We start from the raw sequence: 144,179 nt of genomic DNA on the forward strand, positions 1-144,179 counted from the left end.
ACCATGTTCAGCAATGTATGGGCTGCATTGTAGTCATCTTCATTTAGGTTACATTCTAGCAGTCTGTACAGGTGTGCCGCTTTCTCTCGTGTGTTCTTTTCCTTTAAACTTTGAAAGTTGAAAGTCATATGATCTTTGGACAAATTTTCGACCTCATCTAGAGCTAGGTGGAACTGGTCTCTGGTGCATACCTTTTCGCATACCTTTTCGAAGTGCTTTTCCCATTTTGGCTCCATCTCTTTCCTATCAAAGTGTTCAACTTTGTAACTCTTTCCCCTATTCTGCCCTGGATACTTTCATGGAAGAAGCAGCGGTAATCTGTTTTCTTCTAGTATGTGTGCGCTCATCATTTTGACAAAGTCTCTCTCAATAGTATACAGATAGTGGGCCTTTATCTCTATCCACACTCCACGGTTGTAAATGAATGTTCCAATATCTGCTGTACTAAAGCGACTGTAAATGCATTTCTTGAGTGGAACTTCTATACTGCGGAACTTTATAATGACATCTTCTAGCCATTCTACTTTGAATTCTTTGCTACAGTTATCCCGTAAACTGAGCATAACTTCGTCCAGTTTTGGACATTCAAACCAGGTAGCAATTTTCTTTCTGTTGTGTCTTGTTCTTTTCGCGGCATCTGGAGTTGAGGCCGCTATATCAGACAGAGGGCGGGCGTAAAGTCTGAATTCGTCTGCCGATAGCCATTTTGTAACTGACTGATGACTTAGATATAAGTGTGAATCAATTCCATTCATGCTGTCTTTCAGTACATTGAATAGGGATTCGTTTAAATCTCGAACGCGCTTTCTTCCAGAGACGTTTGCCATGAAATCATGCATTTCAAACATGGGGTCATCGGTTTCCTCCTTTCTTGCGTCACCAGTTCCATTATCATTAACGAGATATGTCTTTTCGTTTGAACATATTTTGGAAAAGTGATCCAGTATATATGCCAGTTGAGAAATATTCATTTTGCGTTGTATCTTCAAAATACTTTCGCTAAGTTGAACCTTTGATGTAATATGTTTTCCCGTCTTCGTCAGAAATGCGTTTAAAGATTTTGCATATAGAGATGAATGTTCTCGGATACTTCTTGTTCGGTTTCCTACCATTTTTCCGAGGTAATCCCATGTTGAAAATGTGATCTCATGTCCAGGTCGTGCCCACTGTTTCTCTTTAGAGACATGTCCACAGTCTCGTTTATACTCTACATGGTGAAACGGAAATTGAAGTGTCCGTCTCTCTACTAATTTGGTAAACCTTTTGTCTGCGTATTTCGACACTATCTGCCACGCGGATCCAGTTGTTAAAGCATAGATTTCAGGTGTAATGGATATGTTTTCTACGTTCCTGTAGAAGAATAGGATGTAAGATTTGCTAACCTCTGTTTCTCTACCAAGCCTTTCACGACTTTCCTCCGTCGCCATTTCTGCAAATAGTTTGGAAAATGAAGATTCTTTCTTCGCCTCAACAAGATACAATTTGAGTTTGTAGTGTGTTCCATTTTCTTTTAACATGTCATTAATTTGCGGGTTCATGTGAACTTCCCAAATAACTGGCTCATTATCAGAGGCAATATATTTACATGAATCTGAAGTAGCGGGCATTGTTGAGTATGCATCAGTTGAATCCGTTCTTTGAGAAGTTGTATCTAACGTTTCAACAGAGGTTTGACCATTTAATGATATTTGTGATGCAGTCGATACGTTCTTCTGTAAATCGTTGCCTGAAGTCATATCTATGCCAGAATCAAATGTTTCTACTGTTTGTAAATCTGTATCCGAAGTAACGGCAGGTTGTAGGTCATTTCTTTGTGGATCCTCTTGATTTGACAAATTGGATGCAGAAATGTCTGTCGCTTTACTGTCCAACCTATATGATTTTTCCTTTGGACCCAGGAAATCTTTACTGTGTTTACGTTTTTTCTGGAAGTGATGTTCTTTATTATTCTTTCCTCGGTATCGAGATCGTTAACGTCATTGATAAGTATTTCTTTTTGGAAAAAGCTTATGTTAATTTTCGTGATACTGATGTTATTCAACTTTTTGTCGAGAATAGAACTATCAGGTAGTTCGTCGTCAGATTCCGGGTAAACACCAACCGACTCATAACTGCTCATCTGTTCGAATGATGGTAATGAAAACGATTGGCTGGTGCATGGTCCCTCTTGGCTTGCAGAGTGCTCACTCTCATTGTCAGTGTACATGTTATGGTCTTTTGTAGGAAATCTTTTCAGAGTAGCGTTAAACACGTATTTTCTCGATGTACAGTATTCTCTACGTTCACTGAAAATTAAAAGACATAGTTTAAATTGTTAAACACACCTTGGAACGATCTATCGAATATAAGCAAATTAAAAGTTAGTTTTTGTAAAAAGCATGGTATACATCATCATGAGATTGTGTTATCTCAACGTTTGTTCTTTTTGTTGTAAGTTCAAGAAACATGGCAATTCGATATAAAATCTTAAGATTTTTTTACGAATAATTATGTCTCCCACTACTTACCACAGTAAGTGGACCATATTGCAAATTGGCTCTGCCAAGTATGTCATCCACTATAAATAAAGTCGTTATCATGCAGAAATTGTAAAAAAATGCCACAAATGAAGGGCCATAACTCAAGGGAAAATCACTGAACCATAACATTTCAACTATATACACAACTAAGGTTGGCTGTGGTTACTCCTGTGAAGTGTACTGGAATTCCAACCAGTGGTATAGTAGTAGCACAGATCAAAAGATTGAACAAATCAAGGGCCAGTACTGTTGAAAAACCATTTAATCAGACCATGACGATAATATGCACAACTATGTATCACACTAATCACTCGCGAGATTGGTGAAACTCAACCTAAGTTTATACAGCAAGTAGTGTAAACGCTGAAAATTATAACAAATCAAGGGCCATAATTCTACTGAAAATCACTGAATCATAACATGCCAATGATATGTATAACTAGACTTAGCACTGACAACTCCTGACAGGTTTGGTGGAAATCTGCCAAATGGTGTAAGATAAGTTGCCAAAAATATGATAAAATTTAACAAAAAAGGCCATAACTCCTCTGAAAATCACTCAAGTGGAACATGCCGAAAATATACATAACAAAACTTGCAACTGATCACTCCTGTAAAGTTTGGTGAAACCCTGAGCTATCATAAGAAGAAGAATCTTTATTATGCAATAAATCAAACAAGATCCATCAGCATATCTTCAATATACAAACAAAGTAATAAATATAACAAGTATGGCAAGATAGCAGATATGTAATTACAAGTTTAACAATTGTTTCAGTAATTCATAGGCATCAGTAATAACACAGCTTTGGGAGAGACAATTTTGATAACCCAAGCATGTGTATTAGCTACTTAAACATTAGAATTTATCTATTTAGGTACCTCCTTTTTTTCAAAAGCTTTAAAGATATACGTTGCGAGATTACGAGTATCTTTACTATTTTCATTATTAAATTATTGCAAAAATTTAAAATAACTTGGATGATGCCAGAAATACTTCCTGATATACTGTTTTCTTAAATCTACAAACTCCTGACATTCAATGACAAAATGATACTCGTCTTCTAATATGTGACAGTTAGTACAAATTCTATTTTCATTAGGAATATTATTTGGACGGCTTATTCTACCAGTCTCAACAGCCAATCTATGCGATGACAACCTCAGTCTTGTTAATGCTATTCTGAACTTCCTTATATTTATTACTGTTAAGTAATTACTGAAACTGAAATTAAATATATTCTTGTAAAATAGTGCTCGGCTGGATTCATTTATAGATGTGTTCAAATCCTGTATGTAAATGTCCGTTAGACGTTGTTTTAAAATATTAAGAAAAACCTTTGTGTCTCCTACACTCTGAGCAAGCCAAACATGATAGAATCCTAATTTTGATAACAAAAATTTCACCTTGGAGACCCAGTTTATTTTGCGCGGATTTAGATCTATACAATTTTTCAAAGAAATATATACTTGTTTAGTATACTTAACCTGGTCACAATTGCTAATTTTCAACCAATACTTTATAATATTATAATGTCTGTCTGTTTCTAAGTTGTATCTACCTGTTTCCGCATAAATAAAACTGTTCTGTGTGGTAATTTTTACCCCTAGTAACCTTTTACAGAAGCTTTGATGTGTTCGTTCTACTTGTAAACCTTTATTAAAACCCCAAACTTCACTTGAATAATTCAAAATTGGAATGATGAGTTGATCAAAAAGATCTAATGTATGTATCATATAAGAGAAGTGGCTAAAACATCATAAATTAGGCAATCACTCTTAGGATGTTCGGTGTAATTCCTCTTGGCGGTAACGGAGCAGTTGTCCCACAAGGTAAATATGACAAATCAAGGGCCATATGCCCACTAAAAATCACTGAACTGGAACATGACGACAATATGCTCAATGGGGAAAATTCGTCCTGTAATAAAAGGTACATGGCCGAAACATCATAAAATTGATAAATCACGGGCCATAACTCTGCTGAAAATCATCGAACCATAAAATGCCGAAAATGGGCACAGTGAGGCTTGGAATAATCACTCCTGAGATGTTAGATGGAAATCTGCCCAAAAATATAACAGAAGTGGCAGTAACATCATAAAACGTTATCAATCAAGTGCTACAACTCTGCTGAAAATCAACGAACCGGACTATTCCGAAGATATGCACAACTAGGCTTGACAATAATCACTCTTGTGAAGTTAAGCGTAAATCAGTCCAGTGGCGTCCGATGAGTTGCGTGGACAAAATCTGTGACAGACGGACGGACAACACTGAATCAATATATCTTCCACATATGGGAGAGACATAATTACTACTTATACAGTCGACTCTCGTTGGCTCGAACTCGAAGGGTCCGTGAAAACGAGTTCGAGAGATCGGTAGTTCGAGCCATCTTTGTATATATACGGAGCTATTGTAAAGTATGTACATGTCGTGTATGACATAGCTGAACCATATTTAATCTGGAAATGCATTTTAAATTGTCGGCAAAAAATAATTTAAATGTCAGTTTTATTAAATAGTTTTATAAATGCATATTAACACTTTCATCTAAAAACAAATATTCGATTATGAAACAAATAGTCGAACACATTTAACTTCAATGCACATTTGACGTCGGAGAGTCTAAAACTATGAATGTTCTGAACAATTAAACACACATGTACAGAATGTCTAATTTTCTTTAAATTCTTTGTTTTCCGGTAGCCGACTCTGCTTTTTTTTCGTTGCCGGGTCCTTCACTGAGTTGTCCGACTTGCATATTTCAACTGTGAAATGTGAAATGTGTAAGCAGTCAGGCCTATTTAAAGTAAAATCAGACATTCTTTGCTCAGATTTTGTTTGAAACATACAATTCATTAATTAAAACATTAAAATGGACGATAATCATCTAATTAAATTTGTTTGACCTGTACAGGTATTAATTTCACAACGTGCTAAAACCACGCTCACCGAATAAAGCTGTTTGAACAACTGTTTGCAAATAGAGATAGGACAATTTTACTTAAATTAGCTATTCTTGTGCAAAAGATTATGTCTGCATTTGATTAATGGTATACCACCTTCCGGGTCAACAAACTTCACATACTTAAATGCTCAATTTTTATACCACCCCATATTAATTCAAAGAATTTTTGTATCTGAGTAAGAAAGTTTTTGTATGGGCTCTGTTACTTTTGGGCCGTCTCAGGGATTCGTTGTTTGGTTGGGTCTTGGCCGGTCTGTGTATCTGTGGGGTTTTGGTGGAGCTTAATCTGTCAGTTAAGACGTCTTTAAATTTCTGCAGTGAGTGCGGGTGTTTTCTGGGCTCTGCTGGATCTGCGCGGATGCATGGCCTGGTTTTGATTCGCCATGTTTGTGGGGTCGTTGGGTCGGTTTTCTTGTGACAGGGCTCATGCATGCTACTTTGAGTTTATGTTGATTACATTCCTGTTGTTAGTAAATGTTACTAATGTTTAGATGGTTCATGATATTTGTTTGCTGAACTGTTTTGGCTGTTAATTTGTATATGTATATGCATTTATCTGTAATGCTGATGCCCTTAAAGGGCCAAGATTTGAAATAAAACTTGAAACTTGTAACAATAATAACAATAGATAGGTTACACTCTACCAATTCAAGTCCTTATTTATTTCATGTTAATAACAAAACATTCAGACCTCATTTTCAGCACTTTAGAGCATTTCAATGATATGAAAACCATATATGGTCATTTAGTATAACATGTCTTCTTATCAAAAATAGAAAAATATTGACATGTTATGTTGAATATAAGAAAAATAATCTGTTCTGAGAAACATCACCCTCTAAAAATGCCCCCATGAAAACAGCCGTTTAGCAGTTACGCGTAGGTAGACATTTTTCGCAAAGAATAAAACTTATTCCAAGAAATTTACAATGAAAATGGTCTAGATCTATTCTCAATACTATAAGCAATAAACATAAGCCAAAAATTTAACTGTCACCTCCTCATGTCACTCATTATACCAGATTTCATCCATAGCATGGAACTACATTTTGGACTACTTCACATGTAACACTGAGTAGTCACTTCCGGTTTGGTGTAATCCGTCCTTTAAGAAACATTTTTCATACTCAAAATGTGTTATTTTCACTTAAATTGTACCAGTAACCTAAATGCATGAAAAAAATACCAGTTTCAGGTTGATACAATCAACTTTCAAGGTTTTATGGCTTTTTCAGTAACGTATGCTAGCGCGCCAAATTTCCTGGAAAAAAGCTGTCGCGACATCATTTTTGACCACTTTTCCTTGCTTGAGCTTATTTTTGCCATATTTTATCAAGTTTTACCATACACTGCACTCAAATCACACACTGTTACTGTAAAATATACCCAAACTCACCCCTGACACCTAAAACATACCAATATTTAATCAATAAATATGCATTTTTTGAAAAAAATACACCCAAAACAGTGATTTTGAAATATTTTTAGTTTTTCTTCTTTTTCTCTGCTAAATTGCACTGAAATTGTCATCTTCTATCATAATCTGGCCAAACTAGCCTGTTTACAGCCACATCTAAACAAGTTTAAATTTTTACCCCTGCACAACTTATAGGTTACACTCTACCAATTCAAGTCCTTATTTATTTCATATTAATAACAAAACATTCAGACCTCATTTTCAGCACTTTAGAGCATTTCAATGATATGAAAACCATATATGGTCATTTAGTATAACATGTCTTCTTATCAAAAATAGAAAAATATTGACATGTTATGTTGAATATAAGAAAAATAATCTGTTCTGAGAAACATCACCCTCTAAAAATGCCCCCATGAAAACAGCCGTTTAGCAGTTACGCGTAGGTAGACATTTTTCGCAAAGAATAAAACTTATTCCAAGAAATTTACAATGAAAATGGTCTAGATCTATTCTCAATACTATAAGCAATAAACATAAGCCAAAAATTTAACTGTCACCTCCTCATGTCACTCATTATACCAGATTTCATCCATAGCATGGAACTACATTTTGGACTACTTCACATGTAACACTGAGTAGTCACTTCCGGTTTGGTGTAATCCGTCCTTTTAGAGGTGCGAATTGTTTGCATCATGAAAAGATTTTGGCACACAATTGTCTGTTCGACCCATCAGGTGTGATTTACTTCATAATTAAGCTCAAGGGACCAGGCAGGGAGTATGAGAGTTCCAGTTATCGGTGTTATAGCCATCCGGAGTCGAACAATATACAATATATAAGAAATAAGATCGGGACTAGAGGATGAGTTCGAGCGAACGGGGATATTCGAGCGATCCGGGTTCGAGTCAATGAGAGTCGCCTGTATATAGATAACACAAATGTTGCGTGTAGAGTAGGAATCGGCCTTACTACATGTGGAAGACATAATTACTTTTTTTTATTTATTGTAACACTAATGCTGCATATAGTGAAGGAATCGGCCCTAGTCATCCAATGAAAACGTGTCGTTCAAGTATAACAGTACTTTATATGTTTTACTAATGCATTACATGGCATGTTACCTTTTCATCATTGTTTTCTTATTATGATTAAAAGTATTAAATTGTTTGAATCCCTGTCGATACACAGTGAAAAAGGCACATATACAGTGGGAAAAAGGCCCACTCTGAAATTTTGAAATCAGTCTGCAAAACTGAAGCGAGTGGAAGCTGATTTTCGGCATCAAATTGATTACTTGGTCAACGGATTTCCCGCTCCGTTTTTTTTTTTTAGCTCGCTTCAGTTTTGCAGACTGATTTCAAAATTTCAGAGTGGGCCTTTTCCCCACTGTATAGGTGCCTTCTTCACTGTGTATCGACAGGGATTTATACATCTTAATACTTTTAATCATAATTGTCCATTAAAACACCAGAGGAACATGTTTCAGCTTCTGTATTTGTCTCAACAGCTGCACCAGTATGCAAAATGACAGTTAACTTGTGTAAATAAATTTGGGAATGGTCATTAGGAAGAGTTTTCGTCAAGATAAAAATCAACATCTCATTATTTAAAACAGTGTCATCAAAAAATAATTGGTGATAAAAACAAAAGTTTTGCTGCAATCAACAAATTACTGTTGTATCAAACATACAGAATTAAATTTCAATAATTGGTTAGCAGTTAAACTATGAACAGCTAGTATAATTCAATTTGGGACTACCTATCCAGTGTTAAAATCATTTGTATATGAGCCGCGCCATGAGAAAACCAACATAGTGGCTTTGCAACCAGCATTGATCCAGACCAACCTGCGCATCCGCGCAGTCTGGTCAGGCTCCATGCTGTTCGCTAACAGTTTCTATAAATGCAATAGGCTTTGAAAGCGAACAGCATGGATACTGACCGGACTGCGCGGATGCGCAGTTTGGTCTGGATCCATGCTGTTCGCAAAGCCACTATGTTGGTTTTCTCATGGTATATTTATCTATGAACAAACGCTACACGTGTTGCTGTTGATTTTTTCCAGTTTGTTATACACTACATGAGAGTAACAGCTTTTTTTATTCTTATGTAGTGAGGAAAAATCCAAGGAGAAACCCTTTGTTTATGAGGCTAGAGCACAGGTTTGCCTAGGATATAAACTTAGCCAACACATTAGTTCTACACAAAAGAAATATGGTTAAATTGCCAGATTTTCTTGTATCCGCTGACAGTCCTTTCAGCTTGTTAACATCTCTCAGTGTTTGTACATATTACAATGTAGCGCGTACCGGCAAACAAAGATATATTGGTATCAGGTGTTGAGTGGCTGCCATGTATTTTTGGGCAGTTTGTCATTAAACCTTCAATATTAAAGGATCTTTGATTCTTTTATGTATTTTCAAGCCTTTTTTATATGTTTTGGCAGTGCTTGTTGATTCTTTTGACAAGGTTTTATATATTTTTTTCTTCAAATCGCTCCTCGACGCTCCAAAAATAAGTGAAGTCCTAATAAAAATATTCACACTTTTATTTCGCTCACCCGCTCCTAAATTTTTGGGAAAATATCCAATGACAAAGAAATTAATTTGGTATGGCCTAAACGTGAGCGTATTGTAAATAAGGGGCTCTCTGGCTTTTTAAGGTAAATTAACGCCTTAAACATTCTATGATCACCGGCATCAAACTGTAATCATCTGTCTGGTAAAACATTCTACTGCTTTTATGTACTTGAATAAAACCTATCTTCCAGGGACTTTTATTAGCAGTGCTCAGATACTTGTTTTCGAAGAAACGTGTATTTTAAGGTTTGTTGTGTAACCGCGCGTGAAGTAACATCATACAGTTGAGATTCTCCATGAGCTTCAATGTTACTTATCGATTTATATTCAAACCAAATGCATAAAATAAAAAGAAAACTTATGTGTATAATGGTTAAGTAAAAGAAAACAAACAAAAAAAAAAAAAAAAAAAAAACAATAAAGAAAAGAAGAGAGAGGGGGAGAGGAATTGCTAAACAGAAATAGCAAAGTTCCAAGAAAGAATCCTTTTAATATAACCATAGTAATGTATATGGTTGATTAGCAAAGAAACAAAAGCATAGGTAACAAGAAAAAAATGAACAAACAAGCGGGTCATTATTGCCTTATATCGCTCACCTGATTCAAATGGGTACACGGTTTCTTGGAAGAGGACCTGTACACACCGCTATATCTAAGCTCCATGCCTTAGAGATTTACATAAATAGGCTTTTCCCCTATATAAGTCCATGTTAACAAATGACCTAGATGGACAGAGCCAATTTTGACCCCTGGGGCAAGATTTGAATGAGTTTGGATGGGGACCACCAGACGATGTTAAGTACCAAATGTATGTTTTGGTGCTTCTGACATTAAGATGTTTGTTTTTCTTATATAAAGCTATGTAAAACAAGTTACCCCTTGGTAGGGACAATTGTAACACCAGGGGTATGGTAGAGGACCACTGCAAAATAGCACAAGCCAAATATCTAGACTCTATGGCTTGAGGTTTCGACAAGAAGATTTTTAGACTTTTCTTGATAAAAACAAGTGACTTCCGGGCGGGGTCAATGTTGAATGGTTGAGGAGTACTATACAATGCAACACGTGAAATATATAAATTAGCATTACGGGTTTAGACAAGAAGATTGTTAAAGATCTTTAAAGTTCCCACTGTATAACTCAAGTGAATGTCAGTCCAGTTAGAGGGGTGAGACATTTTTAAACCCAGGGGTATGACTGGAAAAAACTAGGTATAGGGCTACTGCACAATGCTACACTGATACCAAATATCTAAGCCTTAGACCTTGTGGTATCAGACAAGAAGTTTTAAAGTTTTTCCCCCCAATTTAGTCTATGTAGAACAAGTGAACCACAGGGCATGACCAATTTTGAGCCACAGGGACATGATTTGAATAAAGTTAGTGCATGACAATTATACAGTACTACACGCAGATATCTAAGCCCCAAGTCTTGTGTTTAAGACAAGAACATTTTTAAAGCTTTGGGGTTTTACCAATTTTTACTCCGAAGGCATTACTTGAGCAAACTTGGTAAAGGACCTATTTTAAGCTACATTTCAAATATCTGAGCTCAAAGGCATGCGGGTTTACACAAAAAGATTTTATGAAGTTTCCAATGTTTGTCTATATAAAACAAATGAACCCCTGGGTGTGGACCAATTTATCACCGGAAGTATAATTTTGTCAAACGTGGTAGAAGACCACTGGAAAATGCCACAAGCCAAATATCATGAAGTCTAGACAGGGGCCTCCGTGGCCGAGTGGTTAAGGTCGCTGACTTGGAATCACTTGCCCCTCATCGAAAGCGGTTCGAACCTCACTCGGGGCGTTGAATTCCTCATGTGAGGAAGTCATCCAGCTGGCTTACAGAAAGTCGGTGGTTCTACCCAGGTACCCGCTCGTGATGAAATAATGCACGAAGGGGCACCTGGGGTCTTCCTCCACCATCAAAGCTGGAAAGTCGCCATATATGACCTATAATTGTGTCGGTGCGACGTTAAGGTATTAGATCACTAATAGCGAACCTCCTTTTTGAAGAGTATTCAATTCCTACCATAAACCAACTTTGACAACAATTGTTAGGGGTGCGTAGGTTCAAGCCCTACTGGGACCAAGTTTTTTTCCCCTTATTTTCCTTTTTTTCTAGTAAGTTTTTACTTCTTTCAAGACTTATTATTGATTTCTTGTACAGAAATGGAAAAAGATGAATCTTATAAGCGATTTCTTGGTGTTCAAAGTGAATTTACTACTTAAACAGAAGGGGTAGAGCTACACATCTTCAAAAATATCGAGTTACACGCGGTGAAAGTTCTCTATTTTGCTTTCACTCTTAGATTATATATTGTGGAAGAAATATGGGTAGGTTTTACGTCTGTCCTAAGGTTATTTTTAAATGGAGTAAGCAAAATTCAAAACAGAAACACAGCATTCGACCTTATTTTTTCAATGTTGAAGTATGAATTCTGTCTCATTAAATCCGTTTACTTGAGGCACCATAGAAAAAATGATATTGACATTTTTATTTTGTGTTTTATAATTATTTACCAATAGTTTGATGTTTCTTTTATTAAAATTAATGGTAAAATGAGTTCTCTGCAAACGTTTTGGATAGTGGCTATCACTTTGAAATTTGTCTGTACTTGAGCTTGAGGAGATACCATAAGTTATACACAATTTATAAAAAACGGCACGATGAAAGTTGTTTAAAAATTGCAAAATAATGCAAAACATGGTTACCTTTCAGAATATACCAAGCAAAGGCCATTTTGTAAACATTACTATTAGTGCTCTAATACCTTAAACCCAACAAAATAAAATAAATGAAGTCTAGACAAGAAGTGTTTAAAAGTCTTTCTAACACAAACAATTGACACCCGGGTGGAGCCAATGATGGATCACTACACAAAGCTACATGACAAATATCTGAGGTAAAGGGCATGTGGGTTTAGAAAAGAAGAGTTTTTTCCATGTAAAACAATTAAACCCTTGCGTAGGGGACTATGTTAACACTAGCGGTGTGGTTTGAACACATTTGTTAGAGGACTACAACACTCCGGTTATTCGGGTTTTAGTCGAAAAGATTTAAACGTTTTTCCTGAATACCTCTATGTAAATCAAGTGAACATCTGGGCGAGCGGAAGAGGCTATTCTGACCCCAAGATGTTCAAAGTTTTTCCAATTTTAGTCAATGTAAAACAAGTGAACCACAAGGCAGGGCAAATTTTGACCCCCAAGGGGAATGATATGAACAGATTTTATATGAGACAGCTAATGCTACGCGCAGATATCTTACCTCCAGGCCTTGAAGTTTACACAAGAGTTTTAAAGTGTTCTTGATATGTACATGTGACTCCCGGAAGGGGCTAATTTTGACCACAGAGGTTTGATTTGAACAAACTTGATAAAGGACTACTGCATAAAGCTACATGACATATATCTGAGCACACGGGCAAGAAGATTTTTAAGATTTTTTTCCCAATGTGAACCCCAGGGCGGGAACAATTCTGACCCCCCCCCCCTCCCCTGACACATTATTTGCATAAACTTGGTAGAGAACTACTACAAAATATGACGCGCGAAATTATCTCAGGGTATTACTGTTTTAGACAAGAAGGTTTTCAAAGTTTTTCGAATATATAAGTCTATGTAAAACAAGTAAGCATCTGGGTGGGCGTCATGGAAGCAATTTTAACCCCAAAAAACATGAACTGAAAATAAAAGGTAGAGGAATACTACACAATGCTACACTAATACCAAATATTTTAGTTTTAACAGACTCGGCAGATGACAACTACTCAATGCTACATACCACATATCTTATATCGGGGCCTAATGGTTTTCGAGATTTTTGTTTTAAGTATTTCCAGTTGGTAAGCATGGCAACCAGATTTCTGTATCAAATAACACTGGGATCCAGGGATCATGCTGGTAAAGTTTCAACGGTTGTTTCAGGTGGGTGGGGGCGCAGTATCGTCTAAAGGAAAGTGAACGGTCGACGGACGGACAACTGACGTACGACGGATGGTGAGTGATTACAGAAGCCCATCAGGCGAGCAGCAATAAAGGAACACAAAGGGGCACTGCGTTGGATCGTCGCTCATCGCTGAACAAGAAAGTTTGAAAGAGCACAGTCTGAGAGACTGCCATCCCCTGTCAGCCTAAGAAATGTTGTTAAAACGGGAGGTACTAAAACGATACCATAAATCACAAGATACGAACTGAATAAAACAAAACTTATGAGGGAGAGGGAAGTAAGCTTATCTCAAGGGGGACTAAGACACTATATCGAGACAAGAGTACAGTAGAGAAATATAAAGGGATGGCGTGGGGGTATTAACATGCAATAGGCAATGATGATAATAACTCTGAATAGGTTTTTTTCGGTAGGGGGCTTATGTGATTTTAGGGGGATACGAATAGAAGAAAAAAGATGTATTTCATACTTTTGTCAAACAGATTTATTAACATATAATTTCTGTATACCCTCTCCCTCCGAACTCATAACATGACTAGAAACATGAGGTTTTATTCGGAATTTGCATAAAATGTCTTAGGAAGATTTATGGAATTTTTGGTTCATTCTAGTCTGGAAAGAAGCGTGAAATTCCAGATTAGTTAAAACGGTTGGTTAGGCGAAATTCGGGTAACTGAGCCACTTAAGAACTATGAAGCTTGTTTCTTGCAAACAAATGGTAGCAACTCTCAAATATTATTATTTTTGTTATTGGATACATGTTGATATCCCGTTTTGGAGAAAAGTACCCGAAACGCTATTTTGATGTTTTCGGAAAACGCAATGTGATGAACTTACCAAAATGGCTCAGTTACCCTAAATAGTTATGGTAACTGAGTCACATTTATCATGTGGACTAGGATGAAAAATAATAGATTCATACATCCATTTGGACTTAAATACAATTTGCCGCAAACCTTACAATAGGGCACGACCCATGTATGTGTTTTTGCGCATGCGCATATGTGCATTTTCCTATTTTGCGTAGGACTGCGTCATATTCCTTAGTCTCTGATGTACGTTTTAGGCATAATATGGAAACACATCACAGAATTGTACCATTTAGCCTACAATGCTATAATAATTCAAACTGTATACATTTTGTTTAAAATAGTAATAAAACTTCGTGATGATATCCCAAAGTGTGCCTATGTCGTATTATATAAGTTGTTCACATTTTTAAGATTGCACCTAAATATCGTTCAATCCGTTTAAACGAAGCAACACAAGTTGTGTGCAAGTTTGTTCAAAATCAAACAAGGCAGTCTTAAAGACAGCTATATCCTCCGCCGCTGTTGGTTGATGGTATTGGATGGAAGCATTAAATATTTGAATAGTGAATTTTGAGTTCTGCACATCGTCTTGATAAGGGGAATATTACATCCAAATTATATTAAAATCCTTCAAGGGGGTTAAGCAGATACAGAGCGGACACAAAAAGGAAGGCTCAAACATTTGACCTTGAGTTGTGACCTTGAGCCAACATGGCTGATTTATGAGTTCTGCATATCGTCTTGATGAGGTATCATTTGACCTAAGTTTCATGAAAATCCTTCAAGAGGGTTAGGAAATACAAAGCAGACCCAAAATGGAAGACTCAAACATTTGACCTTGAGTTATGCCCTTGACCTTGAGCCGATATGGCTGACTCATGAGTTCTGCACATCGCCCTGATGAGGTGATCATTTTACCTAAGTTTCATGAAAATCCTTCAAGGGGTTTAGGAGATACACAGCGGACACAAAATGTTATGGACGGACGGACGGACGGAAGGAAAGAAGGATGGAAGGACGGACAAAGACTATTCCTATATAACCCCTAACACTCGTGGCGGGGGATTTATAAAAAATTACATGCTGTCGCAATTTTATTAACAACAGGTAATTTAATGTTAACTAATTTCATTAAAGATATCAGCATATTAAATTTATACCCGTTTTGAAACACAACTACTGTATGTCCACAGGCGCTTGAAGCTCTATCAATAAATACATGCATTACCATATCCCACCCACCTAATCTGGATCTCTTTCAGAGATCTACGATCTCTTCAAGAGATCTAACCTGCACATATATTTCGTTGATAGAGCTTCAAACACCTGTGGTATGTCCGTCATCTCGGATAGCACCGACAAGTGTCAAATGAAGTTACTGAAAGTTGTATGGCTCAGTTACCAGACAGTGTTCGGGCAACAGAGCCACTTTTTAAAATACGTAATAAATCAGAATATACTGTCATATATGTCAAGACTAACGTGCGTTTGCTCATTCTAGAACAAATACACCCATTTGCTCCATTTCATATGGCAAAACAGCCATCAACCATATTTAATATATTCGGTGTAATTTTCATAATTCACACAGACGTGCGTTATGGTTTATTCTTGCATAAAAACTACTTTTTTTCGCTGGATCCGCCCATGTACAAACGGGAGAAAAATCGTGTGCAAACAAGGCAATTCACGTGCTGTTAATACATGATTTTTATTTTTGAAATGCTTTGCCAGGGACGTATGTATGTATTTCTGCGCAGACTGATATTTGGCATCTGCATCTTGTTTCTTCCATAAATAACTTCTTCTTGTAGCATTATAGATACAATGTAATCCATAGTATTTTAACTGTATCAATTTCCAACCCCAAACGTACTGCCCCCATCAATGTACGCTCTAGCTTCTCTTAGAGTTTACTCCCTTTACAAAGCGTCTGTTCAGTTATTGTAAATAACTATGAATAAATAAGTATCGCGTGTAACTTGTGCTATTGCCCGTTTTTAGGTATTATATTAATGATTTTTGTTAGTATCAGTCGGTTTGTTTTTACCTGATTGTTCGCAGAATTCATATAATAAACCTTGAAAGCTAGTCACTAGCTTCGTACTCATCCGTACTCTGTTTGTTCGTACTCAAAATAATTCGAATGTAAAGTTGTTATTCTTAAAATAATTGTGTTCCTGTTTATCAAATTTTTAAGTTATATGCAAAATTATGTGTAATGTAACGTTTGTAATAACTAAAAATAAAAATAAGATGCTCAAAAACCTTCAAATCACGCTTTTAGTAGTGTTGTTGTTATGTGTGCCCCGGTTATGGATATTTAAAACATGTTTACCGTTTCCAAGAACAACAAGAATGGTAAATAAAAAATGTACCGGAATCGTCAAGTCATCACATATGAAAACAATGCATTTAGTCGTCGTGTAATGTTTTTTTATGCAAGAATAGCGACAATACACGTTTGTTTTGTGCATTAACGCCTGCAGAAGCCCTTGGGATATGTTTGTGACCTCGACCTTCGGTCTCGGTCACAAACAATCCCGCGGGCGTCTACAGACGTTAATACACAAAAAAACGTGTATTATCCCTACAAGGTGTAACAATAGCGGGTAAGAGAAATTAGACCAAAACTAACAGTTTTGACCTTGATATGCCATCTCCCTTATTTTCATTAGTATATACGATGTATATTTCCGTGTGCACAACAGTTTGGTTTTAAAAGCCTCTGTAAACCTGTCTTAGTGCAATATTACCATTTGCAAGAATGTTCACGATGTTTCGTATTTGGGCGAAGATCCTTATTTTCTGTATTTGATAAGGGTGCGGGTAAATAAAATGATCGCTTAAAGCTTATTTGCAATATGGAAGATTTACCCGCATCATTTATAACGGTTTGTTTACATTTCTTGCAAAACATAAATATTTGATTTTATCTGAACTTAACACTCTAAATCGCAGATTTGTACAACAGGTATATTCCACAATTCTAACATGAAAAAGTCAAGTGTTACTTACCAGACTACGATCATTTATTTATGCCCGCTTTCAGAGTCTATAATAGAAAATTTTAATTTCCCCGCCTGCAAAACTTTGTTTTCTTCTCAGAAAGCAAATGACAATTTATTACAACCGTTATCGGAAAAATTCGGGTATAATCGGTAAGTGGCTCAGTTACCCGAATTTACGCCTACTGTATACAACGAAATCCTCGACTACCGGCGCTTTTTTCCTTGCCCATCGGTTTGACTTGATAAAACTTTAAATCTCGCAAAATTGGCAAGAACTTTGCGTTTTACTAGAATAGCCTACTGTATTCTCTCACTGGGTGCAGATGGGAATATTTGGCTTGATGGTAACAGTCAAGGCCTGCACATTCTACTTAGAAGATGTCCAACATGTGGCTCACCGTACATTTTTCCCATCTTCCTATCACTGGCCAATTCATACGCATTAACTGTGTCCCTATCTCCTGAGTTTATCAGCAATTTCGATAAGTTTACCAAAGTCTGTTAGCAACATCCAGAGTATATATTGTATGTTCCATATCCTTTCGACTACCGCTATCGTACACCGACGCACTACCTGAGACGCCAAATGCAGACTATATTTTTGGGGTTCTCCATTACCGCTACTGTTTTGCAGGCGGGCTACCGCAGACGACTAATACGTACCAGAAAAATGGGGGTGTTCATTTCCATAGCGCATAATGCAGTATTTCGGTAAAAATTGTATTTTTTCGCAATTGAAAATAGAAGGAATTAACAAAAATATACTACATTTTTATGCTGCGGTAATTTTTATGTAGAACGGTTGCTACACTATGGTAGTTATGTCCATTGTGTGGTTATTGGTATAACTACACTGTGGCACAACTGCATATCTATGGAAGTTTAAAGTTTATATTAGAGGAAAAAAGAAGTAAAACTAACGAGGAAGGTTGTTGAACATCTGATTGAACCGTATAGTGCTTCTAGACATCCCTTTGGCACAGGCGTTCCTTGCCAGCTCAACCCATCTTTGTGAATCAACTTGTCCAAACATCTAATCTTATTTTAAAACAAGGAAATTCCTAACTAAAAATAACACAGATAGAAAGAACCTAGTGCTATATTTAACCAATTCGGGATTTTCAAGCTAAAAATAGATTTAACACATCAGTTATCATCCCTCATATAGAGCAGAACCCCCATTTCATATTTATCATACAGAGTTTGAAATACATTTATTTAAGTGAACTGGATAGACAAGATAGTAATAATGTAATAATTTACACTTGTGACTGTGATTTGTTTAAGACACTACAACTAATGAATGACATAGAAAGGTTAATGGTTTTGTTCTGTGCTGTTAAGTGTTCTATCGCCAGATACATACAATTATATACATAAGTCTACAAAAACAAAAATAGAACGCGATTGTGAGACAGATAAATTATTTATATCAATCTGGAATAATTCAAGCATCTGAGAAATCTGGTAAGTGTTTTGAAACTGTTCAATAAACTATGATAACCTTAGACCATTTGAGCTTGAACTTTGAATAAAATCTCCATAAGCATTAACTTGTTGTAGCAATCACCGTGTTATTCGTCGGAAGATGATTCCATGCAAACTTCCTTTTACTTTTATTGATTTTTTCTTTAAAAAAAAAAAAAAAAAAAAAAAAAAAAGGAAAAAAAAAAAGGAAAAAGGGTGGATACACATGTAACACTTTACATTTCCTTGGTAGATATGTTATATTTATAAAAGGATTTTAAATAATAAAATTTGGTTGTTTCAGCAAGTAATCAAAGAACTCCAGGTATTGAGAAGTCATTTATCTTCTAAACGAAGATCTGAGAACGACCCATTCACATTCGTCTTCTTTATATTTTGGATTTCTAATATTGCTATTTCTATTTTCGCAAATCTATTTTTGTTTGAACCAATCAGACAACTTGTTCGAATGTCAGAGTAAGACAAATTTGCAGTTTATCCAGGGCTCGAACCCGGGACCTCTCGCTTACAGAGCAAGTGCCCTACCGACTGAGCTAACTGGCTATCTGACATCTTTCGACATAAAAATTGTTGATATAAAAAAAACCAAGGCTTTTTACAGCTTACAAAATGTTGTAAGTTAGCTTTTGATTGGCTAGCGGAAGGGTTGTCAGAACGAGGCCATCAATAGCTCGTTGTCAGATCCTATGCGTAGTGTAATAGGAGATGTACTTTAGTCAGATTGTTTGTCCTATTATGTCATCTCCCAACATCGCATCTCACAAGGAGGCCTCTCGCAAAGGTCAAAGTGCATGACTGATAAAATCGTCATCAGGCTGCGTGTTAGAATTTCCCAACTTGATTTTCAGTACATTTTATCTATCTCGAAAAGATATTTATCACTGATTTACATAATGCATATCGTTCAGTTTACAAAGATCTTCTTAAAATTTGGTCTTTTCTGAAGCCCGATGACACATACATTTTCCGACGGTAGCAAGACATTTAAACCCCAAGCCAAGAGACAATTCGACCCCAAGACATTTCAACCCCAACTCCACCCCATTTTATTATAATTCATGGTAGGTTAAAATATTTTAACTTATTGGAAAACGGTACATATATTTATTTCTTTCAGACGTAACTATTATTAAAGGTGATATGGATTGATAACCTGTATTAGATGATTGACAACAACGGAACTGTATTGATCTTTTTTATCTTTTTAAAGGTGATATAGGTATTTTTTGAAAACTTTGATGTTAAGGTAATTGAGTAAATTAAATATATTACAAGAAAAGCATTGATGTAAACATCAAAGGGGAAACATGCTAAGTTTCATCTTTTATTAACGTGTGTTTTAGTTTACTGTGACTAAGAAAAATGTTGCTATGAAAGAGAATTGAAGATGAAAGTGAAAAATGTGACCTTTAACATAACAACACTTATATATACTGTAAATGAATAATATGAAATTAGGTGCTACCTAAAAGGCAGTGCTCCCATGAAAAATCACCAGTGCCCGTTAAAAATTAAAGGAGTGGTGCTGGAATTATCTGGAATTATGGATTCGTTTAGGATGTTTATGTTCTTTATTAATGATAATTCATGATTTCTGAATGCATGTTTTAGACTGCATCAAGATTAATTCTCGACATTAGAAAACTCCACAAATATTCTGTATATAATCAAAAGAAAGTTTGGTATAGATTAACATCTGCACCAAGATAAAGAAAAAAAACGTATTTGAATAATTTCTGTTATTCTTATTAAAACGTACTTCGTCATCAATTTTACATAACTTACTATCATACTGGAAACCAGTCACAAAATTATAACTGCTTCAAATTGAAAAGCTTGAACTTTGAAAATTTCAAACCTAACAGAATCTCATTAGGCCAATAGCCAAAGGAATTCTGTGTCTTTGCGTGTGAACGTTGGGCAATGAGGACTTGATGTAAAAAGTTAATGTTCCAATTCCAAAGTTAATAGAAATTAGAATTTACGTAATCCTGGAAATGACTATTGTAATTCTTTTAAATGTAATTATTGTCAAGTTTTGGTTCTTTTTGGAAGGAAGAATGTGTCCAACTTTCAGTCAAAAATACTGCTATAACAGACGCCTGGTATGAGATAATTTACATGACTGTACAAAGCTTGTTTTAAACCCAAAAGTGGTTAATCTTTTAGCACTATAGAATAGGGATGGTAGTAAGAACCTTTTTGATGTTTGTTGATAATTCATCGCAAATTGTTTTTTTTTAATTTTATTTTTTTTATTTTTATTTTATTTTATTTTTTGGATAATTTTCATAAATCAGTGATTTTAAAGCTAATGGATGAAATATATGCGAACGGGGAGAAGAGCATTATTTGCTTTTCATAGTTTAATGCCTGTATATTTTGATCCTAAAGCTTTCCTTTTTTTAAGTTATGTCTACTGACTACTACACAGGCACTACAGTGGAACCTGACATCAAAACTAAACACATGTTAAATTTCACATGAATGACTTTAGTTGTACAATATTTTCAAAATTCATAATAATACAAAAAAAAAAAATGAAAAAAAAAAGAAATCTTGGCCAGGTGAGGTTCGAACTCACGACCTCTGAATTACAACGCGAACTCGCTAACCACTACACCATTGTGGAGCTATGACATTATTAGACAAACATAAGTATATATAATAAAATTCAGTAATGGCAGCGTGACGAAAGTCGTTTCAAAATGAATAGTATACATAGTTAGATCTCTCTATTCATTTTCTTTTTCATACGTCTAACCGTAATGCGACGCCGGTAGCTCTGCTATTAAAGACTTAATAAATTAATAAAATGAAAATTTAAACATAATCTTGTATCGGTTCAACATGAAACAGAGAGCCTCTCCCAAAACATGCTGTACAAACTACACTGAATTAAGTGAAAACACAATCTTTAATGAAAAGCAACCAAAAGCACAGTTTGCTGCCTGATAAATACCATGCACTAAAAATAGATCATTTCAACCACGACATGTACGCAGTTATTTTTAGCGATAGATTATATGGAAGATTATTAATGCAAAAATTCTGTTATTGTATTTGATCAAACCAAAGAAGTATAAAATACACAGAATGGCAACTGGCTGTAATATCGCGTGAGCTCGTGTCAGAGCGTGATTCGGCGTTATCTTACTAAAAAAAAACATCGGCGAGCATGGAGTTACAATTTGTACCTTTAAAACTACATTTAAAATACATGTTAGCTTCTAAAACAAAATTAGTTTAATTTGAAATGGTCTTAAGACACGAAGTACACGTTTTTTTTTTTGCCATCGAAAGAAGCGTGGTCATACGGTGATAATTATTTTACCGATGAATAATTGCTTTCGCATACAAAATGGCGCGTGGAGAAAGCGCCACTTTCGGTAAACGAGATCTCGTTTTTTTGTCACGGTAGGTTGGCGAGATTTGCTCTATATGCCTTTCAAGTTGCCAATCTATTTATTTTTATAGCTCTTTGATCAAACGCTTTATGATTAATGACAACTATTATTGCATTTGGTAAAGTGCTTTATTGTTGATGACAAACGCATGCTACATGTTGCAATTTAGATCACTTATATATGGATATAAGTAAACCAATTAATGCTTTAAATGCCAAAATCCTTAGTATCTTATGTATAGCTTCATGATAATTTTTCAAAGTATTTTTTCTAACGCCAAGTGCCAAAAGAGAACTGGTAGTCATTTACTTGATTTGGGCTATTGGAGACTAGTTAAATGTTAGCAAATACGTTCTCTCATTGTTAATCAACTGTTTTTATTACAGTTATTACATGCATACACTGTAATGTCATTAAGTACTTGTGTAATGTCAAGAGAGCAACGATTTCTGTATTGCGCTTTATGCTTATTCATATACGTAATTTCATGTCTTCATATTTTGTTAGCTGGGTCCATTTTCGTTTAAATGAAGAACGATAACTCCAGCTTACTTATTTGAGAATACAGTTAATAGCTGATCCTTTCAAGAAACTCTTGTAGAAAGAGGTAGCCGGGGTTATTAATAAAACCCAGCCCGGCCCAAACCACGGAAATAGCCGATTCCGATTGTACGGAAACCACCGGAAACTTACGGACGGAAGGCTAATATAATTACGAATGGTGATACCGTCATCTTTATCAAGGCCATTATGTGTATTTTATTTCATTATTACAAAAGTAGAAGCAAAGTATTTGATATTGATGATACGTATGTTTGATGAAGTATTGCACTTGACATAAGCGAAGACCTAAAATAACAAGATATTTGAATCACACTCAATCAAAGAAGTAATACGTTCGACAGTCGATGTGTCATTTTATGTACCGGACAGACACGAGATAGCAGTTTGCAGGATACTTTCAACAGAACTGGACAGGCTAGTTAAATGTACGTCGTTATTTCACACCTAACGATGTGACATAAGGCAAAGGGGTCTATACCGTGCACTGGAAGTATTTATAAAATTTGGTTGCCCGACCAAGATAGCGTTTTAGCATACTAAGTTTTAATTTAATGAAAATATCTTGTCTTAGGGAACATATGAATATAAACACTCTTATATTAAGGTTGTCAAAGATTTGCATTGGTAAGTACACATTTTGCGAAAATTAACTAGAAATGTAAGTTTATGAAATTATTATTATACTCCTTTTGCCTATCTCGGTTGCGCAACCAAGATAGATCGAAAATAGATGAACTACGAAGCTATGCGCTGTTTTCATACTTGCCATTTGTTTCAGGTTGTTGAAGTATTCAAATTTGAATATAAAACTAAATAAACTAATAAATTATATCAAAATCTAAAAACATAGTCCACTTTTTACATTTTTTTTTCATATTAAAGGGAGGCAATTACAAAATTTCATAAAAAATATCAAAGTAAACATTTCCAGAAGAGGTATAACTCTATGTAATAGGTCTTTGTTCCTGAAATACAAGAAAACTGAAAAAAAAATATCATAAAATGTTGCTCAAATGATAAATCATATGATTTAGCTTTAAACAAAACCGGGTGATTTTGTATGGAGATGATACCCGGAGTTACAGTAAGTTGTAGAAATGAATGAACTGGAGTATAAAATATGAAAGATCGGTCGCAAAGTTTCGAACCCGGACCCCCCCCCCCCCCCCCCCCACACACACACCCCGAAACATGTCCGCTCAGTCTGTTTAAAACAAAACAATAAAAAACGGTAAATATCTAATACGGATAAATGGGAGGGTAGTGATAGCAATGAACTTTCATGTTTTAACAATTTACTGCTAACGTTATTTTTGTTTTTAGATTATTTAATTTTTGATTTCTCTTTCTTTTATATTTGAAATAATACTAGCATATCTTTTTAACACAGAATTAAAAAAAACCGGTCCGGTCGGACTACGAACTATGCTTTTGCTATATGCTTATACAACTATTCACACAATGTTAACTTTTTTGTTTTTAAAATGAACATTTTAAAGCATGGATTACAAATGTGTGCAATTCAGATGTTAAATTATTATACCCCACACAATGTCCAATGCACTTTTCCCATTAGTTTAACTTGAATAATATATCATAAGCGTTTTTATATCTCGTGCGCAAAATCGTTATTTTCAATTTCTGCGCATGTGATATTATACAATAATTGCCTTTTGGTGAGGTCGATATGAGCCGCGCCATGAGAAAACCAACATCCGCCCAGTCTGGTCAGGATCCATGCTGTTTGCTAACGGTTTCTCTAATCGCAATAGGGAGCGGTGGTCTAGTGGATAAGGTGTTGGCCGCTCAATCCAGAGGTCGTGGGTTCGAGCCCCACTGGGGTCACGACCATGACTTCTCATATGACACCAGTACTGGTTTTTCCAGGAAGCGGACTCGAGAGTGGTTACAATAATCTTGAAGCTTTCATCACAATCGAGCTAAAACAAATTTGTATAAACTAAAAACTAATCGCAATAGACAATGTTGGTTTTCTCATGGCTTGGCTCATATGTGGATATATCGGCCTGATAAAAGCAATATCAACCTCGAGCGAATTTATCGACTTGATATCGCTTTAACAGGTCGATAAATCCACATATCGACCACACATAAAAACGACAATTGTTTTATTATCAAGTATAAACATTAGATACAAATGTCTGCAGCCTTAGGTCATCTTTCGTGGTTAATTGTATACGACGTCGCATTGTTTTAACGTAATAACGTGTGGACGTCACAGCTGGAGGTCAATATGTGTGTTTGGCTCCGCCTTCGAGAAAATACGATTTTTTATCGTTGAACATGTGACTACATCTAGAACAATGGAAAGGACTATAAATATAGATTTAATGATAAAACAATAATTTCATATCACATGCGCAACAACGCTATTTTGTTTTTCTGCGCATGTGATATTACATTTTCGTGTCTCCCTATGAGAGATCGATACTTTCGTACTGATTAAAAGACGATGCGCTTATTTATACATAGGATTAAATTACTTTATCTTGTGTTCATACATGTGTGAACCCGGCCTATTTTTTGTGAAAAAAGAACACACTACTTAGTCATTCCATTTGAAAACATATAGGTTTTAATAATGGGCCTGCTATACAAAATGAAACATAATTACTTTTTGGATATAATGGAAACCCAAAAAATAAATTAATCTCCGTAAAACAGAAACGTCACAACTATATATATTTAGGGTTGAGCTAAAATGTGATTTCTCGACGCGATTTGCGTAAGGAGTTTCAATACAATGCAATATCGGCTGAAGATCAACTTTTACTATTATTTAAACAAGTTATGAAGGATGCAACTTGTTTCTGGAAAATCCCGCTCATTACACTTTCTTTACCGTAAAGTTGAAAAAAAAATTGTAAGGTTAAAACTTTTCTGAGATGCTTTATGGATTTGGCCACACATGGGCAGTTTAACAAACCAATTATAGCTGAAAAATTACACTCAGATCTTTCGTAAAAAACTGCAAACTATCGTACAATTACTCGGTATATACAAAAGAAGAGCAACAGTTTTATTTGCATAATTACAATAGGTTTGGTTCTACCAATGAAAAACTCACAAAACGTAAGGTCTCAGAATGCGACAGCATTAAAGCTGCTCAATATAGATCCAAGTACAGTTCACTTCCGGTGTGGTCACGTAACCATAGTAAAGTAAGCAGTGTAGGACCACATTCGTAACAGATCGCATTTGTAACAGATTTCGTACGCATGCGATCGCATCCGTAACAGGTAAAATGTGTTACGAATGTGTTTGTCCAACATGGGGGTTGACAATAGAAGCACATATGTATCATGCTGAGTTTTATACTGCAAATGTTCAATCAGTTGGTTGTCATCGCAACATCATTAAATGACTGCCATAAGCACCATCACAAGTTAGCGTCGCCGTCGTCGACGTCAATAACGTCATAAAATTATTTGAGCCGCATCATGAGAAAATGGGCCTTCGGGAACTTTCGAGGCTTTGCAACCAGTGTGGGCCCAGATCATCCTGTGCATCCGCGCAGCCTGATCATAGCCCACACCGTTCGCTCTTATTTCAAGGAAGGCTTATTCTACCTGAATATGAAGTTTTCTGACCCTAATTCAGATGCATAAATGTACAGGTCAGCCTTAATATAGAGTTTCCGGAAATTCACGAAAATGTTCGAATGCCAATTTTTCCGTGACTTGGCTCAATTGTTATTATCATTTCTGCATCCACTGCCACTACCACTATAATATGATTACAACTTCACGACATACATTTGTAGCTATCTTTCGTTATCCAGAGCTGTCTCAAGTTGGGTGACAAACAGGAAGTTGCTATGTCCTGGGACAAATTTATACAACTTGTCATGGGCGGAGTCGTTAGCCTTAAGTCTAGGAGGGCCCGACCTTGTGCATGCTGCGAATTTATGTCAATGAGATTTTAAGAAAATACACCTTAGTTTTAAATTACCCTCACCCCACTGAGCTCGCTCGTAAGGAAATAGGCCTTCGTTTATAATAATCCCGCCGTGAAATAGCGGAGTTTGTGCGTTCGTGCAGTTATATATAGGTTCTTGTCCTTGGTATAACTTGCCCATGCATTGTTAGATTTTTAAATTATTTGGTACAAATGATCAGCATGGATAGAAGGTTTGTTGCGATCATGATCCATGTTGATATATCCATATCATGGTCACAGCTTTGAACTTAGATTTGTTTCTTTGTTATTTTGCTGTAATATATACGTTTGTGTCCGGATCATAACTCGCTTTAATCAGATTTCCAAATACTTTGGTACAAATAACCACCATTAATTGACAATCTGTAGTGATCATATTACTGCAAGCGACTCAAATTTTTGCACCCTGTAGAATGGTTTTGATAAATATTATGTTTGTATATACGAGTTTACACTCATACTTGTAATTGTTTACGGGTCTGGTAAAACGCACCGATACACGTAAAGTCTTAACTTGGTGGATGAGAGACACAAAAGCTCTGGAAATTCCGGCCCTGACTGGAAATTCAACAGGCTCCGCCGGTTTCGTAGTCTGCAAAAACTATCCACTGCACCACCCTCACCGATGGAGTTACTTGTGCCACTCCTATAGAGATACAAAATAAGAGTATTTCCATACGAATGCAGACACCAGGTCAGGCAAGAAAACTCTCTTAGTAAATATAATCCAATAAAGTTCACGTCAGGGTTTTGAATAGGACATATTTCATTTGATGTATCCACTGTCTTCAGTATAAGTTTTTTTTTTTGTTTTTTTTTGATGTTCAAAGCAATGCGAATTGACAAAGATAAAAAAAAAAGAAAACGAAAAACCTATTTTGCAGCGAACCCGCGCACGCCGACTACATCAGGATCAGAACAATAACATTGAGCAGTCTTCGAATAGTCAAGCTAGTCACTATTTAAAAGTATACATAAATGTACATATACCCGGTGTTCTACGGAAACAAGCTTTTACAAGACTTTCTATGTTAGTTGAGACTGACTTGATCTTGTTTTAGTACATTTTATTTGTTCATACTGAAGAATTGGGCAAAAATCGATTCTATTATCTTTCCTTGTTTATTGAGATCAACGCTATACATTGTTGTCTCCCTTGGACCGTATAGCTAAATATCGATCACTATCGGATATTTTTAGCGAGTGTTGCAGATCGTTATGGTTCGGCTATCTCCGCTTATCGTATCACGGGAGGTACCGATCATAAAAAAACAAGGATTAGAGATCTACTGTAAATTACGTTATTTATTCTTTTATTTTGAATAGTATATGAAAATATGATCAACACTAAATTACCGTCTTTATATTTTACATGAAAGAAACTGACACTAAAAACAAATATAAATACACAAAATCGTGTATGTTAGGCGAGCATAACATACATGTACATGAAACTACTTTTATCTTAAAAATAGAAAGCAGGAAAAAAAATATATAATTCTTAAAAGTGCTTACAAACTAGACAATTTCATTTTCAGTTATTATAAACAGTTGTGAAATACGTTTTTTTTATTACATTCAATGGAGTGAAAATTTAAGTAATTAATCAATTGATTGCATTTAATCGTATTTAACTTGTCAAAAATAATTTTGCTATGTAATGAACATTTGAAAAACATATTGTCACACACTAATGAAAAATGAACAGAAAAACAAACGTACTTGACAATGTAAAAGGTATCTTTTATGACACCAGAGCCTGTTTAATTGGAAGTGTGACCTATTTGCCCCCGAGCCAGTCACTGTGTAGTAAAGTATGTGCGAATTATGACTTCTCAAGGTTTCTCAAAGAGACTGACTGATTGATTTAATAAATGTCAGATTTTTTAGATAAAAAGTGGAAAACCTAAGAACAAAGCAAGCTCATCATAATGATAGAAAAAAAAGTCTTTTAGAAAAGTTTTAGGATAATGTGACACTAATGTAGTGTTGAAGCGATACAACCAGCGATTTGCCGATTATAAAAGTTGAACAGGGATTGCATGTGGTGTGCATCTTCCCCTTTAATCACACATATTCATTTATTCATGCATTCAGTAAAAATGAAATCTTACAAACCAAAACCGATATGGGAAATTTATAAGTGACATGTACATGTAGTACCATGCTACTATGAACAGACCAGTCATGATAACGGTATTTAACAGTTTAATTGCCAGATAACAAACCAGTACCAAGATATTAACCTGACCGGAAATATCCCTCCTATCAACAAGAGGTTAGTCATGGCCACTATCGCTAACATGAGTAATACTACACTAAACAGGTTATTAAATCTGCGTTCTTTTTTGGCCATTTCAGGGGCCATAACTCTAAGACAAATAGCGTGATGTGGCTACTCTTCGAGGAAAAAAAAGCAAGATATTAATGATATATAATTTCAATGCAAGTTTGTTCAAAATCAAATAATAAATGTGATCTATGCCATATTTACAATGCTAAAGTCAGCAAATTTTGTCATTTTAGGGGCCATAACTCCAGGACAAATGGTGCTATATAGCTGGTTTTCGCAAGGAACCGAGCTGGTATAGATATATAACTTCTATACAAGTTTGGTCAAAATGGAATGACAAATATGGTCTCTATTGTGTTCACAGGACTAAAATAAGCAAATTTTGCCATTTAAGCCATTACTCCGAGACAAATGGCGCGATATGGCTGTTTTTAAAGGAAGTGAGATCCTTTATAAGTTTAACAAGGCAGCCTGAAAGACAGCTAAATCCCCGTCACTGGTATGCATAGTGAAAGGGTAAACCTTTGACCTTGAGTTGTGACCTTGACCTTGAGTTGACATGACTGACTCATGAGTTCTTGATGAGGTGATCATTTGACTCAAGTTTAATGTAAATCCTTCAAGGGGTTTAGGAGATACAGAGCGGACACGAAATGTTACGGAAGGACGGAAGATGGAAGGTCGGAAGGACGGACGGAGACCATTCCTATAACCCCACACCACTCGTTGCGGGGGATTAATAAAAATCAAATAATAAATGCAGTCCCCATTGTGTTGACAAAATAAATCAGCGTGTTTTTTTTTGTTTGTTTTTTTTTGTGGGGGGGGGGGGGGGGGTTGCCAATTCAAGGGCCGTAACTCCAAGTAAAATGGTACAATGCGGTTGTTTTTGAAAGGAACCGAGATCTTATAGATATATAAGTTGTGTGCAAGTTTAGTAAAAATAAACAAAAAATGTGGTCTCTATCCCATTCACAAGGCTAAAATCAGTAATTATTGCCATCTCTGGGGCCATAACTTCAAGACGAATAACGTGATATGGATGGTTTTTGAAAGGAACCGAGATATCATAGATATATACACGTTCTGTGCAAGTTTTGTCAAAATCAAATAATAAATGTTGTCTCTATCGTATTCAAAAGAAAAATGTGAACGTACGGACGGTCGGACGACGGACGACGTACAAAGGATGATCACAATAGCTTACTTTGTTACTTCGTACGAGTAAGCTAAAACATGTTACAAATGTGTTTCAGATGTAAAAATGCACTTTTTTGTTTCTTTTTACCGATTGAAAATGACATGTGACAAATGTGATCAGATGTCACATCAAGAATCGGCATCGATCACATTTGTCTCAAAAATTGTTACAAATATGCTTGATTTCTGTTACATATGCGATCTCATTTGTAACACGTGTTACATATGCGATCGCATTTGTAACACCTGTTACAAATGCGATCTGTTACGAATGTGGTCCTACAAAGCAGTGTTAGAGTAAATCGTCTGCAGTACATTGTGATATTGATAAATTTACAAAAAAAATCTTAATGAAGAAATTTGTGAGATTTGAAGAAACAACATCCGTTCAATGTTTTATTTTGCTTTTTCGAGACTTATTTGTAAATTATGATTAGCGGGCTCAAACGATCCTTCAGTTGTTATGTATCAAAAATGCCGAGCACTAGCAAACTGACTGAAAAGGCATTCTGTATACAATAATATATCAAATCAACCTAAATAAATTGCAAAGTTTTGCAAGATATGTCTAACCATTGAAGTTTAATTTTGAAGTATCTAAATTCATAATCTGAAAGTGTAGAGCATTGGTAAATATCCAAACGAACCTTAACAAGTTCAAGTTTACTTGGTCTTTTTTCACGAAACAGTGTGAATCGTTCTGTATATTGAGTGCAGTTAAATGGTAATTTTGTTCCCATTTAAAAGATTTCTTTTTCGCGTCGAGTTTTGGTTCACCAACTAATGTGAAATACACTCGATGACTGCTTCCTGGAAAGTAACCAGTACTCGCACCGAAAGAAGGGACTGTTGGAGTCACGGTCAAAATCCGCTGACAGGATTCGACCCCGCGACCTCCGGTTTACGAGACATCTGTACAAAAATGAAAAAAGGTAAAATTTGTATCTCGATTCTACTCTATATAGTTTTGAACTAATTTGAATATAACTTAAGTAAGTCAGTTTATTCAGAGATCACTTGCAAACTTAAAAAAAAAAAAATATATATATATATATATTAAAACATTATAGGAACCTGCCGAATATGAAATCGATTATGCCACAAACTGCAATGTACCACAATATATTCAATTTGTGACTTTCATCGTACGTCAATTCAGTCGACTAAGTTCAAGAGATACTCAGAATCCTGCGTGAACAAACCTATCTCACTATTTGTTTCTATATATTTGTTTTATGGTCTTTGAGATTTTTTAAAAACTTTTTAATAAAAAGTTTTAAAAAACTGCTCATTCTATTCTCTAAAAATTGTCAGTGATATTAGAAATTATTCGTATTCATTTTTTTACATAAAAATAATTTCCGTAAAGTCTCATTGAACAAAAAAGTATAAAAAATCCTGCCTTTTTACTACCTATTTTTTTAGGCATGTTACCGGACACAAAGAATTATTTAGGCTTTGGGAATGCACAGGTGAAACAAAAACTCTTTGAGGCCCGAGAGGAATTCCTTTCTTCGAAATATAACAACTTTTTGGACAAAACGTGATTATAAGATAGTATATAATGATAACGATACAAAATATCGGGAACTAATTAGAAGGCTCGTCAAAACAACGCTATGTATAACGATTTCCTGTGTACAAGTTTACAAATTATATTAAGACGTTTTTGCAACCAGAAAGAACACGCAGTTTTAACCCATTCATCAAAGAAGTTCCTCGCGAGCATCATAAAGTTCAGTGTTTTTTTTTTTTTTACTAAATTCTAAATATGTAAGTTGATATCGACACGATATCATTCGTAATTATATTAGCCTTCCGTCCGTAAGTTTCCGGTGGTTTCCGTACAATCAGAATCGGCTATTTCCGTGGTTTGGGCCGGGCCGGGTTTTATTAATAACCACGTTTGAACGCGCTAAATTTAGAACCGGAGATCTATCTTACTTTCATTTTCACATTTTTTTCCTTTACGATTATGACATTTTCTGTAAGTTTTTTTTTCACATGGAAGGTACTCTATATGTTGTTTGGATAGATTGTAAGCAGGTTAGTGAAGAAATAATTTTTATTTTTAAAACATACTGGCAATTTAAAAGAACTTGTTCGTTGTTGTTCCTTTATAGCAATTGAACAAGCCTGGGGATCAGTCCTTATAATTTTAGGACATGTGGCGCCCCTAGCGTTAAAATTTATCAAAATTTGCCGGTTCCCGGCTTCGTTGAAGTCAAGGAACTTAGTGTATGGTGGATAGTGCATTGTCGCTGTGCCAAGTGTCGAAATTTCTTTTTTTCCTATTTAAAACTGTAATTAATGCAAACGCATTATGGAAGAGCTACATTACAAAATCAAAGTATGGTCATACATGCAAACAGTTGATTTATTCTGTGCATCAGACTAATAGAAGAATATGCATGCGAACATTTGATATAGAGCTATGCAGGAAGTATGTTATCAAACACCAAGCATATAGTGTTTATATTCATCAAAATTGCGTTACATAACATACATTTGTCTACAATCGTAAAGCATTTGACAAAATGCAATTGAATGTTTGTCATGAATCATAAAGCATTTGACCAAATGCAATAATGTTTGTCATCAACAATAAAGCACTTTACCAAATGCAATAATAGTTGTCATTAATCATAAAGCGTTTGGTCAAATACAATAATAGAATTTTTGCATAAATAATCTTCCATAAGATTAGTCAGATAATACTTTTTTATGACGCAATACCGAACAGTTTAACCGTTTTACTTACTTTTTGCGAAGCATTTAATGACAAAATATTATCTGATGGTACATTGTAATCGTTCAGTATAATCACGGAAATGAAAATATTTATGCTGACAGTCTAGATTAAAAATTCATCCAAGTTACAACCTTTCCCTGAGATATAGACCATTCTTCCGAAGGGATAAGTCGTTTATTGTTTCTAAATATTGCACAACATCATCAAAACAGCGACATATATATTTCTCCGACTTGAAAGATTTCTGTTATAAATTCATTAGAGACGCGGCTCTTTGTCGCTGAAGTTGCTGATTTAAGTAATACGGGTAATTGTTACGTAACTTTTTATGCAACTGACATGATAAAATATAGGTCCCCTTAGTGTTCAAGACCATAACATTGGACTTGTTTGTAATTTCGAGGATGTCACAGTTTAGACCAGGTCATAAAAGTTACTGAAACATATCAGATATCTTTCATGTGACATATCGATCATCAATGCCATAGTAAGTGCGTATTCGGGCTAATATATCATGTGGAGGGAACTGATTCGTAAAAAAAGAAAAACAAATATCAAACGATAACTAGAATTTTAAACAAGATCTATAAGAATATCCTTCAGAACTTTGATGGACTTTTTCTTCAGCATGCTTGTTACGCAATTTACGAAACGTTTAAAAATGGCTGCGCCCAGGCTGTATTATTTCCAAAGTTTTGAAGTAATTTTAATGAAAATGCAAGAACATTCAAAGTTGCGACGTAGTGCTTTCCTGAAAAAATGGCGGTGATATGCAGTCTGTATTTAGTATACAACTACGTTTAATATGAAATAAGGCAAAGCCTCAAAGCGAGCTCAAAGAAATCGGATTTAGCTAAAAATGTTATGCATCATTTATTTGTCACAAAGAAACTATTCACTAATCACAAGAATTCAGGAGAACCTATTCACTTGAAAAAGTCTACATTTAGTGTCACCATACCTATAACAGTGAATATCATACGTTGCAAAAATTATGGGAAGCCGGTGTCACGGTGACGTCATTACCGCGTTCCCGTTTCTTTCTGCTTATTAATGACATTTTTTCCATTTTCTGGCCGATGCTTGATCTTTTAAATGAAAATAATATTTTTTTTTTTCAAACAACTGGAAATCATTCTTTCATTATTGTTGAGTGAGGAATATTTTTTAGCAATTGAATGAAGTTCTGTATTCACTCCGGAAAGAAGTATTTCCTGTGAGCACCAGTCCGCTAGGGTGCGCTTTTTATGAACTTCCGACGAAACTTTTCAAATCCATCACCAAGTGTGAAAGTATACTTGCGTTACCGTAAAGCTCGATTCTCGAGCAGGCCCTTCGGGCCTGCTCTTCGAGCTCGCTATAACTGTCGTTCCATTACCGCAATGCTTATTACGGTGATTCTATGCACCGCTTATTACGCGAATTTGAAAGCATTTTTCCCCGAAAAATATCATTTAAAAACACAATGATGACAGTACTTTTGTTTGATGATATAAACTGGTACAGGGGACATTAAAACTGTGTAATTGTAAGGCCCGGTAAGCAAACGTTTAGTCTGTACAGCTTTTTGGCGTCCGGTAACCTATTTGTTTATAAGTTATGAATTACGTATTTTAATGAAATTATTGTACGTTATATATTAACATTAGATTAATGTTGATTATAGATGTAATCACTGTCTTTTCCAATGTAGCTGTGCAGTAGATGTGGCAAGACAATTATTGACTAACAGAATTTTCAAAGATCATTGTAAAGATGAACTGTTGTGTTACATTAGGCCTATTCATAAAATAAATTAACAAATACCAAGAAAACCATATGAGGAAAGGCAAGGCTTCCAGTTAACAGACATAGGCTAGGTGTCTGTTTACCAGATTGCTAGACACTTCCTATTCCTAACACTTAAAAAGATAATTGCTTATTAGGCACAGTGCAGTGTATGTTGTCATATAGCTGTACCCCTAAGTTTCAGACTGGGTTCATAAACAGCCAAGATGCTTGAAAGCTGCTGAGTGTAAAATCATACATCCATGTGTTTAAGATCTGACAGTGTTGTTCAAATGTGGGGAATATTAGATTAGATGTTATGTAGAATTTACCCATTCCTTTCAAAGGTCCGTTTCCTACGGAGAAAAAATATCTAATTCTGTTTTTTAATTTTATTTTTTTCCCCTCCTCCTACGACCATGTGTCATCCTGGCGGTTCGTAAACCAAAAAATAAAAAAAATAATGGCCTAATGTTCATATTGAAATAAAAATCTAAATTCTTAAATTCTTGATCATATCAAGAACTTAAATTACAATTGGAATTTATTTACTTAAGGGAAATACCTAATGTATCTTCTGGATTTTCTGTTCTTGATCTAATCGAGAATATACCGTGTGCAGAAATCATTAGCCTTCAATTAAAATGATAAATTTGAGTTCCACAACAAATAGAGATCATAATCTGTTAACTACGGAATGGGGTTGGGGCCATTTATAATGTCGCCGTCGCGTTTGTGGGGTCGACACACGACAACGCGAAGTGACATAGTGACATTACGAAGTGACTCCCGACAATCGCAAACGACGGCGACAATCCCAAACGACAATGTCGCGATATCCACTTTAAAATGTCGCCTTTCAAAAGCACGATATATTGCGATGTCACTTCGCATTGTCGAGCGTCGTTTGTGATTATCGCATGTCGTTTGATAATGTCGCCGTCGCGTTTGCAGGGTCGACACACGACAACGCGAAGTGGCATCGCGACATTACGAAGTGACATAGCGACAATGCGATACGACGCTCGACAACGCGAAGTGACATAGCGATGTATCGTGCTTTTGAAAGGCGACATTTCAAAGTGGATATCGCGACATTGTCGTTTGGGATTGTCGCCGTCGTTTGCGATTGTCGGGTGTCACTTCGTAATGTCGCTATGTCACTTCGCGTTGTCGTGTGTCGACCCCAAAAACGCGACGGCGACATTATAAATGGCCCCAACAGGATTCCGTAGTTAACAGATAAAGAATGTGAGTAGAATATCTTCCCAGCTATCCGCCAGCTATCCACCTCCGTTCTGTTAAGTTTGAGCAGTAAATCACAAAACAACAGATTTTTTAAATAAATGAACAACATCTTGACACACAACTTCTCTGTCCAATACATGTTTTACCGTTCTGTCCCGAGGAGTTGGATACTTAAAGTATTCTATATGAATTGCCCCCTCCCTTTAAATAAGAATGCCATTTGTAAAGAAATAAATGTAAACAATTGTCAAAAACGATGTTTTACCTGGTTATAGTGCATTTTATTTGACCTGGCGATGATTGGTTTCGCGGCGGTCGACTACATTATTGTGCAGGGTAAGTAGTACATGTAACCAATGTAGCGTTAAATTTTAGTCGTTGGTTACCGAAGATTACGGAATTAAACAATTATATTGCTCTACCTATTTTGCTCGTTTAGCTCGATTATTCGAAGAATAGGGGAGCTATCCTACTCGCCCCGGCGTCGGCGTGAGCGTGAGCGTCACACAAATGTTAAAGTTTGCGTACCACCCCAAATATTTTCAAAGTCCATTGAGATATTGCTTTCATATTTTGCATACTTGTTTACCATCATGACTCCAGTCTTTAAAAAGGAGGAGGCAACTCTATCAAGCATTTTGACCGAATTATGGCCCCTTTTCGACTTAGAATAAATGTTAAAGTTTGTGTACCACCCCAAATATGTTCAAAGTCCATTGATATACTGCTTTCATATTTTGCATACTTGTTTACCATCATAACCCCAGTCTGTAAAAAAGAGGAGGCAACTCTATCAAGCATTTTGACTGAATTATGGCCCCTTTTCGACTTAAAATAAATGTTAAAGTTTGCGTACCACCCCAAATATTTTCAAAGTCCATCGAGATATTGCTTTCATATTTTGCATACTTGTTAACCATCATGACCTCAGTCTGTAAAAAGGAGGAGGCAACTCTATTAAGCATTTTGACTGAATTATGGCCCCTTTTCGACTTAAAATAAATGTTAAAGTTTGCGTACCACCCCAAATATTTTCAAAGTCCATTGAGATATTGCTTTCATGTTTTGCATACTTGTTTACCATCATGACCCCAGTCTGTAAGAAGGAGGGGGGCAACTCTATCAAGCATTTTGACTGAATTATGGCCCCTTTTTGACTTAGAATATGTTATTTTAATGTTAAAGTTTTACTCATTGCTTATATTATACTATCAAGCACTGAGAAAAGTCGAGCGCGCTGTCCACTGACATCATTTTTTTTTAGATTACCATTATTTGCATAAGTCATAGATTAACTCCGCTCCGCCAGGTCGAATAAAACGCACTATATGTTAAGTTTAAACACTCGGACGATGTTGCAAATGCATCAAAACGAAGACATGTAACAGCTTTTTAAGAACTGTGAGATTTTAAAGGCGCTGAACTGTCTAGAAGTGTGGTCCCTTCATGCAGTCCCTTTCTGGAATTCAATACATATACGAAATAATTGACAATGGTTTTGTAGAATAATATTAATGTTTTATATGCTGTTAAATTTTCGTGTAAAACAATGCTTTCTTTCTCTGATTTGATGACGTTCGAACTTTTTTCTCCGAAACATGGACCTATATCTTAAAATTGACCGCCATCTCTTTGATATTCTTTGATAAAAAGTTAAATAATAACTTTAAAATTCAAAGACTCAAAGAAAGAACTAAATTTTTAAGATGATAATCATCTATTTGAATACGGAATAAATTGATCGCTGGATACAAAATCAAGGAAGGGATCTGTCTAAGCAAGCGGGACTGCGGGGAACTTTATAGGTATGCGCGCGCGTGTATTTTGTGGAGGGGTTGGTGGGTGGGGGTAACGTCAGTTGGGATATATGTATTACCCCCTCAATGATCTTTTGTTAAAGGATTTTTAAAATTCATGCTTCAACTACTCCTAATTAAACAGTAAACTTTTCATTTTTAAGTCCTACTTTTAATGATATTATCATGTAAGCTAATTGCGACAGAATGTAAAAAGCAAGGAAAATATCAAACATGGAAAGCCGTAAAAGAAAGCCATGTTCAATCAAAGCAATGAGAGTACTGATGGGTCGGGGCAATTCAGCTGTATTTATAACATAGCAGAATAATCTCCAGGGTTCATACAGAAATCTGGGAACTGAATTCAAGGACTTTCCAAGGACAAATTGGCATTTTCAAGGACCTGTACCGCGCTCTAATTTTTGAGACTGTTACAGTTTTTCTTTGGTGTTGTTACTTAGAAACACATTTAGCAAATTATTTAAGCCATAAATATTATTCATAACTTTCGCCCATGGCACTTTTTCAATTTTTTATTACAAACTCAGCAATGCACTTTGTGGACGTCTTTTTCCTTTCTGCACCATCTTTAATCCTTTAGCCAACTCAGTTTGAAACGGCACTTGCCATTTTGAAATCAATTGTCAGTAAATCACCACAGGAATAAGTGACTTTACTTTTCTACCACTCGATCGACATTTCAGGCACTTTTCAAGATGCAGCTCGTTTTCAAGCACATCCCAAGGCCTTTGCGAACCCTAAGATTTACGCCAGAAATCGGTTTATGTCTGGCATTTCCAAGATTCATGCACGCGCTGTAGGCACAAATAAAAACAAACCAGTTTATAAACAGATTGTACTTTGTAGCGTTGAAATATGTCAAAATATTAAACACACAAACGAACACAAATTCAACATTATTGTATGAATCCTATTAAACATAACGACTTTAACATATCTGTCTTTAGTAAATAGTAGCAATTAGGATTGTCAATTCACAGAATTTTTGTATATTAAAGGTTAAACTAACTTACTTAATTTAAACAAATTTGCGATATGTGTACCTACACTGATTTGGGAAAACCCAGTCCCAGATTAAGACTATTCACTTGTAGTGAACATTACGAAAGCTAACAAGAGCTGTCACTGGAGACAGCGCCCGCAACTATATCGATGCAGGATAGAGAAACTGGACACATCTGAGGAAACTGGAGCTGTCACTGGAGTGTTTAATGACTCCAGTGGTAGATGAAGATATTGCACAATAGCTTGATTTTGTGTCAAACATATTAAAGATGTATTCTGCTCACCTTTCATTGAAATATTTCATATTAAGATATTTACTTCAAATGCAAATAATCCTCATCAAATATATTCAACTTCACTAAATATAAAATAAATTGTCAATATTGAGCTACATTCATAATCAAATGACATGTAGTAACAGCTGATTGTGTAAAAAAACTTACAGTTTTTTTATGATAGTACACAGTTATACTGCTTTCAGCTGTGCATGTATACAGTGTGTACTATTATTAACCAAATTCATCAGAGTTAATACACATAAATTTGTTTATTTTATGTTTACATAAACTACTGGTAGTACTTTTTTTCGTGTTTTCAAATATGAAATTTGGGTCTAGTATACCTTTAAGTATTAAATATTAAGAGAGGTAAAGATAAAGTGTAAGCTTCTTAAATTTATATGTGAAAATAAAATGTGTATCAGAAAACATTTGATGCTGGATATCATGCTTGATTATGCCTTTGCAATCAGTGTAGATCACAATCAGCATGCAAAACTGTCTAGTCTGATCATAATCAGTATGTACATCTGAACAGTCTGATCATGATCTGTACTGTTTGCCATTCAGTTAGTATCTTTTTGTTAGCATCTATTTTTACAATTAATGGTAGTATTTCCAGATTCAAAGATGGAAATATTGTTTATATAAATTGAGCAGGGTAAGGGAAAACAGGACAACAATGTGGAATATGACCATAGTGACAGCGTGCATCTAACTCCGCTAACATGTTACAGCAGCATAAATAGTAAATTTCAAAGGGTTCATGCAAACATTTCCCCCAATATTCAACTTCATGAACTTCCCAAAAACATTGGGGGATTTTGACCAAACTTTGTCAGAATGATATATTGGTACCCTAGTTGTGTTCCCCTGAAAATCAGACTGGTTCAACAAATATTTAGTAAGTTATGGCCCTTTGTATATTTCTATAATTTACATAGATTTATATAGGGAAAAACTTTGAAAATCTTCTTTCCCAAAACCACAGAGCCTAGGGCTTTGATATTTGGTATGTGACAGCATCTAGTGGTCTTCTGCTAAGATTGTCCAAATTATCCCCCTAGGGTCAAATATGGCCCTGCCCCGGGGGTCACATGGTTTACATAGACTTACATAGGGAAAAAACTTTGAAAATCTTCTTGTCCAAACCACAAAGCCTAGGGCTTTGATATTTGTAATGTAGCATCGTCTAGTGATTCTCTACCAAGTTTGTTAAAATGATCCCCCTATCAGACTTACATAGGGAAAAGCTTTTAAAAACTTCTTGTCAATAACCTACAACATTCAAATTTGGACCACATGTATGGTTTTGAGTGGCAAAATGAACCTTGGCATGAGTTGACCTTGATTTTGACTTAGTGACCTACTTTCACATTTCTGTAGCTACCACCTTCAAATTTGGACCACATGCATAGTTTTGTGCACTGAAATAAACTTTGACCTTGACATTGACCTAGTGACCTACTTTCACATTTTTGAAGGTACAGGCTTCAAATTTGGACCACATGCATAATTTCGTGTTCGGAAATGAAATTTGACCTTGATTTTGACCCAGTGACCTACTTTCACATTTCTCAAGCTACAGCCTTCAAATTTGGACCACATGCTAGGTTTTATGTACAGGCTTCAAATTTGGACCACATGCATGGTGTTGTGTACTGAAACAAACTTTGACCTTTACATTGGCATAGTGACCTACTTTCACATTTTTGAAGGTACAGGCTTCAAATTTGGACCACATGCATGGTTTTGTGTACTGAAAGAAACTTTGACCTTTACATTGACCTAGTGACCTACTTTCACATTTTTGAAAGTACAGGCTTCAAATTTGGACCACATGCATAGTTTTGTATTCCAAAATAAAACTTGACCTTGATTTTGACCTAGTGACCTATTTTCACATTTCTCAAGCTACAGCCTTCAAATTTGGACCACTTGCATGGTTTTGTGTACCGAAATGAACTTTGCCCTTAAGATTGACCTAGTGACGTACTTTCACATTTCTGTAGCTACAGGCTTTAAATTTAGACCACATGAATAGGATTGTGTACCGAAACAAACTTTGACCTAGTGACCTACTTTCACATTTTTGAAGGTACAGGCTTTAAATTTGTACCACATGCATATATTTGTGTTCTGAAGTGAAATTTGACCTTGATTTTGACCTAGTGACCTACTTCCACATTTCTCAAGCTACAGCCTTCAAATTTGGACCACTTGCATAGTTTTGTGTACCGAAATAAACTTTGACCTTAAAATTGATCTAGTGACCTACTTTCAAATTTCTCAAACTACAATCTTCAAACTTGATGCACATGCATAGTTTTGTGTACAAAGAACTTTGTCCTTGAAATTGATCTAGTGACCTACTTTCATATTTCTCAAGCTACAGCTTTCGAATTTAGACCACATGCACATGAAATTTGACCTTGAGCTAGTCAATAAGTCTTGAAATTTAGAACACACAAAAATAGCACATTGGTGGGCGCCAAGATCACTCTGTGATCTCTTGTTGTATTTATTTTCTTTTTTCTTTTTTTTTTCTCGGATTCCTTTGATTACAGCTAAAACATTTCAGATTCAGAGATGTTAATTGATCACATGTTTGATTTCGTTGGAGTGTAATAAAGCCAATGAATAAAAATGATATCTCACTAGAGTATTAAAGTTTTGATGTCGATATTGTTTAAAATATATATGAGAATTTGTCAAATTGACTTGTTTCAATAGTGAAAGAAAGTAGATTTTTTGTTGTTTCAATAGGAAACGCTAACATGTACCGTAACTAATGCTTGGCAGAGCCTCGCATTTCTTTATATTATTCAACTTGTTTAAAAATTCAATATGAAAAGACACTTATGTAATAACCTTTATAATATCCTTTATCAAAGTGCTGTTACGGATCTCTCGTTCAATCATAAGAAAATAGAAAGTGCTAGACTAACTTTGCTAAATAAATAAGCACTTCTGTGAAGAAAACAAAGAACCTGCTTGTAATGAAATTCAGCTTTTAAAAGATTTTTGCCAAAAATGCGATAGCACCGCAGTGCAAATTATGCCCGGTAGTATGACAATACAACACTTAGATAAAGCTTCATTCCAATAGGCTGGCTTCCAGCAAATTAAATACATCTTTTTTTCTAAGTCTTAGCATCTGTATTAGTACTTGTTTTATATTTCTAAAATAATTAACATTTTATCTTGGCCAATAAAAACAAACAAAATGCTGTTAAGTGCAGTTATTTTACATAGTACATTAAATTCATACATGTAGTACATTTTTTCGTATTTAAAAAAAAACGTTTATGGAAATCCTTGTTTAGGTTCTCATAATTTTCACTGAGTCTTTCAGAGCTTAACAGAAACAGTCACTTTTGCAGATTCAATAATATTTCCATATATCAATCAATAACAAAAGCGCTTGTATCATCCAGGTTTTTATTGGAAGAACTGGAATGGTCGTTCAACTCCTTTCCTGCAGTCTGTTAAATATCTCTTACTTTCTGCTTGTACCTACTTCCCTTGTCAACAGAAATAACAATGTCTGTCTTAAAACTTTCAACATTATTACTGGTATACACTCCAAACACCTGATATGATAAACTTGACAAGTTGTTGATTAAGTTACACTTTTCATCTTACAGGGAATCAGTCACAATATTTGAAACTTATGTTTCTGGAATCTTGTATAATATTTTAGACTTAGAATTATTGCTTAATTCATTCTACTAACAGAGTAGATTATAACAGTTAATAATGTCACCAAGCGAGAGCTGTTCGCATAAAATATTTAACAAAAACTATGTTTGTGACAATAAATCATAGCTTTTCCTCAGCAAATATCATATACATTGTTAACATGGTACATAGCGGTACAACTACAAGTACATAAGATTTATAGGGTGTTAAATTCATGTTCTAGATTTTGACACAAAACTAATGAGCAAAACCTTTTTTCTGCTACATATATTTGATTAATTTTAAATTCAATATGACTTGTTAATCTACAAGAAAAAGAAATATTTCCGTAGCTACTTTAGAGACATTATGCAGCCATTCAATAAAAAAAAATGAAAATGAAATTTTAGTCCCATTCAAATACATTATAGTCAGTAGGCTCTTTGAAAAACAGTGTATATAACTTCCAGTCTGTGCACTTTCCTGTCTTAAAACTCTTTAAGATGTACATGCAACAAAATAAGCTAGGTTTAAAAAATGAAAGCGAGCATTCGAATCTGCAAGTATCAGTTACGGATTCAGGTGTAATCAAGTCACGACAAGTGTTGCTGAACGGCGAACGTATACTTTACGAATCTTTTCTACTATAACTTTCAGTTTATCTCCACGGTTAGGTAATCCACATTCAAGCCAGAGTTTCAGCTCAAATACCGAATGCTCATTTATATCATTTGAGCGAAACTTCGCCTTTGGAATACGGTTTCCGTTAAGTTTTTATTTGGAATAGTTTCTCAGAAGAAATCGTGTTTGTTGTGTGTATCAACTTAATCAAGCGGTATACATGACATTTATCGATGACGTCACTGGCGACTGCATTCTAAAAATAGCCGTTAATATAAAAATAGCCGTAAATAGTCCCGATAATATTCATGCGCTTTGTTATAGCTGCACTAATTTTTGTTATTTGCCGTTTTGCACTAAAAAGTGTAGTGGTTTTCATTTACCGTCTATTATTCCATTGAGTCGGAGCAAAGTCCCGACCCAAAAACCAGTTCTGTCAGATCATGTTAAGAAATGTCCATACAAACATAAGCTTTTTAAATTGGTGAAAATATCAATTTCTCAACTTTCTTTAACCAAAATATGTCGAGATGAAAGATCTAATATTGCTGAAGAATCGTTTATTGTCTTTTCATTATGAATCCTTTATAGTTATAATGCGTATTAATTTGTGAATGTGCAAAGGATTACAGATATTTTCCTTTGACCTACACTGATAATTTATTATGATACAAAATCATATTGACTAAATTGATTTAAACGTGACATAACTTTACAAAGTTTATATTGTGAGGTCGTGTCTTTTGTCCTATGTAGTGTGCGCATGCACGAAATTTTACCTCCGTAGCTGAGGAACGCGCCAAGTGTAAATCCGTCTACGTAAGCAGAAAATTGGCCAATATGAAGGTCAGCTTTACTTAATTTTGCATTACCCTAACACATGTTTAAGTACTCTACCGTAGTCTGAAAGACGTTGATCTACATTATATTTTTGAAATTATAAATTTTGATATTCAGTGATTCAATTTCTCGATGGGGATGTTTTTCCTTGTTTCTCTGGATATTTTGTCACAGGAAAAAAATACTGAACAAATTAAAACAAAATTTTGAAATTTGTTTTAATCAAAACAAGTACAGTCATTTAATTTAAATTCCGAAAAAAAATTCTAAGGATTTTCGGCACCTTTTTAATGAGTTTGTTTCATTAATTCATTCTGATTCTCCTTTTACCAAAGCAACCACATATTTTGACATGACAACAAAAGCAGTAATTCACATACTCTCCATATTGTATCCATGTACTTAGGTTCTTGAAAAAATAATGTGTTCTTTTAATGTTTTCATATTGACAGACAGAAAAAATTGGAGGGATTCAAACTATGAGTCCCCTAAGGAAAAATATCGGTATGAGAATAGTTAAAATATACCATCACAGTAGTTTACACTCGCAAATCATACCTCAAACTTTAATAAAAATGAGAAATGAAACTTTTTTTTATACAATCTATGTAAGTATAATGTCTTGCGGATTGAAACCATGGGCCTACTCAACGAAAGCTCTTACGAAATACATAAAGTATTAGGAGTGATAATTCTATATAATTGCAGTTTTTGACAATAAAAGCATTTCGAAACATATTTTTTAGATCGGTTCAAATACATTTTTTCAACATTGGCGTTGCGAATAAGGCTAAGCTATAAAATAAGGCAGAATATACAGAGGTTAGGTTCATTTTTAGAAAATTTTGACACTTTGAATAGAATAGAATTAAAAAATAATAATACTAAAATTCAGTATGAAGAAATAACCTTTGAAAAATTTCGTGTTGCTCAATATCATTTATTATCATTGCTAAAATAATTTGTAGCAGTTCTCAAATAAAACTTATTCATTAATCTTTTCGACATTTGACGAACGGACGGACATTCAGATGCTGATGTTAAGGAGGCAAGATATAAAGTTGTAAATTTAAATAAAATAAGCTTTCGAGATAGATCGAAAGAATAAATTCCGAAGTAGTTTATCAAATTCGTGTTAATAGATACATTTTAATTCTGAACATTTTAATTCTAAATGACATACTATCCAGGATTTCTCTTTTACGCCCATTGATAAAGTAACTAATCCTTGGAAAAAGTTTTTAAAAGAGACTTCCAGGATGTATCGTTTGGCCACTGTGTCTCCACAAGGAATGAATTCAAAAATTCTGTATAAATGCCTTTCTGAAATACTTGTTATATACGTATATATTATTACTGTGTATGTATTCCATAATCAGTTTTTACTGGTGCCTTTCCTTAATCATTGCACATATACTGCATTTTTTCACCAGTATTTATGTATTATTTTATGCTAGCAAATGAAATACTGTATTCTATCAGTTAAATATTTTCATATTTCACCTCTCACACTGTGAAAATATGAAGTCTATATTTTCACACTGTGAGAGATATAGCTCCGCCCCCTCATTACATTGTGTACGAATTTTAAATTATTTGTTTAAAACAGGATGAAAATTGTAGCCGCACTTTGTTCTTTATAGTATATTTCTCGATTCAAATTATTTTATTTAAAGAGAATTTCATACCGTTATGCAGCAAGAAATAAAACAAAATGGAACTTTATGTTGCATGCGTCTTTATAACGTCACAGCACGTCTGATGTCATATCTGTTTACGCGCGTCTGTTTCCCGCACTGAGATTAAAATAGTTGCAAAATGCATATCTCAACGTAATTGAGCATAAAATAAAAAGAAAATTTGTTTGTTTTTCGTGAATACAGAATATATCTCACCTCGAAGTAAGAAATTTTATCACATTTTCACTCGCGCTACGCGCTCGTGAAAATATTTGAAATTTTCTCACTTCTCAGTGAGATATATTCCATATTCCATTAAAAACAAACAAATATCCTCTATTTATACTATGATCCTGTTTATGATTTTTATGCCAAACTCTTTGTTTAATTTTGACGTTGTCGTCATCGACGTCGTTTGACGTTGACGTCACTTCTTTTGTTATGTTTATTTTGAACCCTGAAGATGGCTAATGTAGCCGAAACGTTGGTTAAAAATAAAGTGACTTGTTTTAAAAAGTTTTTGTAGTTTTGACTACTTTTAATACTTATATGTTAATAGATAGCACACACCTGGCACTTCAAACATCTGGCTCTTCAAGCATCGAGTACTGTACTAAAGACGTGTGAATTGTAATTTTACCAGAAATCAATATAAGAGCAACTTCCTTTGGTTTCGCGTTTAAAATCACTAGTCTTTATTTCTAATGTAAAAATCAGAATTCTTTTTTTCCTTCATGTGATATTACATTTTTAATCATCAGTAATAAAGTCCACATACACATGATTTGTTTTCAAATGTCGAAGGTCACACTTGTTTATTTGTATGCGGCTTTTTTGATTATAAGAATGATTTCGGTTGTGTATTTCAACATGAGTGCAATTACGTGTTTCTAAGATGCCTCGTTTGTGTATTTGAACATGAGTGTAATCATATGTATTTAAGATGTACTTTTTTATTTATTTATTTGCAGTTTACATAGAGTCTATGTTATGATAAAAGACAAAGCTTTTAATAGTACTTCTAAAAGACTGACCATAGAGGAATGAGCTCTGAAGACCTAACAGATGATAGCGGTCATGAAGGATCGGAGTCCGATAATGAACTACCTGATGAGAATCTCAATTCAAAGAGTAATAATATATGGAATTTTAATGACTTGGAATGTAATGATGATGAAAGTGATGATGATGATGGTGGTGGTGATGACAATGATGGTGATTTGAGATTTGATTTTGATAGTAGTAATGAAGAGAATGGTGGTGACTCGGAGTTTAAAGATGAGTTACATGACAAGAATATTGATTCAGATTGTAAAAATGATGGGAATTGCGATGACTTGGATTCCGGTGATAATGATGGTGATGCTGATGATGATGATGATGATGATGACGATGACTCAAATTTTAATTCAGTGAGTAGTAATGATGAGAATTCCGAAGACGTAGAAACTGCTAATAGACTGCCTGGGGAGAATCCTGATTCAAAGAGTGAAAATGAAGGGAACGCTGATGTCTCAGAATCTGATGATGATGGCGACGATATTGATGATGATGATGATGATGATGATGATTCGAATTTAAAATCAAAAAGTAGTAATAATGGCGGTGACTCGGAATTTGAGCATGAGCTACCTGACGATAGTTTTGATTCAGATTGTAATAATGATGGGAGTTGCGATGACTTGGGTTCTGGTGATAATGATGATGATGATGATGATGATGACGATGATTTTAGTTCAGAGTGTAGTAAAGATGGGAATGACGATGAGTTGGATTCGGAAGTTCTCGATAAAAAAATGGATTATGTAAGTATCATGAAAATTGACACTAATCACACTGATCTCTTCGAAAATGGAATATCTATATCAGATGTCAATTCTCTTGAACTTGCGGAAAGAATTATAAAGAAAATGGTAGGAAGTGAACGAAAAAGCAATGAAAGCCCATCTGGTCCCCCAGCAAAGAAACCTAGATTAGAACGTAAAGCGGCAGCTGTTCATGTTTCTACTGGATACATTCCAAAAGTACAAGAATTAAAACTTAAACCACGAGTTAATCATATATTGAAAGAGAAGGGAATATACTACGACTTAAAAATTTATCTTGTAGAAGCAGAAAAAGAGTCTTCATTTTCCCAAACATTTTCAGAATTGGTGACGCAGAAAAGTCGTAAAAGGCTTTATAGAGAAAAGGAATTAAGTAAATCTTACATACTTCTTTTCTACAGAAATGTGGAAATCACGCCACGAAAGACAAAAGGTTCTTTCTTTACCCCTGAAATTTTTGCCGTAACGACTGGTTCAGCACGATGGATTGTATCAAGATACGCTGATAGAAATATTACCAAATTGATAGAAAAAAGAACGCTTCGATTTGCAATGCAGTATGTCGAAAATAAACCTATCGGTGGATATGTTTCAAAGGAGACGAAGTCGGCGCGACCTGGATATGAGATTATATTTACAGTTTGGGACTTTCTCGATAACTTTATAGGAAATCGCACTAGATGTATAAAAAAAAATTCATCACTATATGAAAACTCTTTGGAAGCATTTCATACAAAAGACAGAAAACATAAAGCAACAAAGTTCCATATAAGCGGAAAATCAATAAAAATTATGTGCAAAATGAATATTCCTCAATTAGGAACTATATTGTATCAGTTTTCCAAAATAAGCAGGAACAAAAAATCTTACCTCGCGAATACAAATGAACAGGAAAAAGAGGAAAATAATCCACAGTTTGAAATACAAGATTTTTTGACAAGCGTTACAGATGAAAAACTTATTCGAAAGTTAGACAAACACCTATACAAAGAGCTACAAAGGTATATGGAAGGAAAACAATCCCATATATTCCTCAGTCATCAGTCAGTGAAAACATGGATGTCGGCAGAAGAATTCAGACTTTGCGCACGAACACCTTCTAAAAAAATGGATGCGGAACGGCGAAATAAAAAGAGGATTGGTACATGGTATGACTATCCAAGTCTTGACGTAGTCATGAAATGTTTGAAGATACACTGTAGCGGTGAATTTAAGAAAGAATGGCTAGATGATGTCAGCATTAAATTCCGCAGCATAGATGCTCCTCTTAAGGAATGCATTTTCAGTCATTTCACTAACCCAGATATTGGTACATACATATACAAATACGGAGTTTGGATAGAAATGAAAGCTCAATATCTCTGTGAAATTGAAAGCGACTTCATGGAAAAATTGAGTGCACATTTGCTTGAAACAAGTAAGCTACCACAGCTCCTGCCATGGAAGTATCCTGGAGAAAACAGAAATAAGGATTTTAAACGTAACAGATTTGATAGAAAACAAATGAATCCAAAATGGGAAAAACATTTTGAAACAATATGTGGAAGAGACAACTTTGACAAAGTTTTGGTAGAAATAGAAAATATAATGAATGGACATACTGACATGATATTGGACTTGGAAAAACTAAAAGAATTAAATGCAAGAAAGAAAGCGGCACACTTATACATGCTTCTTGAATGTAACCTGAATGAGGATGACTACAATGCAGCGCATACGTTGTTGAACATGATCCGTCCTAGCAGCTCTGACACACATATACTTACTTGTGACAAGGAAACACCTCATGGGATAGAACTTTGTGACATTCTGATATATGATGACAGGACCACCTATCTTGTGCATGTCAAAGATGGGTTTGATGGCGGTTCTATCCGAGACGTTTGTTCACAGATACGGAATGCTGCTGATAATATTTACCGCATACAATCAATATCAAAAGGAACAGAGTCCAAAGAAAAAGACCTCATCGACGAGTACTGGGACATGCTCACTGAAAACGCAAACAATTCCAAAACGCACAACAACAAAGTTCAACGAAACTTGAAAAATATGACAAAAGAAAGATTTAAAGAATTGTTTCACCCACCAACGGAAATCGTTTTTGTTCTTGCATGCCGCGATACAAGAAAAGGCATATCATTCAGTCAGGAAATACCTAGTGACTTAAAAGTGCGTGTAGCTGATGAGATCAGAAAAAAGTTTACAGTACCATCAGAGTCTTCTGTAATTATTCGTAAACTTACCGAAGAAGGATATCTGACAGACAATGAAACTCTTACAGACAAATTTATTTTGGAAGGAAAAAACACTAAAGTAAAGTTTACAAATAAAATAAAATGTTGGGGTATTATAGGTACACAAAGGAAAGCAAACGATGTCTTTGAAGCGCTTGTATCTGGACTGTCTAAGTCCAAATCTACTATAGCCAAAATGGAAGTTATCCGACTAGTTACATACTTTCAAAAGTCTTTTGCTGTCAAGGAAAAGTTTCATCTGAAAATATACGATATTGGCAAAAACTTTCCTGATTAAGAGTTATATTTTCCAGAACTACTGGAACAACCAACACGACATAAACGAGATATAATTGATAAACAGTGTCGTTAAACCTTATCATGCTACACACGACTAATTCTGCCTTTGCGACCAGTGTAGACCATGATCAGCCTGCACATCCATGCAATCTGATCATGATCTGCAATGTCTGCCATTCAATCAGTACTTTTAGTACGCACTCCTTTTAACAGTTAATGGCAATATCCAAATTGAAAGATGGACAAGTTTATTATAGAAATTTAGCAGGGTAAGGGTTAAAACTGTGCTAAGTGTTAAACAAAAATTGGATGTATTAATATGGTGACATGTAAAAAAAATAATTCCGTATATCAGTTTAATATCAAAAGTCATTAATTCAGTAATATTGAATATAAATTGATTATTTTTTAAAAAAAATGTATCATGTATGAATATGGTTTTACACATAGGAATGCCGGTAAATTAATATACTCTCTGAAGTGAATGAATAGTCAGTTAGTGTGGGACATTTTATCCCTCATATATTAAAATACTTTGAAAGTATGGAAGTACTAATGGATGTTATTTGTCATAAGCTTATGTGTAAATCATTCCTTCCTGCCCATTCCGTGTAACGTTGTACATAATATAGTTCGAATATTTACGGACCTGATATTCTTTCGTGAGCTTGATATCAAGAAAAAAATAAGCTCAAACACATGTAGCTAATGCAACGTTATATTCAGAAAATAGAAGCTACAAGATGTGACACCAAGTAACAATATTACACAGCATTCCCCAGAAGCTTGAATATGTGTGAAGCTTGAATCGGAAGAAGTTTGATATTCACGAATTACAATGAATTCAGACATTATTGTTAATAGTTTTGAAGAATGTAAGAGTTTCAGAGATACAACCTAGACTATATATCCTGTGAAAGAATGAAAGCTTATTAATTCGATAAAATTGATGTTCAAAATTTCTGTGAAGGTCTTGCTTTTTATGGCACATACAAGGTACCTGTAGCTTGCTACCAAATAAAATCAAGAACAAAGTCCAACAACTAAAGTCATATTCACAGAGTGCAGTCACCCACACAGCATTCTACATAGAAACAGGAGTACGTTGACATGCATACACGTACACAGCGACTGAGCAAATGTACATATTAAGACAAAAGAATGCAACAAAAATAACACAGAAGTAAGAAATAGACACAAACCTAGCTGAACAAGGACCACAGAAGGGAACCACATTTTAACACCTGGTAGATACCTGTATGCTTCCATACGATATTTCAATAGATATTTCTATTATCAAACAGTTCTTGTCTTCGCTTTTCTGTAGTTTACCTCTGATCTATGTCATCATCTGCTCTTGGGAAAGTACTGGGAGATTTGTTTTCCTTGTGTATCATGATCTCATACAGAGAGTTCCGTCATACTGGCTGATGCGTTGCTTCGGTCTTACCGATGTTACGAGAGAACTGTTCATGGTTTGTTTAGCATATCAGGATTTAGAGCGCGGTTATCGTTGAAGGATTGTCACCTTGGATTGAAGAGCTTTTCGTCTGTTTGATATCTAATTGTGATTTCTGGGTCGTTTTTATATAGAATGCATCGGACAACAGAGAACATCCTACTGAAAAAATTGAATAAGAATACAACTTCTGAAATCGTTTCGCAAAGGAAAGTTGGGGATGCCTTACTATTGTAAAGAACCAAGGCATTCATGCCATCGCAAAATAAGTGGATAATGGCAATAAATCGATATGGCCATCAAAATATTTTCAACTCCTTCCTGACCCATCGTTTCGGGGATATCTGTTTATTAACATACACCTTTCCACAAACTATCGAAGTAAAAGCGATGAGGTAGACAATGCAATGTCCAGCATCCATTGCCTACATTTAAACATAGTCAAAGAAAAACACAGCCAACAGGAAAATCTGGACGAAGAAGTGTCATCGCTCAGCATCGCCATCACGACCTCTGCTCATGGGCAGATGATAACTAAAACTTGCACAAATCTGTCTAATCAAAATCTGGGGCAAACACGAACAGGAAACATATTGCGCCTTACATCCACAACTTTAACCTTCTTAAAGCAAACAAACCCAGAGCGAATGTCAGTGCGAAAGAATGCAGTGTCCTGTATACTGATGGCATATTTAAGCACAGAGCCAGAGCAAACATGTAATGAAAAGGATACAGCCCTCCACATCCACCGCTAGAAATAGAGGTGACGCAGAAGTAAACTCACACATAACAGTGATTTGCATCCACAAACCCAGTGAAAACACAACCCGAAACGACAGCCGATGAAACTCAAATCTATATAATGATCCGTTGAATGCATAGAACACTTGGTTTGATTGAGGAAGTAATAAGTGCAGCACCGCTCAAGAGCCCCTAGTACTGCTCGAACAGAGTTCTATTACAAAGTAAAATGGAATCGATTCCATGACATGACCCAGAATTATAAGAAAAATAGCAAACATGAGTTCGAGTACGCGAGGCGACATCTTATCGTCGCCGAACTTGTGACAGCTATTCAAATTTATGAGAATACATTTAAATCTCAAATGCCTATGTCCAAATGTACAGGAAGAAGTAAAACTTAAACAGAAAGTTAATCGTATATTGAAAGAGACGGGGATATACTACGATTCGAAGCCTTATCTTGTAGAGGCTAAAGAGGAGTCTTCATTTTCCAAATCATATTCAGAATTGGGGACGCAGAAAAGCCGTAAATGGCTTTATAGAGAAAAGGAATTAAGTTAATATTATATACTTCTTTTTTACAGAAATGTGAAAATGGAGTCACAAAAGACAAAAAGTTCTTTCTTTAGCACTAAAAGATTTGCCGTAACGACTGGTTCTGCCCAATGGATTGTATCAAGATACGCTGATAAAATCCCCAAATAAATAGGAAAAACGCTTCGATTTTCAATGCAGTATGTCGAAAATAAATCTGTCGGTGGATTTCGTCAGCGCGACCTGGATAAGAGATCATCTTTACAGTTTGGGATTTTCTCGATGACTTTATAGGAAATCGCTTCAGAAAATTCATCACTTTATGAAATTTCTTTGGAAGCATTTCAATCGAACGACAGGAAACATTAAACATCAAAGTTCAATATTAGCGGAAAATCAATATAAAAAGTGTGCAAACTGAATATTCCTCAATAAGGATCTATATTGTATATTTCTTCCAAAATATATAGGAACAGAAAATCTTACCTCGCGAATACAAATGAACAGGAAGAGAAAAATAATCCACAGTTTGAAATACAAGATTTTTTTGACAAGCGTTACAGATAAAAAAAAACTTATTCGAAAATTAGATTAACACCTATACAAAGAGCTTAAAAGGTATATGAAAGGAAAACAATACCATATATTCCTCAGTCATTGAAAACATGGATGTCGGCAGAAGAATTCACACTTCGCACACGAACACCTTCTAAACAAATGGATGCGGAACGGCGAAACAAAAAGAGGATTGGTACATGACATGACTTCCAAGTCTTGACGAATTCTATAAATGTTTGAAGAAAAATGGTAGTGATGAATTCAATAAAGAATGGCTAGATTTTGCCAGCATTAAATTCCGCAGTATAGATGCTACCCTTAAGAAATGCGTTTTCAGCCCTTTCACTATACCAGATATTGGAACTATAAAGATTGGGTAGAAACAAAAGCTCAGTATCTCTATCACATTGAAAGCGACTTCGTGGAAAAACTTAGTGCACATCTACTTGAAACCAGTAAGATACCACTGCTTCTGCCATGGAAGTATTCTGGCAAAATCAGAAAAAAAGATTTTAAAATTAACAGATTTGATAGAAAACAAACAAATCCGAAATAAAAAAAAAACACTTCGAAACAATATGAGGAAGAGATCACTTTGACAAAGTTTTAGTAAAAATAGAAAATCTGTTGAAAGGACATACTGAAATGACATTCGACTTAGAAAAACTAAAAGAAGTGAATACACGGAAGAAAGCGGCACACTTGTACATACTTCTTGAACGTAATCTGATTGAGAATGGCTAAATTGCAGTTCATATATTGTTGAACATGATTCGTCCTATGACAGATGATGACAGGACCACCTATCTTGTGCATGTCAAAGCTGGGTTTGGTGGTGGTTACTATCCGAGAAGTTTGGTCATAGATACGAATGCTGCTGATAATATTTACCGCATGCAATCAATATAAAAAGAAACGGTCCAATGAAAAAGATCTCATCGACGAGTACTGGGACAAATTCCATGAAAACGCAAACAGTTCCAAAACACACAACAACGAAGTTCAACGAAACTTGAAAAGTATGACAAAAGAAAGATTTAAAGAATTGTTTCACTCACCAACGTAAATCGTTTTTGTTCTTGCATGCCGCGATACAAGAAAAGGCATATCATTTAGTCAGAAAATACCTAGTAAATACGTGTAGCTAATGAGATCAGAAAAAAGTTTCCAGTACTAACAGAGTCTTCTGTAATTATTCGTAAACTTACCAGATTTATTTCGGTCTTACCGATGTAACGAGAGAACTGTTTCATGGGTTTTTTAGCATATCAAGATTTAGAGCGCAGTTATCATTGAAGGATTGTACCTTGGATTGAAGAGCTTTCCGTCTGTTCGATATCTAATTGTGATTTCTGGGAAATTTTTATATAGAAAACATCGGACAACAGAGAACATCCTACTAAAAAAAAAATGAATAAGAATACAACTTTTGAAATCGTTCCGCAAAGGAGATTTGGGGATGCCTTACTATTGTAAAGGACCAAAGCAAAATAAATAGATAATGGCGATAAATCGATATGGCCATCAAAACATTTTCAACTCCTTCCTGACCCTTCGTGGCGGAGATATCTGTTTATTAACATACACCTTTCCACAAACTATCGAAGTAAAAGCGATGAGGTAAACAATGCAATGTCCAGCATCCATTGCCTACATTCAAACATAGTCAAAGAAAGACACAGCCAACAGGAACATCTGGACGAAGAAGTGTCACCGCTTAACATCGCCATCTACGACCTCTGCGTACAGAGAGATGATAACTAAAGCTTGCACCGGTCTGTCTATTCTACACAAAGCCTGGATTTAACACGCACAGGATACATATTGCGTCTTGCATCCACAACCTTTAAAGCAAACAAACCCAGAGAGAATGTCAATGCGAAAGAATGCAGTGTCCTGTATACTTATTGCATATTTAAGCACAGAGCCAGAGCAAACATCTAATGAAAAGGATACAGCGCTCCAAATCCGCCGCTAAAAATAGAGGTGAAGCGAAAGTAAACTCACACATAACAGTAACTTGCATCCACAAAAACCCAGTGATAACACAGAACCGGAACAATAGCCGATGAAACTAAAATTTATAAGAAGATCTGTTGACAGAATAGAACACTTACCCAGAAATAAATCTATAAGAAGATCCTATGAAATCAGAGAACACATATTTAGATAAACAATAGCAGGCTTGGTTTTACTGAGGAAGTAATACGTGCAGCACCGCGCACGTCCCCTAGTACTGCTCGAACTTAGTTCTATTACAAAGTAAAATGGAACTGATTCCATGACATGACCCACAAACAAAAAATGAGTTCAAGTACGAGGCGACATCTTACCGCCGGCAAACTTGTGAAAGTTAATCAAATTGATGAGGATAAACTTAAATCTCAATTGCCTATGTTCGAAGACGAATGAAACAGATTTCCATGCATCGCCCGCGTCCCCACATTATACACTTCTGCCTGGTAACAAAGCTGACAAGAAATGCAATAGCTAAAGCATGCAAAGCCCGGATTCCGTCTATTGTGTAGGGAACAGGAGTACATGCCGAAAGGAAACCATGCCAATCCCTGAATTTAAGCACTCTAAGCAGTCATAGAGCAAGCCGAAGAGAAAAATATAGAGTTCTCTTATCCACCACTTATCTAGGCTCCATTGCTCTGGAGTCTGGACGAAAGCCCAAGAGAAGTCATAAACACCCTACCTGTACACAGATCCAAAATGGAAACCGTTATGAAACAATACTACCCACTACTTCAGCATAAGCAAACAAGAAACCATTCGTCGTTTCTTGTCTTTTTGCATGCTTAGGCAAAGTATCGATACGAATGCCGATAACTCTGCCTAGGAGCAAGTTGAAGCGTAACCATACTACGATCTACCTTATACAATCTTCACTGACCCAGGACCGGGATTAAATTAAAAAATGCATACAGATTATCTTAATTCCCTATTTTGTACAGACAAACTCTGAGCAAAATCCGACTGGAATTCTTACACATTAATGCATTCGTCACCTTTGGCAGAGAAAGAGCACAGCGATATGCATATTTAACATGGGAACGAAAACGATGCAAAATTCAAAACTCCAAAGATGTTGTGTCTTCTTCTGGCACCCTTACCTAGGCACTGAGTAGGAGCGATCAAAACTCAAATCGTTTAGAAAATAGAGAGCAACCAAGCAAAAACGGTCAAAGTTTAACTCTTATGAAGTTAATGAACTTAGTGATACCTAAAGATCAGAAATGAATACAACACTATGTTGAATTTCATTCGAGGGTATACCGGCACAGTTCCTATGTAAACCACTATAACCGGTACTAATCTTGTGAACAACGCAAGACTCTGGACCCACCATCTTCATGTATGCATAATACACTAATATTCTAAAACTTTACCCAGCGCCTCGGATCCACCACTTCTATCTGGGATTAAAATAAGAAATAAGGTTAAAGGAACTGCCTCTTTATTGAAGTCAAATAATATCATTTCAAAACATATGTCATTTTTTTTAATATTAAAAAAATGATTTGACATGGATTCTTCGTGTTGATATTGTTGCCGTCTTCTACAAAATACGCTGAAATGTTACTGCGTTTTATCACGAGTGACTAACGTAATAAAAGGATTTTCTATACATATGAAAAATTAAATATTTTAAATAAGCAATACTTATGGTACATATGGTGCTTACATTTTCAAAAATGTTGACGTTGATCAAGTGGCTAGTTTTCAATATTAAAAAGAAATACCTTAAGACTTTTTGTAACCATTGTAAAAACAATCTGCAGAAGGGAGATAAAGTCCGTGTTCATGCGTGCAGACCATCACACATCGTAAGCATTTTTGTACCTTTTTGGTAGTATTGTTTTTGCTTCAATGTGAGTATATATCATTGGATTCAATTTGATGTGTCACATTATTATTATCAACTGTCGTTAATATTATGTTTTAGAATTAATTCATCTGTATTATTAAGAATCAAAATATTTTGTAGAAATATTCCGTATTGTATATAGACATTGTTTTTAAATTTGGCTTGGAAAAGTATTAACTTCCTGAACGTTTTTTTTGCTACTTTTGTTCTATGCTTTCATAAAATTTTGCATATTATTTGTTTAGTGTAAATCTTTCTAAATTATACAATCATTTTTTATTTTCTTGAACAGTTTTCTTTAAGAAAGAAACAAAATCTAGGATATACAAATCCATTATTGCTCCTTCCTTCACGAACAAGACGTGGTATATTGCTTTAGTGTTTAGCTCATGTCCGTTGGGTCGCTGCTTATTCGGCTAATCATTCTGTGTCCTATCAATTCTTTGAGACATATAGCTTTGTACCTGAAATGCTCCTCATATTGAGGCAACGTGTCATGTGCAGAACCTAAATTCCTAACCCCAAGGCAAGGTCACACTCAGAGGTCTACGATTAACAGGGTTTGTTTCGTGTCTGACTCATAACTCAGTCATTCAAGGGATTTCAAAATTACTTGAAACAAATTTTCCCCATAATGAGACGATGTGTCATGCGCAAGGCCCGGACCCTTAGATCCAAGGTCAATTTCACACTTGGAGGTCATAGAGGTCATAGGTTGAGCATCAGTTTCATGTCCGGTCCATAACTCTACCATTCAGCAAGAGTTTTCAAAATGTTCCCAATTATCAGATGATGAGTCATGTGCAAGACCCAGTCCCCTGTCTCAAAGATCACGGTCATACGTAGAGGTCAAAGATAATAGATCTATAGTTTTTTTTGGTTTCGTCAGTACATTGCATGGGTGGATATTAGATAACTTGACACAATTATTCACCATAACAAATTGATTTGTTGCACTCTAGCTCAAGGTTGAGGTCACCTTTGGAGATAAAGTATTTTTGGCATTTTTTGGCTAGTCTGTGTTTTGTTAGGCATGGGCGTATATTTATATAACTTAGCATCAATATTCACCATTACAAGACAATGTGTCATGTGCAAAGGCCAAGTAAAGTTTCTTTTCTTGTTGGTACATGAGTGAACTTACCTGCATTTTATATGATAAAAGTACAATACATATGTTTACATATCAGTTTTTTCCAGTTATTTAAAAATAAAATTATGTTCAAAGTAATATGATGAGTATTGATATATTTAAAAAGCTGTTAACAATTGTAGACTTAAGAATGCAAACCCAGACACAAGTTATAACTTTTGGTATAGTATTATTATAATTGCAATACATTAGGTTGATTTGTAGAGCAGCTCTGCATTGACCAACACTGGTCATGCATTTCAATTATTTATTAATTACCTCCCATTAATATTATCAAATATTTCATTATATTTCTATTTATTTTTTATCAACAATTTAAAGATAAAATCATATTAAATCTCTAATTAATAAAATACATTTGAAAGCATTCACCAATTATAGATTTTCAAACATTTTAAAACTTCACAAATTCTTCATGGATTATGTGATATAAAGTAATAATTTATATACATTGATAGTATGTTGCCTCCCCTTCCTCAACGCTCCACGTTTTAGAAGAAAATGTCCCTAGGCGGGGAACGTTGGTAACTCTTTTGCAAGTTCTTGTTATTTTTATTTGACCAAAATTTATGTTACTGAAAGTTAATACCCAGTTACCTGCGATAAATTTATGTACTATAGAACATTTTCTATGCACACATGGTACATGTGTATCTTTGTACATTTGCTTCTGTAAAAGATAATTATTGTTATATGTAGTTTTTTTTATCAAACAAATGCAAATCATATTTCGATACTAATTGCTAGGAGTGGCGTTCGAAAAAAAAGTGTAACCAGTCTTCGCATTACGTTAGACTAAGGATTGGAACACAGTTACTTTTACCTACCGTGTGCTTTTTCGGGCAGTCGAGTTCAGTGAATACTGAATTTTTTTAGAAACGTACTACTGGTTCACAGCTTTTAATCAACTGTAAATGTATACGATATCATGTATCATTTAGTGTATTAAAACATATGTAATGATAATCAATTTGTATTTATTTTGTACAGTTATTTTGTATATTTTTTTACTACACAGATTAGCATTCCCATATCAGTCATATTTTTAATATCTGAAGTAAATTAGATATTTTAGTGACTGTTTCGGAATATTGCATTTATAAAAGGTAAATAAAATCTGGAAAGTAGAATCCCTCGGAAGCACCGAGAGCAAGCTACAAACTCATGTGTATTGCATCCTAGTGAATTCCTAGTTCAATTTGTCTGGAACTGTTTCGTTTATCAAAGTTTAATTATCATATGTGATTATTAATGACACCGGCTCTTTTTGAAGTGACAATTTTTCATCTTTTTCATTACAATATGTTGACTTTAAAATTGATAATTAAAAGAATTAGAGGCTGAAATTTCATGATTTTATGTTTGCGGGTACAATAAGTTTTGGCAAGCTATATTCTTGTAATTGTAACCGAAATTGTAGGTGAATAGTGAACATTTATTGAAAGAAAGCAAATGTGTAAATACTGAATTTTCTACAATATTCATAAGAATTTTACTTTTCTTTCAGACTACATTATCATATGTTTTCTTTTTATGTTAAAATAAAATCCAATACTTTTAATATATTTTGTCTTTATCTTTTAAAATTCTGGTGTGCTCATTAAATAGGAGAAATAACAAGAGGGCTGAAATTTAGTTTAATGATATTTCGTTGTGACATTCATAATACAAGTGTTGACATGCCAAAGTTCAGAAACATACTTTTATGTAATGTCTTAGATATTGGCAAAAGAACTAAGTGTTGCGTTAAAAGATTTGTTTATTCATTTAAAAAATATAAAAATAGAACTTCATTGTATGTATAGGACATAAAACTTCAAAATTGCTGACGTCAATCAAAAAGTGAGCCACTTAAATGTTAAAAAGAAATACAGCACTTCTGGTTACTATTGTTTGTGTTATCTGATCAAACAAACTGCATTCGTCGAGAAAGAAATCACATCTAAGTTGAAAGACATTGATTTCATACATTATAAGCATTTCTAGTATTTTATTTTGACTATCCAATACAATTCGTATACATGTGCCAGTCTCATTAATATATATTTTTTTTTTTATTGTAAATACTTTGTCTGAAAAGTCATGTACATTTTGTAGAATCAAATCTTTGGGCTTCTTTTTAAAAAAACAAAATGCATTTTATATCTTAGACTTGATATATGCTTTCATTATAACATACATTTAATTCGGCCCGCCCGCTTATCTCAGTAGGGAGAGCGTTGGTCTACGGATCACGGGGTCGCGAGTTAGATCCTCGGGCGGGGCGTATGCTCTCCGTGACTATTTGATAAAAAGACGTTGTGTCTGAAATCATTCGTCCTCCACCTCTGATAATTCATGTGGGGAAGTTGGCAGTTACTTGCGGAGAACAGGTTTGTACTGGTACAGAACCTATGAACACTGGTTAGGTTAACTTCCCGCCGTTACATGACTGAAATACTGTTGATAAACGGCGTTAAACCGAAAACAAACAAACAAACATTTAATTCGATTACTTTGAACTGAAACTTTTTTATTCCTTTTCTAATTCTCATTTTACAGTTTATGATATGAAAGAGAAAAAGAGAATATTTTTTGTTACATAAATATATCATGTATCGCCATCTTCCCCTTCGAAGGAGACGGGTACACTATTAAATTTTTGTTTTGTTGGGTTTAACGTTGCACCGACACAATTATATGTCAAATGGCTCCATTCCAGCTTTGATGGTGGAGGAAGGAAGACCCAAGGTGCCCCTTTATGCATTATTTAATCACGAGTGGGTACCTTGGTAGAACCACCGACCTTGTATAAGCCAGCTGGATAGCTTTCCCTTATGAGAATTCAACGCCTCGAGTGGCTCTCGAACCCACATCGGTGAAGGGTAAGTGATTTGAAGTTAGCAACTTTAACCATTCGGCCACGGAGTGCACCTGATACATTATTTAGCACACGTCGATCAGGTCGTTGGTTTGCCGGTAAATCATGCAATGTCCAAGCAATACATTGAGATACTTGGCGTCCATGAAATGAGTCTGCAACATTTTCACTTTTGTCTTGTTGGGCGATCTGTGGTTTTCCACTTTGTCTGTTTTGATGTCTTATGTTAAGATCACACTGAACTGAAATGGAAACTGATAATGTTCCACGATAAAAAAAAAAGATACAGGATGCTTGGGTCTACGGCCGTAAAACTTCACATGATGATTGCCTCTGGTAAAAAATACGACCCCTGCTGCTTTGGATCAGTTTTGTAAAGATCAAGGTCACAGTATCCACGGAGGTGAAAACTGTTTCAGGACAACATCCAAAGAAGGCTTAGGTAACGGCTGTCAAACCTGTCATAATCATTGTCCGTTACCCCGTATTGTTATGAGAGTTAGCTGTCCAAAGTTCGAGGTTTATGTAGTTGATGGAACAGCTTAATTTAAACACTAGCTCCAACTCACCAAACTACTTTTTTACACTGTTAGGAAATGGAAGATGAAAGTACATTTTTTTGAAAAATAAAATTAGTCTTGAGTAACTGAGTTTTGCTACTTAGAATATCTTATTATATAAGTTGCATACAACACCATTGTTGAATTTTTGTGATAGTTTGTTCAATTGTATACATTGTACATGTACATGTATTGCGTGTTGTTATATTGATCTATAAATCACCTATTATATTTATTTGTTTAATTACAAATATTCTTTTTTCTTCAGAAAACCAAAAAAAAGAATGTTATATTATTTTTATTTGGTAAATATTTACTACATTCATGCGCAGTGTGCTTTTTTAAGGCGACGTCTGTTTTTTAGAAACATACAACTGGCTCACCGTTTATCTGATGAATTTTAAAGTATATGGTAGTATGTATAAGATATGTGTTTTAAAAGTATTGTATGCATTTTATGTATTTTGTAAATTCGGCCAAATGTTTTACCATGATATTTATATTGGCGGTGTGTGTTTGGAAATATTAATCTTGCTTGATTCTTAGTTCAGTTTGTATGAAAATGCGTTGTTAGTCGAAATTTCTATGTGTGAACATGACTAGACATTGATGGCTCCGTGTATTTTAAAGTGACGGTTTTTCATTTTTTTTCAATACAACATACTGACTTCAAAATTGATAATTGAAAAAGTTGTTAATGGTGGTTGATAATACATGATTTTTTGCATGTGGGTTCAGTAAGGATTGTTTGAAGTTATGGCAAAATTCAGCACATTTCTTCTATGGACGGAAAAGAACTGGAATAAATTGTTATAAATAATTATTACTTTAGACTAGAATTTGTATTGTATTTAGCCTTTTATCTTGTATTTTGTTTTATTTTCTTGTTTTGTGTTAAGATATAGCTAAGCATTATACAGTACAACCTCTCCAGAGTGGCCCTCTCTTAAGCAAAAACCTCTCTATAACAACATCATCAAAATTTACCTAAGCTGAAATATATTATCAAATTTACCTCTCCAGAACAACAACCTCTACATAACAGTCAATATCTGTATCTCCCAAAGGGTGTTGCTCTACAGAGGTTGCACTGTACACTTAAATATTTCTTATTGATTATTTTAGTTTGAAATATTGATTTTAGATAATATATTGTTATGTATGTATGTAATGTTAGCGTGTGTGGATGTTAACTGAGGGTACATTTTTGTCATTTGCAGGTTGAAATCATTCTTCTTGTAAGAGTTGTTGCTTACATTAAAATTGCAACATAGCATTTTACTATAACATTGCTTGGACATTTTACTGCAGCATTCTGGAATGTTAAATTTTGAAACTACAGTTGGTGTACCTCAAAAAGTAATGTTTTTCTATCAAACTTAATCTGCGCTAAAGTACTTTATTAAGAAGTTTAACATTTTAGTGTTTCACATTTCAAATATTGGACCCTTTTCATCTGAAAACTATTGAAAACGCATTTAAGGCATCTGCCGTTTTGTAATTTAGCCGATTTTGTTTTAAAGTAACTATTGGTATTGTTAACTTTAAGTCCTCAATGTTTTGTAACATCAAATGTCAGAAATGTAAGGATAAAATAAGCTAATGTATTTTGAATTCTTGTTTTAATTGCGACTTATTTCCGAGGAGCGTAACACTTAATATGAAAGTAATATACACAATGAAGTTTTGTATATACAGTACAACCTCTCCAGAGTGGCCCTCTCTCAAGCAAAAACCTGTCTATAACAACATCATCAAAATTTACTTAAGCTGGAATATATTATCAAATTTACCTCTCCAGAACAACAACCTCTACATAACATTCAATATTTGTATCCCCCACAGGGTGTTTCTCTACAGGGGTTGCACTGTATGTTTATTAAAAGGCACAATGGAATTTTTTGATATCTTGAAAACCTGAAAAAAACATATTCATAGTTGTTGCTTTTTTGTTCGCTTTTTAAATAGTTCTTGAATGTGCATTAGCAGTATTTTGTAATAGAGTATTTCAGCATTTTTAGCTTTAATAGAGTTTTATTACAATGATTAGCAGCTAGATTAGTGATGATGAAGGGGATATTAGAACTCTAAAGCATCTGGATAAAATAATGCTTTTAAGGATCTTTGTTAATTTTCAAAATGTGAATTGTTTTGATATTACTTGTTTATAATATTTATGTTATATATCAAGATATGCTAAAGTCTTAACGCAACTGGACAAAATGATGCATTTAGAGCTGTTTGTTCATTTTCAAAACGTGTATTATTTTTAACATTATTTGCGTGTATTCTATATTACTATTAGCATCAAATAAAATCACATGAATATCTACGTGTTTACTTTTTAGCTTAACTTTTCGAAGAATAAGGAGGGCTATTGTACTCGTTCGAGCGCTGGTGTTGTTTTTTTTCAGGTTAAACTTTATGACATGCTTCTTAATTTCAATATGTCTTCTTAACAGTCATATTGTGATATTTAGTGTTGGTTAAAGTTGATGAAACGATTCTCAGTTGCACTTTAGTCGATGTTATCATTAAACATCGGAGATAGGGAGAGAGTTTTATTTTAGGGTCCCTAAGGATCACATGGGATAACTTTCTCGTCGATTTTTTTTATCATTCTTCCTCTTAAAACTTTCTAATATTACCCCACACTATTTTTTCAGTATCCTCCATTAAACCCCAACCAACCGTTCAACCTGAATTTAAAAAAAAATGTTTTCCTTTATTTCTTACTCTTTCCTATAATCTTCGTACCGCTCATCACACCCATTACTTCTACCCGTCTACCAATGCAACCCGACCCGAAATATTATTATAACTTTTAAAACGTTTTTAAACAGACTCTCCTTGCTCTCTCATCTGTCAAATTTATTGTTGTTACCCAGTACGCCCCTCCTTTGCAACACTCTTTCATTCTTTTTCTCATCCTTATCTTATGTTACTCCATATTGTTTCTTTGTATCGTTTTTACAGTTGCTTCCCACTTTTACTTCTCCACATATTACTTTCTGTCTCACGTCCACCTTGAATCATTTTTGTGTGTGTGTGCTTGGGCAGGGGTCGGGGCAATTAGAGTTGCCCTTGTCCGTCCGCCCGCCCGTCCGTCTAAATTTTTGTCGTGTATATCAAAAAGTACTTGACCCAGCGTCATCGAACCTCACAGGAATGTCATTCAGCATGTGCAGTTGTGCACCTGGAGTTTTAAATGGGATTGCACACGGCCAAACAAAAGTTATGGTCCTTAACTTAGTCCAAAATATGTATATAAAAGACCTAAAAGACTGTGTCGCAATAAGTATTTGACCTAGGATTATGAAACATTATAGGATCATTATAGGAACATTATTCAGCATGTGAAGCTGTACATCTAGGGTTTTGTTTGAGATTTCACCCAGCCAGAGCAGAGTTATCCTCGACTTAGTCAGAATATATTCATAAACTGGTATTAAAACTTATGTCGCGCTTATCTCAAAACGTATTTGGCCTAAGATTATGAAACACAATAGGACTATTACATAGATGTGAAGTTGCCACAATAAGAACAAATTTGATAACAGAATTTATTGTACAGAATACCTTAATTGAAAATAGATATAGGCTGTTTGTCACAGGAGATGGTGTTTTAGCAATATAATATGTTTGCTGCAGAACGCAATTTAATACGTAATTATTATGCAACTGAAAAAATAAAATACCTTTGTGATCAAGACCATAACATTGGACTTGTTTGTAAATTCGAGGATGTCACATAATAAGGTCTGGTCGTAAACGTTACAGAAGCATATGAGATGTCTTTGATGTAAACTGTCCTTTAGTCATCCATGTCATTATTAGTAAGCACTTGGACTAATATATCAAGTGGCGGGAGGCCTTTAGATCCAAATTAGACGTATCATAAGATATCTAAAATTGTTATTAAGATTTATAAGAAGATCCTTCAGATTTTGACGGAAATTTCCCTTTAAATTGATGTTCATATCGGTAAAAATCTAAATTCCTAAGATCTGCATCGTATCAAGGGTTTTAATTACTGTTGGTACTCATTTACTGAAAGGATACACCTAGCATATCTCTATCTCATGTTTATATTCTAGAACATTTTAAATCGAAAATATACCGTGCGCAGAAATCGAAAATCGACAAACTTCAATTCAAAAAGCATAATTTAAACAATAAACTTGAATTTAAAAAAATAAAAAATAAATAGATATCACGGTCTAACAACAGATAAAAAATGCGAGTGTAGATAACCCTCATCGCTACCTGGAAAATTGTCCGTTAAATTTGAACGCTGCGGTCACCACCATCTCCCCAACCTCTTTGATTTGGTTAAATGAAAACCTTAATGTTTTTGCTCAAAAGAAATTTGAAAAAAAAAATTTAAGATGATAATCATAGATTTGTTTACGGAATGAATTGATCCCATTTAGATATAATTTTTAAAAAATAATATCAAAGGGAGATGGTGTCCGCCTTTGTCAAATTTGACATAGGGGAAAATGCGGGGGTGGGGAACGGGTACACCATATGAGCTGAATCTGTAACCCCGTTAAATCTTTAGTATTTGATTGCTTAAAAACCATGGACGGAATGAAATGTCTACTTCAACGGCTTTTGATTAAACTTTTCCTTTTAATGATATTATCATGTAAGCTTATTCCGACGCGTTGTTACTTCTGCCAGATAATGTTATGAAATGTTCATATAAACCTAAGCTTTTAATTGATGGATGAAATCATTTTTCATTTTTTCTTTAACCCAAATCTGTCCGAATGGAAGTCAATATATCTGGTTGAAGAATACGTGGTTACCTGTTCATTATGAATCCCGTATTATCAGTTGTAATGCACATTCGTCAAAGTTTCTCATTTCGAGCAAAGCACTTGTGGATATGCAAAGGATTACATATATCTTTCTTTGTCCTATACTGGTCATTTATTATAATACAGACTTATATTGACCACCTTGATTACAATGTGATATAACTTTAACGTAGTTTACATTCTGTGGCAATGTCTTTTTTCCCTACTTCTATTACTAAGGAACGGGCCAAGTGCAAATTCATCTATTCAAATTCGTTCGATTGACCCCTTTTAGGAACCGTTAGAGCTACAAAATGAACAAAACAACCATTGAACCACTTCCTGTTATGTACCAGGTCATTATTTTTATCAAACTTGACCTGTAGCATTATTGTGTGATCCTCTCTCGTAAGGTTATTTCAGTTTCCTACGGAACCCCCAGTTTCTTATCGGGAAATACGCCTGTGCAAGATGGGAAACACGGCTTTGCTAAAATAATTTAGGACAATCCAATCAGAAAATTAAAAAAAAATATATATATATATTGTCAACAAAAGATATTCTGTTTTGTTTTTTGTTTGTTTTGTTTTGTTTTTGTTACTATAGTATCAAACTGTTTTATCCTTTTGTTAGACAAATTAAGATTTTATGTCCAAAAAGCTCGACCGACTTCCTTCTTTCATGGTATATCAGTGAACTTTACTGACTGAATGAACATGGTCACGTGATAATTTTCTTACGGTCTGAATGTTAGTGTGGTGATGTAAGAAAACAATAAACATTTTAAACAAAAATTTAAAAGTCTGTATCTTCGAGACCTACTCGGATTAATAAATATAATAATAAATTTTCTTTCTCTAGAAAAATCTAAATAGAGCACGGAATTTTATACTTCTTAACAGAAACACTTACGTCCGAAGGAAGTGTACTGTGTCCACCTTTCTGAATGCAACATTGCTGGTCGACATTATCAAACATTTAGACAAATGAGCAAACACAGGCAATTATTTTTAGATGCATATGCAAATCTGAGTTCGAATGATGCATACAGCGCACACTTTTGTAAATAGACATACACTTGTCAGAATAGTTTGATATTTCTGGACGTGTTTTTTTTTCAAATCTAATATCGGCCGTATTCTCTGAACTTATTATAACGGCATTATTTTTCGTTGCGCTAGTCCACGACTTTTACGTTTTTTAAAATATCCCATCTAACATAAGTAAGGATAGAAACTATCAACGGTGCCTGGAGCATAGAGGCAGTGAGTTTTTTAAAAAACAAAACAACAAAAAACACTGATGCTGCTAATTGTATAACCTTATTTTTTGATAATTGCTCTTTGCTCCTTATAGTATATTTCTATCTGCGGAAAATGTTATTTTAAGGAAAAATCATAACGATCATCGGCGTTGCATATAATAAACTCAACCGAACCGCGTTGCAATGCGTCAGCGAGACGTCATAACGTCTTTTTAGTTACAGAAAGAAAACGACTAATGATTTACCATAATAGGGCCAACCCTCTTCGGGTTTAAACACAGGAAAATAACACTACTGGATTTTACGATAGGTACATGTTGTGTTAATGCAGGAATAGCGACAACACACGTGCTTCGTGAAACAACATCTGTAGAATTACGAGGGATTGGTTGTTGCTCGAACCTGTACGACGAGTGCACCAACATAGCCGGAAGGTGCGTTAAAGGCCATATCTGATTCGGTCTCCACTATTCATTTACGTTGGACCCGGAGCAGCATATCCGAAACTTTCACCAACAGCGCGTGCTCACGAGAATCACTGTTTCTACACGCTTTTCCCCGTTTGTGCATGCCCGGAATCGGCAAAAAAGAATCGGTTAAACAAGAATGAATACGTGATATCATAGTGCTAAAATGAAAAGCATTCATTGTATTTTATTTCTATTACGGTATGCAAGAAAAAGAATCCGACACGAATTGAAGGTACGGGTGGCTCGCGGGTATCTGTTCAGGCTTTACTTTCCATCCGCACCTTTAACCTGTGACCTTTCTTATAATTCAGTTTGATGGTACCTGTAACGAGACTCTGCCGGATGATCCAATCTGCACGTGCAGACAGTGATAGATATTTTTTCTTGTATACCGCATTTTTGAGTTTATAAACCGAACTAATTTCTTTATAGCACTATTGTCCAAAGTAGCGCGTATTTAAACGAAAATTAACATCTGTAAGACTTCATCTCAATGTTGTTTTGGTAACTGACTGGGTTTTATTGGTTCTTGTGTTGTTGAAGGAAAAGCGGACATTCATAGAATGCAGTTTTTACATTTCATGTAAACGTATGACCATGTGCAGAAACCAACGTGTTTCTTTCGAAAAAGCTAAGGACCTTCTGCTGACGTGAATCAGATTTACTGAGTAGCGTGCAGTGAAACAACATCTGTAGAATTACGAGGGATTGGTTGTTGCTCGAACCTGTACGACGAGTGCACCAACATAGCCCGAAGGTGCGTTAAAGGCCATATCTGATTCGGTCTCCACTATTCATATACGTTGGACCCGGAGCAGCATATCCGAAACTTTCACCAACAGCGCGTGCTCACGAGAATCACTGTTTCTACACGTTTTTCCCCGTTTGTGCATGCCCGGAATCGGCAAAAAAGAATCGGTTAAACAAGAATGAATACGTGATATCATAGTGCTAAAATGAAAAGCATTCATTGTATTTTATTTCTATTACGGTATGCAAGAAAAAGAATCCGACACGAATTGAAGGTACGGGTGGCTCGCGGGTATCTGTTCAGGCTTTACTTTCCATCCGCACCTTTAACCTGTGACCTTTCTTATAATTCAGTTTGATGGTACCTGTAACGAGACTCTGCCGGATGATCCAATCTGCACGTGCAGACAGTGATAGATATTTTTTCTTGTATACCGCATTTTTGAGTTTATAAACCGAACTAATTTCTTTATAGCACCTATTGTCCAAAGTAGCGCGTATTTAAATGAAAATTAACATCTGTAAGACTTCATCTCAATGTTGTTTTGGTAACTGACTGGGTTTTATTGGTTCTTGTGTTGTTGAAGGAAAAGCGGACATTCATAAATCAGTTTTTACAGTTCATGTAAACGTATGTCCATGTGCAGAAACCAACGTGTTTCTTTCGAAAAAGCTAAGGACCTTCTGCTGACGTGAATCAGATTTACTGAGTAGCGTGCAGTGAAACAACATCTGTAGAATTACGAGGGATTGGTTGTTGCTCGAACCTGTACGACGAGTGCACCAACATAGCCCGAAGGTGCGTTAAAGGCCATATCTGATTCGGTCTCCACTATTCAAATACGTTGGACCCGGAGCAGCATATCCGAAACTTTCACCAACAGCGCGTGCTCACGAGAATCACTGTTTCTACACGCTTTTCCCCGTTTGTGCATGCCCGGAATCGGCAAAAAAGAATCGGTTAAACAAGAATGAATACGTGATATCATAGTGCTAAAATGAAAAGCATTCATTGTATTTTATTTCTATTACGGTATGCAAGAAAAAGAATCCGACACGAATTGAAGGTACGGGTGGCTCGCGGGTATCTGTTCAGGCTTTACTTTCCATCCGCACCTTTAACCTGTGACCTTTCTTATAATTCAGTTTGATGGTACCTGTAACGAGACTCTGCCGGATGATCCAATCTGCACGTGCAGACAGTAATAGATATTTTTTCTTGTATACCGCATTTTTGAGTTTATAAACCGAACTAATTTCTTTATAGCACTATTGTCCAAAGTAGCGCGTATTTAAATGAAAATTAACATCTGTAAGACTTCATCTCAATGTTGTTTTGGTAACTGACTGGGTTTTATCGGTTCTTGTGTTGTTGAAGGAAAAGCGGACATTCATAAATCAGGTTTTACATTTCATGTAAACGTATGTCCATGTGCAGAAACCAACGTGTTTCTTTCGAAAAAGCTAAGGACCTTCTGATTTACTGAGTAGCGTGCAGTGGAATATTTACATTTGATACGACAGTTAGCTCTCCACTTACAGTTTGACAACACCTGAAGCTATCAATTATAGGTAACAAACCTCTTGTGACAAAATGTTATTTGGTAATGCGTACATTACGCACTTTATTACAGTCTATCTGAGCAGCTGTTGCAGTGTCCGACACAGATCACTAGCTAGCGCGATTCATGGATTTGCCGATCCTATTCTGTCGTTCATTTCGCCAATTTTATGTTTTTAATAACTAGATTATGCGATGTCATAAACTAGGTCGCTAGGTCAAATCATGAAAAAAATATTGTTAAAACTGTAGATGCCACATTTTCAATTTGATTATCATAAATCTTTGTCCGAATGTTTGTCTTTTAGAAATCTAAAAACCTTCAAAACTGGAAAGTCTTTAAGATATTAGACACGTAATAGACTACCTCCTTTTTGAAGAGTATTCAATTCCTACAAAAAACCTATTTTGACTGCAATTTTCAGGAGTGCGTAGGTTCAATCCCCACCTGGACCAATTTTTTTCCTTATTTCCATTTATCAAAATTAATGATATAATGAATTATCTGCAAACGTTTTGGGCAGTGGCCATCACTTTGGAATTTGTCTCTACTTGGGCTTGAGGAAATACCATAAGATATACAAAATTTATAAAAAACGGCAAAGTAAAAGTTGTTTAAAAACTGTGAGAAACACGGTCATCTTTAAGAATATACCAAGCAAATGCCATTTTTAACCATTACTATTAGGGGTCCAATACCTTAACTAGGTCATTATGTCGAATCATAGAAAAAGTTTGTAAACTCTCAAGATGTCACATTTTAATTTGGTATTTAGAAAACTTTGTCAGAATGTGTGTCTTTATACAATCTTGGTTTAGTTCGACACTGGATTATCTAGTCAAAAACTATGTCACTAGGTCAAATCATAGAATGATATTGTTAACACTGAACGGCCATATTTCATTAGCTCAAATCATAGAAAACTTAGCGTTTTTTCTCCCTCCTCCTCCTCCTCCTCCTCCTCCTCCTCCTCACTCCCCCTATTGCACCCCACTCCCTCGCACTCCTTTCCCCTTGCATTTGCGCTCCTTTTTAGCATCCCTTTCCCCTTTTGTTAGGTTTCGTGGCTCCCCTTTATTTTGGCTGCCGTGGTCCTAAGGCGGTACACGATTGCTTTTTCCTGCTTGTATGAGTGCGTTTGTGTGCTTGTGAGTCTAAAGCGGTGCCCTGCTGTGTTCTTGTGTTTTTGCATCTTTAATTTTCTGTGTTATTTAGTTGGGTGTGGTTGTGTGTGTTTGTCTTTGGTACCTGAGTGTCTGCGCTTTTGTGGTTTGAGTTGGGGTGTGACTGTGATTAGGGAACGTGGCGTTCCCTTTGTGTGTTCAACCTTGTTCTGCTTTCCCTTTCGGCTTCCTCCCCACCGCCACCCCCCTCCCCCACCCACTCCCCATTTCACCCTTACCGTGTGGCATTGGTCTGCTGATGCATCAAGTGTGGTGTGCTGTGTGATGCGTGCTTGTCACCTTCCGCTTTCAGCGTTAGCCGCTGACTAGCCTTCTGGTGAACAAGTAGCCGAGTGCGTTAAGTCTTCCCTGCCAGTACATGGCGCCACACGGTAACTGAGCACCTTGTAGCCTCAGGCAGAACTGCCGGGGACTCGGAGGAGGTCTGACCCAAGACATGTGGCGTGCCAGGCCCACCGGTGTGTGACACGCCCTGATGCCTATGAACAGACCCCCAGCTATAGGACAAATAGCCCCTTTGTTCCCAGGCTAGGGTATGAACTCGGAACTAAGGGTGAGGTAACCTCGACAGAAAGAAACCTAGAGAGTTGAAGACATAGGTGCTGGGCCATTTGCACTCTCTTAACGAACCACAGCACTATGCAATATCGCTATGACTACACAGCCACCCCTTACCACTTCCTCCTACTCTATCTATATTTGGCATATATTAATATGTACTTAGATTTTTGAAGCAACACTTCTGTAATATTTTTCCATTACAGCTTCTTTTTGTTGTTGGCCTATTTTGCATGGCTCTTAGGCTGTGTGTTTGGTGCTCTGTGCTTCCGAGATATCTACCCTTACCTTTTTTGTCACCTTTTTAATTTGATCATCATAAATCTGTGTCAAAATGTTTGTCTGTATGAAATATAGGTCAAGTTCAGAAGTGGGTCACGTGAGGTCAAAAACCATGTCGCTAAGTCAATTCATTGAAAAATTTGGTAAATGATATACCTGAATTTCATAAAAACACGGTCAAAATGTTTGGATACGAAGCCTAGGCCTAATTAGATTCTAGGTTATCTGTTGTATACAATATGCTAGGTGAGAGATACATTGGATACATGGCCTTCAGCGCCCGCTTGTTAATTCACGGCTGGTATAAACGGTACGGCAATTCTATTATGAGAAGAGAAAACAAAATGAATGGATAAATGAGCCGTGCCATGGGAAAACCAACTTATTGGCTTTGCGACCAGCATGGATCCAAAACAGCCTGTGCATGCGCGCAGTCTGGTCAGGATCCATGCTGCTCGCTTTCAAAACCTATTGCAATTAGAGAAACTGTTGGCGAACAACATGGGTCCTGACCAGACTGCGCTGATGCTGGTCGCAAAGCCACTACGTTGATTTTCTCATGGCATGGCTCAAATGTAATACAGAAAAACTACGAAAACCGGACCCTTCGAAAAACCGGAATCCTCTGAAAATCGGACGATTTTCCAAGTCCCAAGTTTTTCTCATATGAATTCAAAAAAAGCACTCTATATATCGTAAACTCTGAATTCTGAAAATCGGACGGTTTTTAAATGCTACTATTACGGACAATTTTATACAAAAAAAAATCCTTCGAAAACTGGTCTATAAGTGTCAAACTTCGGGTTTTGTCACTGTGATTTGATTTTAAAAACAAGCAGGAGACCATTTTTTGTTTACCAACTAACAATCACAAATGTTACCTTGTTATGCGTGAAAAACATTTATCTGTGTATTTGCATTCTGTGTACTGGCTATAAAGTGAAAAATATCTAAATGTAATAGGAAGAAGTTAATTGATCTATTGTTGTTCAGGAGGTTATTCATAAAAATTCTATCTCTTCTGAATTAGAAAAAGACAAATATTATTATTAATTGTTAGATATTGATATTCACATGACGCATGTTACATAATTTATATTAGCTAGTCTGTTCATATCTCAACGATAAGAGAAGTATTATTTTTATCATCAAGTATCATTTTAAGTGATGTTTTTCTATTGAAATGATTCAGATTCAATATACAACAGAAATACTTAAGAGACATTGAACGTAATATGGTCAGATGAAATAGATAAGAGTATGTATTTATACCCTCTCAGAAATTTGTGCAATATCCACTGAAACCGGATTTCTCTGAAAACAGGACTTTTGGCATGGTCCGGTTTTCAGAGTATTTACAAAAGTATATCATAAAATCAAAACAAAATATAAATGGCTTGTTCTTGCTATGCAAACCCAACAGTCGAACACAATCATAGGGGATTGAGATTACAAATATACATGTATGTATAAAAGCATAGAAGATCCTATCAAAAAATAAAACAACTTCGGTTTGACTGAGTAAGATTGTTAGATGTGGCGAAAAAATACAACACCCTTCACACTCCTAGCACCGGTTTAAGCGAAACTTATTTAATTGTCTTCATTATCTAAACTGACCAGAAATAATAGGAACATTTTTTTTTCGTTTGTTTATTTGCAGTGAAGACGAAAAATGTAAGAGGATTAAATGGACTTTTAACATGAGATCCGAAGTCCCGACTGATAACATAGGCGTTGACAGGGAGAATCCTTTGAGAAAAGACGAACCGCATGCTAGCAAGCGCTCGGTTTCAGAGCATTTAGTTGATTCAAGCAGTCGTAATGATGGGAATGGCGATGAACCGGAATCTGATGATGAGATTTCTGATGAGAGTTCAGATCTTGATATAAAACTGGACCATGTAAGTATCATGAAAATAGATACTAGTCAATTCGAAACAGAAATTGCTGTAACAGAGATCGATCATATAAAACATGCGAAATGCATAATTGAGCAAATCGTGGGAAATAAACGAAAAAACAATGAAAATCTACTTGGGTCTCCAAAAAAGAAACTAAGATTACACAGAGAAACAGCTGTTAATTTGATTGAAAAATCTGATCAGCAACAACCGAAAAATTCGTCAGATTTATCGATTACTACAGAATCAAGATCTAATTTCCTTTTCAGCTGCAATACCTCATCGGCTGAAATTTGGCAATCAAACATTACAAATAAACCTCACGATATTATCGCTTCAAATAAAAATATAGAGTCTACTGATAAAACAGATTCACATATGCTGTTAAACAGAAAATCATCTGTTGCATTTAATACACATTCTCAAAGGTCTGTTTCAGCAAGTATCCCGTCATTGATCGCTGCGTCAGATATTGGCAAACAAGAAGACATAACTTCGGACTACACGCAAGATATTTGCGAAGTAAAACTTAAACCACAAATTAAGGACAGATTGAAAAGAGAGGGGATAAACTATAATCTGAAACTTTATCTAGTAGAAGGTAAGCAAGACTCTTCACTGTCTAAATCGTTTGCAACACTGGTGACAGAAACAAGTCGCAGAAGGCTTTGTAGAGAAACAGAGGTCAGTAAATCGTACATTCTACTGTTTTACAGACATGTACAAAACACATCGGGAAAAAGCACAGTTTCATCTTATAGCCCTGAAATATTTGCTATAACAACTGGTTCAGCATGGCGGATTGTATCCAAATACGCTGATAAAGATTTTACCAAAAAATAGAAAAAAGAACGCTTCGATTCCTATTTCACGAGGTCACACTTAAACCGGTTGGCGGGTCAATCTCAAAAAATACAAAGTTAGCATGATCTGGAAATGAGATCATATTTACGGTTTGGGATTCTCTCGGAAAATTAATAGGAAAACGGATCAGAACATTGAGGCAAAATTCTTCATTGTACGAAAATTCTTTAGACGCATTTCTCACGAAAGCCGGAAACCATAAGAAACCAAAGTTTCATATCAGCGAAACATCAATGAAAAACTGAATATTCCTCAGCTAGGATCTGTACTGGGGCACTTTTCTAAAATATACATGAACGAAAAAACTTACCTCGTGAACAAAACAGAGAAAAAAGATGATATAAGGTTTGAAATGCATGATTTCGTTATAGAGGTCAAAGATGATGATCTCCTTCGCAAATTAAACGACCGCCTACACGAAGTACTAAAAGAAAGCATGAACGGAGAAAAATCACAAATATTTCTCAGTCATCCATCATTATCAAAATGGACGTCAGCAGAAGACTTCAGCCTTTTGGCCCGACTACCCTCAAAACAAGTGGATACAGGTTCAGCGACGGAGAAGAAGAAAAGACACAAGATTCACACCTGGTATGAATATCCTAGGCTTGACGAAGTCAGAGAATATTTACGGGACCATTGTAACGAGGAATATAAGGAAGAATGGCTAACAGGTGCCATTATAAAGTTCCGTACAACAGAAGCTCCCCTCAAAAAATGCATTTTCAGTCGTTTTATTGTAGAAGATATTGGTACATACATATATCACCACGGGGAATGGCTAGAGATGAAAGCTCAATATCTGTATCATATTGAAAGAGACTTCGTCGAAAAGATGAAAGCACACTTACTAGAAGCAAGAATGTTACCTCTACTGCCATGGAAGAATCCAAAGGAGAGAAAACAAAACGGGGAAAAGAAGAAAGAAAAAAATAAAGAAAGACATTACAAAGTGAAGATATAAGCCAAAGTGGAAAAAAACATTTCGAAACAGTATGCATTAGAGACCAATTTGACCAAGTTTTGAATGAAGGCGAAGATCTATCCCAAGGGCATAGCGACCTCACTTTCAACTTTCAAAGTTTAAGGGCTAAGAGCGCTCAGGAGCAAGCGGCACATTTGTATCGACTCCTCGAGTGTTACTTGAAGGAAGACGACTACAATGCAGCTCATACATTGCTGAACATGATCCGGCCTGACGGTTCTAAGCCACAGATAATAACTTGCGACAAGATAACACCTCATGGGATTGAAATTTGTGACATTTTGATATATGATCACTCCAAAAAGAAATTCAAAGAATTGTTTTACTCGGAACGTGAAATCGTTTTTGTTCTAGCATGCCGTCAAATAAGCGGAAGTGAAGATGATAACAATCCAAAAGGGGAATCCTTAACGTTTGGTCTGGAAACACCTCATATAACCGACCTAGGAGTAAATGTTACAGATGAAATCAGAAGACAGTTTCCAGATCCTACAAAATGTGGTGAGATTATTACTAAACTTACCAGTGAACCAGTGATACTTGACACATCATGAAGCTCTTACAAACAAGTTTATTTTGGGAGGAAAAAACACTAAAAAAGTTTATAAAGACAGTTAAGACATGGCGTGTTAAAAAACCTAAAAAGAAAGCAGATGGTTTATTTGACGCTCTGGTATAAGGACTTTCTAAGTCTAAATCTACTGTAGCCAAAATGGAAATTAAACGGCTAGTACAAGACTTCCAAAAATTCTCTGTTGACAAGGCGAAGTTTCATCTGAAAATATATGACATTGACAAGGATTTTCCTGACTAAGGAACTATCGAAATCACTAAATACATGCATTGAAATCATCAAACAAAAAATGGCATTTATAAAACAAAATTACATCAGGACCGCCATCAAGAAGTACGTTGCTGCATTTCAGTGAAAGGCGCTTGCGGCTTTCACATATTGATGTCATTCTCTGTACTGCTGCAAAGCAAAAGAGTTGTAAACTGATACTGATCTGATTTTGTTTTCGTGAGTTTGATTTTACAGAAAATGAACACACAGGCACGCTTCAGTAACACAACAGTATTTTCAGAGAGAAGTAGCAACTGAATAAAATCTAACACCGAAATACAATTATTAGGAAACATTTGCTGGAACCCAAAATTTATAACCGGTCAGACTTTTGTTATCTAAAGTGCGGACAGACTTCAAGACATTGTAAAGATTTATCTCGGCCGAAAAAAAAAACAGGAAAAAAACTGCCAAACGATATGAAACCTCCGGCTATGATAAATTATAAATTTGTAAGAGATGGGTAAATTCGGACTGGAATTAGTTGAATCAACAAAACGAGCCTCGAATAATTTCAAGACATGGAAAATAGAGATTTTAAGAGACGATAATTGTTGAGCAACAAAGTAAAACTAACAGTCCACCAGTTTCTTCTTTTATCCAAAAGAAAACATTATTCTGTTCAGTTTATTATCCCTTTAATCGGATCGAGACGTTCCTTCGGTTGTTGTTTTTTTATAGTTGCTGTAAATATGCTGTGAAAAGAAATTAAAGGGAATCCGCTGACCACTCCGAAACACGAGAAATACTGCATCAATAGACCAGAATGTATGTCTCTCTCAGTTACCATTCAAGGTTACATATCGGAGATTGGGGAAGTGACAAATTGCAACATAGATTCAGCACTGTAAGTGGTTTAAACATGATCAGTAGTCTCATTCAAGACCATTGACATCTATGTAGGCAGGCTTGATAACATGTTGTTTCTTCATCATGATCAAAGTAAACCAATGACGTTTGATATCTCATTTTCTCGCTCAGTATAAGTTGAGTCGGGAAACGACAAAGGCTTCCATTAACATTCAAAGGGGACTTCAAGTTTGCAAACATTAAATATATAGCCACTACATATGTATTCGAAATTAACTGGACTTGACATCAATGTTTTCAAGACCTAATTTATCAAAAATGAAAGAAAAAAACCCAGATCAACCAAAGCAGCCGAATGAAGATTTTAATTTTAGAATGTCAAAAGCCTACGGATTACTTGCAAGTTCATCATTTTAGTGAAGTTTGAACAGTCGCCATGAATATCTTTCAACAAGAAGAAAATGTTTGCGGATAATTGAAATTTATATTATTTCCCAGATACAACAAAAAAAAAATAATAAAGAATTACATTCTTTCATGTGGAAATCAAAGTCGGACGCTAACAGTCCGTATACGCCAACCCGATGTTTTCATTTCACAGGGATGATAGGATAAACGTTTAAACATATTTTGTATACTAAACGGAGGAGCGCGATGGGCGGTCTTTGACTGTCACCTTTAGTTGTTGAATCTAAGTATCTAAATCAACGACAGTAAACATTTGGTAGCTAAGAAAATCCTACACATTTCGTTGCAAACACTGATTAGCCTATATGTATAGATGATAAAAGTTCATTTTGGATTGATTAAAGACAATTGGTAAACTTTAAGAACGAAATACTGCCATGCTGTTCTTATATTGTAAATATTAAATACAGAATACATTTACCGTTGACACTAACAGTACATACCAGTGGAATGTGTTCCAGCTGACATCTTCTATTAACCAATTTAGATATCAGTAGTTCTGAATCCACACTTTTAAGTTGTTGACATACATGTGTTTCAAGTATTGGTCGCTTAGCCACACTTAAGATAATCAATGAACTACAATAAAATATCCCAACAGAGGTCTAACAAAAATATCTCACGACTTGTTCGGAAGCTACGTACATTTTGAATGACGACAGTAGCATCCACCTAAGTGGAAATCATTTAATATACGCCTTTGCTTAAAACATCAATTTCATTTTAGCTAGCTTCCTCGAAAACCAGCTTTAAAATAAAATAATATGAAAGGCAATATTTTCCAACTGCATACAGATGTGATTGCTGTATTCACTTAGGCTGTTTGTTCATCCTTCTGCAATGATAACCATGACATTAGATCCATGTGTCTGGAGATAATTGATCAGGTCGATCCGGACATGGAAATGGCTTCCACATGTTTTCCACACGGTTCTTTTTGCCATTGTCTTGTGACCTCACGTTTCCTCATACACTCCACCAAGCGTGTGACTTCACTTCACTTTACTCAAACTTTAATTTGCAGCTGCACATAATGGATATTGTTATGTTTGACTTTTTCGCGAATCTGCTTTTTTTTTCACCGAAACATTGAGACTGTCCGCTGACCTCCTGTGCAACTTTTCCAAGAAGTCAGATCATCAAGTATGAGCTGTTTTTGGAGTCGAGCATTCAACAGACGTGGTCTACTTAATGAGGTTACAGAATAGTTTAGACGGATGGGAAGTTGGTCCGTGACAGTTCTTTGATGTTAGGTACCTTGCCGTACTACTATGTTTTCTCAAAGTATGATACCCGGTTACATCAAAAAGTAATGATTTTTTATTATATTATATAATATTCTTAGACTTGAATATATAAGGACGGAAAAAGTATTAAATGATAGTGAAAGAAGCATTTCACTTCTTTTGCTTGCATTAGTATGTAGACAAAACATCAGTTGTAACTGATTAAATTGTTCGTCCTTACAGCGATGTATTTGTTTCTTATTCATTTTATGAAATACAATCAGGATATTGATCTAGCAATAAATAAGCTACGCTTTTAGCAATAATGTCACAAACATTTTGTTTTTGTTTTCTTATCAACAGATATGTATTTTACTATCACTTTCATATAAAAATAAAAAGCAGTTTACATCTATTAGTTCAATTTGTCCAGATCTTCAATAATATACGCGTCTTGTATTTACACTTAAGGCCCCCTTTTTACGACTTTCGCGCATATATTTCAGTAACAATCCGATTCAAAAAGTGAAAACCAACACAAGAAAAAAACAAAAAAATCCCAACAAATTGTTGCAAGTTCCGTCAGACTACGACTGTCTGAAATGCGTGCCGCGAATTGAGTACAACTAAAATTTACAAGCAGAAACATCAGCAATTGTGTTTATACTGCGATGTACACGGAATGTTCAATGATGTTGGATTCAAATCCATGAAAAAGTGGCGTATAGTGCCGAGTTTAAATAATGGAAGAGCTCTAAACAAAACAGTATTAAATATATAATTTCAATATGCATGTTTCTTTAGCTTCCCGACATAATTTCTTTAGTATAAATCCCAGGGAAATATCTTGCATCTGCTTCTCTGACAAACTTTTACTGAGGTTAAATATGATTCGTATTATCATATTTTGTAGCAAGTTTGGTCTGATATGATTATATTATGCTAATTATTATTTGAGTAATGTGTAGATCTATTTAAATACTATTTTATCAATGAGTGCAAGTATAATGTTGATGCCATTACAACATAATAGTGATTCCCTTAAGTACTCAACACATGAGATAGATATCTAAAACAGTAAATTTCTGTATGTAAGCTTATAATTACGTTTTTGATTAGTGGATACTTCAAACTGCTTTCAATAGATTTGTTATGTTGAACTCTATTTTTTAATTTGTTTATCGTTTCATTATAAAATTATTCTGTAGACATTATGATTCTTTTATCAATAAATGTATAAAATTATCTACTTTTAGCGTATAACAGAATCTACTTCGTTACAAGTTTCAGGGATTCAAGTTTTCTATTCTTCCATCTACTTTGACAAAAGGTTAAATCCCATTCTGTTTCAATGCTGATCTGTAAAGGTGACTATTTTTACATTATTTCTATTTGTATTCAATTTAATTTTAGTACAATTTACTGCTTATTAAACATTTAAGTATTAAGCTTTTACGAGCATAGTAATTTAAATGAAATAAATCGTATTGAATTGGGCCTTTTTGACAATTGTTTGCTGAAAATCTATCACATATACGGGGGTCTAAGTAAAACACTTTTCGATATTAGTGAATTGCAGGAATATGTTACTTAAACATAAACTAATCATTTACTAAGTATGCTTTCATTTAAATAAGACTGTATATCAAGTATATACAGGAACCTACTTAATGATTACTTAAGAAATGCAAGACAGGAGCGTTTGGCCAAACAATGAAATGGGCACGCCTCACACATACATCTATGATTACAAAATGACTCCCCCACCCTCCCCCACCCCCAGAAAAGAAAAGCAAAATAAGATATCATTTACGAGATTGGCGTACAATATGATTCTGTTAATTCATACTTTGAGACGGAGACACACCTTACAAGAGGTCCAGATCTATAAAGACATAACATACTTGTTTTAATCTAAAACAAACATTAATAAAATATCAATATTTGATCAACAAAATCTATAAAAACATTTTTTTTCAACCTTTCAGTAATAACTTATTTCATTATAAGATAAAATATACCGACAAACATACATAGTCGGAGTAAGATAGTCGGGGAATAGACCACGTAATTCTCACGGCGTGCGAAAATCTTAAATTATCCTTCCAGGTCAAGTGTCATACTCGAGCGGACGGCTCGACCCAACCATGTAATTGCACTTAGGAAATAAAAAGACAATGCCTATCACTTGAAAGATACATCAATCAGTTGCTTCGGCCTTTTGGCAAGTTTTATGTCATAAATATATAGGTGATATGAATTTGTCTCATATAGCACGAGTAGTGAAGAATATCAAACATTCTTTTAGGGATTTCTCTCGCATCAGCTTCTTTGCAATTAAAATACACTTTTACTCAAAGTGAGATTACATGATATAATCACCAATACTACGTAAATAGAAACAATGGTAACACCACAGGTCGCTCAACACGACGAAAACGAAAATGTTGCAGACTCGGTTTGATTGAGCCTGTTCATGGACGGTAGTGGAAATGATGCTACCGTTCACGCCCTCTAGCCCCGGGTTGAGCAGAACTCAACATTTACACATGCTAAAAGTTCTTTTCGACAATATGACTAATTTTATGTATACAGGTATGTAATCATAACTGTAGGCATAAATATGTAAGGTAAAGGAAACTAAATAAACCAGTTAACTTTTTCAAACTATAAACGATAAAAGTTTCAGAAATATATACAAATATATTTGTAGACTTGATGGTAAATTAGGAAAGATTTACTGAAATGATGCAAGAAATTATTAGATATTTACAATGTCTATCACTGGAAAGATATATCTACTATTTGCTTTGACTTTTTGGCAATTTTTATATCATAAATATATAGATATTATAAATATGCCGCATATAGCATGAATAATGCTGCATATCAAAACATTCCTGTAGGATGTATCTTGCATCAGTGTATGTACTAGTTTGTTGGATTCGTCATAAAGTATGTATTACATGTCAAAGTCTGCCTAAAGTGATCAACGCATTCGATATTCTCATCACTTAACTAATATATTATTTTTTGTTCGTTTCTCTTTAGAACATTTTGATAGCAGGATGTAGGTACATTGGTACTTGTATTCCAGCTGTCTTTTTATAATTAGTAAATCTTTGTAGAGTTTTAACTTGCATGTACGTATTTATCAGCATGAAATAAAGTTGTCCTGACAAATTTTACTGCAACAGTGCAACAAGTTTTTTTGATGAAATCTATTTTCAAAATACATTCATGCTCTTCTACAGACATGGGACCGTATTCATAAAGCATCTTAAGTATAAGTATAAAGAAATTGATTGTTTACTTAAGTATTACTTAGGTAAGAAGTGTATTTTACTTAAGTATATTTGTTATTCATAAAACAACTTAATAAGTAATTCTTGACTTTTATTGTGGACGAAAAACTTAAAAAAACAACATTAATTTCAGACAGATACAACATGCACAATTATGTTTAAAATGCTTTTATCTGAAAAACAAGACTTTAATTGTATTCACAATGCCATTTTGTTTTCTGACTTAAGTCATTTCTTACGTATCTTAAGTTTAAGCTGTTTTATGAATAAGACTTAAGCTTTTTACTTAGACTTAAGCTGAAATCACCAAATACTTAAGTAAAATCTTCAATTTAAGTTAAAACTTATACTTAAAATGCTTTATGAATACGGCCCCAGATGCAAAATGAGAAAGAAATACTTACATGGCGCATGAATTGGTCAGTTTATTTACTATGTCCGTCACATTAAAGATATATATAACATGAGCTTTGACTTTTTAGCCAGTTTATTGCCGAATATTGTACGTACGTTAATAACAGAATACTGTATCGCAGGGATTTGTCTAGTATCAGTTTCTTTTCAATAAAACCACTTTTTTATCTAAAGCGAGAGAACATGATTTTATCATGAGTATAAGAAGTCTATTTGGTCTTACATTACACTTTTTTCATTTCGACAATATTACTAATTTTATGCTAAATTCTTTTGAAAATTGTATACAGGTATTGTTAACATAAATTATGGCACGATTATGTAAGGTAAAGTATACCTGTTTAAAAGTGATCCTCTCTTAACTTGTATCAATTCTTTCTGTAACTATAAATCGATAGACAGATTAATAAATTTCTAACAACGATCTAGTTATGAAATCTTTTTTCGACCTATTAGCCATTTCTGTATCTTTTCCGTATCTATATAATTGATCCGTAATCGTTTAATTTCTTCCATTGAAGTACAGACTTGTAATGTTTCATACTGTAGGCTCTTGTTGATGGAACATAAAGAAAGAGATACTGACATTGGGCATAAATTGGTTAGCCATCACATTTAAGATATATGTAACATGCGCTTCGACATTTTAGCTTATTTTTCAGAGTCTTATATTGCCGCATATTGTACGTATAACTGACCGGTAACCATATCTTGCAGGGATTAATCTCGTATTAGCTTCTTTGCAATCCAACATACTTTTATTGAAACCGAGAAAACATGATATCATCATGAGCATTAAGAAGTCAATTTCGTCCACCAGTTCAAGATTTTGCATTTCGACAACACGACTAATTTGATTCATGTATTCCTTTGAGATATCTTACAGGTAAAACCTTAAAGCATGATTACGTAACGTTAAAACTGAAACTGAAACTGAAACTGTTTTATTTGATTAAACGCCTATTTTTACGCAAAACATATTCAATGGCGTTTTACAAATACATAAAAAATAAGACAAAAATTAAGATATTTTAAATGACATATGACATAAATGAGCATTAATATCATTGTGAATAAACTATTTAGTAAGCATTAAAAAAGATCAGGCATCAGATAAGATTAATAAAATATTAGACTATTAAGATACAGTAAGATCATAGCTGTTTGTTATTAAGTAAGAATAAGTGAGTTTAAATTGCGACTTGTCCAGAAGTTATTACAAACAACTGTATTTTGTATTTGTTATAAAATAGTTCGTATTCGAAAGTATTTACACAATAAAATCATCCAGTTCACGTTACTTCAGTCTTTTAAAAATTACAGTCACAGTCTCTAAAAGAGTGCAGAGTAATTTCCAAAATGAGTTTTTAACTTTTTTTTGAAAACATCTATTGTGTCTGAGTTCCTTATTTCGAGAGGCAATTCATTCCAGAGTTTAGGTCCAACAGTACCAAAACTTCTGTCGCTGAACGTTTTGCGCTTGTTAAAAGGAACAACGAAACACCCAGTAACGGAATTTGAAGAACGCAAGTTCCTTGTCTGTGTTTGTTTTATGAGAAGTTCAGAAAGATATTCTGGAGAGTTTCCAACTAAACAATTATACATGTAGGTGAGCATTTTAAATGTGATTCTGGCTTTGATTGGTAGTCAGTGAAGATTATACAGCGCTTGCTTGGAACTGTCATATTTTCTTCGATTTAGGACAGGTTTTGCACACATGTTCTGAATTCGTTGCATTTTGTTTACTTCGCTTTGAGCAATACCATACAGAATGACATTACAATAATCTAAATGGGATATCACCAATGACAGGACAAGGGTTTCGGTAGCCTCTTTGGTAAGATATTTCCGGATACATTTTGTTCTGAAGTAGTTGAGCATTGCTGTTCCACACTTTCGTTTTACATGCTCTTTTAGATTCAAGTTTTCATCCAGGAATGCACCTAGATATCGAATAAAGCTCACTGATTTCACTTCATCACCTACAATGCATATTTTGTCAGTTGAACACTTAGAGAGCTGTTGCCTACTACCAAACATGATGAACTCGGTTTTGGAAGTGTTCATTTTAAGCTCATTTTCATTCATCCAGTTGTTGATTGTTTTAGCACATTGTTCAAGTTCTTGTATTGTACATGATGGTTTAAAGCGTTTATTAGCAGTGTGGTCATCCGCAAAGCCGTAAACTGAAATCGACGGCGAAATAACATCAGACAGTGTCCCCGCGTATGTCAAATATAGCCACGGTCCTAAGCAGCTCCCTTGTGGAACGCTACAATTTAATTGGCGTGGAAATGACATGGCTGAATTGACACCTACACGACAACTTCTGGGGCGCAGATCAACTGAAAAAAAAAAACAAACAAAACTGAAACTGCTTTATTTGATTAAACGCCTAATTTTACACATAGTATATTCACTGGCGTTGTACATTACATTATACCAGATTTATATAGCGCTCTTTTCATGATCAACTTCACGTTCAAAGGCGCTTTACATAGTTCAAATGCAGCCACACAGGGCGCATAATTCATCCTCTACTAGTACAGACACAGAGCGATCTGACCAGAGGGACAGAGTGAGACAAAGCCCCCACGACAGAGAGATCAGAAATCAGATACAGGCTTATCCGGCTAACTTAGCCTAGCTCGTTTCGAATAGACAGCCTGGTTCTTTAACGTGCCCAGTGTATAGCACTAATACCCGCAAGGATTGCCTGGGTTCCTGACCAGTACACCTCTAGTTGGGTGGGAAACACTGAAAAGCGTTTCTGAAAATTCCCGAGTAGCTGCCGGGGATCGAACCCCGACCTCAGGATTGGAAGGCCAGTGTGCAAACCACTGAGCTATCCGTCCACCCTGAAATAGGATATTATAGGAATCAACCCAGCTCAGTGCTGTTCCACGAACTCCATATTGCCTGTTTAACACATCACCAAGAATGTCATGATCTATAGTATCAAAGGCGGCACTGAGACCAATGGCAATTAGCGCCGTAACTTCTTTCTTCTCCATAGCATCCAGTAAATCATTTACAAGACGTAACAATGCTGATTCGCAAGAATGGTGTTTCCTGTAAGCAGATTGGTTTTTTGGACGAAGATTGTGTTTGTTTACATGATCATTGAGCCTGAACAGAGCTGCTTTTTCAATTAATTTTGACAGAAACGATAGGTTAAGTATACAAGTTTAAAAAGATCCTCTCTGAACTTGTATCAGCTATTTTTCGAACTGTAATTTGATTGACTGATTTATAAATTTCTTTGACTTTGAACGATCTCGTTATATCTTTATCCGACTTTTTGGATATTTCTGTATCTTTGATTTATATATGTGAACCGTAGTTGTTAAGTTTCTTCCATTTAAATACAGTCTTTTACTGTTTCATACTTGAAGCACTTTTTTGCATCGGAACAAAAAATTTACTAAGTCTGTAAATATATGGCGTCATCAAGTTTTGTTCTCTTAATCTTGAAGCCTTCAACCTCCTTTTAGTTAGACAGTATTCCAACTACTAGTATTAGGCATATTGATACTTTAGAAAGGCACATAAAAATACATACCAAAAGTGTTCATCAATATATTTGTTTATTTTCTATGCCTTACTTTTAATGAGATATCCATTATGTACTTCGACATTTTTTCCGACCTACTGGCCATTTTTTATGACTTAAATTTATATATACGTGAACCGCATTCGTTTATTTTCTTCAATTCAAGTACAGTCTTGCAATGTATTATATTACAGGTACTTGTTGATAGAACTTGAAAAAAGAGATACTGAAATGGCGCAAGACTTTGCCAGTCGAATTACTTACTATGTCCATTACATCTAAGATATATGTTACATGCGTTTCGACATTTTGGCTTATTTTACATTGTCTAATATTTCCGCATAATTTACTTGTGTAACTGACCAGTGACCATGTCCTGTAGGAATATATCTCTTATCAGCTTCTTTGCAATAAAACGCACTTTTACTTAAAGCCTGACATCATGATATCATCATAAGCATTAAGAAGTCAATCTTGTCCTTCAGTTCAACCTTTTGCGCTTCGACAGAATGACTGATTTAATATGTGTATTCCTTTAAAAACTGTATATATGGATCGCAATAAAGGCGTAAGGCATGATTATGTAAAGTTAGGTATACAAGTTTTATAATGATACTCTCTGAACTTGCATCAATTCATTATGAAATTATAAACTGTCGGACTGATTGATAAATTCTTTGATGATTTAATTACGATATCTTTTTTTCGACGAATTAGCCATTTCTGTATCATAAATTTATATAAAATTGATCTGTAGTCGTTCATGTAATGTTTGAAGTTGCAGGTACTTGTTGATGGAACATGTCGATGAAGAAAGAGATACTTAAATAATGCAAATATTGGTCAGTCGAATTATTATGTCCATCACATTTAAGATATATGTTACATGCGCTAGGTCATTTTGATATGGACTAGTTTTACATGTACTAATAAAGCCGGATATTGTACGTATGTAACAGACAAATAAATCTGACTTGCAGGGATTTATCTCATATTAATTGATCAGCTTCTTTGCAATAAAACATACTATAATTAAAAGCGAGAAATCATGATTCTATCTATTAAGATTTCAATTTTGTTGTACAGTACACTCTTTTTTCATTTCCACAATATGACTAAGTTTTTGCTGCAGTTGTATATTCTTTTGAAAATTGTATACAGGGGTTGTTATCATAATTTAATCTATTTAAAAGTGATCCTCTCTGAACTTATATCAATTTTTTCTGTTACTATAAATCGATAGAGAGATTGATAGATTTCTATCAACGATCTAGTTACGACGTCTCTTTTCGACCTATTGGCTATTGGTGTATCTTAAATTTATATATAATTGATCCGTAGTTGTTTACTTTCTTCCATTAAAGTACAGACTTATAGTGTTTTGTATTGCAGTTTCTTGTAGATGGAACATGAATAAAGAGATACTGAAATTGGGCATGAATTGGTTAGTTGATTTACTATGTCCATCACATTTAAGATATATGTATCATGCGCTTCGTCATTTTAGCTAATTTTCAGATGTTTGCCGCATATTGTAAGAAACTCGCCAGTAACCATATCTTGCAGAGATTAATCTCGAATCAGTTTCTTTGCTAAACAACATACTTTTATTAAAGACGAGAAAACATGATATCATCATGAACATTTAGAAGTCAATTTCGACCACCCGTTCAAGATTTTGCATTTCGACAACATGACTAATTTGATGCATGTATTCCGTTGAGAAAAGTTACAGGTATTGTAATAAAAAAGCTTAAAGGAAGATTATGTAAAGTTGAGTATACATATTTTAAAGTGATCTTCTCTGAACTTGTCTCAACTCTTTTCAAACTGTAAATTGATAGACTGATTTATGAATTTCTTTGAACGACCTCGTTATATCTTTGTTCGACCTTTTGGCTACTTCTGTATCTTAAATGTATACATGTTGTTTATATATTGTTGTTTAGTTTCTTCCATTTAAGTGCAGTCTTTTAACATTTCATATTGCAAGCACTTTTTTTGCATATGAAACAAAAGATTTTTTAAATCTGTAAATATATAGCGTCATCAAATTTTGTTTTCTTAGCCGTTAAGCATTCAACTTCCATTTAGTTAGACAGTATTCCAACTATTAGGCATATTAATACCTTTTAAGGCACATAAAGAAATCCATACCAAGTGGATTACTAAGTTTTTTATCAATATATTAGTATATTTTCGATGCCTTACTTTAATGAAATATCCATTATGTACTTCGACATTTATGCCACATTTATGTCAGAAATAAATAAATCTATCTGTTAGAACTTACATGTTTAACGTATCTTAATAAATTTCAATACAATGCGTGTATGTGTAATGTATTATAAAATTGATACATGCGTTGTAGTAAACCTCTTGAACCTGATGTAATAGTTTTTCTACGTCTAAATAAAGGGTTCCACTCATTTGTTATACTCATCGTTTAAATGATATGCATTTTCTGTGTCGACACCATTAGTTTTATGCAGATATTCGTTGCAAAATGTATACAGATATTGTCATTAAAACCATTGAAATAATTAGGTTATCTTAACGAGTATCATTAAAGTGAATGTACTAGTTTGCTGGATTCGTTATAAAAATATATACATGTTTTACATCTCAAAGTCTGCCTAAAGTGATGAACGCATTCGATATTCTCATCTCTTCATTGATATACATTTTTGTTCGTCTCAATTTTAGAACATTGTGATAGCATGAATAGGTACTTGTATTATAGCCGTCTTTTATCATAGGTAAATCTTTACAGAGTTTAATCTTGCATGTACGTACTTATTACCATGAAAATAAAGTTGTCCTCAAGTTGCAATGACAAATTTTAATGCGACAGTGTGACTATCTTTTCGATGATTTCTTTTTTTCAAAATGCATTCATGCTCTTTTACAGACTTAATGCAAAATGAAAAAAGAAATTCTGAAATTGCGCGGGAAGTAGTCAGTTCATTTACTATGCCTATCACATTTATGTAACATGCGCTTCGCTTTTTGGTCAAGTTTATTGCCGTATATTGTACGTATGTTAATAACAGTTAACCATGTGTTGCAGGGATTTATCTCCTACCAGCATCTTTCAATTAAAAGCATACCTTTGCTAAAAGGGAGAGAACATGATTTTATCATGAGTATCAAGAACTAAATTTGGTCGTATATTATGCACATTTTCATTTCGACAATATAACTACTTTTACGCATATGTATTGAAAATTGTATACAGGTATTGTCATCAAAAAATACGGCATGATTTTGTAAGGTAAAGTACACCTATTTGAAAGTGATCCTCTCCGAGTTTTATCAATCTTTTATGAAACTATAAATTGATGGGCAGATTTATAAATTTATTTGACCGATCTAATTATAATATTTTTTTTTCAAACAAAAGGCTGTTTCTGAATCTTAAATTTATGTATAATTGATCTGTATTCGTTCACTTTATTCCATTCAAGTACAGACATGTAATGATTTATAATTTATGTACTTGTTGATGGAACATAAAGAAAGACATACTAGAAGGGCGCATGAATTGGTCAGCAGATTTATAATGTCCATCAAAAAAATCGTCAAATATTGCCGAACATAATACCTATGCAAACTATGATAACCATGTCTTGCAGGGACTTATTTCGTATTAGCCTCTTTGACGATCCAGCTTCGATATCTTTTCCCGACATATTGGCCATTTCTAAGTCTTAAAGTTATATACTAGTATACGTGAACCGTAGTCGTTTATTTTCTTCCATTCAAGGACAGTATTGACATGTATTATATTGCGGGTACTTGTTGATACAACTAGAAGAAAGAGATACTGAAATAGCGCCAGACTTTGTCAATCGATTTACTATGCCCATCACATTTAAGATCTATATTACATGCGTTTCGACATTTTGGCTTATTTTACATCGTCTAATATTGCCATATAATTTACTTGTGTAACTGACCAATGACCATGTCCTGTAGGAATTTATCTCGTATTACCTTCTTTGCAATAAAACAACTTTTACTAAAGGCGAGACAACATGATATCATCATGAGCATTAATTTCTTAATTTGGACCTCCGGAAGAAAGAGATACTGAAATAGCGCAATACTTTGCCAGTCGGTTTTCTATATCGATCAAATCTACGATATATGTTACATGCGTTTCGATATTTTGGCTAGTTTCACATCGTCTAATATTGCTGTGTAACTGACCAATGGCCATGTCCTGCAGAATTTTATCTCATATCAGCTTCTTTGCAATAAAACACACTTTTGCTGAAAGCCAGACAACATGATATCATCATGAGCATTAAGATGTTAATTTGGTACTCCAGTTCAACCTTTTTCGCTTCGACATTATGACTTATTTGATATTTGTATTCTATTGAAAACTGTATACAGGCATCGCAATCAAAACGTTAGGCATGATTATGTAAAGTTAAGGATAGAAGATTTATTATGTTCCGCTCTGAACTTGCATCAACTAGATATAAACTGTTAGACTGATTGATAAATTCTTTGACGATCTTTTTTCGACCTATTGGCCATATCTATGCCTTAAATATATATATCAGCCGCGCCATGAGAAAACCAACACAGTGGTTTTGCGAGCAGCAGTCTGGTCAGGATCCATGCTGACAGTTTCTCTAATTCCAATAGGCTTTGAAAGCGAACACAGCATGGATCCTAACGAGAATGAGCGGATGCGCAGGCTGGTCTGGATCCATGCTGGTCACAAACGCACTATATTGGTTTTCAAATGGCGCGGTACATATACGTGATATGTAGTCGTTTATTTTCTTCCGTTAAAGAATAGTATTGTCATGTATAATAATATTACGGTTACTTGTTGATAAAACTTAAAGAAAGAGATATTGAAATAGCGCAAGACTTTGTCAGTGGTTTACTATGTCCATCACATCTACAATATATGTTACATGCGTTTCGATATTTTGGCTAGTTTTGCATCGTCTAATATTGCCATATATTTCACTTGTGTAACTGACAAATGACCATGTCCTGTAGGATTTTATCTCATATCAGCTTCTTTGCAATAAAACACACTTTAACTCAAAGCGGGACAACATGATATCATCATGAGCATTAAAATGTCAATTTGGTCCACCAGTTCAACCTTTTGCGCTTCGACAATATGACTAATTTGATATGTGTATTCCTTTAAAAACTGTATAAAGGTATCGAAATAGAAACGTTAGGCATGCTTATATAAAGTTAAGTAAACAAGTTTAATAATGAACCGCTCTGAAATTGCATCAACTATTTATGAAATTATAAACTGTTAGACTGATTTATTAAATTCTTTGGTGATCTTGTTACGATATCTTTTTTTGAACTATTGGCCATTTTTATGTCTTAAATTTATATATACGTGAACCGTAGTCGTTTATATTCTTCCATTCAAGTATAGTCTTGCCATGTATTATATTATTGATAGAACTTGAAGAAAGAGGTACTGAAATAGCACAAGACTTTGTCAGTCGATTTACTATGTCCATCACATCTACAATATATGTTACATGCGTTTCGACATTTTGGCTAGTTTTACATCGTCTAATATAGGTGTTTAACTGACCAATGACCATGTCCTGTAGGACTTTATCTCATATCAGCTTCTTTGCAAGAAAACACACTTTTACTAAAGGCGAGACAAAATGATATCACAATGAGCATTAAGATGTCAATTTTGTCCTCCAGTACAACCTTTTTTTCTTCGACAATATGACTAGTTTCATATGTGTATTCCATCGAAAACTATATACATATAACTTGAAGAAAGAGATACTGAAATGGCGCAAGTCTTTGTCAGTCGGTTTACTATGTCCATCACATCTTCGATATATGTTTCATTCGTTTCGACATTTTGGCTAGTTTTACATCGTCTAATATTGCCATATTTTTAACTTGTGTAAGTGACTAATAACCATGTCCTGCAGGAATTTATCTCATATCAGCTGCTTTGCAATAAAGCACACTTTTACTAAAGAGGAGACATCATGATATCATCATGAGCATTAAGATGTCAATTTTGTCCTCCAATTCAACCTTTTGCACTTCGACAATATGAGTAATTTGATATGTGAATTCCTTTAAAAACTGAATACAGGAATCACAATAAAAAACGTTAGGCATGATTATGTAAAGTTAAGGATACAAGTTTTATAATGATCCTCTCTGAACTTGCATCAACTATTTATGAGACTATAAACTGTTAAACTGAATGATAATATTTTTTTGACGATCTTGTTACGATATCTTTTTATTGACCTATTGCCCATTTCTATGTCTTAAATTTATATATACGTGAACCGTAGTCGTTTACTTCCTTCCATTCAAGTAGAGTCTTGCCATGTATTATATTGCGGGTACTTGTTGATAGAACTTGAAGAAAGAGATACTGAAATGGCGCAAGACATTGTCAGTCGGTTTTCTATATCAATCACATCTACGATATATGTCACACGATTTATTTTGCAAATACAAATAATAGTCAAAATTGTTGCGGTTTTTGTTAATGTCTGTAGATTCGCTTTCATTTGAGGACAAGGCAGTGACAGTGTTTTCTCCACTTGCAGATAACAGAAAACACGACCTCTTTTGTTGGTTAGCCTTTTTTTGTTGAATGGTTTACTGAATAAAGAGATGTAGAGGTCTTTTTGATAATTAAATCTTGAACGAAGGCTACCTTACTACTTCGTACATACGGTTGAATCGGTACTTACTTATAATATTGGGTACGAAAATTTGCCTTGCCTTTGAGGGTCATTTTGAGCTATAACGCACAAAATTATAGGTCAAGGAAAACCGTGTAAACAATATTGATGTTCTAGCATGATTTTTTAGGATATTCTAACATTTTTAATTGAAAGTCTAAATTTGCAAGTAGGTTTTCAGATTTAGCAACAAGAAAAAAAAGCTACGTGCTAAAAGTTGCAATTGGTCAAAAAAATTAAATTTGAGCTCTGCAAATGCAAACCGAAGCCGCTCAAAAATTTACTTGTTGGAAGACTGTTCCGGTGCATTCGATTCCTGTTCTCCTAGGATTCCCCAATCAAGCAAATTGCCCTAAACAATATGATGAATTTCTTGAAGTATTTTGAGAGTATGAAACCGGTTGTTTCATGGTGCAAAATTTAGATATTTTAAGGTGCTTAAATTAAAGCATGTGAAATCGGTGTCAGGCTTGGAAAATTTTCTGTCTGGTTGCCAGAACGGGCTAGTTGAAATCGAAATTTCGTACACTGCACGCATACTCAAATACTTTTAAAGTTATATGTTTATGAATCATGGCCGTCAGATGCCAATAAACAGTTGTACCATTTTGTCGGCTCCTATGTTCATACTAAACTGAGAAAGGCAGAACAAATTCTTCTAGCTGCTTTACCAGTCTGTTTTTGCCTTTATGATATTGAACAAACTGAAAGTCATAGACCACCAAGTCAAAAAGTATATGGAATTCACTGCGATAAAGTAATGTTTGGTCGTTCTGGCTGGTCAGTCGTGTAAACAAACCCATACAGTGATTTTTTTTTAAACTGAACTTTTTTAATGCATTTACATTGTTTCATTATACATTTTGACAAAATTTGCTACTGTTTTATTTTCATTGAAAAAAGTTTTATTTAATGAATTTCTCCCGCCATGCCAACAATATAAATGGGTTCATCTTATTGGCATGAAAATTAAAAAAAAAAACACCCAGCTTTTGCCAAAAAGATGTCAGCCCTTAGACCTTAGAAATTTCAAAACAGTTTGTTGTCCATGTTTTCTTAATTTGCTCACTTTTCACTATTTTCAGGCATCTCAGTCACAGAATGCTTTTTCCCTAAAATGAACACTGGGGTTATAGATATGGTCTATTATAAAGAGTATTGTTGTACTGCTCCAATATGCTGAAACCACTTGCTTGCAGTTCATAAGGTATTTATTTCTAGCTTTCTTTTTCTTTATAGTTGCAGCTGTGGGAAGCGGTTTCAATCATTCAAAAAGCATGGTATACTGTAAAATCATTAGTATTTGTGTGGACAGATTTTTGTGATTGCGTCAGTGCACAGAATCAAATATCAAGGAACAAGTAAAGACTCCATTTCATTTTCTTGGTGTGAAAATCCATGATATGATATCTGAACGAAAAAATATTTCTGGACAAAACCATAAAGTTTTATACATGTATGCAAATTTAAACAATTATTAGCTCACCTGTCACAGAGTGACAAGGTGAGCTTTTGTGACCGCTTGATGTCCGTCGTGTGTCAACAATTTGTAAAATATCTTCTTCAGAACCATTTGGTAGATTTACACCAAACTTCACAGAAATGATCGTTGGGTGGTCCTCTTTCAAAATTACCCAAAGAATTTGATTCCATATAGAACTCTGGTTGCCATGGCAACCGAAAAAGATAAACTTTGAAAATGATTTCTTGTCAGAAATTGTTAGCCGGATTTCAAAAATATTTTATGGAAATAATCTTTAGGTCTTTAAATTTTTGCTAGTGCCATATTTTTCCACTAGCAAAATGATGGGTCCCACTAGCATGATTGTTATGCTCATACAACATACTAAAGTTTAATTAATCTTATTTTAGATAATTGTTTTCTGGTTTATTTTGCAAAGGTTGTAATATATTCCATGAAATGTTAAACAAAACAAAGTTTTGGGGGTAGTAAGCTTGTCTGTCTTTTAGTCCATTGGTTTTCATGGTTTCCGGATGATAACTCATGAAAAGCTTGACCGATTTAAATATTTTGGTACACAGGTGTATCTTCAGAAAATACAGGTCAAGTTCGTCTTTGGGGTCAGTAGGTCAAAGGTCAGGGTCACAGTGACCCTGAACAGTTAAATGGTTTCCGGATGATAACATGAGAAAGCGTTGGCCTAGGATTATAGCTTTTGTAACACAGGTGTATCATGATAAAATACAGGTCGTTTGACTTTGAGGTCAGTAGATCAAAGGTCAAGGTCCCAGTGACCCTGAACAGTTGAACTGTTTCCGGATGGTAACTTGTGAACGCTCTGGCCTAGGATGATAAAGTTTGGTACACAGGTGTAACATCATGAAATACAGGTTAAGTTCGACTTTGAGGTCAGTAGATCAAAGGTCAAGGTCACAGTAACCCTGCATAGTTAAACGGTTTCTGGATGATAACTTGTGAACGCTTTGGCATAGGATGACAAATTTTGGTACACAGGTGTAACATCATGATATACAGGTAAAGTTCTACTTTGAGGTTAGACGGTCAAAGTACAAGATCACAATAAGGCAAATCAGTGAAACGGTTTTCGGATTATAACTTGAGAATGCTTAAGCCTAGGATCATGAAAATTGTTAGGGAGGTTGATTATGACCAGCAGGTGACTCCTAATGATGTTGAGGTCAGTAGGTCACAGGTCAAGGTCACACTGACCCGGTTCTTTAAAACGGTTTTCGGACAATAACTTCAGAATGCTTGGGACGAGGATCACAAAATTTAGTACAAGGTTAGTCTTGACTAGCAGATGACCCGTATTGATTTTGAGTTCCAAAGGTCAGGATGACCCGGAACATTTAAACCTTTTCCATACAACTTGAGAACACTTGGGCGGAGGATCATGAAACTTCATTCGGAGATTGATCTAGAACAGCAGATGATCTGTACTGAATTTGAGGCCAGTAGGTCAAAGCTGAAGAAAGTACTGCTTTGACATTGGCTTAGATCTGTGATAAGGCCATATTGTGGGGGTATATGTGACAACTCTAGTTTTTTTATTATTTGTTTTTGTTGGTACATTGTAGAATACAGATTAAAGCAAGTCACATTTTCTTTATTTTGATAATACTTATTTCAAGCCTGACAAAAGCATCCAGTTCTGTTAGTAAAAAACAAAGAAAAATATCAAACAGGGAATGCCACGCACCAAAAACGTAGCCTCCTCAAAACGAAACCCCCAGCACGCAGACGCGTGCACCACACACACACACACACCCAAAGCCAACACATAAGGACAAAACGAACAACACACACGCACACAAAGCCAACACATAAGACGAAACGAACAAACAAAGGAACACAATGGGGCACCGCCTTGGAACGGTCAGTGGCAAAAACACCACTGGGGAGCTTAAACCGGTTTATGGTGCACCTAACCTCACTCTTACCCCCACCATGTTCCAAAGACATGGGACAGTGTAAATAAAAGTAATCCCCTCCAGGTGAATCTCTTACACACGTAATGGAAACAAAAAGGCATGTCATGTAAAACACAAAAATGCTCGTGTATAAATATATAAAAAACAAACCTTAAGAACCAAAAACGTATGTACTCAATGCCTTTTCAGAAGACAGAGCAACAAGAGAAACACCCTTAAGGGCCCGACGAAACAGACCAGAAGACAAATATCAAAACAGTTCAGTCCTGGTAGGATTTAAAAACTGCTTATCATAGAGTCCTCCCCCTCTTCCGTCAGACGCAATCAAAGAGGGAAGCGTAGTGTCCAACTGTAAACGGGTTGAACACTAAACGTGCGGTATGTCTCAAAACAGTTGGGTCGTAACCTCTTTTAATAAAACGTTTGATAATCTTTCCAAATACATTTGGAAAATTACCATGACCCAAGATCTTACGAAGTTTGTAAACCACATCCCCATAAAAAAACGGGTTTAGAAATACCTTCTCGCAGAAGTGTCTTTAAATTACTATTGAATTTTAAAACTAAATCAGAATTACGATAATAAAATTTAGCAAAATATTTACGCAATTTGTAATAACGGTAGCCTTGCTGAAGAAGTTTACCTGTAATATATTGATTACGTTCATTGAAATGCTTGACATGACTACACGCTCTGGCAAACCGAATTAATTGAGAAATATATACCCCATAAGATGTAGCCTGAGGTACATCCCCATCCAAATGGGGAAAATTTACAATCCTAAAATTAAAATCATCCCTCTTGTCATAAATTTTGGTATGTATAAAATTGTCATAAATAGAGAGATGTAAATCTAAAAACGAAGCATCAGTATCCGAATTGTTAGTTTTAATTAACTGAAGCTCCCTAGGATAAATAGTACCCACCAATTGATCAAAAAACGGATTATCCATATTAAGAATATCATCTAGATAGCGTGATGTATTATTAAATGCCGTTATAATATCTGCCTGCGTATCTGGAGAGAGGCTCAACATAAAGTCTCTTTCATAACAATATAAAAACAAATCTGCGACAAGGGGTGCACAATTTGTTCCCATGGGAATACCAACAACTTGTCTAAAAACTGCATTCCCAAACCTGATGTAAATGTTGTTCAATAAAAAGGAAAAGGCTTTACAAACTTCGTCACAGGTCCACATTGTATAAATGTGTATATAGATAAAACTGTGGACAGTTTATTCAATAAATAAAGTGTGGTGCAAGTCTTTGTAATGGTACTAAGAGCGAGTAATTTCAGAATTACGATTAACAGAAACAGAAAAAGAAAATAAAGCCTGCACAAGAAGGCTAATATGTCTCCCTAGTCTGAGCTCTTAACCTACCGTGATGCAAATAGATTTGTACATGTGTGTCTGTCTGTTACAATCTTGTTAACAGTGAGTTGCAATCTAGTAACTTTTCAGTTTGTATGATTTTTAGCTCACCTGAGCACAATGTGAGCTGTTGTGATCACCCTAAGTCTGTTATTGTGCTTCCCAACAAATTGCCTGTTAACACCCTAGTAGAAAGTTTTTTTTTAGCTCATCTGATTTTTAAAAAAAGAAAATGATGAGTTATTGTCATCACTTGATCGGCGTCGGCGTTGCCTGGTTAAGTTTTATGTTTAGATCAGCTTTTCTCCTAAACTATCAAAGGTATTGCTTTGAATCTTGCAATACTTCGTCACCTTAGTGCAAAAAGTGAATAACTCCTTCTTTAAGTCAATGCAGTTATCCACTTCTTGCATTGAGGTGAAGACTTGTTCACCATCAATAGCTGACCCTGTACAGCAAGAAACATGACTCTGTCCAGCTTTTTGCAAGAATTATGGCCCCTTTTGGACTTAAAATATCAGATTTCTTGGTTAAGTTTTATGTTTAGGTCAACTTTTCTCCTAAACTATCAAAGCTATTGCTTTGAAACTTGCAACAGTTGTTCATCATCATAAGCTGACCCTGTACAGCAAGAAACATAACTTTGTCTAGCTTTTTGCAAGAATTATGGCCCATTATGGACTTAGAAAATCAGATTCCTTGGTTAAGTTTTATGTTTAGGTCAGCTTTTCTCATAAACTATAAATGCCATTGCTTTAAAACTTGCAACACTTGTTCACCATTATAAGCTGACCCTGTACAGCAAGAAACATAACTCTGTCTTGCTTTTTATTAGAATTATGGCCCATTTTGGACTTAGAAAATATCAGATTTATAGGTTAAGTTTTATGTTTATGTAAACTGTTCTCCTAAACTATCAAAGTTACTGCTTTGAAACTTGCAACAGCTGTTCACCATCATATGCTGACTCTGTACATCAAGAAACCTAACTCCATCTTGCTTTTTGCAAGAATTATGGCCCTTTTTGGACTTAGAAAATCATGGGCAGGGCATTTTTTCTATTATACAAAAACATCAGATGAGCGTCAGCACCCACAAGGCGGTGCTCATGTTTTAAATGTTATAGGGACGAGTTGAAGTCTGATCGATTCCCGATTGAGGCAGTGCCTTATTTATTATTAACATTATTATTACTATTACTAATACTATCATCATTATTATCATAATCCTAATTTTGATAGTGTAACTATTAGCATCATCATCATCATAATTATTATTATCATTCATTCGTTCGTTCTTTCTTTCGTTCGTTCGTTGTTCCTTCTCAATTAATTAATTAATTACTTCATTGATTCATTCATAGCATGGAAGCGTTTGGGCAAAAGATAATACACTTTATTTACAAAATGATTCTCTATGAAATTCTTCAAATTCTTCAAATTAAGAAAAAAGACCTGAATTATATTTAGGTTGGAGAGCGGGGAATCTAAGTCATGAGACCTGGTGGTTCTGTACTCTGTTATCTTATCAGTGGATAGCTTCGCCCAATTCTTCCATACTTTATATGAAGAGTAATTTAAAGAATTTTAGAGAAAAATATCTAAATATTTTACCTGTTTATTTGGCACTAGAACTTTTAAAAATGTAATTCTAACTATTCTATCTCTAATGTAATGACGTTTTAGTGAGTATCAAATAACATCAATTTCAAATTATTCATTCATTCATTCATTCATTCATAGCATGGAAGCGTTTGGGTAAAAGATAATACACTTTAAAAAAAGATTCTCTATGAAATTCTTCAAAATAAATTTTAAAAAAAGGATCTGAATTGAACTTTGGTGAGAGAGCAGGAAATCTAAGTCACGAGACCTGGTTCTGTACTCTGTTATCTTATCAGTGGATAGCTTCGCCCAATTCTTCCATACTTTATATGAAGAGTAAATTTAGGAAAATATTTTACCTGTTTATTTGGAACTAGAACTTTTGAAAATGTAATTCTAACTATTCTATCTCTAATGTAATGACGTTTTAGTGAATATCAATTCTAACACGACCAGCGAATAACCTGTATACATGTAGACCAAAATCTATCTCGGGTTATTCTGCAAAAAACCACTCGCGTGCAATGACGTCATCCGATTCAGGTGCGTAGCAAGGTCGTAAAAAGTAGTAACCATTTTTTCTAACACTGTTGATACTAGAATGTCGTGTTAGAATCGAAATAACAAGTTCCCAAGTTTTTCCCTAGTTTTTCATTCTCATGCGAAACAATATATCACTCAGGCCTACGGCCTTCGTGGTATATTCTTACGCATACGACTCAAAATACGGGTTATTCTACGATAAACCACACTTGGGAACTTATTATTTCTTAGATAACATCAGTTTCAAATTAGCTTGACAAATTATTATGGAACATATGTCAAAGTTTTAGATCATTAGTCTGTTAAAAACATCTTTAATGTCTGAAAAGGAGTTGCAAATCTTTTAGTTGATACATAGAAAAGTAATTGTTCTGGAAGCTTCTCTAAAACTGTGCTTCTGTTGAAACATGACGTATATTCCGACTACCTTGTTAGCATTAACTTCTGTTAGCGTGGCTAATAACCTCAGACATTGCTAAAAGGTATCAGTAAATTATTAAACACTTATTCTGCCATTTAGACGGAACCATTATCTAATCAAAGGATATGTTATAGTTCATTTAGGATCACTGTATGACAGAATTAATGTACAAAAAAAGTGTATGGCCATAGCACTTACTGTCACTGTACGATTGTATTTTATTTGTTGTCAATAAACTTCATATTGCCTAGCGGTGGAGTAAAATTTTTCTAAAGATCATCAAGAATCACATATTAAAGAAACTGAGAGAGAACAAAAACAGCGAGAAGTAGAGTGTATGATAATTATGAGAAATTAAATTTCGCGACATCTTTATTTAATTAATTACATACTTGCTACTTGAGCGGAAAGGAAATTTAACTTCAAAATTAAATTGAGCCACGCCATGCGCATCCGCACAGTCTGGTCAGGATCCATTCTGTTCGCTAGCAGTTTCTCTAATTGCAATAGGCTTTGAAAGCGAACAGCATGGATCCTGACCAGACTGCGCGGATGAGCAGGCTGGTCTGGATCCATGCTTGTCGCAAAGCCACTATGTTGGTTTTCTCACGGCGCGACTCAATTGTAGAGTGCAAAAATGTATAGAGCATGAGCAAACAGAGGGTATTGACCTTACGCGTACCTAAATAAAGACGGGTCTTACAATTTATTTTACAACGGACACTCAGCCTAAGTTACATAAATATCATGTTTGGCATTTATACTGACTTGACACAAAATCCAAATCTTATTCTTTGCCTTGGATCTGTAACACTGACTTATTGGTGCAAATGTTGTCCTTTTGTGAGATGAGCGTTTAAAATTTCATTAGTATCCATTAGGACTTAGAAAATACGGACTACACAGAGAGCAGAGACTTAAATGTGAAAAAGAATATTTAATTGTCGCACATCAAACATTGGATCTGCACGTCGTTATGGGAAGCGGAGCATTCCACTCAAGTTTGATATATATCCGTCAAAGAGGAGTTATAGAAGACATGAACTGGGCGAAACTTTCAGCTTTAGTTTGTGTTGGTTCAATTTGAACATGGGCTTTGAACCGTGTCGCTATCATTGGAAGATTAAAAAAATAGGTTCTGAAGGTCTTGATGTCTGGAACATTCAACTGAAGTTTAATATATGTTGGCAGGATGCGAGTAATATGACACAGGGAAGTGCCTACGCCTTTAGTATTTTGAACAATGAAACGGGTCCAATCTGACGCTAAGGTGACTGTGTCTTAAGACTAGCTGACAAACGATGTAGAATGTCCTTTGTTAAAACGTATTGCTGGTGAGACCATATATTTTATATATATTAAATTTTCCTCTGACTACCTTGTCTAAATGGTTAGTGTACCAATGACTCGTAAATGATTTCGATAGTGAGCTAGATAAATGCAGGGATCAGGCAAAAATTACTCAATGTTTCAACTATAAATCTTCAACTAATGAAATCAGCTCAAACTCCTACAGGCTGGAGATACTATACTTGACTTGTCTTTTTGTCGAAGTCCCGTCAGACAATGTCTTTGAATCAACAACAAACGAGTTCTATCGCATAGATGCTCAGCCTATCTCTCTTTAATTCAAGCTGTAATCTACTAAGATATCACTGACTCCTGTATGCTCTGCGTTATCTCATGTAGCATTTAACTACCATACAGGTCTTTGGTCTATGAATTTCAATTGTCTTCTTTTTAATAACTTATCCGCCCTGACAGTGTAGATGCAATAACTTCCTTATCAAAGTACTGTGATTAAATTATTAGTCGAATTCTAGATGTGTCTGCATCAATCGCTGAATACAGAATGAATTCTCTGTCAACCATCTACCTATTTGAACTTAAAATTATATTCAGTATTTGATTTCTTTTGCTTCGTTTAAATTTCTTGTGCAGAATTTCGCAGCACTCAGTCATTTGAGGTTTGCTACTTGACAGAGAAACAAGTCTTTTGTTCAGTCAATTTTCAAGACAGGTAAAAGTGAGATCATTGGTACATAACAAATGTTACGTTAACCTCTCGTATAAATGATATATTATGATAAAAGAATGTCTGTGTTTTGTTGATAACGCATATTGTGATGAACATTATAATGATAATATCGTGCGTAATGAGATATGTAACATGATGAGATTGAACTGTGCGAAGCATGATATACAGAACTTTACATAAAAAATGCACATAATATTGTGAACATTTAAGATTTTGGTTTACTACTATGTTTTCTAAATGAGTTATACTTGGTTTTGATGTGATTAGTATTATGCTGTTATAATATGAATGAATATAAAGTAGCAAATCGCCTTCAAACTCGACTTAGTCTTGTTGTTTTTCAAGTTTAGCACATTATTGTTTTATTTTCGGATACGTACCGCCACTAGTGTGCATTACCCATTTTCATTTGATACATCGATGTGATAAATGCTATCACTGCGGGCGAAGTAGTCCCCTGATTATAAATATAGAATATATTGGACGTGGCTGTGCCGAGCTTTGTGTTATTTGTTTATGGTCATCATGTAATATCATCTGCTAATGTGTTTTCAGGGATCATGAACTTGGCGACTCAATGAGGCAATCTGTTAAGGCAAAGATCAAAGAGGACATATGGAAACTGATAGAAACTCAAAAGCATGTGATGTGTTGAATATTAGATGGGTAAACGGCGGGAGAAACGAAAGCAATATGTTGTCTACACACAGTGACACAAGTGACATAAAGGAATTATGATGATCTTTCGAATTTGCAGTGCAGAAACACCTGTTGTTCAAAGATTTTGTCAGAATAACATTTATATATATATATATATATATATATATATATATATATTTCATGCCACAATTTTCTTATATTATCGTGTTTCAAAGCTTTATATATTGCAGGATTTTTTTATACTTACTTTTACATACTGGTACTGAAATATAATAACCTACGTACAATGTATACTTCTTCAGTAAGTGGTTCTTCAGTTTGTGTTTGGATAGGCGCATATTTACTCTACAACTGTTCCGATTTAAAAAATGTGTTTCATTGTTTGCTTGCAGTGCTTTTCAATAATTCCCTTCTTTCAGAAAAAAAATATATTCTTATATTCTTCTTACATTAAGTATTATATTTCTGGTCCTACGGTTTTTGTTGCTACTTCTAACGTTAGACCTAAATTGACAAAAACGACCAACACGTAACTCGGTCTTATAAAGAAAACCCAACTAGCCTGAATTCCACAATATATGGAATTAAAGAGTGAAAGAATGAGCAGCCAATTTCATATTAAAAACTTTTCAGTCAAAGAGTTATGGCGTGAAATAAAAACCGCTATTAGTAAAGGCATTTCCAAATTCATCCCCTCTAAAACCATCAGGACTAGTTACTCTGTCCCTTTGATTACTCAAGAAATTAAAAGGCTTATTCGTAAGCGTGACATTCTGTGTATTAAAATGAAGAAAAATAACAATCAAGGTCATAACAACTCTACCTGATTTCGTAAGTTAAAAGGTCAAACAAAAAAGAAAATAAAAATAGCTCATGAGAACTATATCCAACAAGTACTAGGTTTGAAAAACACGGATTGTGAAAAGGGCCATAACTCTACTTATTCCACCAAGCAACTCTATAGTCTCCTTAATGCGTCTAAACAGGATGCTCAGGGTATTCCCCATTTGATTGATAACACAACAGGAACATCATAAGACGAAAGCACATACAAAGCCAAATTTCTAAATAAACAGTTTCAATCGGTATTTACTAAGTGCCACACTTTTCATTTCCTCAACCCAGATATGACTGATATAAAAATAAGCGTGAGCGGTGTCAGAAAGCTCCTGTGTAATTTAAAACCCCACAACGTTGCAGGTCCCGATAATATCAAACCATTGGTCTAAAATAAACTGCAACCTGAGTTACCATCACTAATACAACTCCTTTTTCAAAAATCCCTTGACAAAGGAATATTACCGAAGGACAAGACGACGGCGAACGTGATCCCACAGTCCAAAAAAGGACTGAAAAGTGACCCTGCTAACTATAGACCTATCTCACTGACATGTATTCTCTGTAAATCACGTGAACATATCATTGCATCAAATCTCTCAATCCACTTTAACAACAAGAGATCCATGATGGTCTTGAATCGCTCACCTGTCTCCACATGACCCAATTTTCATGAAGATCCATTGAAAAATATGGCTTCTAGAGAGGTCACAAGGTTTTTCTATTATTTGACCTAATGACCTAGTTTTTGAAGGCACATGACCAAGTTTTGAACTTGACCTAGATATTGTCAAGGTGAACATTCTCACCAATTTTCATGAAGATCTCATGAAGAGTATGGCCTCTAGAGAGGTCACAAGGTTTTTCTATTTTTATACCTACGGAACTAGTTTTGACCACATGTGACCCAGTTTCAAATTTTATCTAGATATCATCAAGGTGAACATTCAGACAAATTTTCATGAAGATCCATTGAAAAATATGGCCTCTAGAGTGGTCAAAAGGTTTTTCTATTTTTAGACCTACTGACCTAGTTTTTAACCGCAGTTGATCCAGTTTCAAACTTGACCTAGATATCATGAAGATGAATATTCAGACCAACATTTATACAGATCCTATGAAAAATATGGCCTCTAGAGAGGTCACAAGGTTTTTATATTATTTGACCTACTGACCTAGTTTTCGATGGCACGTGATCCAGTTTTGAACTTGACCTAGATATCATCAAGTTGAACATTCTGGCCAATTTTCATGAAAATCCATTGAAAAGTATAGCCTCTATAGAGGTCACAAGGTTTTTCTATTTTTAGACCTACTGACCTAGCTTTTGACCGCAGTTGACCCAGTTTCAAACTTGACCTTGATATTATCAAGATGAACATTCAGACCATCTTTCATACAGATCCCATGAAAAATATGGCCTCTAGAGAGATCAAAACGTTTTTCTATTATTTGACCTACTGACCTAGTTTTTAAAGGCACGTAATCCAGTTTCAAACTTGACCTAGATATCATCAAGTTAAACATTCTGACCAATTTTCAAAAAGATCCATTGAAAATTACGACCTCTAGAGAGGTCACAAGGTTTTTCTATTTTTAGACTTACTGACCTAGTTTTTGAGCGCAGTTAACCCAGTTTCAAACTTTGTTTAGATATCGTTAAGATGAACATTCAAACCAACATTCATACAGATTCCATGAAAAATATGGCCTCTAGAGAGGTCACAAGGTTTTTCTATTATTTGACCTACTGACCTAGTTTTTAAAGGCACGTAACCCAGTTTCAAACTTGACCTAGATATCATTAAGGTAAACATTCTGACCAATTTTCATGAAGATCCATGAAAAGTATGGCCTCTAGAGAGGTCACAATGTTTTTATATTTTTAGACCTACTGACCTAGTTTTTGACCGCACATAACCCAGTTTCGAACTTGACCTAGATATTATCAAGATAAATATTCTGACCAATTTTCATAAAGATCCCATGAAAAATGTGACCTCTAGAGAGGTCACAAGCAAAAATTTATGGACGCACGGACGGACGGACGGACGGACGACGGACGCCACGCGATCACAAAAGCTCACCTTGTCACTTTGTGACAGGTGAGCTAAAAATGACATCTTGTATGGTCTGCAACACGGATTCAGAGAAAATATGTCATATGAAACACAATTAAAACAACTTTTTGATGGCCTAGCACAAAACTTAAGTCAAGGTAAACAAACATGTTTCATCCTATTTGATTTCAGTATAGCATTCGGTAAGGTCAGCCACCTAAAGTTACTTTACAAATTACAAAAGTGCGGCGGCAACTAAAAGGTTATTACATGGATCAGGTCCTTCCTGATTGGCAGAAAACAGTCAGTACAAGTGGACGGAATGAAATCCGACGAAGTACCTGTCACATCAGGTGTCCCTCAAGGCACAGTCCTTAGCCCTCTCTTAACCCATTTTACACAAATGATCTACCTCAGTCCTTACAATCACAAGTCAAGTTAATTGCAGATGACACCTCACAATCTCTAAAGAACAAGAATGCGTCACACTACAGCAGGATCTCCAGAAACTAGAAACTTGGGAACATATTTGGGAGATGGAATTCTATCCCAGCAAATGTCTGGTCATGAACAAGAAACAGAAAGAGATTTACGCACAATTACATATTACATGGTCAGATCCTGGAAGTGGTCTCCAGTGCAAAGTATCTAGTTGTTGACAAAGCAAATGATCTCTCCTGGAGTACACACGTCGATAGAATCTCAAACAATGCAAACCAATCATTGGGTTTCCTACACAGAAACCTTCCGGTCAAACACCAAAATAATAAAGAAACCTCCTAAACAATAATTAGAGTATGCCTCTACGGTATGGTCATCACACACAGAGAAAAACATACATAAGGTAGAAATAGTACAAAGAAGAGCTGCAAGGTGGGTAAAGGTGGGTAAAGGGTCAAGTGAGTGAGTGACTTGGGTTTTCGGCGAATCGATACAAAATGGTCATATATCGCCGAGAAGAGATCATATGGTAAACGCCAATCGCAAATCATACCTTAAACTATTTATGACAAAATGTAAAGCATATGTAGAACATTATGTATAAAGTAAAACATATCTAAAGTCATTTATGTAAAATCTAAAGCATATCTAAAATCAGTTATGTTAAAATGTATATACGTATGTGTTAAAATATCAGCTGCAAACATAACAATATTGCAAAAGATGTAAATACAAATATGAAATGTCAGATATTTTGATAAATTCCTATCTGCTTTAAAAACGATAATTAAATTAAGCCTTTGTGATAATTTTTAAAATGTATTTTTCTTCCCTCTTTTGGCATTTTTACAGCTTGAACAACATTAATAGCTAAACAATTTGGAATATGTTCATTTAATATTCTTTCTTGAGAAAAATTTTGTAAACATGATTTGCAGAAATGCTTTCTATTTTTATGTTTTGTTTTGTTATACATTAATCTATTAAAGTCTTTTATCCAAACATAATGGTTTATCTTATCTTTATTAATTAACAACATGTCACAGTGTTCTTCATATTGATATTTTGAAATGTACTATGGATAAATATTATTATCTTCATAACCAAATATATTAAATGAAATATCATTCTGAGTTTCTATTTTAGGTATTTGATTTATTGTAACAGGAAATTTTACTCCTTTATAATTGAGTTTTTCTATATGTTTTTTTTTATATTTTGAAACTCTTTCGGAATGTTTTGTGACAGGAAATTTGTAAGCTAAATGACACCATCTAAAACATTCGTTATCATCATTCTTTGTATTTATCAATCTTTTCCTTGAATTCTGCAATTGCTTTGGTAATTCTAAATAACTTTAAGCAGCTAATGGATTATATTTATATCTATTTATATAATGAGCATCAACTGTCTTTATTCTCCAGCCACTTTCTTCTGAAATCCAATTACCAATCCTATTTATCATTTCATCAAAAGCTTGACGTAAAGTGTTTTTTATTTCGTTTTTGTTAATAATAATTAAAGCCTTTGATTGAAAATAAGCTTATATTTTATATCTGTTTTACTAATTTTTGCAAAAGTTATTTTTAAAACAACATTTATTTTTATACCTTTTAAAGTTTTAAGCTCAGATCTAAGAATATCAAATGAGTCTATCAAGTGGTGTTTTTGCCACTGACCGTTCCAAGGCGGTGCCCCACTGTGTTCCTTTGTTTGTTCGTTTTGTCCTTGTGTGTTGACTTTGTGTGCGCGCGTGTGTGTATGCTTATTGTTCGTCTTGTCCTTATGTGTTGGCTTTGAGTGTGTGTGTGTGTGTGTTGTTCGTTTTGTCCTGATGTGTAAGCTTTGAGTGTGTGTGTGTGTGTGTGTGGTGCACGCGTTTGCGTGCTGGGGGGTTCGTTTTGAGGAGGCTGCGCTTTTGGTGCGTGGCATTCCCTGTTTGATATTTTTCTTTGTTTTTCTATATTTAAATATAACTGATTTTTTGGATCTTGTCTAAATGTAATTTTAATTTCAAATTACTTAATATATTGATTTGAAGACCTCTCAATTTCTCTAACAGCCATATATATATTATATTTAGAAAAAAAACGCTAAGTCAAAAAAAAAAGTTTAAGAAATGAAATATTTAAATTTATATATTTTTCCATTAGTTTTTGATATTCCACTTTTTACTCGGTTTTTCCCTTCACAGCACATATTTATTAACCCAGAATTAATATCAAGGTCTTTAAATGCTGCGTAAGTGCTTCTATATATTTTTCTTCATTAGTATCACAATAGGTTGCAATAACATTTTTTAGGACTGTTTCGATGATTATTTAGTCTTGGGCAATCACATAATATTTCATTATTTTCCTCTTCTAACATTAAACAACCGCAATCCCATTCGAATAAATCTATATTCTTTTCAAAAAGATAAGGATCTATAACATTTTGCAATTCATCAATCACATGTTTTTATATTCATCGCTAACTAATTGATCAAGTTTTGATTTAATAACGTTTCTTTTTTATAGTACTTTTTATATGAATTTCTATCTTCATTCATTATTTCTCCTAAAGGCTTAGTGCTAGATAATTTTGGCATAATCATTCTATCTACCTTCCTATTAACCATTTATATAATATACTTATAGAAAAAAATCTTTAAAAAACGCACGTAAAAAATAAATTCAGCAATCTAAATTCAATACAACTCTTCTTCTTTTTTATTTCTATATCCGTTAAGTTTAAATTCCTTCATATACATTTCAAGAGGCATTGAATAACTTTGAATCTTCTTTATTTACTTTTCCAATCCGTGCTTTTGTTATTAGTTGTTTTATTTTGTGGTGATGTAATTTTTGTAAATAGCTTTTTTGTCTTCAACCTTTAGTCTATTAATAAATATAGTAACTATTGATGGAACAGCGCCAGCAACTGCTACAAATATAGGAATAGCTGGAACAAGTGCTAATGCAGCCGAGCAACCAAAGATACTTGATGTAATTTGTAATCCTGTATTTACTCTTCCACAAAACTTATAACTTTTTCTGTAAGCAGCAGCAAGTTTAGTCAAGTGAATAATTAATTGATCTATTGTTTCTATTCCATTAGAAATTAGATTTTTATTACTCATTTATATAATATATTTTTTAAATTTAATTGAATTTGTTTTAGTTCACTAAATGGTATCCAACTTTTAAATTTTTCACTATAACCTTTCCACTTTACTAAAGCTTGATTTTTCTTATAGTCTCGTCTAATAACTTTTTCTATTCTATAAACTTCTTGTTTAGTAAGTAAAAGTTCTTGCTCATAAAATGAACCCTGAATTATTTCATTATTCAAATCTTTTATAGTGTATGTTCTGGGATTTGTGTTATGAACTTTAAATATTTCCTCTGTCCAGTTTGGTGTATATCCTTTTTCAAAATGTCGTTTAAATTTGCTTAAGCGCACTCGATCACCAATTTTAAACTTTGGTTTACTCTTTGGTATCTTTAAATTACCATATAAATCAAAGTAAACAGTACCTTTATTTAAGTTTTTACTGGCTTCAGTCGTTGTCATTTTTATACTAGAATGTTTTGTTATGTTATATTTATCAACCATTTCCTGTAAATTGTCTAAATAAGTGTAAGTATTATTTGCTGTAAAATATTTCCACATTATTCTTTTTAAACTTCTATTAAGTCTTTCGATTACTACAGCTTTTTCTTCATTAAATGTATGATACATGTTAATCTTATTTTTTTTAAAAAATGATTCAAACTTTTTATTATAAAATTCTTTTCCTTCATCTACCCATAAATTTGTAGGTGTTCTACCTTCCAAAACTATTTTTTCAAATGCTTCAGTAACAGATTCTCCAGTTTTATTTCTTAATGGAATAACCCAAGCATATTTGCTAAACACGTCAATAACGGTTAACAAGTACTTCACACCTTTATTAAATTTTGAAAAAGCTTGCATATCAACTAAATCAGCAGACCAAGTATCATCAATATCACTAACAATCACTCTTTGTTTCATAAATTTTCGTTTAATTGGTTTATGTTATTCTTCTGCTAAATCATCACTCCATGTTATTTCGGGGGTCTTTTTGAGTGAGCTTTCAGCTCCCAAGGACTGACGTCCAAGTAAATACTCTATCCCCTTTTTCCGTTTTTTAGCTCGACTATTCATAGAATAGTGAGCTATTGCACTCGCCCATGCGTCGGCGTCGGCGTCGGCGTCGGCGTCTGCGTCCGCGTCCGCGTCCGCGTCCCGATTTTGGTTAAGGTTTTGTATGTAAGCTGGTATCTCAGTAACCACTTGTGGGAATGGATTGAAACTTCACACACTTATTGACTGTGACAAACTGACTTACATTGCACAGGTTCCATAACTCTATTTTGCTTTTTTACAAAATTATGCCCCTTTTTCGACTTAGAAATTTTTGGTTAAGGTTTTGTATGTAAGCTGGTAACTCAGTAACCACTTGTGGGAATGGATTGAAACTTCACACACTTATTCACTGTGATGAACTGATCTACATTGCACAGGTTCCATAACTCTATTTTGCTTTTTTACAAAATTATGCCCCTTTTTCGACTTAGAAATTTTTGGTTAAGGTTTTGTATGTAAGCTGGTATCTCAGTAGTTACTAATGGGAATGGATTGAAACTTCACATACTTGTTCACTATCTGATTTGACATGCACTAAGCAAGTCCCATAACTCTACTCTCTTTTTTTCAAAATTATGCCCCTTTTCGACTTAGCAGTTTTTGGTTAAATTTTTGTATGTAATCTGATATCTCAGTATCCACTAATTGGAATGGATTGAAACTTCACACACTTGTTCACTGTCATGATCTAACATGCACTGTGAAGGTCCCATAACTCTACTTGGCATTTTTACAAAATTTGCCCCTTTGACTTAGCACTTTTTTGTTAAGTTTTTGTATGTAAGCTGGTATCTCAGTATCCACAAATTGGAAAGGATTGAAACTTCACACACTTGTTCACTGTCATGATATGACATGCAGTACAGAGGTTCAATACCTCTACTTTGCATTTTACAAAATTATGCCCCTTTTTCAACTTGTATTCATTCAATTGACAAGGCTGTTGAATAGTCGAGCGTTGCTGTCCTCCGACAGCTCTTGTTGATTTTTGTTTTTGCCCGAGTCCAAGTTTGTATTTCGTTTTAATTGCTGGTTTTACAACTAAATGTTTTGCAACCTTTTCTCCAAATGTCTTTGATTGAAGTTTGAAAGCATTTGCTTGTCACATATACCTTTTTTACACCACTGTCATAGCAAATGTTATGGTCCATGCATACTGCGTCCAGTTCATTAACAGGAGGTCCAATATGTAAAGGATTTCCTGGTCCACAATAGTTATATCCTGGAAGCGTTAAACCTTTCTTAGGTAATAAAGGTAACATTGCTTTATGAATATATAAATTACCCCCTGTAATTTTAACAAACTTTGATTTCATTCTTCCACAAGATGAACAGGTAGCCATTATCATTTTTTCTCCGTTTTTTTTTGCTGTAACATAATGAGGATTTATATTATCAGTAAATTTTCTTTCTTTCAAACAATATAGATGTATTTTATTCTGTAAACTCATTTATATTATATGTATTTAAAACTTTTTATTTTTTCACTTGGTCAAAGGGACAAAACTCTACACGGCTTAACTTATATAGTAACTAAAATCAAGAGCATTAATTCTATCCATTGAGAAACCAATAACCACCTGTTCAGCGAAACGATACTGGTAAATCGTCTGCTAAGCAGTTAACTTGTGGTGTTTACAACGAAATAAATTTATGTAATTTAAACAACTAAATCAAGAATGGGCTACAACATTTGATATTTTATTCAGTAATTTGTAACAATGTATGTTAAAACCTGCGGTTAAATCGTTAATGCACTGTCTTAATAACCTATATACACTTCTTATCAGTTAGCCGTAACTGGCTGATGCAATATAGCGACTCTAATGGAAAAGCAATATTGTTTACACGCTAGCTGTGTAACACGATATTGTTTAAACGGCTAGCGTGTAAAGTTAATATTGGCTTTAAACTGGAGACTAAAACTATTCTGTTAATTGTTTTTCAGTCCGGGTGTAAAGTTTTTGTTAAGGTTTTTAAGATATTTTGAAAGTTAAATATATATTTTCTCGGTATTTTATCAAACCACAGGTTTTCACAGTAGTTTGTTAAAACCTGTGGGTTTTTGAATTAACCAGCATTGGTCAGTTTGGACCGAGGGTTAGGGCCAAAATGAGGTCAGACTGTCCTGGTACCCTCATAATATATACTACTGACAAGGGTGGTGCCTCATGGTGGTGACCATTTGTGCCAAATTACATCAAAATCCCTCCATGCATGAAGAAGAAATGCTCCGGACAAAGTCATTCTTGAATTTGACATTTGACCTCTATGTACGACCTTGACCTTAGACCTAGGGACCTGGTTCTTGCGCATTACAATCCGTCTCACAATTGTGAACATTTGTGCCAAGTTACATTTAAATCCCTCAATGTCCCTCAATGCATAAAGAAAAAATGCTCCGGACAAAGTCATTTTTTATTTTGACCTTTGACCTCTAAGTATTACCTTGATCTTAGACCTAGGGCCCGGGTTCTGCGCATGACATGTTGTCTCATTCAGGGGAATATTTTTGCCAACTGATATTTAAATCCTGTTTTGCATGACAAAGTTATAGAGTGGACTGGAAAAAAATCCTATAGACCTTTGATCTCAAAGTGTGACCTTGACCTTTAAGCTAGGTCCTGGGTGTAACATACGACACATTGTCTCATCAATGGGAACATTTATGCCAAGTAATATTGTAATCCCTTGATGGATGACAGAGTTCTGGACCGGACAGAAAAAAAAACCCAATTGACCCTTGACCTCTAATTGTGACCTTCAACTTTAAGCTAGGGGTCCGGGTTATGCGCATGACATACATGTTGTCTCATCATGGGAAACATTTGTGCCAAATAATATCAAAATCCCTTCATGATTGGCAGAGTTATGGACCGGACAGGAAAAAAACCCTGTTGACATTTGACCCCCAACTGTGACCTTGACCTTTGAGCAAGGGGTCCGGGATTTGCGCGTGACATATCGTCTCATCATGGGGAACATTTATGCCAAGTAATATTAAAATCTTTTCATGAATGACAAAGTTATAGAACCGGACACGAAATTGCGGACGGACGGAAGCATGGAATGACTGACGGACAGAAAAGCGCATTCCTGTAGTCCCCGAAACTGGTATCACTTGACCCTCATCGATGTGGGTTCGAGCATCACTCGGGGCGTTGAATTCTTCATGTGAAGAAGCCATCCAGCTGGCTTACGGAAGGTCGGTGGTTCTACCCAGGTGCCCGCTCATGATGAAATAAGGCACGGAGGGGCACCTGGGGTATTCCTGTACCATCAAAGCTGGAATTTGCCATATGACCTAAAATTGTGTCGGTGCGACGTTAAACCAAACAACAGCACATTTTCTGAAACTACATGTTTGATTTCAAGAAAAAAATCTTTTTACTTAGTCTATTTTGTATGACACATCGTCTTATTATGATCAGCATATAGTTAACAGACTTTATGAAAATTGTTTTTAAAGTTATTGGCCGTTGAAATATCAAGTTAGAAAATATTATTCTGACTTATCTGACTCAAATTCAGTGAAGATACAGTTGTAAGATTTACGTTTTGTTGGTGATTTCACGAGTTTTGTAGCCTCAAGCTTAGCGTAAGGTCGCAAATCTAGGGATCACGCGTTTATGAGTTCGATCCCATGGAGTGGCATATGTCCTTCGTGACGATTTATTTAACGACACCGTGTCTGAAGCGACTTCTATCTCCTCCTCTGATTCATGTGGTGAAGTTGGCAGTTAGATATTAGTAGCATTTACTTATCTGGTCACATATAACCACAAGGTTCAAGCTTTTAAGTACTGAGTGCTAAGTAAGTTAGCTGCTAGTTCCATTTTTAAGTCTCCGACCTCCCACTCTCAAATCAGCTTTTGAAGCCGCGTTATATAGTAAACGGTCGGCTATTTTGACCAAAATATGGTCAAACTATGTAATTGTTTTTCTTGTACCATATGTCTGTGCTATCGGCCGGTGTAAAATTCAATACAAGTCTGTACGGTTATTGTAAATCATTTAGAGAAAATCAACTTTTGGACCTCAGCAAATAGGTTTGACTCTTGTTTAGCAAGCCATGTAACACCTGTATAACATAAAGGAAAAGCAAAGAAAACAGTACATTTAACATATGCAGTTAAACATTTTTTATTACATCACAACATACGTATGAATGGTATTCCAGCCTACAATGATTGTTTGTTTTTTGTTTAAAGCGACTGACCCACACATCATGGTGTGAGAATTTATAAAACAAACGTTTTACCTGTATTCACCTTTATGGCGCATATTTGATATTGTAACAATGCGTTTTCATCGAATTATGTCCGAAATCGATGTAATTAAATAAAAAAAAATAAAAAAATAAAACATTCGTCTACCTTTTCTGATAAGTGTTTTCCGGTTTATAATAAAACTGAATCCCCGGCCTTCAGCGAGTACCTAGCAGGTGACAGTGAGAACCTTATTTTGAACTGATCCTGATACATAGGGACAGGAACGAGGAGACGGGTCAGAATGCTAGGAAAGGCCAAATGCAAATCAGAAATCAGGTTGAAAAGAATTATGTGATACTAAATAAATGTTATATTAGACTACAAGTTATATCGAAATATTTGGGTGTGGGTGGGGGAGCAAACTAAAGTTCGGTCCCTCCTTTCCTAGCTTTGGGGTCTAGCCCCACCCCCTGGTCCCCGCCTTCAACGCCTATGTGATATTAATATAAAATATCAGATAAGTCATATCAGACACTATCGCATGTGCATGTAGCTGCACTGACAAAGCGTTTACCTGTCAATCCCGGTGTTAATTGTTCGAGTACTGCTGACCTATTTTTTTCAAATTTTATCTGCAAACTTTACAAACAGAAAAAATGCCACACTTATCTGATTAAACTTTGTGTTCTATTTCTTGAAAGAAATGCAAGTATAGTATAGTTAACCTTTGGGGGACAAAATGAATAAAAAAAATCTTCAAAAGTTTCTCAGATAAAAAAGAAAACGTACTTGTCAACAACGTTTCAAGAAAATTAATATTATAAGAAATAACAGAGTTATGTAAATATTGTAAGAATACATGTATAAGCAATATGGATAACATAAAATTACAGTAATTTTTTTAAAGAAAGTGGTCTTAGATGTTTTTGAACTCGTGGCCATGGAAACATGCACGGAAGTCAGATACCTTACGACCAGGCCATAGTGAAATATTGTGTGAACTAAGAAGATCCCCAAAACTACTGGCCAACATTAATGAGGTCAGGTCAATACTTGAAGACAATGCGTTTACAATGCAGTCAGTGATTTCGTTGGCCGAGCGGATACGATATTCGTAGTATAATTGTTCGTCGGGAGTACTAATCCCATACCCGTTTAAATTTCGTTTTTAAAACTTTATTTTATTTTGAACAAAAACAAAACGAGTTAGTTAATCTAGTTCTAACTTGTTCACTAACTACTGACATGCACTTATTTTTACATACGCTCCCTATTTAATATGGTCTTATGTTTTTCAAGCCTTCCTGTTATATTTTTTAGCCTGTACAGATATTTAAAACAATAAAACAAGCTTACACTTCAATTTAATAAAAACATTGCCCGGTCATAATTTCAATATCGACTGAGTTAAAGAAACTACCGATTTTACACGAAATAGGAAACAAAGCAATAAATTCGAAACTAGGGAAAACATTTACACGAAGTATGTACATTAATGCAAAATAAAATGTCGGTCGAATGCAAGATTCGAACCGTCAAATCTATCACTTGAATACTCACTGCGCCGTCAAACCATCTATTGATCTGCAGCGTACGAGAGTGCTACTTATTTTTTTTTTTTTTTTTTTTTTTTTTTTTTAATCAAAACGACAAAATACTGTTTGATACCTACAGATACTTACCTGCTCTATTATTTGTGACGGAAGTAAAATAAACGCATGCACACGCAGAGTATATGGTTTGCTGCCCACGTGATGAAAGTGTATTAAAATACTGTCGAGTCTCGACCTATATTTATATCAATGTTTACAAAATAAGCCGTTGTAACAGTATATAAAAGTGAAATGTTCCTTAGATCTGGAAACTAGAAATTTATCAACCAGTAAGTGTCATGTAGATAAATGAAATAGTGACGTCATTTTGTCTCTCGGCGATAAATTATTTTAAAAATCACAATTCACAATGTGTGGGTTAGTCGCTTTAACAATACATAGATTACACGAGATATTTGAGATTTAGTGATATCTCCTGCCATTGTAAATAAAAAGTTCCGTCATTATGAGAGTAGAGTAATAGAACAATATATTCTCAAATATCATAATCAAAAGTCTAATATTTGCATATATAAAATCCGTATATAAACTTTTAACAGCTAGCATGTGTTATAGCCAAAAATGATTTAACTAAAATCAAATAAAATCACATAGAAAAGAATATATCTCGAATAAAATATTTTATCAGCCAATTATTTACTATCGCTGGTATAAGTGATATATAGTTATAACATGACAAGATTTGACAAAGAGTTAAGAAAAGAAGAAGCTCAAGCTACAAAAACGATTGACACGCGGACCGGTAAGAGAGCAGTATGACACTGATTATGACATCAAATTGCCGTATGACATTTGGTTTATAACTATTTTGTTAAATGAAGCCCAACAATATTTAAATGACTATGTAAGAAAGAAAGCAGTCAAGGCTTTGTTGTGATTTGTCGTCTAATTTTCCACAGTTCATCGTTCAACCGTGCTTAATTATTTAACCATTCGGGCGTTCAGTTCCAGCGCATCTATACTCTGATCCGTGATAAATCAGGCGACAAACCACTAAAAGGCCTTGAGTATTTGTTCAATGCAACATGAGAACTAAGGTTTAGAAATGACTGAAAAAAACACTTAATAAAATTACATGTACATTCAAAATAAAAAATAAAGACACTGCCGATCTTTCATTCAAATATATGGTTCTAATTATTGCTAGTTAAACATAGAAGAAAGTCAAACTCTATATATATACTGATACAACGGTTCATCATTCAGATGTTTAGTTATTTAAGTAGGCCTACTCAGGCTAAAGTCTCGTGGTATTATTTTGTGCACCTGAACTCGGAGACGACAAAACTAGTTGAAGGCATTGATTACTTGTTAATTAATACGATTTAAATCAAAGTAGGAAATTGGACGCATCAGTTTAAAATCTTTAAAACTATTCAAGGGATGATTGTGCATATATTCACCTGCAGTGCCAATACGTATAGTTAGGGTAGTTCTGCGCGTTCAGATTGAATTTTGAATTTTTCCTACGATGCAGAATTTGATTAAACCCTGATTGTTCAAAACTTCAAATAATAAGATAGGTCGTGTGCTTGATTTTTTGCTAGACTGATTTAAAAAAAAAATACCCTCAGACAAGTCTATGATAAAATAAAAACTTTCGTAACATTCTCGTGAATAGATTATTTTCTACAACGTAGTTTTAAATGAAATATTTCATATTCGTAAATGAATATATGGTCTATGATGTGGCGAAATAAAATGTAAAGGCCTATGTGCTTATCTTTGACCCATTATTAAAGTGACCCGTATATTTCGACCTACTTTTTAACATTATTTTAAATCACTTAATGTGTCAAAGGTTATTATCATATTCTAACTTTAGAAAGATAGTAACATTGTCATTGTGATAAATTTTCTCGTTCATTAAAATGATTATCATTTCCGCCTTCACTTCCGGTTTATCAAACGTGCAGAAATACCTTAATTTGTTGACATGAATGACTATTAATTATATTTAACATTGAATATTGTTTCAAGAAACTCGTTACCCTTGCATGTAGAAAGGTTTAGACACCACTCGAATATTTTGATTTCCAGTGCAAATGCGTTTCAGTAAAATACGAACCATTTGCGTGGTTAGAATCGAAATAATAAATCTGTTCCAATAATTTTATCAGTTAACAAGCAAATTCGATGAATTGGTATCCCCAGCCGAAAGGGTTTGTGGTGAGGAATGGCAAAAAGATATATCCGCAAAAAGTTAAGGATGTTAATAAGAAGTAAATAATTTCATTAGTCAAAATCAATTTAACAGAAAACAAATGTTTAATTAAAGAGTACATAATAAATGTATGATACTTTGATCCTGACTAAAGAATTTATTTTGAATGGGATATGCTTACTGTAATAAGCTTAGCTTTTAAAATTAAATGCAGTTTTAGCTTTTTAAATTGAAATGCGAGGTGGGGGAATGGTACAACTTGCATGTTGATAAATATTCATGGAAGGTTTGAAAAAAATCTAAAATAAGGCATGAAAAAAAATTTGTGGGGGGAGGGGGGTTGGGAGGGGGAGGGGGTGTGACCAAGGCAACTGGGTGACCAGGTGTGGGTAAACAACTTCACATGTTAATAATAAATGTTCAGGGAAAAGAAATGAAAGAAATTTAATAAAATTCTGCCAAATGGTAAGTTTGTTATGTACAAATATGTGGATTTTTAGTCAATTAAAGGGCAATAACTCTGAAGTTACAAAAGAAATCTGTACGAAATTGTGTGTGCACAACCACATTATAGTGCTCTAAATTCTGTTTAAGTTTCATAGTTCTAGGTCAAATATATCAAACGTTATGATGCAGAAATTGCCATATTTATAGTACCCTATATAGTTAACACTAGAAACTTCTAAGGACCAAAACTCTGGTGTTACTTTGGCAATCTGACTGAAACTAGATGGGCCCCATAACCTCATAGTGGTGAACATGTATATGACATTTGTTTGAAATGTCTAAAAAAAAGGAATATTATTTTTTTTGGGGGGTGGGGGGGGGGGGCGGGGTCGGGAGGGGGAGAGGTTGTGATCAAGGTAAGGGGGTGACCAGGTGTGGGTACACAACTTCACATGTTTACAATAAATGTTCATGGAAAAGAATGAAAGAAATTAAATGAAATTCTACCAAATGGTAAGTTTGTTATGTACAAATATGTAGATTTATATACAATTAAAGGGAAATAACTCTTAATTTACAAAATAAATCTGAACGAAATTGTTGGTACACAACCACATTATGGTGATCTAAAGTCTGTTTAAGTTTCATAGTTCTAGGTCAAATATATCAAAAGTTATGATGCAGAAATTGCCATATTTATAGTACCCTATATAGTTAACACTAGAAACTTCTAAGTGCCATAACTCTGGTGTTACAAGGGCATTCTGACTGAAACTTGGCGGGCCGCAAAAACTCATAGTGGTGAACATGTATATGAAGTTTTATATAAATATTCCCAACCATTTTCTAGATATGGCTCCGGACGGACGGACGGAAGGACGGAAAGGGGGACGGAAGGACGGACGGACGGATGGACAACGCCAAAACTATATCCCTCCGACTTTCGTCGGGGGATAATAAAATATAGGCAGTCGTTTCTTAAATCGAAGTCACGCTTAAAATTATCTATACAAATACACATTACACCATTATGTGTCAACTATTTTGCTGCATGTTGACTATTCTACCAAAGTCCCCTTTCAAAAATCTGAAAAGAAACTGGAAAAAAAAACAACCTTCTTTTGTTTACCTTTTTTAAATGTAGCATTTTCTGATACTAAACTAAAGATCTGATATCCTTTGAACTTTAGAATAGCTTGTATATTTATTCTGTAGAATATCTTCGACCTTGTACTAATCCTACGGAAATAAAATACAGAATTATACTAAATCAATTTTACAACATATAAAGTACTAAAATACACATAAACGACATCTATGTGAAACTCGCACACACACACACACACACACACACACACACACACACACACGCATAAAGTAAAATAAACTGTACTATTGTATAATCAAATAAACGACACTGTGATGAAAATGATGGTGCATAACGCCGTTACACATCTTAACATCTCATCACTATACCTACATTTCGACCGGATTTTTTCTTTTTTACAGGATGTACAGTAGTTAATGCATTTGCTATGTGATCCATATAAAAATAATGTTCTGAGAGCGGTAATACATAGGCAGGTCCTTTTCTTAAAAAAATATTGCTAGGATCAGATTCTGAAATGACATTGAAACAAAAATAAACCAAGAAAGGTAGGGATCTTCTTGGAGAGAATTTTTGTCTGACAGGTCAACAATATTGAATATCTTCCAAACCGACAGCTAAAACGTGGATAAGAATACAGGTGTAATAAGGTTTGTTTACATTTCAATACAAAAACGCCTTTAAAATGCTACCAAAATGCCAAGTATAAGTCCTCAAGGAAATAAGCACAGGAACTGGCTTAAAACATGGAAATGCCACTGTAACTTGGAAAAATGAGAATTTGTTTCTCTTTGCCATTATTCAACTAGCCCGGAATTTTAATCACCGGTTCTGTTCAGTCAGCACATGTTAGATTTCGAGCTATCATGTTCCGTATTCAGACATTGATACAGCTTTAAATTAATCTTTTCGGAATTCACATGTATTTACTGACTAAACGTTTTGTTTTCAGTATAAATATGTTACAACTATGTATAGAAAATGGCATTATTCTCATAATTGAGTGGTTTTAATACTTCAATTGTACTACTTGCTATTCACTTACAAAAATGAAAATAAACTTGAATATTTACTAACAATCCTTTTGAGCTGCTACAAAAATGTGCACGAAATATTTCGAGGGTATTACATGGGTGTCGTTTCATACTGAATTTATAAAATGAATTGAATAAATCACGTTAGATGAACTTAGTATAGAAAAACATAAATGTAATATTCTTTTTATCACATGTAAGTTTTTTTTCACGCTGAAACATCAAGTCACCTATTACAGACTAACTGAAGTCTACAACGTCTGCTAAGAAAGAACGACTTCAACGCACGTACACACGCACGCACGCACAAACACACACACAGACACACACACACTCTCTCTCTCTCTCTCTCTCTCTCTCTCTCTCTCTCTATTTCCGTTTTTATTGTATTTTTGTTCACTGTAAAGGCTCCGTTAAACATGTGCATGTATGATCAGTCGTGGGTGCTCCTCTCATGACGATGATGTGACGAGTTAAAACAGATCTATTACTAATAAAAATAAAATAAAGAATGAAATGGTCTTATCTTGATTTTTTTTATAAAAATGTATTATATTTAGCGATCGCCGAAAATTATTACCCATTTTCTTTCTACGCTTTTTAATTTAATCATGATTTATATCTGTATTTGCATTTATGACGTAACCCGTAAAAAGAACTAAATATGATATACTACAATAAAGACGAATATAAAATGTTTGTAAAAACATACGGCTGGTCATGATATTTCGAAAGAAAACAGCCCATGACAAAAATTAGTAAATCTTTTGGAACTAGGGACGCTACCTAGCCAAAAACTGATAACAGTCTCGAATTGACTGACTATATTAATAAGAGGTAATGAAATTTGCAACATCTCTCATCCACCGTAGTAACGGCTTAAGTGGAACTCATTGCATGGACTCCATGATCCTAAACGACCAAACAAGAGGGCCAAGATGGCCTTAGGCCGCTCACCTGAGAAACACATCATAACAGAGTAAACATGTTTCCCCAGATGACCCATATTTTAATTTGGGGAAAGATTTTATCCAGGCCATCATCCGGACTAAATCTTATCCATAATAAAATGCAGCACCTATTGCGTACACAAGGTTTTTCTTTAATTGACCGAGTGACCAAGTTTTTTACCCGACTAACTTCATTTAAACACACATTCTGATCAAATTTCATGAAGATCCGGTGTAAAATGCAGCCCTTATTGCATACACAAGGTTTTTCTTTGATTTGATCAAGTGGCCTAGATTTTGACCCCAGATGACCCATATTCAAACGTAACCTAGATTTCATCAAGGAAATTACTCTGTCCAAAATCCTGAAGATCAAATGAATAATACGGCCTCTATCGCATATACAAAGTTTTTCTATGATTTGACCTAGTGACCTAGTTTTTGACCCCTGATGACCCATTTTCAAATTTTTCCTAGATTTCAGGAGCGTACTCATTATGACAAAATTTTCATAAAGATCAGTTGAAAAATATAGCCACTATCGCATACACAATTTTTTTTCTTTGATTTGACCCAGAGACCTAGTTTTTGATCCCAGATGATGCATATTTAAAATCCTCCTTGATTTCATCAAGGAAATTATTCTCACTAAATTTTATGAATATCCAGTGTAAAATGCAGTCCCTATTGAGTACAAAAGCTTTTCCTTTAACTTGACAGAGTGACTTAGTTTTTGACCTCAGATAACCAAACTTCAAACTTGACCTACATTTTATCAAGACAATTATTGTGATCAAATTTTATAATTTTTGGTGTAAATGCAGTCCCTATTGCATACACAAGTTTTTTGTTTGATATTCAAATGTGATCTAGACTTTATCTAGGCAATCATCCTGACCAAAATTCATTAAGATCAATTGAAAAATACAGCTTCTATCGCATAGACGTGGTTTTTCTTTCATTTGACCTAGTGACCTAGTTTTTGAACCAAGATGACCCATTTTCAAACTTTGCCTAAATTTCATCATGTTAATAATTCTGATAAAATTTCACTAAGGTCAGTTAGGAAATACAGCCACTATTGCATACACAAGTTTTTTTCTTTGATTTGACCAAATGATCTAGTTTTTTACTCCAGATTACCCATTTTCGAACTTGGCCTAGATTTTATCAAGGTTATCATTCTGACAAAATTTCATGAAGATCAGTACAAAATACAGTCTCTCTCGCATACACAAGCTAAATGTTGACAGACAGACGCTAGACAGAAGACAGACAGGCGATGGACGCCGGATATCGAGCGATCACAAAAACACACCTGAGCAAAAATAGAACAACACTGAATCCTAGTACGGGGAAACTTTTTTTGCAGCCGCGGCACGGGTACATAAAGATTTCTGTTATGATAGTTAAAACAATATAAAATCTATAAGAAGCTTCTTTGGAAGCATAAAACTGAATCATTTTAATGAAGTTCTTATCGGAAAAGTTCACTTCGTAAACATCACTAATAACTGGTTCATACAGGCTACAGTAGAGCATTTAAAAATACAGACAAATAATCATAATATTAAAATCACCAAGACGCAAAAATAGTACATTGTATAGTCAGAGACTATTTTCCTGTGAACTCGACTCTGTGAACAAAGACTGCTAGATTTTGTGTGAGGCAATGATCACAAATCGAAATGTAGAACCTTTTCATAATGCGAGGGTGATTAACAAGTTTCATCGTTCTCATCTCTTCATCACCAACGAGCACCTGAAATGCACACACACAGACAATATGTATATAAATCTGCTGTCCTATTTTATAATCTTTATTGCACTTTACCGCTTCATTTTGTAAGTGAGTAAGTGAGTGAATCGGTCGGTCGGCGGTCAGTAAGTAAGTAAGTAAGTAAATTAACTAATTTAGCTGACACTTATCTTCCAAGAGGCCCTCTTATAACACTGATATATACAAATATAGTAAAAACAAAACAAAAACAAGAACAAATATCACCGTAAGTACGACATGAAATAAAAATATAAACGAACATCAATATTGCAAGATTATGATAATTTCGAAGTCACTTTAATTTTCATATTATGTCATAGACGCCCATTGGTTACACTTTGATTTAAAACACTGTTACGTAGTGAGGAAGAAAAAAAGTAAAATATTCCAACTATTAGAACTGATTAAAATAGACTATTTTTGAGAAGTTCTGGTTGTGTTTTAGGTATTTAAAACATTTGGTCGTGTTTGACCGTGATGTATCATTTTTCCTGTCTTTTTTTTGTAGATTTCACATAAGTAGTTTGGTAATAGACTATTTGCGATTTTGAACATAAAACATGCTTTCTGGTCAAACAGACGCTGAACAAAGCGTTGTAATAGTATTGAGAAAATTGAGAGCTTGATTTAAGTCTGAGTAATTTGATCCTAATATGATTTTACATGCACCTTTTTGCAATCTTATAATTTTGTAAACTTTTACCGTATGTAAGAGGATATCATATAACATTTTTTTTACATAAAACTTAAACGTGCGAATTCCATATAAGGTCCTGTTGTATGCAAATGCCAAGGAGTTTTTCAGTCAGATTTTGTTGTAGCATTGTTCTTTTACTTGTAAAAAACACAATATATATTATTTTTTTTTTTAAGAAATCGACGCTTTTGTTGCGTTGTAATAAACATCAAATTTGCTTTCTCAGTATTGAGCTGCATGCCATTTTGTTTGCAAAAAGTTTCTAAAATAGACAGTGTGGAACTTAGATTTAATTGTAAAACAGTTTGGTTATTTTGCATATCATAGAAAGTGGTGTCACCGGCCTACAGGTCTGCTGATGATACTATATTTCCTACCGTAAGTGGCAGGTCATTGATAAATAAAAGAAATAGTAGGCCCTAAAATAGATCCCTGTGGCACACCGTGCGTAACCATGTTTCAGCTACGTGATATTGGAAAATATGGATCGTAAATCAATCAAAGGGTTATAAATCTTCAAAGATATTGAAGCGATCCTGAAGAAGGTTTAGCGTGCAACACCGCCCTTTATTAATCTACATTTGAGTAAATGTTTATGAAAATCCATCAAAAGGTAACTTAGGTACAGTAAAAAAATTAAATTGTATTTTTAAAAGAAAATAAGAGGTTAAACTCTGCTTTTACTAGGTCAAGGGGGTAAGTACTACATGTGAGAAAATTAGGATTTTCATATTACTCTTGTTTACAGTGGATCTATAAAGAGGCGATAGCGGCATGACATTTTTCAAAACTGTTGTAGAAGAGAAATAAGAGTGTAAAGTGTGCATATTGCACTAATATATACTTTGATAGGTATACATATTTTAAAGATACAGTATAATTTTGTCCAACCGAACTCGACTGGACTGGCAAAGCATGTTCGAACTATCAATAGTTCAGGCAATATTATACAGGTTTTTTTGTCAGGACCTGACGATAAGTTCAAATTATCAGAGTTCGAGCGAACGAAGTTGTTTGTATATAAATGAAAATACTTAATTTTCTTAACTTACTGCAAGTGAGTCAGCCTGAACTAGGAGAGAAATCTTAATGATATCCAACGGTCTCGGTTTTTCTGTTGTCAGGACAATCTTCTCTTTCACAACACCTCCGATTACTTCACTAAGCTCAAACAGTGTACCAAAACTAAACCTAGATAGAAAAAAGGCTTTTTTACAAACTAATTTCAATGCAAAAAGTATCAATGCCAATCTGTATTGACATATACAGTTGAATTTGCCTCAGTGACCACTTGTGTTAACAATCCAGTTTTCTTACGCTGCCAGTCAGCTTACTTTGTTTTATCTCTACCTATGTTAAGCTGTCACGTGACTGAAGCAGCAAAGTTTTGTCCATCTCGTGAGCGGCTGCTTTATACACATTTTGCTAGATATTAGAGTCCATAAATTAACATCACACAGGAATTTGTGACGCAAATTTCTTTTTGTAAACAAAGATAATATATAGTAAATGTGAAATAATTCTATTTGACAAATAAAGGATTCCGTATGTCCTCATTATTTTAATTACTTTATAACTAATCTGTCACAGTGTATCATAATTACGTTTCACACCACATTTTTAGATGAACTTTAATGGACAATTTTTACAACCCGATTTGAGAGATATTAATAAATATATCATGAAGACACAAATTTCGAAATGTGAGCGATTTTTCTCCATCCCACTCCTCCTCTTCCAACCCGCTTTTTGAGAATTTATAAATATTTTCCTGATGATGTGCATATGGTACTCAGATCTTTGTAAATGATTTGTTTACAAAAAATATCCAGTGGTCATCTTTCAAAAATATATATCTTTAAATATCAAGTTCAAATGTATAAAATCCTGATACACTGTATTTACCTTTACTAAATATATAAATCCATTTTGCATATAGCGCTACAATCATAATTAAATGTCAACAGCTGATTGTTAAAAAGCAGCCTATTCATTGCCAACTTTAAGTAACATCTCTTAACCGATAAGGCGGGTACTTCGGACAATAGCGCGGAGGTGGTGGTTGTCTCAAGACAATCACGAATGACGTATCATCAGTTAATGTTAATACCAAGTCTCATAGTCATGGCAAAGCTGAGTTTGACCACCCTAAGAAATGGTTGGTATTTCGCCATTCTAAATATTGAAACTATCTAAATAAATAAAATATTTCCACAATGACATAATGCATTTTCCTCCTCTAATTTGCGCTCCATAGCTCTGTCGCCCAGTGTGAAAGTTTTACACAAATTTGGAATCACAACCATATTTCACAGGAAACTTGGAGCCATCAAATTATTTATTATTTCTATTCTCGAAAACTTTATGAAAGTTAATATTTCTCCTAAACTTGCGTGAGGTCGTAATTTTAAATCAGTCATGCAGATATGCAAGCGCACGGCCCTATCTCTTTTAATTTGGTGAATTTTCTAAGTATATTTTAAGCTCCTCTTATTTTCTAATGACTGTGACAGGAAAGGCCGTACCGGCGACAGTAACCATCAGAACAAATCAACACCCTTTACAATATTTACAAATTTATTTACAAAAGATGATTATTAACAATGAATAGATATAAAAGAAAAAAAAACTGATTATAAGAAAGAAAAAAAGAAAAGTTCAGTATCTCTAGATACAAAAGTTCTTATAGTCCATTCTAATCTGACGTGACACAGGTCTTTATGTAATTGTGAACTTAAGTAGCACAAACAAAACAGATTTCTAAATTCAAAATACAGTCCCTTTAAACGTGAATACGTTGATTCCGTGTTGGCTCCTTGGTGGTAGGTGATTGCATCCCGAGCTGACTTCAGAGGATAACAAAATCATCGTCTTGCGGATTACGGCACAACCATGGGACGTAACTCTGCGCTGGAATATCACATCCAGGCGAGTGAAGACAAGTGAACTCGGGCATTGTACTTCCGGTTATGACGTCACCAGGTAAAATCGTTGGCGGAAGAAGCAAATATATAACATATGGTAAGCACCATAGCAAAACAAATAAGTCAGGGCATAAAACTGCTCCTTTGGGTACACCATACCTCCGTAGGCTCCCATAAATAATACGTGTACTTATAACAAAACATATTGCTACTAGTTCATACGTCACATGATTAAAAACGTCACTTATTACTTCCCATTATTACAAAGATTATTACTTAAAAGACTAAAGTTAAAGTATGAAAAAGATATGAAAAGTATATGATGAAACATTATAGTAATGGAAATGATAAACTGCAGCCATTTTTAACAACTACAAATTAACAAAATTCAATGTAAATCAAACGTTATTGAGAGTTGGCATCCATATAATATCTAATGCCATACACAACAACGGACATTAATTAGATGTGCTATAGACTGGCACACAATTACAAATTACAATAATATATTACAAACATGGCACTAGACTTGCCATATAATTTATACATAACAATACAATGCAGTAATGGCGTTCCATAATTAACAAAATGTTTGACATACGTTTTTGAAACAGTGCTTTACAATTATCACGATACAAATTTCAGTACAAATTTTAATCATATTAAATGAAATTTTAGACTCCTCTCTTTCTAAATATTTACAGAAGTCTGAAAAATTTAATAAATTATCCTGATATACCGAAACTAGCCAAATCATGTGCCGAAAAGTAAATGTACAGAATTCTGTAGAATGAACAAAAATTATCAAATAAAAATCGTAATGCAAAAATCATACAAAATCTAACAAATAATTTCCTTACCATCGATCGAGCATAAATTTCTAGCAAGAAAATAATTCAGACATGATTCGTCTATAAAGTCGTACGGTGGTGTGCGCAAGGCATATCTAGTCCAGTCTATTTAAAGGATAATGTCCCGCCAATACTAAATTCTGGATTCACGCTAATCGTGACTCCGACTATTGTCATTTTCACGGATCACGATTAGCCGGGGATCTAACTACTTTGGCGCGAATTTAAATGACAATTTGAGGCCCATTATAGTGGTTTTGGGATAAAAAAAATAATTACTGAAGTTATAAAATATCAACTTTCTAATTACTGAACAGAATTTAATGAAATTTACATGAAATTTAAGTTAATAAATACAGAAAAACATGAGAGGTATTTCAATGCGTGAATCTGACATTTACCTCAATAACTCAAAAATTTACAAAAAGATGATGCAATACCTGCATTTACACTACAGATAAAATAAGGCCCGTATGTCAATTTGTGACAATGACCATCTCCTAATTATTGAATCTACAATAAAACCCACCATCAGTATTTTAATTCTCCGGGTGTCGAAGACCCGTAAGGCATACGGTATCTGCCGTCCGTCGGTCCTTCACCGTGAAAAACTGTCGTTTCTAGCTCATTTTACAGTTCTCATTGAAAAGAAATAAAACTGGATATAAATCATCAACATCAAGTGAGAATGCCTCTGTTTTCTAGACAATTACGAATAACGTTCCATTAGTTCATATAAATACCAAGCATTATAGTCATGGCACAGCTGAGTTAGAAAACCTGAGGAAGAACCGATCTTGCTTATCGTACGGTTCGATTGTGTCAGACTTTTTTTTATTACACAAGTTTCTGTTGGACATTGTATGTGAACTTGCTGAATTATTCGTTAAAATTATCACTGTTCAAAATGTGTCCGATGTTTTGAGAAAACCCCTCGAAATTGATCAAAGTACGTATACATATATGTACTCTAGTACATTTCCATTTACGCCGAAAATGTCTATTTCGAAACTTTCGAATTTCAAAGGTTGATGTACTCGCACCTCTCAATGTACAAGTTTGTTACTATACCTGTCTATTGTTAACCTGTACCTGTCTATTCTTAGAGTATCCGCTTTTTTAAGGATGGACAGTTACAGGTTAATAATGGACAGGTATTATTAGTTATGTTGAGCGCAAATAACCAATCTGCGCTATTTACCAAACGCGCAGCGCATATAACAAATTTTTGTACGTTGGTTATATGCGCAACGATTTACCAATCGTTGCGCAGGATAAATTTAACCTGTGCGATTTACCAAATGCGCAGCGCAAATAACAAATGTAACTTTATATAGGCCTATCAGAAATTTGCATTTCGTGTTTGATAAATCATGCAGTTGGTCAATTTATTAATAAATATAGATGTCAAATGCTGAATATCTTGGTACTTAAATTATGTGTCATAAATTTGTTTCTACATCAGTAAATTCACGGCAGTCAGTCACCAGGTTTTAATACCTCCGATCTTACACAAGATGCAATAAAACCCAAACATGCGTGAAGGTGTGACTTCCTCCAGCTTACACACGTCGTCCTCTGGTATGTTTTAGGCTATTTTTATAATTTTCTACTTCACCCGGGCACACACTTAGCAAAATATCGTTTTTATTATATTGAAATATCTTGAAATTTCACAATAATATTCTTTTTACCAACGGGAGCATATCTCTCAACATATCTAAGATAAAAGATGAAATTAAAAAGTCACAAAATTAAAAGAAAATTCTTACAGATCTTATCTATATTATTATTATTATTTTATAGTATAAAATCGATTGAATAATGAGTAGGTCTAATTTTTATCAAAACGTAAACGAAATTTTATATTTTGTAGCGGCACAAGATATGTGTTCGGTGCCCTGCGCTAAATGAAAATCTGGAAATTACTCTGATAACTTGAATCTTTTATAAATCGTATTAACTTTTAAATAGTTTTACGATTACAGACTAAAACTATAGTGTTTTTTACAAATCTAAATGGACCTATAATGTTACACCTATAACTTGCGTGGGAGGTCGGTCCTGCGCTAATAGCAAAGTTTGAAATTACACTGTATTTCAAATATATTTCATTCATAAAACATACTATTTATGTAACTTTACAATGAATACTGTAAAAAATGAATAGAAAAAAAGAATGATTTCTGTCATAACGAGAACGAAATATTACATTTTTTATCTGCGCAAGATGTGTGTCTGCGCTAATAATAAATCTGGAAATTACTCTGATAACTTGAATATCTTTTATAAATCATGTTAACTTTTACTTTGATTTACGATTACAGACTAAACTATAGTTTTTTTACAAATCTAAATGGATCTATAATGTTCCACCTGTAACTTGCGTGGGAGGTCGGTCCTGCGCTAATAGCAAAGTTTGAAATTACATTGTATTTCAAATGTATTTCATTCATAAAACATACTATTTATGTAACTTTACAATGAATACTGTAAAAAAATGAATAGAAAAAGTGTGATTTCTGTCATAACGAGAACGAAATGTTACATTTTTTATCTGCGCAAGATGTGTGTCTGCGCTAATAATAAATCTGGAAATTACTCTGATAACTTGAATATCTTTTATAAATAATATTAACTTTTACTTTGATTTACGATTACAGACTAAAACTATAGTTTTTTACAAGTCTAAATGGATCTATAATATTACACCTGTAACTTGCGTGGGAGGTCGGTTCTGCGCTAATAGCAAAGTTTGAAATTACACTGTATTTCAAATATATTTCATTCATAAAACATACTATTTATGTAACTTTCAAATGAATACTGTAAATAAATTATCTATTTGAAATTTCGGCATCATTTCAGGATTTGCAGTTAGCGCAGGATCGATATCCCGCGCCGGTTACAGATGTAACAAGATATTCATTTTGGCAAAAGCTAGACTTTCAGCCCGTAAAACAATGGTAAAATTTACATTATTAATGAAAGATATTCTAGTAAACAGAGTAATTTTCAGATTTTTTTTATTAGAGCAGGACACACATTTTGCGCAGCTACAAAATGTAAACTTTCGTGCATGTTTTGATGGAATTTACTCGTTATTCTATTTATTTTGCATTATAAAAGCATGAAAAAATAATATCAATTAGTATTGTAAGAAATGACATATATTTGGTATATTGTTGACATTTCAGGAATTGCGATTAGTGCAGGACCGTCATCCCGCGAATTATGTAGAAGTAACTTTATATTCTAGCTACAATTTTAGTCTGTAATTGTAATAACAAAATTAAAGTTGACATAGCGTATGAAATTATCGGAGTAATGTTAAAACTTTCTATTAGCGCAGGACATACGTCTTGCACAGATAAAACATATAATTTTTCGTTCTCGTTATGACTGAAATCACTCTTGTTTCTATCTATTTCTACTACATTTTTAAAAGGTATATAAATGATATGTTTTATAAATTAAATATATTTGAATTCAGGATTTGTTATTAGTGCAGAACTGACATCCCGCGCGGGTTACAGAATTAAAATTACATTTGTCTTTGCAAAAGCTACAACTTTAGCTGTAACCATAAAACAAAGTTAAATTTAGCATGGTTTATGAAAGATATTCAAGTAATCAGGATAATTTCCAGATTTTTTTATTAGCACAGGGCCGACATCCCGCGCAAGATACAGATGTAACAAAATATTCATTTGGCAAAAGCTACAATTACAGCCTGTAATCACAAAACAATGATAAAGTTAGCATGGTTTATGAAAGAAATCCAAGTTATCAGGATTATTTCCAGATTTTTTATTAGCGCATGGCAAACACATCTTGCGCAGATAACAAATGTAATATTTCGTTCTCGTTATGACGGAAATCACGCTTCTTTCTATTTTTTTTCTACTCCGAAAACATTTTTTATGAAGTTACATAAATAGTATCTTTTAGAATTGAAATATGTTTGAAATATCGGCGTCAGTTCAGAATTTGCTATTAGCGCAGGAACAACATCCCGCGCAGGCTATGGATGAAACATTATATTCAGATTTTCAAAAGCTACATTTTTAGATTGTAATCGGTATAAAAGATATTCAAGTTATTGGAGTAATTTTCAGAGTTCTATTAATGCAGGACACACATCTTGCGTACCTATAAAATGTAAAATTTCGTTCACAATTTGAAGAAACTTATTAGTTATTCTATCTGTTTCACTATAAAACATTAAAAATGATATAAGTATAAAAGATCTGTAAGAATCGTCTTTTAATTCTGTTTATTTTTGTTTTATTTTTAATCTTGGCCATGTCAAGAGATATGCTCTCGTTGGTAAAAAAGAATTGCGCTTTTTCAATATGATGAAAAAAAGTGATATGGTGAATTGTGGTAAGAGTGTGGCAATTCAGTCTTTTATGTAAGTCTCCTTTATGTTCTATATCCGGTATAAAATGACTGCGTGTGATCGAATGAAGTAAAAATACTTCAGTCATAAAAAGAATAGAGAGGACGATGTGGCTATCCGAAGGAAATCACACCTTCACGCATGTTTGAGTTTTATTGCATATTGTATCATACTGCAGATATTGACACCTGGTGACCGACTCCCATTAATTTACTGATGTTGAAATAAATTTATGACACATTTTTAAAACCGAGATTTGCAGTATCAGTCTGTAATTGTTAAACAATTTAAAAGTTAGCATGGTTTATGGCAGTTATTCATATTATCAGAGTAATTTCCAGATTTTCTATTAGCTCAGCACACATATTGCGCAGCAACTAAAATTCGTTCACGTTCTGGCGAAAATTACTCTTTTGTAGTACAAAACATTACAAAATATCAATACGATCTGTCAGAAATGATCAATATATATTTGAAATATCGGTGTCATTTCAGGATTTGATATTAGCGCTGGATCGACATCCCGCACAGGCTACGGCGTTTAAAAGTTAAAAAAACAAAAAATTAAAAAAAACTTGTGTTATTAAATATACTTTGGATATTTTGTATCATTTCAAAGTTTTTAACACCTATGACAAATGACTCTTAATACCGTCGTCAACAGAAATTTTTAGTCCATAAACTACCAGGGACGTGAGCATCTCATTAAAATTACCGCATAAATACGCTCATTTACTTTAAAAAAAAATGTTTTTCTTGTTCTTTACAAATTAAGCACAGTCAGTTCACACTTTTACGCGTGCCTGTTCATCGTCAGTTTTAAAATTAAACAGTTTTATGTAGGCCTACAAGTCTAACCCTCTAATGATATTCAATTTCATCAGGAGATATCATCCATATGTTAAAAGCGCAGACTCATTTACCAAACGCGCAAGACAGTTACCCTGCGCATATAAGAAATATATAAGGTTGCCCGATTTACAAATCGTTGCGCAGATAACAAATTGGTTATTTGCGCTGTGCGATTTACCAAATGCGCAGATTGGCTATATGCGCGTAACAGTTACACTGCTTGTTGGTGACAGGATACGGGATATACGCTGTTAAGGAAATCCATATCGGGCGAGAGCGAAGTGACGTAATGTTTCACACCAGGTTTGAATAAACCCGATATGGTAAAACAATGCGGAAATCGCGTAGAACTTACAAAAACCTTAACCTACGACATATGGTTGTTAATCTACAATTGTAGACCCTCGAGAAAGATCAGAGTAGTTTATACAATGACAAAAGATGTTACGTTCGTTATAACCGCGTTCCCATTAGTTAATTCTAAGAACATGTTAAGACTCGTGTGACTATAAATAGATAATGACGTTAAAACCACAAAACTGGATACGACAGCTAAAAGAATTATTACATGCGCCGTGACAATATTAACTACCGTTTTACAGCGGACGTATAAGAATGTTTTCGAGTTAAGAGCTTGGGAAAGAACGAACATTACAAATGGTCTCAAAACTGCGAATACATCAATACAGTGGGCGCTCATCAACAACAACAAACCAGATATGAATTTAGAACCACACTGGGAGACTTTGGAACAACAACACGACCCATTGGTGGGTTTGGAGCATTCAGTTTAACAACTACGAGGGCTCTTCAAAAATAACGTAGACTTTTTCTCTAGCTTTTATATACTTTAATGAAGCAAATCAAGAAATATATCATCATGATTTGCAGTCTTTCTACTAACTGCATGCTAATTTGACGTGATTATGATCATGCATTCAGGAGTTACGCTTCCTCGAAAACAGTCACTTACACGGACCCGGCGCACGGCGATCATATTTCAACGACGTTAATGACGTCGTGCCTTCATTGTGATACTTTCATTAAGTTTGCATTAATTCATATTTATGAATTTATTTTATAAATTTTAATGAGAAATACTTAAGTCAAAGCAAGTTGTTTGGTTAGAATACTAAATATGTATGAACACTTACAACACGCATCTCAGACAGGGTAATCAACGTGAGTACTTGGTCTAAATATCTACGGCGTCATACATTGGCGTTAACGTCCATTCGCAGTTTTTCCGTTTTCTCCCTCGATCTCCGCTGCTTTTAAGCAATTCTGGACCATTTGAGAAACGTTTATACCACTTTAAGGTAAAAACACAGATGACTGAACATTGCTGTTGCGTCGGCTTCATTGAATTATGATTTGCAATTGCTGTTCGCCATAACTAAGCAACTGTCTTATCATCCATGTTAGTCGATGACGACATTACATGCATTATAAACAGTAATACTCACTTAGTTCAAACGTTGTTTTCTTCCGTCTCCCACGTCGGAATGACGCCATACTCTAAGTACATGTCGCTCTGATATGTTGCTGCACTTTGGCGTATTTTTGGGCAAAAAGTTTACTTTTAGCTGCGAACATTAACGATTGAATTCAAATCGCGACAGATCCAAAAGCGACTGCGCCGGTTATGCGTAGCTGTGGTAATAAAAACGTTCGTCGCGCTTCGCCTATCAGCAAAAATGTTACAAAAATATATGACCAAATTACAGAGAGATTCCGAATTACAACGATGTATTTCACATTATTATTTACACAATAAGCAACATTTGACAGCAAAAGTATACGTTATTTTTGAACAGCCGTCGTACATGTCCGAATTTGTTCATAAATAATAAAAACTTTACTAGTAACACGGCGAACTAACGAAAACAAATACCCTCGTATTTGTATTTATGAAGAGAAGTGGTTAAGAGTATCCGTCAACTACGGAACAATATGTAGAAGACTTTAGAGTTACGCATAATTTGTATTCTACTTTTGAATTACCTTTTAAACATACGTTTAGGTATATACTGTCAATAAAAATAACCAACTGATAGCAGTATTTGTCTTCTTTATATTTGACCCTAATTACACTCGCGTAAAATATAATATTTCACCTTATTTTAATGGACGGCTATAGCGGTATCTAACACTTACCAAATCTTTACACTTTGGTATCCAAAATGGCAATGAATAAATTTCGACGGTAATAGATAAAGTCAAGGCAACGGTCTGATCGATATAATGCACATTCTTGAATCAGATAAAGATATTTTTTCTCCACCATGAAGGATTAAATGCGTTAATCGATGCTTCAGTCAAGAACTTACACTAATACATTAATAGCGAAAAAACAGCTTATTGTGTACAATACCAGCAGAAATTCATACATGGCAACATATCGAAGTGACTACAGCAGTTAAAAATGCAGAGTAATAAACGTATTATCATTGTGGTGTAAGTTATAACAGCAAGAAACGAGCTGAAATTAGAATCACAATGCTACATGTAGTCTAACTTGTATGCAACATAATAAATTGACAAATGTACACGCATATCAAATATTGGACGTTTTAAATGTCATAAAGTTTATAAACAACATGTTTACCAACGTATTAAAAGTAAGATGTCGTAGCTACATTTGATCTAAACGTATATAAACACTTAGATTTTAATAATTTAATATTTTTACTGTTATAACAAAGATCAATTATCAGTTAAAAAGTAGATTTCGTTTTAAACGTTTCATATCTGTAGTTCGCGGGACGGGAGTTCCTAATACGTGCCACCTCTCTCCGTTAGACGGGTTTTCTTCATCATTAGACTTAGGAAAAGGTATAAACGTTTCGTTGGCTGGCTCTGTAAGATTCATATTCTTACGTTTTTTTTACTGACTAATGAACAGGGAATGGTTACACTGACAATTTCTATCAAGAAAGGAAAACAACATATTCTTACATCATCTTATTTCATGAAAAGACAGTGGCAGAAATTAAAACACGAGTTACAGTTTTTTTAAAAACACAAATAAGAAAAAAATGAACACAGTCATAACAATATTTGAAACGGAAGTGTCACTTTATTTAACAGTTTAAATACTTTTTAAAACAACGGTAACAAAAACGGAAACGTACTCTATGGCATATTACCTGTGATTTTGCAAAAACCGAATCGACCGTGACAAAGAAATAACTAATTCATCAAGTATTAACGAAACATTGTACATTTAATGTCTATAAATAAAAAGAAAATGACAAACCCTCGAGATTTTCAAAACAAGAAGTCATGTTTAAAAAACGCAAGAACATTGATACAGAAAAGGCGACTTGTCTCATTAAAGAAATAAGTGATCATTTTCATTACTCCGCATTTTTAACTGCTGAAGATGTCACTTCGATATGTTGTCATGTATAAATTTTTGCTGGTATTGTACACAATTAGCTGTTTTTTCGCTAAAAAATCACTGTAAGTTCTGGACTGAATCATCGATTAACGCATTTAATGCTTCATGGTGAAGAAAAAACATTTTTATCTGATTCAAGAATGTGTATTATATTGATCAGACCGTCGCCTTGACTTTATTTATTACCGCCTAAATTTATTCATTGCCATTTCGGATACCAAAGAGTAAGAACTGCGCAAGAAATTCGGGTCCAAAGACGAATACTGCTCCAGTTGTATTGACAAAATTTACGTATTGTTGCAACGTTATTGTTTTATTTATCTTAATATAGCTTATTGGGTCATTTTAAAAGAATACATTACTCATAAAACGCGACTGTGCGACACGATCTCAATATAGTTAATGCTTCGATAACGAAGAAAAATATGGTAGTTATATTGTCACGGAGCATGTAGTAATTCCTTTAGCTGTCGTACCCGATTGTGAGATTTTAACGCCATTATTTATAGTCACACGAGTCTTAACATGTTCTTAGAATTATTTAATGGGATACGCGGTTATAACGAAGGTTACTTGTTTGGTCATTGTAAAAACTACTCTGATCTTTCTCGAGGGTCTACAGTTGTACCTAAAAAGGCATATGTCGTAGGTAAAGGTTTTTGTAAGTTCTACGCGATTTCCGCATTGTTTTACCATATTGAGTTTATTGAAAAATGTTGTGAAACATTACGTCCCTATCGAAAAATATGGACCCATTGGTACGGTACATATTTGAATGTTTTTCTATCGCGTGATTAGAAACGCTGGACGTTGTTTTCATCGTTTATTGACGGAATAACCTAATTAACCGATTACAAATATTTTAAGCCAATGTAACACGCTATAAATACATTTTTGAGTATTGTACCTTATGCCTTAAGGTCATTATATGCCATTGATATACAAGATGACGTCATTGAAGCCAAAGAGGGGGGTATACTACTAACGCTTTTTCTGCCTGTTCATATCGTAAGATAAACCTTATGTTTATGTAAATGACGTCATATACACACAAAATGGCCGCCTGCATGATCAGCAATTTTCTTAAATTTCAAACTGCCCAATCTTTTTCAGTAATAGTCAGAGTTTGAAAATTTTTCATCATTATGAAAGACTTCAGGGTTGTTATACTTTCTGGTCTTTAGGGATCATTGAGTCCATCCAATATTTGTGTAATAGAGTTTCGCTTAAGCCGGTGCTTGGGGGCGTGAGAGTTGTTGCACATTTAATTACCTCTCATAAACAGACTCAATCAAACCGAGTCCGCTATTATTCTGCTTGGTTGCATTCTATGATTCCAAAGGATCTTTTTACAGATTTTATTGAGGATGGCTTTGATGTGAAATTAACTTATAGTCAGGCTTTCCTTGTCCTTTAATTTTTCAGTAGTTTATTATGCCACCACAGTCTGGATACTACAAGGAATAAAATGTTTGCTTCATATTTTTCTACATTGATTTGAGAAATTTGGAATTATCGCAAGTTTCCAAAATGGGAGTCTACGGGAAAATTACCATTTACATGACATTCTCGCGAAAAGAATAAAAAGTGTGACTGCGCCGGTAAAGCGTAGCTATGGTATTGGAAACGATCTACTCACTTAGCCTATCAGCAAAGATATTACAAATACTGTATGATCAAACAAGACAAACATTGCAAATTACAATAATGCTTTGTATATTTCACATTCTTATACGACTAGCAATGCTTAGATCATCACAACGATAAATGTGATATCATTTTCGCCCAAGACTGAAAACTCTTCCGCAGCACGTATTACCATTTCCGGTCCCAGTATAAACAAAAGAACGTGCTAACCTACCATTTTGCGCCTTGCATGAGAGAAGAAACAGTTCTATCATATATGAACTAAATTTTACAATAAAAGACATATATCGAAAAACATTATAGCAGAACCGTGTTTTAGCACTCTTATACATGATTGGCGGTTATATGTCGAGTGTAATAATTTCACAAGAACACAGCTCGCGTGCAATTTGTTCGAACGACGCATAACCGCCCCTCGTGTATAAATACTGATAACACGATTTTGCTATAAATTACTTCTTAATTGCAGTATGCCAAATATGCGGCTTTTGACAGCAGAAGTGTATGTAACAGTCATGGTATCAGACAATACTTTGTGAACATTTGAAAAAAAAAATTGTGGATGTTCATGATTCAACTATAGTTCACATATTCCCGATATCGTATGTAACCGCATTATGTCGCATTATAGACTGGATGCATATATTACCTTAGCACAATCTTTCGGGTATCCGTGACTGGAGCACTCCAACTCTCTGCACTTAATCTCAGAACAAAGATCTCACTAGCTCTGCAAACAAAATACAAACCATGATACAATACTATACGGTTTGTTAACAAAATTGTTGATTGAAAATCACAATGATTATAGTTTTAACATATACATATTTAAGTTTTTCGTATTGTGTATATTGAATTAATTCATAGCTTGCATTTCCCTTATCAGAGTATACATTTTGTGTTAAAATTGATCAAATAAGATACATCGATAAAAAATGAAATAAACAAGCTGCCTCTGAGTAATTTAAGATAAAAGAGCCTGTTAAGGATGTACGACATGTGCTTCATGACATCCGCCATTTTGAAAAATGCCTTTTCGAATATTGCGTTCTAACAAAAGTTTTGGCAAAAATTAATGCTAAATAGTTTAACTATGGCTAATACTAGTAATGTACCATTTAACAAAACAAAATCTACTATTGCGAAAACAAAAACAAACACAACTTTCATCCTTATTTTTGGCTGGCATTTACCTAAAATTGGCGCAAGATTTACAATGGTGTGAGGGTAAATAATTTCAAATATCTATTAAAGTAGATCAGGTCTGGTTTTGATATTTTCCTGACAGATACATATAATAATAAGCCATAATTGAAATAAAAGATTTCAAGATAGCACTTTATATCATCCAGAAAATATAAATTAAAATAAAAAGAACAAAAAATATCAAAATTCACCAATTTCTAACAATTTGTTTTCTTAGTAAATTCCTTAGATGCACGGTGACCCCAGCTTTTTATCTTCCATTCTGAAGCACTTTCATAGTATGTCATTAAAGCTCCAAAATATTTTAAAAACTTCAGAACGTCAGAATTTCTTTCGTAGATCTAAATCGTTTTTTCCGTTGACAATAAAGTGGGTGGGGTAAAAATGAAAAAGATTTGAAAACGTAGAATAATGCCTGGATTCGGCGTACGGAAACGAAAATCATTTTATGAATTTAATGACAACCAGTGAGTAAATTTATTAAAATGGCAATGTTACTGTCTTTATAAAGTTAAAATATGATATTGAAACATCTGACATTTTAAATAATTCAAAATAATGTCTTACAATTAGCTTAAAATAGGCGGTTCACTTTAATCATAGCCAAATATCTCAAAAATAAGCACACGGGCCTATACATTTTATTTCACCATATTATAGGCCTTATATTGATTTACGACTGTGAGAAGCTTCATTAAAATCTACATTGTAGAAAAATTTCTATTTGCGAAAATGTTATGAAAGTTTCGATTTTCCTATAGACTCCCATTATGAAAAATTGCATGAGGTCGAAATTTTTTTAATCAGTCTAGCAAAAAATCAAGCACACGACCCTATCTTTTTTATTTGCTGAATTTTCTAAGTATATTCCGAAAGTTTGAAAAATCAGAATTAAAACAAATTCTACATCGTAGAAAAAATTTCGATCGTAACGTGCAGAACTACCTTAACCTGTAAGACCTGAAATCCCTATAACATAAAGTGCCACCATCTTCAAAATTTTAAAAATGTCAGCAATGCTGCAACAGTACAAGAAGAAAGAGCCCGATACAATTAAATCGCGTAGATTGACCTGTGTTTTTCTGCTCTTGTTTGTCTTGAAAACTTATTTTCTTAAAGCTCACAGAGTACGAAAAAATTCTTGACGTAAGAAAAAAATCGTTCCTACATCCTTAAGAGTTTGTTAAGGTCGCTGATTTATCTATCATTTTTTCGGACTCGAGCAGGCTCGACATATGAGGAAGCAATTCAGCTGCACTGAGTAAGGTCGGTAGTTCTACTCATGTATCCGTTTGAAACAATGCCATGGCGCACTTGATATTTTCCTCCACCATTGAAGGTTATACTGCGTTTAAACTTAGCCACGATGTCCATGATTGAAAAAAGCGCGGAGCTCCACCATTTAATGCATAAATTTTGTATTACTGCGCTTTCCTACGCTTTTCTTACGCTCTCAGTACGTTTTGTTACTACCTGTAGCGTTTTATTACGAAATCAACACGATTTTGGTCAAGATCTGCCACGATTTAATCACTTTCCCTTAAATTCTCTCAAGTTCCTTGCTACCACGATATACTATTACGTTTTGTCACGTTCTATCAAGAACCCTCATGTTGTCAAGTTCCGCTAAGCTCTCCTACGATTAATGGCTGTGATGCTGCGTTTACACTTATCAACGATGTCCACGATGTCCACGATTTAAAGAAAAGCTCGGAGCTCCACGATTTATTGCAAGAATTTTGTATTCCTGCGCTTTCTTACGCTCTCAGTACGTTTTGTTACTACCTGCAGCGTTTAATTACGAAACCAACACGACTCTGGTCGAGATCTGTCACGATTTTCATCACGTTCTTTCAAGCTCTCTTATGATTACCACGATACGCTTTCACGTTTTGTCACGTTCTGTTTAGATCCCTCACGTTATCAAGTTTTGTTAAGCTCTCCTACGATTTATGGCCACTATTTGATCAATTTACCAAGATCCCCTACATGGAGCATCAGGTCTGATGCGCAATGTTAAGGTCTGTTAAGCTGTACTATGCTCTACTACGATTTCCGCGTACTATCACGTTCTCTCAAAATTTAACGATAAACCGGGATAATCGTCGAAATATTTTTGACTGTCAAAACTCTGTCACAATCCTACTGATCATCACGATTCTACCAAGTTCCCCCAATATCACCACGATTTGATCCACGACCCTCCACGCTCACCACGTCACTCTCAAATCGTGGACATCGTGGGAAAGTGTACACGTAGCATTATACAGCAGTTATTCGGTCAAAACATGTGCTTCCGTGGTATAGTCAAATGAAGACCCTTATAAATGGATCCTTATTTTTCCATCTTTCGTGCATTTGCGCGTAAACCAGGGGCCAAATGGGCATTATTTCACTCGTGGAAATTTACATAAAAGAAGACACAATTAATTATCTCGATTATTTCACGTCTAAATAATGTCCATTGATTTCCTTGTGACGAGTTGATAAACATAGATCCTTTCTAGCCTCATTACAAAATACAAATTAAGTCAGCGGGTGCATAAAGATCAAAAGATGTGTTTATAAAATTACACATGTAAACAACATGTGAATTTTAACGCTTGGTTAGGGATAGTAAATCATAGCCTGATGGACATTACTTTCAGTGGTAAAAGACAAAATATTTAATTTAAATATAAATGCCCTGTACATTACTCAAGTTATAAAGGTAAATACTAGCATTTAGGAGTGACCTGTCGCTTTTGTTAATAGATTTGAAAGGTTACTGGAATAAACCACTTCAGTAAAGGGGTACCCTACCTTTTTATAACTTATTTTTATAATAAATGTTTAAATGACTGCCTTTTCGACAATTAGACGCCGTGGTGCAGTGGTAAGCGTGACGGTTCTAGAATCCAACTTTTGTGAGTTCGAATTACAACGGAGATCAATAATTTTTTTTTTCATTTTATATTTTGGTAACATGCATTTAAAATGATAATAATGTTAAATATGTATTCGTATGGATGGATCCGTACCCCTAGATACTTCCTATTTGAATTGAATTACTTGTATCATTAAATGCTATTTTCGCATATAACATAGGTTTTTCAAATATCTTTTTGATTGTGAATTATTCAACATGGTTGACATAGCTCTTGACAATTTGGTCATTCAATTAGCTGATGACACTGATTCGGATTAAACCGACACCGCCAGCCAGTGTGAGGATGCTCCATTGGGCGCGTGTGTTTGAAATGTATTGAATGTATTGAAATTGTATGAATGAAATTAAAAATGAAATTGAAATGATGAAATAAAATGAAATTAAAAAACATGAAAAAATATAAATACACATGTAAAACAAATTCAATCATAAAACAAATCGCCCTATGAGGGATTCGAACC

General features: G+C 34.6%; 1 protein-coding gene across 1 annotated transcript; it reads left to right on the forward strand.

Annotated features, from left to right (window-relative positions):
• The first annotated feature begins 18,492 nt into the window (after positions 1 to 18,492).
• Positions 18,493 to 64,302, forward strand: LOC128548340 (uncharacterized). The gene is made up of 2 exons (XM_053522876.1): positions 18,493 to 18,736; positions 46,841 to 64,302. The coding sequence occupies exon 2, from the start codon at positions 46,913 to 46,915 to the stop codon at positions 50,228 to 50,230; it is 3,318 nt and encodes a 1,105-aa protein (XP_053378851.1). The 5' UTR covers positions 18,493 to 18,736; positions 46,841 to 46,912; the 3' UTR covers positions 50,231 to 64,302.
• The last annotated feature ends 79,877 nt before the right edge of the window (positions 64,303 to 144,179 follow it).

The sequence above is a fragment of the Mercenaria mercenaria genome, chromosome 14 (genome assembly GCF_021730395.1).
Source record: "Mercenaria mercenaria strain notata chromosome 14, MADL_Memer_1, whole genome shotgun sequence".
In the NCBI taxonomy this organism is placed as follows: Eukaryota; Metazoa; Mollusca; class Bivalvia; order Venerida; family Veneridae; genus Mercenaria; species Mercenaria mercenaria.

What these genes read in the sequence shown, in the direction of transcription:
- LOC128548340 (XM_053522876.1), top strand. Translation starts at nt 46,913, where the DNA reads ATGAGCTCTGAAGACCTAACAGATGATAGCGGTCATGAAGGATCGGAG.